A 144,179-nucleotide genomic window follows, 5' to 3' on the forward strand; every position below is an offset into this window, starting at 1 on the left:
TTTCTATTTAAGACTTCATCACGTCAGGAGTAGGAAATGTTTACAGCTCTCAAAAAATGCCCAAGGGAAAAACAAATCCACACACATGTAGAGAAACAAGCATACTCATATTGAAATAGGAAGAGAATTCTAATGCATTAAATCTACAAATAAAATATACCTCAAATTATTTTTGGTTCAGTAAGAAAGCAAAACTCCATTAACCTTTAAAAGGGAGGTCACACTGCACATACATTCAACCTGGAAAAAAAATTCCAATTACTGACTACCCCAAAATATGGTGATGGATTTTTTTGTGAGCTCTGTGATTTCAAGGCTCTTAGGTTGGATTGGCATGGCAGTGTGGGAAGTTTCCCTGGGCTGTATACATTGATATTAAGCTCTCTTCCACTGAAATATAGTAACAAGGATGCCAAGTATTGCATAACTTTAAATACAGACATTTACAGTTTTGAATTGAAAACAATGCAGCCAAAAAGAGCCCATTTGCCAAACATTTATTTTGTGCTTACCATGTGACAGACATTCTGTTGGGTATACAGTGGTGAGTAAACAGATGCAGTTTCTGTGAGAGGTATCTATAGAGGAGAAGGAGAATGACTCAAGTAATTGTCATATTGCAATATACACACACATGCACAAAAAATAAAATGACCACAAGTACTAAGAAAGGGTTATATTATGCTATTATAGTGCATATTATGTGAGATTCAGCCTAGTCAGAGAGGTCAGGTAAGGTTAAAGTTTCAAGGAAAACATTCCAAGCAGAGGAGAATGGCATGTGCAAAGGTCCTGGGGCAGAAGAGGAAATGGTACACTCAAATGGCTAGAGGGAGTCCAGTGCTGTTAGAGAGGAAAGAATAAGAAGACTCATTAGAAGCAATAACGTCAGACTTCTCATTTCTGGTCAAACATTTAAAAAGCTTATACAGCAAGAAACTAACACAACACTGTAAAGCAGCTGTACACCAATGAAAATTAATTTAAAAAAATTAGGTTAAAAAAACTTCACAATGAAAAACCAACACAGAACAGCTTAGAAGTCCTCTTTCCCATCTTCGCGATAAAAGAAAACCTGAACAAACTGAAAGCCGAACCTCTTCTGAGATCCATCAGAGAACTGAGGTCACAAGGCAAACTGTCAGTTCAAAAACTGGAGAGACGAGAGAGAGAGGACAATACAGAGAATCAGGGTTTATCAGGAGCAGACGCCACAGCTGCCTCCTGGGAGGAGAACTGGAAGGGCAACTGACTAACCGCTGGGCAGGAGGTACAGATGAGTTGAGAGATAAAATGTCACGCGGTCCCATCCTTAGGGGAGCCTCTATAGTTTTGTGAATTTTACTTCCAGAAGCCCTACCAGGTTCTCAGGGGGAGGACTGGAAAAAAATCCCCTCTTCTTTCTGGCAGGGACAGGTGAAAACTAGTCATTTGAAATAAACCCAGAATACTGTTTCCATTAACAAAGGCCTGCCTTCAAGGAGAAAAATTTTACTAGAGCCTAATCAGCATGGTTTTACCAGAGCCTAACTGACATAAGGGAAATGAAATACCCATCTCCAGCCTCCTCTAGCCTTACTGTCACACCTGTGAAGGGGCACGGCCAACTAAGACTGATACCTAATTACAGGAATATAGAATGTTTCCCCTGCCCATACTTGACCACCAAATCAGCAAGGCATCTGTATAATAACAAAGGATCACAGCTGAAAAAAAAAAAAAGCTAGGCTCAGACTCAGTTCAGGAGTATCTAGGAAACACAAAGACAGCAGGGGAGACAAAAACAAGCACAGAGAGGAAATTTTAGACCCTAACTAACTCCTACTGGTATAACAAAGAGTAAACACAGCCTAACTATACACCAGATACAGTTAAAATTCATACTACAGACCTATTTTACCTCAGTTCCTTGTACTCAATACATCGTGTCTGGCTTTCAAAAAAATTGTAAGGCATGCCAAAGGCAGTTAACACAGTCTGAAGAGACAAGGCAAGCATCTGTTGAAAGGTAACCTGAGGCACATTAATATTTTCAAGAGTTTCTTTGAACATACATCTATTTGAATCAGGCAGCAGCAAACCAAAAGTGGTTAAGAGTGCTCCACTGACAGTAAGTAGCTAGGGGAGAGGTTTTTATAGACAGAAGACACATAAACAATGCAATGAAACCATTTGATTGGCTACCGCTTAAGCAGCTGCTTGATTTGGGAAAGTCTAGTGGGTTATTTAGGATTGGTTGTACTTAAATTCCATTTTCTCAGATCTGAGTGTACTGACTCTAGCTTAAGTTTTGGTTTGCTTATGTAGGCTACCAAAGCTTCAGAGCCACTTCAGTCTCATCCAACTTCTTGTTTAATTACTTTAACACATCAGAACCAGACTCAGATATGGCATAGATTTTGGAATTAGACTTTGGATTTAATGTTACGATGAATATGCTACAGGCTCTAATGAGAAAAGTGAACAACATGCAAGGAAACATCAGTAATGTAAGCAGAGAGATGGAAATTCTAAGAAAGAATCAAACAGAAATAAATGCTGGAAATAAAAAAACATTGCAACAGAAATGAAGAATGCCTTTGATGGGCACATCAGTAGACTGGACATGGCCAAGGAAAGATTCAGCAGGCTAGATGATATGTCAATAGAAACTTCCAACACTGAAAAAAAAATAGAAAAAAAGAACAAAAAAAAAAAAAAAAAGAGAGAGAGAGGGAAAACAGATCAGAATGTCCAAGTGAGACAGTTATAAAATTAACATATGCTTACTGGGAATTCCAGAAGGGGAATAGAGAAGAGCAGAGTAAATATTTGAAGTAATAATGATGGAATTTTCCAAATATAAGAAACCAAAGTACAGATTCAGGAAACTCAGTAAACACCACTCAGAGTAAACAATACAAAATCTTCACCTAGGCACACTATATTCAAATGCAGAAACTCAAAGAGAAAATCTTGGAAGAAGTGAGATAATATTTTATCTATAGAGCAATAAGGATGAGAATTACATCAGACTACTTTTCAGAAAGTATGCAATCAAGAAGAGTGTGGAACAAAATATTTAAGTGTTGAAAGGAAAAAACAAAGATATTCCAGAGTACAATGAACACCCATGATGTCATCAAATCAAGAAGACAGGGATTAATTTAAATATTTTAGTAGTAATTTTACTTCTTCTTTGGAATTAAGGTTGAAATTCTGTATCACAGCAGGAAGAGTTAGGTTTCAGAATACCAGGAAAGGATGCAGAACTTCCAGAAATAGAGGCTGCCAATGTAACATCACTCAGAGCTAAAGGGATGAGAGGAAACGCGGCCTTGTCACAGAAAGAGAGACATAGTGCTGCTACTCTTATCCAAGTGTTCTTCAAAACTATTTGAAAATGTACACAAAGTTGACCAAGTAAATCAAGTCCAATCTCTTTAGCCTAGCACGTGAGGCTCTCCAAAACAGATCCTCTCCATTTTTCCTTTCCAGCATTATCTTATGTGTTTAAATTACTGTCAGATCTAATTGCTTGCCGTTAGGTAGCTGAAGCCTAGGTTTCCTGTTTCAAAATGCTTTAGTGACATATTCACTCCAAATAAAATTATTTGCCCCTGATTTTAGTTTCTTGAGTCTCAAACATTGTTTTAACCTGTGTCAAATGCCACTTCCTCCAGGAAGCCTTATCTGATACCTCCTAATTCACTACCCCCAACTCCACTAAGAGTTTCTTTGTCCCTATTTAGTATTTCCAGAACATATTTATTAAAGTGTGATTTTCATGACTGACTAGATCCTTGTTTATTCAACAATTTGGCAAATTATTTTATATTTAATAGATGCTTTAAAATGCATATAAAATAAAAGAGATCTCATGTAATCATCTTTTGTTATCTCTAGAGACATGAAAACTGTCCTTGAAATCTACATTTATTGTGGCCACACATCTGACACTCTTCTCATCAAGAATCATGCCTATATCCTCTTTACTTGGATCTGGGTGGTCTGTGGGACTGCTTTGGCTAATAAAATATAGTAGAAGGGACGCTGTGACAGCTTCTGGACCCAGGTCTTGAGACACTGGCAACACTCATTTTCTGTCTTTTGGAATATTTATTCTTGGAACCCAGTTGTCATGCAGTGAGAAAGTCCATGTGCAGGGGCCCACATGAAGAGGAACTATGGTCACCAGCTGTGAACCATCATAAACTTGCAAGCCATGTAAGTAAGCTATGTTGGAGTTGGATTCTCCAGCTTGGGCTGTCGCTGCATGGAGAAGAGAGGAGTCATCCCTTTGGGATCTGCTCAAATTGAAGATTGTGAGCAAAATAAGTGGTTGCTGTTGTTCAAATCACTAAGATTTGTGTGGACAATGGGTTATAAACAGAAGAGACACTTGTCACTTCCAGGCCACAAATAGTAATAGCTGCTGTAATAGACCTTTTCGATCTATCTATTCTCCTGTCAAGAGGGTTTGTAGGAGACTTATGTTGAGATGGAGGAAACAAAGCATGGAAAACCCTAGATCCCCACTTAACTACACAAAAGGAAATTGTCCTGGAAGAGCACCTAGGCCTGCAGCAGGCTTTTTATTGGAAAGTGTTAATGCTATTGTGTGAAGCAATACAATTTAGGGTCATTTGTTACCATAGTAAAACCATGCCCCACTCCTGATTGATACAATATCAATTTCATTCTTCACAGAGAATCTTGAGAGAGTTGCAACTTAAAAATAGGCTTTCGAAACAAGTTATAAGGGAATAGTATTACTTTGGAGAACAGTGAGGATTTTACAGTCAATATACACGTTAGGAGGGAGGAAGGAGCTGCCTTTGTGTCTCCATGAATGTCCTTAATTGTTTCTGGACTATCAAATTCAACTCAAAAATAATTTATACGGGGAAGCAGATGCAATATTTCTGATAAGTCATCCAAAAACAAACCAGAACAATCGAAAAAACCTTATACTAGTACTCTGATTCTATTTGTTTTAAGACAAGAATTTTCCAAAAATCAAATCGTGTCCCGAAGGTTTTACTGAAACATTTAAAAGAGGCTTTGCTGTTATTTAAAAAAAAAAAAAAAAAAACCTCCCTACTAAAATTGTGAGACATTGAAAAGGGTGTCAGGGAGTGGTGAGAATGAGCTAATTAACATTTTTTTTTAAAAAAAATGTGTAGAATTAAGAAAGCCCTGTATTTTCAAAATGTTACATGATTATAATAAAAGTTATACAGTAGCTGTAATTTTAGACCAAAAAAAAAAAAAAAAAGGAAGGAAAAATCTCACTGGAGATTTTCTCCTGGGGAGTGAGATTCATGGTACTAGTAAGCAGCATGGACACTGGTATCCCTGATTCCTGAATTCTTGCTTCTCCTGCCCTTGTCTCCATTTCAACCAGAGGAATCTGCATGTACCCAGATATCTGGCTTCCTGCTCTGGTGGGGCTTGAATTCCAACTGCTTTCCCCAGAACTGCAGACCTGCTGCACTCTCTGCTTTGCTCTTTAGCTTGCTGATTTTTTGGGTTTTTGCTGATGTTGCTGTTGGATGTCCCAGAGCCTTGCCCTGAAACATATATAGTTTAGGATTAAGTACTGGCCTAATGGTAATCTGTATGCAGATTTTGGGTAGCCTTCTGTATTTTTTCCCTCTCCAAGATTTCCCTTGTTCTCAGCAACTTTGACAGCCTTGGACTCCAAACTCAATGATTGTTCCTGCTTGGGTCCTACTCTTACTATGCTATGATTTGCAAAACACCCTCAGAAAAAATATCTGGGGTAAATGTGCTTTTCTTCCATGCTGGTTGTTCTCCAATGTTTTTGGCTTTTGTTTTTTGTTTTTTTCAATATTTATTTATTTATTTGTTTACGGCTGCATTGGGTCTTCGTTGCTGCGTGCGGGCTTTCTCTAGTTGTGGCGAGCAGGGGCTACTCTTCATTGCGGTGCGTGGGCTTCTCATTGCGGTGGCTTCTCTTGTTGCGGAGCATGGACTCTAGGCACACAGGGCTCAGTGGTTGTGGCATGCGGGCTTCAGTAGTTGTGGCTCGTGGGCTCTAGAGTGCAGGCTCAGTAGTTGTGGCACATGGGTTTAGTTGCTCCGCGGCATGTGGGATCTTCTGGGACCAGGGCTCAAACCCGTGTCCCCTGCATTGGCAGACAGATTCTCAACCACTGCGCCACCAGGGAAGTCCATTCTCCAATGTTTTAAATAGTTATTTCAGACATCTTGTCCAGATTTTATAGTTGTTGTGTACAAAATACTCTTTCATGGCCTGAACTGGAAATATCCAAACTAACTTTATAATGTAGTCCTTATCTTTATAGATAGAAGTGAAATGTTAATAGCTGATAGGAGATGATATTTGGAATTTTCATCAAAATAATTTGGGGGGGGGGGGTGGTGTGTTTAGGGAAGACTGGCCACAAGAGAGGGTGTTTCCTTCCCACAGTAAAAAGTTTGACCCACATGAGACAGGGAATATAAGGAGAATGGCCAGATAACTTTTTTCTCCCCCTCCCTCCTCCAATGGCCTGCTCCTAGGCATAGTCTCTTTCTACCACTTCTCCCAAGGCATACCGTGAGGCTGTGCCTCTGTAATTGAACAGTGACCTTCATTATTATCTTTCACAGTTTGTTACAATGCAAACAGATAACACATCCCCTGGTATTGCTCCCATCCTTCTCTGTTTCCTTTCTCTCTTATCTCACTCTCACTGCCCTGGGTTAGCACTATTCCAAATAAAACACTGGCACTGAAGAACCTCTTCTACTTGTCATTATATTTGTCTGAACAGAGATACCATAAGTGCATGTGTTTTCTTTGGAATTCTTAAAGATAATAATATATAGAAATAGATCTGTTTTAGTTTGTGATAAAACTGTCCGATGGAGACCAAGTAAAATTGAAATGATATCACATATGTTGTAAGACATTACCACGTACCATCGAATTTCTGTGTTTTATTTTATTTAGATAGAGAGGAAGCTGAGCCCTTAGGACATTCAAAGCCTTCCCAGCATTGCAAAGCTACTTAACCAAGGTTAAGTCTGGGACTCAAATATCAAATTCTGAGCTCTTAATCACTATGCTGCTTCTTATTATAACTTATATAATGTTTCTCATAATGCTTTCTACTATAACTAAAGTTGTATTCCTTTCGCCCTTTGTTGAGTGAAATGGATGCTTGGTTATTATGGAGCAATATCACAATGTTCTAAATAAAATTCAGCTGAATGGCATTATTTAAAAGAAGCTACTGTACAACTTTGCACCATTTGTAGGAATTAGGGCTTCAGAGCTAAATTAGATTTGACTTAAAAACAACAAATATTTGGAGTGTTTTGTTCCTCGAGTGTTCCACAGTAAAACGATCTGTTATACTTGAATCCACATGGCCTATTCTGCTGACTGGCTTCCCTTTCTACTTTTCCCAGACTTGAATTTCAAGATCTGTGTCCAGAATGTCCTCAAAATTCATACATTTGGCTCTTCTCCTCTTCAGCCAAGCAGCAACTCTCATACCTCATGAAAGCAGTCAGATGCACATCCTCAGACAGATCTAACCAAATCGGCTTCAGCAGCAGAAAGAAGTTCAGCTGTTTGCTCAGTGAGATTTAATTTAAAGCTCATGGGCTCATTCACCAGCCCTTCAGTCACTGCAAAACTGCTTTGGATTTTTCAAAGGCTCTTTTACGAGAGAAAATAAAAAATAAAGGATAGAGATATATTCTTGAAATGTACATACATTTCAACAAGTGTGTGTGTGTGTGTGTGTGTGTGTGTGTGTATGTGTTTAAAACTTTAAGAAAACTATAACAAATGAACTAATAAACAGTGACGGAGGACTAATCATAGATACATAGACTAAACATTCTTCCTTAAACTGGAACAACTATTCTGCTTGCTGGACGGAAGCCTGAATAAAACTGAGTTTTTAAGTATTAATGACTGATTGCTTTCATTACAAATAATATCTACAATGATTTTACAATTTTATTCCTCTTATGGACTTTTCTAATTTTTAAATTCCCTTTCCTTTTTTTTTCTCTTTTTTTTTGGTAATTACACTTCTCATATAGGTTGACACTTGGGGTAAGTAGGATCAGAATGAAGTTATTCCTTTCTCTTTTCTCCTTCACAAAGAGAAAGATCAGGGGATTCTATGCCATGTTTTCATACCCCTTAAAACCACCACAATAGGTGCCTCAGCTGCCAAAGAAATCTAGAATTATGTAGCACCTCACCAATTGCAATTTTTCTCTATTCTCTGCACTGTCCACTTGATCTCTGTAACAACTTTGAGGCGGAAAAGAATATTCCACTTACATTCCAGATTTTTTTCTATGCCATCCCCCACATCTATCATTTATCCCCATTGGTAAGTCAAAAACTCTGTTTTCCTTTTTTATTTTTTACTCATTTCAGTTTGTAATTCTGAAGAGAGTTGAACATCTTACAGTTTGTCATATGTGTTTTTCCTGTGAATTTTCTGTATGCTTTCTTCACATTTCTATTGGGATACTGGCCTTTTTTTTTTTTTTAACATTTTTATTGGAGTATAATTGCTTTACAATCGTGTGTTAGTTTCTGCTGTATAACAAAGTGAATCAGCTATACATAAACATATATCTCTATATCTCCTCCTTCTTGCGTCTCCCTCCCACCCTCCCTATCCCACCCCTCTATGTGGACAAAAAACACTGAGCTAATCTCCCTGTGCTATGCGGCTGCTTCCCACTATCGGTTTTACATTTGGTAGTGTAGATATGGCCATGCCACTCTCTCACTTCGTCCCAGCTTACCCTTCCCCCTCCTCGTGTCCTCAAGTCCATTCTCTACGTCTGCATCTTTATTCCTGTCCTGCCCTTAGTTAATCAGAACCATTATTTTTTTTAGATTCCATGTATATGTGTTAGCATACGGTATTTGTTTTTCTCTTTCTGACTTACTTCACTCTGTATGACAGCCTCTAGGTCCATCCACCGCATTACAAATAACTCAATTTCACTTTGTTTTATGGCTGAGTAATATTCCATTGTATATATGTGCCACATCTTCTTTATCCATTCGTATGGACACTTAGGTTGCATCCATGTCCTGGCTATTGTAAATAGTGCTGCAATGAACATTGTGGTACATGACTTTTTGAATTTTGGTTTTCTCAGGGTATATGCCAGGTGGTGGGATTCCTGGGTCGTATGGTAGTTCTATTTTTAGTTTTGTAAGGAACCTCCACACTGTTCTCCATAGTGGCTGTATCAATTTACATTCCCACCAACAGTGCAAGAGGGTTCCCTTTTCTCCACACCCTCTCCAGCAATTATTGTTTGTAGACCTTTTGATGATGGTCATTCTGACCAGTGTGAGGTGATACCTCATTGTAGTTTTGATTTGCATTTCTCTAATGATTAGTGATGCTGAGCATCCTTTTATGTGTTTGTTGGCAAACTGTGTATCTTCTTTGGAGAAACGTCTATTTAGGTCTTCTGCCCATTTTTGGATTGGGTTGTTTGTTTTTTTGATATTGAGCTGCATGAGCTGCCTGTATATTTTAGAGATTGATCCTTTGTCAGTTGCTTCATTTGCAAATATTTTCTCCTATTCTGAGGGTTGCCTTTTCGTCTTGTTTATGGTTTCCTTTGCTATGCAAAAGCTTTGAGGTTTCATTAGGTCCCATTTGTTTATTTTTGTTTTTATTTCCATTTCTCTAGGAGGTGGGCCAAAAAGGATCTTGCTGTGATTTATGTCATAGACTACTGTGCCTATGTTTTCCTCTAAGAGTTTTATAGTGTCTGGCCTTACAATTATGTCTTTAATCCATTTGGAGTTTATCTTTGTGTATGGTGTTAGGGACTGTTCTGATTTCATTCTTTTAAATGGAGATGTCCAGTTTTCTCAGCACCACTTACTGAAGAGGCTACCTTTTCTCCATTGTATATTCTTGCCTCCTTTATCAAAAATAAGGTGACCATATGGGCATGTGCTTATCTCTGGGCTTTCTATCCTGTTCCATTCATCTATATTTCTCTTTCTGTGCCAGTACCATACTGTCTTGATTACTGTAGCTTTCTGGCATAGTTTGAAGTCAGGGAGCCTGATTCCTCCAGCTCCGTTTTTCTTACTCAAGATTTCTTTGGCTATTCGGGGTCTTTTGTGTTTCCATACAAATTGTGAAATTTTTTGTTCTAGTTCTGTCAACAATGCCATTGGTAGTTTGATAGGGATTGCACTGAATCTGTAGATTGCTTTGGGTAATACAGTAATTTTCACAATGTTGATTCTTCCAATCCAAGAACATGGTATATCTCTCCATCTGTTTGTATCATCTTTTATTTCTTTCACCAGTGTCTTATAGTTTTCTGCATATAGGTCTTTTGTCTCCTTAAATAGGTTTATTCCTAGATATTTTATTCTTTTTGTTGTAATGGTAAATGGGATTGTTTCCTTAATTTCACTTTCATATTTTTCATCATTAGTGTATAGGAATGCACGAGATTTCTGTGCATTAATTTTGTATCCTGCTACTTTACCAGATTCATTGATTAGCTCTAGTAGTTTTCTGGTAGCATCTTTAGGATTCTCTATGTATAGTATCATGTCATCTGCAAACAGTGACAGCTTTACTTCTTCTTTTCTGATTTGGATTCCTTTTATTTCTTTTTCTTCTCTGATTGCTGTGGCTTAGACGTCCAAAACTACATTGAATAATAGTGGTGAGAGTGAACAAACTTGTCTTGTTCCTGATCTTAGTGGAAATGGTTTCAGTTTTTCACGATTGAGAACGATGCTGGCTGCGGCTTTGTCTTATATGGCCTTTATTATGTTGAGGTAACTTCCCTCTATGCCTAACTTCTGGAGAATTTTTATCATAAATGGGTGTTCAATTCTGTTGAAAACTTTTTCTGCATCTACTGAGATGATCATATGGTTTTTCCGCTTCAATTTGTTAATATGGTTTATCACATTGACAGATTTGTGTATATTGAAGAATCCTTGCATTCCCGGGATAAACCCCACTCGATCATGGTGTATGATCCTTTCAATGTGCTGTTGGATTCTGTTTGCTAGTATTTTGTTGAGGATTTTTGCATCTATGTTCATCAGTGATATTGGCCTGTAGTTTTCTTTCTTTGTGACATCTTTGTCTGGTTTTGGTATCAGGGTGATGGTGGCCTCGTAGAATGAGTTTGGGAGTGTTCCGCCCTCTGCAATATTGTGGAAGAGTTTGAGAAGGATAGGTGTTAGCTCTTCTCTAAATGTTTGATAGAATTCACCTGTGAAGCCATCTGGTCCTGGGCTTTTGTTTGTTGGAAGATTTTTAATCACAGTTTCAATTTCAGTGCTTGTGATTGGCCTGTTTATATTTTCTATTTCTTCCTGGTTCAGTCTCGGAAGGTTGTGCTTTTCTAAGAATGTGTCCATTTCTTCCAGGTTGTCCATTTTTTTGGCATATAGTTGCTTGTAGTAACCTCTCATGATCCTTTTTATTTCTGCAGTGTCAGTTGTTACTTCTCCTTTTTCATTTCTAATTCTATTGATTTGAGTCTTCTCCCGTTTTTTTCTTAGTGAGTCTGGTTAGTGGTTTATCAATTTTGTTTATTTCCTCAAAGAACCAGCTTTTAGTTTTATTGATCTTAGCTATCGTTTCCTTCATTTCTTTTCCATTTATTTCTGATCTGATCTTTATGATTTCTTTCCTTCTGCTAACTTTGGGGTTTTTTGGTTCTTCTTTCTCTAATTGCTTTAGGTGTAAGGTGAGGTTGTTTATTTGAGATGTTTCTTGTTTTTTGAGGTAGGATTGTATTGCTATAAACTTCCCTCTTAGAACTGCTTTTGCTGCATCCCATATGTTTCGGGTTGTCATGTTTTCATTGTCATTTGTTTCTAGGTATGTTTGATTTCCTCTTTGATTTCTTCAGTGATCTCTTGGTTATTTAGTAGTGTATTGCGTAGCCTCCATGTGTTTGTATTTTTTACAGGTTTTTTCCTGTAATTGATATCTAGTCTCATAGCGTTGTGGTCGGAAAAGATACTTGATACAATTTCAATTTTCTTAAATTAACCAAGGCTTGATTTGTGACCCTATGTTGGGTGCATAAATATTTACAATTGTTATATCTTCTTCTTGGATTCATCCCTTGATCATTATGTAGTGTCCTTCTTTGTCTCTTGTAAGAGTCTTTATTTTAAAGCCTATTTTGTTTGATATAACAATTGCTATTCCAGCTTTCTTTTGATTTCCATTTGCATGGAATATCTTTTTCCATCCCCTCACTTTCAGTCTGTATGTGTCCCTAGGTCTGAAGTGGGTCTCTTGTAGACAGCATATATATGGGTCTTGTTTTTGTATCCATTCAGCCAGTCTGTGTCTTTTGGTTGGAGTATTTAATCCATTTTCATTTAAGGTAGTTATCGATAATGTGTGTTCCTATTACCATTTTCTTAATTGTTTTGGGTTTGTTATTGTAGTGTTTTTCCTTCTCTTGTGTTTCCTGCCTAGAGAAGTTCCTGTAGGATTTGTTGTAAAGCTGGTTTGGTGGTGATGAATTCTTTTAGCTTTTGCTTGTCTGTAAAGGTTTTAATTTCTCCGTCAAATCCGAATGAGATCCTTGCTGGGTAGAGTAATCTTGGTTGTAGGTTTTTCCCTTTCATCGCTTTAAATATGTCCTGCTCCTCCCTTCTGGCTTGCAGAGTTTCTGCTGAAAGATCAGCTGTTAACCTTATGGGGATTCCCTTGTATGTTATTTGTTGCTTTTCCCTTGCTGCTTTTAACATTTTTTCTTTGTATGTAATTTTTGGTAGTTTGATTAATATGTGTCTTTGTGTGTGTCTCCTTGGATTTATCCTGTATGGGACTCTCTGTGCTTCCAGGACTTGATTGACTGTTTCCTTTCCCATATAAGGGAAGTTTTCAAATATAATCTCTTCCAATATTTTCTCAGTCCCTTTCTTTTTCTCTTCTTCTTCTGGGACCCCTATAATTCGAATGTTGGTGCATTTAATGTTGTCCCAGAGGTCTCTCAGACTGTCCTCAATTCGTTTCATTCTTTTTTCTTTATTCTGCTCTGTAGTAGTTATTTCCACTATTTTATCTTCCAGGTCACTTATTCGTTCTTCTGCCTCAGTTATTCTGTTATTGATTAATTGCAGAGAATTTTTAATGTAATTTATTGTGTTGTTGATCATTGTTTGTTTGCTCTTTAGTTCTTCTAGGTCCTTGTTAAACATTTCTTGTATTTTCTCTATTCTATTTCCAAGATTTTGGATCATCTTTACTATCATTATTCTGAATTCTTTCTCAGGTAGACTGCCTATTTCCTCTTCATTTGTGAGGTTTGGTGGGTTTTTACCTTGCTCCTTCATCTGTTGTGTATTTCTCTGTCTTCTCATTTTGCTTAACTTACTGTGTTTGGTCTCCTTTTCACAGGCTGTGGGTTCGTAGTTCCCACTGTTTTTGGTGTCTGCCCCCAGTGGGTAAGGTTGGTTCAGTGGGTTGTGTAGGCTTCCTGGTAGAGGGGACTGGTGCCTGTGTTCTGGTGGATGAGGCTGGATCTTGTCTTTCAGGTGGGCAGGAGCACGTCTGGTGCTGTGTTTTGGGGTGTCTGTGAACTTATTATGATTTTAGGCAGGCTCTCTGCTAATGGGTGAGGTTGTGTTCCTGTCTTGCTAGTTGTTTGGCATAGGGTGTCCAGCACCGTAGCTTGCTGGTCGTTGAGTGGAGCTGGGTCTTAGCGTTGAGATGGAGATCTCTGAGAGAGCTTTTGCTGTTTGATATTATGTAGACCCGGGAGGTCTCTGGTGGACCAGTGTCCTGAACTCAGGTCTCCCACCTTAGAGGCTCAGGCCGCACAGCCGGCCGGAGCACCAAGACCCTGTCAGCCACATGGCTGCCTTCTCTCTCAACTTTGAAAATGTAAAGTCAGCTGGAAGAAGACAAGGTGGCTCTGAGCCGTAGGAGCAGAGATAGGCAGGAGGAGAAATCTCTCATTTTTTCTTTAAATAGACCAAGTAAGTTCTATGTTCTTGTCTAGCTGGGCCTTTGACTCTCTGACTGGTTTGCTTTCCCAAAATTATGAACTCATAGAGCCTGCAAGTTTTTAAAATCCTTTCTGGCAGTATAGGCATTTCTACATCTCTTATATTTCTCATTTCCCAACTTTTTTTTTTAGTAAAATATCTATTGGTCAGCTTTTAAATTTTCCTTTAATTCCAAAGTAGACCATCCTTTTGCTCTGAGTTTATTTTTTCTAACAAACACTTGTACTACCATCTTATCTACTCTTGAGATGCTACAGCAATACCTATTTCTTTCTACAGTCATGAAATGCAGTTCTGATCTTTGAACATGTCTCCAGCCAGGTGCTGGAATGCAGCTTTAACTATGTATTTCAGTTATACATGGTTTCAGTTCTCTCTATTAGATTCATTTCTTTCTAGCCTAGATTATAGTTCTATCCAGGTATTATTTTAAATAACTATTCAGTAATATTAGATATTCCTTAGTTTGTTGCTTCATTTGTTTGTTTGGTGCATATTTACTGAGCATCCCTAGTGTCTATACTGGGCCAGGCACTGGAAATACACTGGTGAATAAGCCAAGGTCCCTGTTCTAAAAAACTTTAAAGTTCTCACTGATTGATGAACTAAATCCAAACTGAAATACATACTGAACCTGAAATGCCAAACCCTTCTCTAAAGGATTATTTCAACAAATGGAAGATTGGAAAACATATTAACTAATGTTAACATATTAATTAATGTTAATAAGAGTATCTAACATTTATTGGATGCTTTTTCTATTCTACGCACTCTTCTAAGACTTTATGTGGAAGATTTCATCTATTTCTCACCATCGCCCAATACGATACCTTTTTTAAAAATAAATTTATTTATTCATTCATTCATTTTTTTTTTCACACACACTGTATTTTATTTTTACAAGAGATAAATAAACTGACACCAAGCATTGCAAATGGATGACCACAACAAAAGCAACAATGACTGCAATTACCAAACACAAAACACACTCATACTATGTCATAATATTGACATTCAGTCCAGTAATCCTCCACTGTAACAGCTCCTTTACTTTCCAGTGAAAATTGATTTGTATATTTTTTGCCTCTGAGTCCTTGTGGGATTTTTTTTTTTTTTATTCAAACAGAAAGTCACAAAAATTATAATCATCCTCATTTATGGCTGCATTGGGTCTTCATTGCTGCACGCAGGCTCTCTCTAGTTGTGGCGAGCAGGGGCTACTCTTTGTTGCGGTGCGCGGGCTTCTCATTGCAGTGGCTTCTCTTGTTGTGGAGCATTGGCTCTAGGTGTGCGGGCTTCAGTAGTTGCGGCACGCGGGCTCAATAGTTGTGGCTCGCGGGCTCTAGAGCACAGGCTCAGTAGTTGTAGCACACAGGCTTAGTTGCTGCACGGCTTGTGGGATCTTCCCAGACCAGGGCTCAAACCCATGTCCCCTGCATCAGCAGGTGGATTCTTAACCACTGCGCCACCAGGGACGCCCCTAAGATACATTGTTATAATCACTATTTTACAAATGAGGAAACCAGGGCACAGACAGGTTAAATAATCTACTATATGATCCACAGAGGGCACACAGTATTTGTGAAATGTGCCATACCCTTGGCCAAATAAGTCGATCTTTGGTAACGAGGGCCAGGGCATTGGTATTTTATTTTAACCTTCAAAATGATTCTAAAGTGTGACCCAAATTAAGATCTGCTGCTGTTTCCGAATTTATTTCCCAGAGCTCCTAAAAGGTTGTTGAGTCCTTGTCCCGTAAACATCAGCTTGTCAGTCTCTCTGATGGGAAGAAGAGCTCCTCTGTTCATTAAGACTTTCATGTCTCAGTGTCAAATATGGGTGTGGATAATGAGCTTCGAATTAGAAGAATAAACTTTTCCTCCACTCTCCGCCACAACAACGCAGGTATTCATCTGTAGGCAAGCTGCTTCTGCCTCTGAGGAACTCGACTGCCTCCTCTGTAAACGTGCTGTGAGTTTTTAAAAGTACAAATATATGGATCTCACCCTTTGGGGTTCTGCTTTAAGTCAGTCCATACTAGATTACATTGTAATGATACCAAATCTCAAGACATTACGACAAAGATAATAATAAAACCTTCCCCTACTTGTAAAAACTTTGTAGGATTTTTGGTGTGAGTGGTGGTGGCAGAGAGTTAAAATAACACTGAGCTTGCTGGGTATGACTTCATTGGCAGTCAAAAATAGCAGGAAAAGGCAATTATCAGAGTCCACCCCTCCTGTCTCTTTTGTTAAAGATCAGCTACTCTTCCTGGGAGGCAGGTTGTCATGGTAATGGAAGGATAAAGGGCATGACATAAGAATAATGGGCAAGAGACTATTTATAACCTCTTTATTAATGTCTTTTTTGGGCCAGGCATGGGGTATTGTATTAGCTATCCTCTCAGGAGACAAAGATGTTTCTCAACATCAATGAAGTCTCCCAAGAGACCAGCCTCTATCTTTTCTAAATTAATCCAGAATCTTGAAAGTCTACAACCACAAGCTGAGGATCACAGCACCAAAAGAATTGGTGATATCCAAGTTTCCTATAAAGGCAAAGAGGAGTTAATGAGGCAGATGGGAAAATGTGTTTCAGGCAAACAAAACAAAACAAAACTAAGTCCCCACAGTGCCACATCCCCACATATCATGTTTAAAAACCATGGCAGCACATGAGAGAACATGGTACTTTCTGGAAACCATGTGTAATTCTGTATGGCTGGGTGGGCCAGACAATACAGACCTCATATACCATGTTAGATAATTTGGACTTTATCTAGAAAAGCAATATTGAATTGATTTGTTCAAGATCACTCATTGAGTTGAGAGCAGGATATTGACAGGATTACTCAGAACACCTGATTCCCAGGTTAGAGGACACAGGTCTGTGTAGACATATATACGCATATCTATATATAAATACATATATATATATATATATATATATATAATTTTATAACCATCTCAAATGGGGAAACATCTATATGAAGCACCAATATCTCAGTCGATTGAACCCATTAATGAGTTGCAGCATTCATTTTCCAAAAAGTAAACATCACTCACATAGATCCTTAACTTTCTGTCATTATCACATGCAAATCCCCTTTGAAGCTGAAAAATAAATGTACATCACCTAATGATTTTCATCTTTTTTTCTTTTCTCATTGCAAATATTGTGGCCTCTCCCCTGATGTTCTGGAGGCATTTAGGCAGCTGCTATGCCTTTCATTTGCCTCCTTGCTGAGTCTTTACAACTTCAATGATATCACAACTCTAGAACTACTATGCTGTGGAAATTCCCAGTAAGTCACTGTAAAACGCAACTCTTTATATTAAACATTAGGAACATATGTATAGCGTTTTGAAAGTCACTGGCATTGGCAAAGTAAAAAAACACCCAAAATCTAACATTAGTCAAAAAATAACATTAGAAAATGTAACGCCAAATTTTCACATCCAGTTAATTTACTATTATAGGTTGATCCTGTCCCTTCTTGCTCCAAGATATTTTGTGGCATTTTCTTGTTTGCTTTTATTTTCTTTTCTCTTTTTAAAATACTTTAAATTTGTTCTTCACTGTTCAACTTAGTTCAGGTCTTTGCTACTAGTTCCTCCTATTCGTGCCTGAGTTTATCAATCCCTCATTCGTAATAGGTATAAATGTTTCTACTCATCCACTACATGTGACAAATTTATAACAAAATGCCACACTGTTTTCACTTGCAATCATTCCAAGGTATTCAAAGATCCTATGTGGGATGAAACATTTAAAGGAGAATGTAGGTTGAGTTGTAGGGACAGTAAGCTAGAAAGAGCAGTTGTGCTCAGACAAGTGCTCAGTCTAGTAACAGCATCTATGGTAGGATGACCACAGTAATTCTAAGCAAAATCTAGAAATTCAGACTGCAGGAATCAAAGATCTTATTTGAGAAAATGAATAATCAAGTGTTAGGGGTCTTGGTAGGATTTAGGTAAGATTTAAGTTAGAGATCTAAACAACAGATATGTTATTTATAATGAGCTCCAAACCATATATGCGTCCTGTCTGGACATAAGTTTCTCTCAGACCAACGGTCACTTGAACCAAGAGGTGACATGAAGTGTAGGAGGACAGGATAGGCAATGGGAAAGGTAGGTACTGGCTTAAAGGCTCCAGCTACACTAATCAGTTATCAGTCGAGCTTGCTCAGTAATGTGTTTCTCCTTGTAGAGTAACCTATTCAGATTTCAAGGTATGGCAAATATGACCCCTGTGATATGCCCAGGGAGGTTATACACTCAGACTCCTGTGTACTTATGTGTATCTTTAAGAGGTACAGACACAGCACTCATTACCGTCTCATTGACTTTGGGCTTCTTAAGAGCAGCTGTTGAACTTATGAATCTTTATACTCCATCAAGACCATGATTTACAGATAATATAGAAGATGCCCCCAAATAGTTGCTGAATAAATAATGAGATGATTGAGTAGCTTTGTGAAATTACGCAGCTTCTTCTTAAACTAAACCTAGACCAAAGTTTCTCAGAATCTCTACAACAGCCCAGAAAACACACAGTGTTTAAGATAAACATCACCATGGCCATATATGGTTCTTCTAAATTCTGACTCTATTTAAAGAATCTAACACTCTACCTTTTACCTCCTTTGTTTATGTGAGACATTTTAACACATTATAAGAAAACTTAAAATACTGCATGTAACTGTGGAGAAGGAAAAATAATTATCCCTCTACCTTTCTAGGTTTTTGACTGAGATGCCCTTATAATAAAAAACAGATTAACAGGAGAAAAACAAACAAAAGTTTAATATCTACCTCCTGTGGACATGGGAGATACCCAAGAAAACTGAGTAACTCCTCAAAATAGCCCAAACCATCATCTTAAATTGTACCTCCAGCTAAAGACAAAAGAAGTTGTAGGGCTGGAGGGGGGCCCACCAGCTATGGAAGGTTACCAGGATAAACACAATAAACAAAATTTAGGTTGTTATGCAGATTTAAGTCCTCATCCTCTCCACTGACAAGAGTTTCTAGAAATTTAGAGTCATCCTTCTCTTCCTGGTACAGAGAGAGACACCCTTACAAATGGAGATTTCTCTTATAAATTTAAATGTCTCATACAAAAGCGCAATTTCTACTCAGTTTGTAGAGCTTTTCCTATGACATTTCTTAAAAATAATCAGCCTAAAATGATTCTTATGTCAAAGAGGCTTATTTTGGGGTGACAAATTCTGCCTCCCCCCATTCATGGCCAAATCTGCAGAAAATGACACAATAACAGAAATACCTCATTTTCTTCTTCAGGTAGGAGGGCAAGCTGTTGGATGGTTCATGAGCTCAGGCAATAGACGCAAACTGCCTGGATTTGCTCCCCAGCTCTGTCAAATACTTAGCAAATGAGACCTTGGGTGAATTAATCACCCTCTCTGTGCATTAGTTTCCTCATCTGAAAAATGTCACTCAGCTCATAGGATGAATATAGCATCTAGAGCATAGGATTACTGTGGAGATAAATAAACTAAGGCAAGGAAAACACTTATCACAGAGCCGGGCACATAGCTTTATATATTAATATTCCAAGTATAAGATAAAGTGAGAGCAACATTTACATTTTATTAATTATTTCCCACATTAGGTGTATGAGAAAGTCTGCCATCCTTTTATAGCATGTGCTCATTTTATAGACAAATTTTCAACAACTGATGATGGTCTATAAGACAGCTGCTGTCAGAACCAAAGGCTTTTAGCTGCCCTCTTTCCTACCCAACTCCTGCTGGGTACACTGCCTGATATGTTCTCCATTTGGCAGTCAGAGAATTGATAGCTCAACAAAAAACATTTTTGTTGACTAATACTCTGCATTAGTTCTCTGATGAAAGAAACAAACAATTCATCTGAAACTAATTTCTTAAGGATATTATGGTAGGAACTGTATCTATGGGAGACTGTCAGAGTGCTATAAACAGAGCTAAGCTTCCTAAGGAGGGAATACAGTGATTTTCATTAACATGTAATAGTGTCCAAATTTTCTTCTTTATGGCAGTGTGACTGGAAAAAGGAAGGTCTAAAAAAAGGTCTAAGTATTAGAATACCCACAATTTAACCTTAAGTTTTCCATGGTGTAGCAGGGATGAGTGTATGTAGAAAGTCCCAGTGGCAGCCCTAGCCTATTGCTTGCCACTCAGGATAAGCTCAATCCTGGTGGTTGAAGGAATAAACTAAGGCAAGTCATTTAATACTGAGGTTTCCTCATCTGAAAAGAGGAGAGATAATACCACAATTGTATTGCATTGGCAGTGACATGAGAAAATAAAAGTTTCATAAACACAGGTGCTATTCAAGCATTTAAATTTTCTCGTTTCTCCATCACCCTGGCATACATAATACACTTTTCATTTACAGGGTTTACGAAAATATTGATAGAAAATATGTTTAGAAATTACTTCATGGGTTGGAAGGAGGTCGAGAACCCAGATATCACAAAGTAAATTCAAGTCAACCTTCAGCCCTGTCTAGACATACAGACCAGGTTTTAAAAAGCAAACTTGATTTCAAATCTAATAACACACATCTAACTGGTGATGGATCTTATTATGGCCAGTCCACATGTAGTCATCATTTATAAACTAACACCCAAATCTTTTCTTTTCCATCCTTTCATTAAAATAACTTATATCTGTAAGAAAGACATGAATAGAAAAGTTAACAGTTGTAGTAGCATTAGTTACTCTGTTTTTAGTATAATAATGATGATAATATTTAAAATGGCAATGATAATAAGTTAATATTGAACAATCACCGACTCCACGCCAGCGGCTGCTGTGCCCTGCTGGGGTCCTCTGACATCAGCCACCCCTCTTCTTCCTTTCTCAGTGAGGGTGTTCTCTGTTGTCCCTGTTCTCTGGCCCACGGGTAGACATTTGATCTAGGCCTGCCTAATCTGCATATTTCCCTCCTGGCAAATTAGGCCTGGGGATTATCCTACAAATAATTAGAATGAGAAATTTCTCTTTTTCTTTAATTTGACCACTGGGAGGGTACCAGTCTGACTTGCTGCCATGCCTTTTCTCACATCACAAGAAGAACCTGTCTAGAGATAAAGCAAAGGAAACTAGGTCAAAGAGAAAAAAAAAGATTTCTGATTCTATTCTGTGAGCTCCTGGAACCAGCCATATCTGAAAGCCAGTTCATCAGGGATGTTTAAGTGATGTGAGTCAATAAATCTCCCCTTTTACTTAAGTCTCTTTGAGTCAGTTTCTGTCACTTACAACCTAAAGATCAAAATGCCTACCTCCATTTTTTTCATTCAAGAATGAGCACAAAAGTCATAAGACTTTATCACTCTATGGATTTACAATTTTTACCAAATTCTTATAAAGACGACTTCCAGAGGGTCATACTGCCTTTGTACCTAAGCATGTAATACTAACCTCCTTCTGAATATCGTACTATTCTATTTGTACTTGGGCTGTTGGACCAGGTTCTCAGGATCATCCTCCTTCCTTCTCAATATATATCCACCAGCCATAACCTGAAACTTAAATCTCCGGTAGTGTGTGTGTGTGTGTGTGTGTGTGTGTGTGTACACATGTGTGTGGTGGGGCGGGTGTTAAACGAAACTAATTTAATATTCTGTGATAGAATACAATTTGAATATGTGATGCCACACAAGCATAAGCCTTATAGTGAATCCCAAAGTGTGGCTGAATTCTATAAAATGAGAGTCAGACTCATAGAATAATGGTTCGGTTTGTGCTCTGATACTAAAGCTACAAATTTTAGCAAGTCACTGTACTTCTGTCATCCTTTGTTCTTTCACTTATGAAACAGAAGTAAGAGTAACAGTCACTTCACATGGGAATAGCAACAATCTTGGCGATGACCAGCTAGGACATGCTGGAAAATACCTGATAGCCACTCCGGCAGCGTTTAAGAGGCAAAAAGCACTGCCTATCTCTAGACCTAGCTGCCTGTCTTACAGAGGAGAGTGAGGAGATTTATCAAGGCTCATGGAAGTGGCCACAACACTGGCCAGAGGTTCCCTAGGTTTTTCTCTTTACTGTGTTTTTGCATTCACTTACTCAATCCACACATAATATTTATTTCTTATCCCTGCTCTCTCAGCAACACCACTGTTCTGTGAGCTACTTGGGAGTTGCTTAAAATGCTATTTTCATTCTAGCATTGAATGAAATGTTAGTCTTCACTCTCAGATATTCTGATTTTGAATCTGGGAAAAAGTCCAGAAATCTGAATTTTTAATAATTATGCCCGGTATTTCTAATTCTGGGGATGCACAGACCACACTTGGAGAAACACTGAGTCTAGCCCATGAAGAGAGTCAAAGAAACATAATCCCTTTTCTCTTGGGTTATAATTATCCCATTTGTAAAGTGTTTTGATTTAAAACTGAAATGTTATGGCCACATGTGATGCAAAGGCCCCTGGGAAAATGTTTATGTGAAAATTTCCCTATCCAGTGCACGGTATAAGTGGAAATTCCATAAATAAAAACTGCCTATACTTTGGGAAACATATGAGGTGAGCATTATCATTCCCTTTATGTGGCTAATGTTAGAGCCCAGAGAAGATGAAGTGAAAAATGTATATCATTTGCCTGACTAATGCTGTAATTTAAAACTACCAATTCCTGCAGAGCATTTTGTATCCACATGGAGCTGGGCACACAGGCAATAAATTAATATGCCTCAAAGCAATAAGGTTCCTGAGTGAATGACTGCCTGTGTTTTTTAAAGAAAAAACAGCTTTAGATTATTAATATTCGCATTTTCCTCCATATGTTTTGTGAATGCTGCTTCTTTGTTGAATTTCTAGGAAACAAAGCAACTTGTTAACCTATAAGTTAAATGAAGCTACTATTGTGTCTAATGCAGAACTGAAGGGGATCTCAGTCAAAATGTTCTAAGAGCATTGTCCTGGGACTTTATTCAAATGGTTTTTGAAGACCGGAGTGACAAGGAGTTGGATGCTTGGTGTTGTCCTGCAGGTTTTTTACCTGAGAGTGTTATGGTTTAAATCCAACCTATGAAGCAGAAAGGCGCCATGGAGGTAACCTACCCTGACATCTTGGCTTTATGGGTAGAGTCAGAGGGTCCTGTAAATTCAGAGATGGACTCACAGACACCAAATAAATTACAAGCAGAGTTATTAAACCCAGAACGTCCTTCGTCCTCAGGCAGTGTTACCTACTATATAAACAGTATTTCTCAAAGAGAGCCCAGAAGAAAGGTGAAGCAAGGCCAAGCACTTGCATTGAATACTTGGTCTTTTGCATTCAAAGAAGGAGTTTTTAGATGAGCTACCTAGGTCAACACTATCCTGTGACAGTACTGATATTATTTTTCATAGACAAATGATCACGCTATGAGTTTCATCAGTTATCAATGAAAAAAATACCTCTTTATATGCATATATGGTTTATACATTTTTTCCTTTGCTCCTTTGTAAGATAATCTATTGAAAGTAGATTGTGAGGAGTCCCCTCAACTCAGATGACTAGAGTTCGGAGAGGTTAAATGTCTTGGCTGGGCTCTCCCACCTAATGACACCTATAGACCTATTCCCCCTGGTATGGTATCTTCATATTTACACAACTTTCACATGCTTTCACAACTGCTTCTGAAAACAACCAAATTTCCCTTTAACAGCCTGATTCACATGCCTACCTACCATCTAGGACTTGAGTCCCTTCTTGGAAGGTTTAGATAACAATGCATCTTGAATCCATTTTTCTCTATATATTATTCAAGGATTTTTGCAAAGACTGTCCAAAAGATCCCCTAATATGTAAACTGAGATAGCGCTTGCTTTGCCGGCAGAGTCTTGACAGTCAAAGTCCAGCTGATCAGGAATAATAACATGCAATTGGCTTGCTATGAATTTCTCCATTCTCATCTATGACTAAGGACCAGGCTGACCAGACCGCTCTCGTATAAATCTGGTACATCTCTCTGATTTATCATCCCTGGCCTGTCTGGCCTATAGTCAGATGGTCATAACCTGTATCTTATGCAACCACAAGACTCTGAAATCCAGGGCTTTAGCCTCATAACAGGGATTTGCTTTCTAGATTTATCATACCTACTCTTCAGACTCCCCAGGGAATAATTCCAGTTGAGAATGACTATTTAAAAATATTAGAGATCATGCAGCCTAGGTCAGAGGCAGGCCTTACAGAATTTTATTTCTCTACAGCTTCTAGCCTATTCCTTTTTATGAATCAGTTTCCCTACAGGGTAGTTAGGGTCAATGGGAACCTCCTTACTCCATCCACAGGCCACAGTGATCTTTAAACATTTTGTGTCAGAGAATTTGTTTTTCTCATGGAAATCTTAAAATCAGAAAACAACATTCTATGAGGATACAATTATGAATTGTATGAATTATATCACCTTATTATTACATTGTTAACAAAACTGGAAATCTCTTGATAAACAAAATTTGAATTTGGGTGTTCAGAAGAAAACTGTAGAAGTCTCTTTGGGGCTCAGTATCCCATACTTTGCTGTCTTTTGTTTTTCTAGTGTAAGGCCAAGCAAATTCTGATTAACAAAGTACTCCTTGGCAATGGTAATGAGGAATTTTTTTCTGACATTTTTTAACAACTCATTTGCACTCATAGGATATTCTTCAATTAACTAAATTAGATGCCTGAAAGAGTAGCAATATTTGGGGATTATTGTTTCAAACGTGTCTACTAAAATCATCTAACACATTTAATTTCATAAATGTGTTATACAAGAAGTACTAAAACTTAGAATAAGTGCTTAAACTCCACAGGATACATTCATCTGATATTTATTGACAAGAGCACTGCTGATACATAGCTAGACGACCTGAGTTTTGCATAATATTTTAAGGAAATGTAATGCCCATGAACTGTATAATTCTGTGTGAGTGAATATGCAATTTTGAAGTGACTAGATATGCAAAGCCTGAGATTACAAAGATTAAAAAAAAGTCTCTACAACTTTTCCAATCAATGTATACATTTTAAAATAAATAAAAACTCAAAAAATATGGTTCAAGATAGCAGAAGCAGCTTTATTCTGAAGTGTGCACAGCCTTGCACAATTAAAGCACTGGTGATCTCCAGTATTTTAAAAGTTGCCATATGATTATTACATGTTTAATTACTAAAAAAAATTCAACTTAATAAAATGTTTAGATAATCCCAGAAATGCTTCAGCAGAACTTCAATCAGAGACATTCACTGTGAAAATTACTGCTGCTAAGCACCAGCTTATTCCAAACAATATTTGTGAACTAGTGAGCCATGATATGGTTCTCATTTCCATTCTTATTCATTCCTTATAACCACCCTTTCATGAAGGTACAAATTTTATTCCCAAGAGGTGAGGGTTAATTTGTGCAAGATTGACACCTTGCAAACTGGCCACCACCAGAAAGAACCTATCTTATTTACAGCCAAACAGGAAAACACTTGGAGGCCAATAGATATACTACCTGACACTGTTTACATTCTCTCCCTCCTTGGTTAGCTTTTAACCATAGCCAATTTGGCCTCACTTAAATCCACTCTGTTTTAAACTCCCACCTGCTCTTCCCCTCCTACCAATCTATTTTTCCTAAGGGGTCCAATCCAGTTTTAACCCTTTGCTGCCTTCTTTTTCTGAGATAGCAAGTTCTATATCCCAGGATCACACCATCCTCAGGTTTACTGAAGATTAAGTCCTGTTTTGGCTTAAGACTCAAATCACCTTTAGTACAAACAGCCTATTGGCTGTTCTTTCCCAAACTCATTTCTTAGAGGGAGAGTGACAAAAAATGGAAGTCACACTTTTATAAAGTGTAAAGAACACTGCTATTAGGTTTGAGATATAAAACTAATCATATATATGTGTTAGCATACGGTATTTGTTTTTCTCTTTCTGACTTACTTCACTCTGTGTGACAGACTCTAGGTCCATCTACCTCACTACAAATAACTCAATTTTGTTTCTTTTACTAATGAACTTAGTTGCAGGGCAGGAATAAAGAGATAGACATAGAAAACGGACTTGAGGACATGGGCTGGGAGGGTGAGGCTGGGGCAAAGTGAGAGTAGCATCGACATACATACACTACCGAATGTAAAATAGTTGGCTGGTGGGAAGCAGCAGCACAGCACAGGGAGATCAGCTCGGTGCTTTGCGATGACCTAGAGGGGTGGGATAGCGAGGGTGGGAGGGAGGCTCAAGAGGGAGGGGATATGGGGACATGTGTATGCATATGGCTGATTCGCTTTGTTGTGCAACAGAAAGTAACACAGTATTGTGAAGTAATTATACTCCAATAAAGATCTATTAAAAAAGAAAAAAAGAAAAAAAAAACTAATCATATACTTTTGCCGTCCCTGTGTAGAAGAAGACTGAGGACAAGCAAAAAATCACTTAGCTCTTTGCTCCAAAAAAATACACTTCTGGACGAAAAGACCTGAAACTGAATACTAAAACAGCATCCTTTTCAAAACTGATGCTTATCAATATTCACTCCAAAAGCCTCAACAGCCATTATATCATCAACTCAGCCCAGTTCTGAGCTGTTCCCCACCTTGCAAGATCTACCTTTAAACTGCCCAGGGCAGATCCTAAAACCCTGTAAGCCCCAAAATCCTTCTTCTGAGACTCTGTCAATGTGTGTTCTCTCTTATACAGCAGGTCTAACACACTTAGCTTTGCTTAATCAACAGGTTTTTCTGATGGTCTTTAAGGGATGGGAATCGATAGCCAGACTCCACACATCAAAAATAAGAAAATAAAATAAGAAAACTGACATAAAGGACATGAGCAGGCAATTCATAGAAGAGGAAATCCTCAGGACCTTTAAAGTATGGAATATGTTCAAAGGAAAGAGAGTATTTCCAAATAATGCAGAATGTAGATGAATTTCCTGACGAAGACGGCATTCAAACTTAGACTCATGTGAAGAACAAGATTTCCACAATCTGAATCAGAGGTGAAAGATGCAAAGGAAAGACTGACTTCCAGGCCAAAAGAGACATGGTAACCTTAGGAAATAAGACTATGTGATGTGATTGATGGACCAGTCTAATGGGACAAGTATAAGTCAAGAAAAGGCTGGACAAGGAACTGAAGACCAGATCATGAAGGGTCTGGAGTATTTTGAAGATGGAACGTAAAGGATATGGTGGTCCTCTATCAGTACTGCATTCTCATATTGCTGTTTAACTCTACAGGGACCACTGCTCAAGTGGGTTATGAACTCCTCCAGGGCAGGGGTTTTGCTGTGAACTGTACCCTCCAAGGTTCTAAACTAGTGGCCTAGACATAGAGATATGAAAGCATAACTTTAAAAAATACAACAAACACCTCTGTTAGCATCTTATATTTGTGTTAGAAATTCATTGCAGCTCTGTGAGTGAAGGAGGCAAGGCATGTATTATTCCTTGACAAACAAACAAACGGTGGTTCAAAAAAGAAAGGGGAAGACAATCATCAACCACTGGCAAGGTTGTGGTATGTCTGTGTGTGTGCGTGTGTGTGCATGTGTGTAAACTCACATGCGCTTATATGTGTATGGATGTATATTTATGCACTCACACAAGTACACACAATTCTCTTGTAAGTGCTCACAACAACTCTATAAGGCAGATACTGTTATTATCTTTTCAAAAACAAAGAATCGGAAGCTCCAGTTGGATCAATGGGTGGAGCTGGCACGTGAACTCAGCTTGTCTGACCCCTAGTCCAGTGTTCACTTCATTATAGGATATTTCTTCCCCTCACTTGCCATTTTCCAAAGCTCTTTTCTGAGAGTGCTTTCCCTATCCTTCCTACAAACAGAAACAACCCTAACTGTTGAGCTGATCTCCTTGTCATGCCCCAAACAGACACTGCAAGTTTTGCTGACTTGTTTATGGCTTTAAACAGAAGAGCTCTTCCTACTGGATACTAAGTTAAGACACATAAATATTTGGGCTCCGACCCTGGTCCCCAAAGACAGATGCGTGTAACATTCAGCTCACAAAAACTGCAACTCAGGATGTGGCTGTACTTTTCCTAGTGAGTTTAGACAAGGCTCTGTGACTTTCGTGCAAGTCTTCTGCCAACAGCTTCTTACAACACACCTAATATTGGCTTCTTAAGAAGGCAACCAACTGTTAAATGTATTCCATTTCTCATAAAGCTGAAAATAATTTACCTTCAGTTGCACTGCAACATATGTAAAAAGTAGATGTCTTTCAGAAGGGATGTGGGGGCCATTCTTATAAAAATTTCTAACTAGAGCAACATCAAACAGCCAGCTTACGAAAGATGTTTAAGAGCTTAATCAGTGAATCCCATGGATTACACCTCCTCCTGCTTTGTCTCACTCTCATTAACTATCAACTCTTTTAGCTGGACCTTAAAGTTCCTCCTAATGCATAGTGCTTGGCCTATAGTAGGCGCCCGCCTATTTTTGTGTGAGTGAATGCTTGAGAAGATGGGTATTTCTCTATTTCAGTGACCTCAGTATCTGATACATAATAGGCAAAATGTGTCAATTAATTAATTTCAAAAGGCTTCATTCAGAAATGATATTCTGAACTGGATTTTTTTTTAACATCTTTATTGGAGTATAATTGCTTTACATTGTTCTGTTAGTTTCTGCTGTATAACAAAGTGAATCAGCTATACATATACATATATCCCCATATCCCCTCCCTCTTGCATCTCCCTCCCACCCTCCCTATCCCACCCCTCTAGGTGGTCACAAAGCACCGAGCTGATCTCCCTGTGCTATGTGGCTGCTTCCAACTAGCTGTCTATTTTACATTTGGTAGTGTGTATATGTCCATGCCATTCTCTCACTTCATCCCAGCTTACCCTTCCCCCTCCCCGTGTCCTCAAGCCCATTCTCTATGTCTGTGTCTTTATTCCTGTCCTGCCCCTAGGTTCTTCAGAACCTTTTTTTTTTTTAGATTCCATATATATGTGTTAGCATACGGTATTTGTTTTTCTCTTTCTGACTTACATCACTCTGTATGACAGACTCTACGTCCATCCACCTCACTACAGATAACTCAATTTCGTTTCTTTTTATGGCTGAGTAATATTCCATTGTATATATGTGCCACATCTTCTTTATCCATCCATCTGTCGATGGACACTTGCTTCCATGTCCTGGCTATTGTAAATAGAGCTGCAATGAACATTGTGGTACATGACTCTTCTTGAATTATGGTTTTCTCAGGGTATATGCCCAGTAGTGGAATTGCTGGGTCGTATGGTAGTTCTATTTTTAGTTTTTTAAGGACCCTCCATACTGTTCTCCATAGTGGCTGTATCAATTTACATTCCCACCAAGAGTGCAAGAGCATTCCCTTTTCTCCACGCCCTCTCCAGCATTTGTTGTTTGTAGATTTTCTGATGATGGCCATTCTGACCGGTGTGAGGTGATACCTCATTGTAGCTTTCATTTGCATTTCTCTAATGATTAGTGATGTTGAGCATCCTTTCATGTGTTTGTTGGCAATCTGTATATCTTCTTTGCAGAAATGTCTATTTAGGTCTTCTGCCCATTTTTGGATTGGGTTGTTTGTTTTTTTGATATTGAGCTGCATGAGCTGCTTGTGTATTTTGGAGATTAATCCTTTGTCACTTGCTTCATTTGCAAATATTTTCTCCCATTCTGAGGGTTGTCTTTTCGTCTTCTTTATGGTTTCCTTTGCTGTGCAAAAGCTTCTAAGTTTCATTAGGTCCCATTTGGTTGTTTTTGTTTTTATTTCCATTTCTCTAGGAGGTAGGTCAAAAGGGATCTTGCTGTGATTTATGTCATGGAGTGTTCTGCCTATGTTTTCCTCTATGTTTTCCTTTTATAGTGTCTGTCCTTACATTTAGGTCTTTAATCCATTTTGAGTTTATTTTTGTGTATGGTGTTAAGGACTGTTCTAATTTCATTCTTTTACATGTAGCTGTCCAGTTTTCCCAGCACCACTTATTGAAGAGACTGTCTTTTCTCCATTGTATATTCTTGCCTCCTTTATCAAAGATAAGGTGACCATATGTGCATGGTCTTATCTCTGGGCTTTCTATCCTGTTCCATTGATCCATATTTCTGTTTTTGTGCCAGTACTATACTGTCTTGATTACTGTAGCTTTGTAGTATAGTCTGAAGTCTGGGAGCCTGATTCCTCCAGCTCCATTTTTCTTTCTCAAGATTGCTTTGGCTATTCCGGGTCTTTTGTGTTTCCATATAAATTGTGAAATTTTTTGTTCTAGTTTTGTGAAAAATGCCAGTGGTAGTTTGATAGGGATTGCACTGAATCTGTAAATTGCTTTGGGTAGTGTAGTCATTTTCACAATGTTGACTCTTCCAGTCCAAGAACATGGTATATCTCTCCATCTGTTTGTATCATCTTTGATTTCTTTCATCAGTGTCTTATAGTTTTCTGCATACAGGTCTTTTGTCTCCTTAGGTAGGTTTATTCCTAGGTATTTTATTCTTTTTGTTGCAGTGGAAAATGGGAGTGTTTCCTTAATTTCTCTTTCAGATTTTTCATCATTAGTGTATAGGAATGCAAGAGATTTCTGTGCATTCATTTTGTATCCTGCTACTTTACCAAATTCATTGATTAGCTCCAGGAGTTTTCTGGTGGCATCTTTAGGATTCTCTATGTATAGTATCATGTCATCGGAAAAGAGTGACAGTTTTACTTCTTCTTTTCCAATTTGGAGTCCCTTTATTTCTTTTTCTTCTCTGATTGCTGTGGCTAAAAATTCCAGAACTATGTTGAATAATAGTGGTGAGAGTGGACAATCTTGTCTTGTTCCTGATCTTAGTGGAAATGGTTTCAGTTTTTCACCACTGAGAGCGATGTTGGCTGTGGCTTTGTCATATGTGGCCTTTATTATGTTGAGGTAAGTTCCCTCTATGCCTACCTTCCAGAGAATTTTTATCATAAATGGATGTTGAATTTTGTTGAAAGCTTTGTCTGCATCTATTGAGATGATCATATGGCTTTTATCCTTCAATTTGTTAATATGGTGTATCATACTGATTGATTTGTGTATATTGAAGAATCCTTGCATTCCTGGGATAAACCCCACTTGATCATGGTGTATGATCCTTTTAATGTGCTGCTGGATTCTGTTTGCTAGTATTTTGTTGTGGATTTTTGCATCTATGTTCATCAGTGATATTGGCTTGTAGTTTTCTTTTTTTGTGACATCTTTGTCTGGTTTTGGTATCAGGGTGATGGTGGCCTCATAGAATGAGTTTGGGAGTTTAACTGGATTTTTAAAATACTACTATGTAAAAGAAACAAACACTCATCAACTCAAGCTCAAGAATTATTTTGAGATACCTACTAAATATAGTCATAAGTAAAAAACTTCAGTGTAATTTTATGTAAAAGCTATAAATTGGAATGAGAGGAAGAACAGCAAATCTGATTTTCACCTATTTTTAAATGTAAGCTGTAGATCCACACAATAGCAAAACACTTCCATATTCTAGGCTGTGTCTACCCATTCAAAGCAAATTAGCAAACTGAGGAAAGTTTCTGGATAATTCTGGTTCTTCCTAACCCTCACATCTAAAATGCATAAATAATTGAGATAAAAGATATAGAGCTGGAAGCTTCTGGAAGGTCAGTTTCCTGTGTACTTCACTGGGAGGGTGCAGTATTTGACCCTGTGTCCACTGAACAATTGTTAAGCAGGGAAAGGATTTCTTTTACTCCAACATTCCTACTGGGAACAGAGTTAAGACTCACATATACTTTGGCTCTGCAGTTGTGGCCATATTCTGCTAGGCCGTGAGAAGTGAAGAGGCAGAAGTACTTCTCTTAGTCAATTCAGGCTGCTATAACAAAGTACCTTACACTGAGTGGCTTAAACAACAGAAACTTATATCTTGCAGTTCTGGAAGCTACAAGTCCAAGATCAATGCACCAGCATGGTTGGGTTCTGGTGAGGACCACCTCTTCCAGGTTGCACACTGCTGGCTTCTTGCTGTGTCCTCACATAGCAGAAAGAGAACAGTAACTGATTCTCCACCTCTTCTTATAAGGGCACTAATCCCATTCGTGAATGCTCCACCCTAATGACCTAATCACCTCCCAACAACTGCTGAGGGGGTGGGCAAATATTCAGTCCCTAACAATCCTCACCAATCTTTGCTTGCAGACTACCTCAGGATTCCCTTTTATCTCCTATAAATATTGAAGTTATTAGGAGAGCAATTCTACTTCTGAAACTACTTGTTTGGCTCAATGCATTCATGCCAGAAATATTCATCGTGCATCTATGTGTCAGTCACAGTTTTAGACACTATTGCCACGTTGATAAAGGAGATAGATTTTGTTCTTGCCTTCACAGAGGCAAACAAGAGTTTTACCGTATTCAGCACTGGGGTAGGGTTAAAAAGACCTAAAGGACAATGAACCCTTTCCATGCTACTTTTTCATGTTTTGAACTATTTCAGAAAGGTAAAAAGTAGTCCTAAGAGATTCTAGTAGCTGCCTTTAAAAGGATGTCTTAGGCTGATAACCCAGGCTGATGGGCATTTATCTATAGAAGATCATGCCAGTCCAAGAGCACTGGAACCAGAAGAAGGAGAAGAAGGCAAGCCATCCATCACGTTTTCTTAATTGGTTGAAGTAAAAACAGTAGAATACTAAGAACTTAAGAATTTGTTGATTTGGGGTCATTTTAAGCAAAAGGTACACACACATATATATCAAGGACACTTCGAATTGCAGGAAAATTTCCTGCTCTCATGTGAGGATGCTCCCTGGTGGTTATATATGACACTGGTTAACATATCAACGTATCACTATGACATTTTAGAAGACATCTATATTTCTCAGAACCGCTTAAGATCATGCCTGAATTATAGCTCATACAGAAATATAGGTGATTACACACTATCTGGAATTGCAAAGCAGAGGTGTGAGGTGTGTGTGTGTGTGTGTGTGTGTGTGTAAAAGGGAAATTGAATGAAGGTGTGAGAGGAGTGGCAGAATCTGTTTTGTCTAAGCCTGCCATCTTCATGCCAATTACACTGAAAGGAAAATGTTCAATAATGATATGAGTTGAGAAATATCAACTCTATAATTTTTCATTTAAAAGGGAAAGCATGGTAAGCTTCCTGTGAATTTCTTCTGTGGAACACACCAGCGAGCTGAACTCAGGAGACAGGATATTCATGGTCCTTTTTAGCTTAGGATTTATTTCCGTTTCCATGGCAATTCTGTCACATAAAACTGCATTACTCCTCCTGGTAAGAGGCCTTTCATTTGTCATGGAAACCAGTAAGCCAAAAGGCGCCTTCAACAGTTAGGTCCAGTCCAAAACGCGCAGCAAACTGAAGACTATATTTATTTTAAATCAATAGTCTTGCACCATTTTAATCACAATGGCATTGTTATTTGGCATTTTATTTGCTACATCAATTCTGAAGTCCTATTTTATTAGCTAGTATGGGCCTTCTGAGTACAACTGCACTGGAGCTGCAAAAGTCAATAAAAGTAATAAATTAAATGTACCAGTCAATCAGTTTTCCTTTGCTCAAATCCCTCTGCAACCCTGACAGCAGTGAACAACCAATTCTAATGTCCTCCACTTATGTCACTGTTAAAAATACTAATAGATTGAGACTCTATTAGACTGGAACATGGCTTCAAGAGCCATCTGAATCTCTAATGGCAGAGCAGTATTACCATTAGGTTATTAACATTCTCTTGGGCACTTCTTTCAGCAAATGTTCACACGTGCCCATTCCATTTTGAACTCCTGTCAGAGCACCATTTGATCACCATTTTGAGTGAACTCTTTTCTTCTAGGGACAGACCATCCAAGAAGCAGTTATATTACCCTGACTTCCTGATTTGCCTTCCCACTCACTAGTTTGGGTATCCAGGATGGTGGGTGGCCTCTCTGCATTTGTCTGCTGCAACCAATACTATTTTAAAAGGCATCATTTGGTGGGGGAAAAAATGGCTAAAGCAAAAGCCCATAAGATCTCCTGGTACTTGAAAAAAATCTATGCTCGACTTATTAGCATTCATAGCCTTCAGACATTCAATATTTATTGGGCACCTACTATGTTCTAGATACTACTTTAGCTGTCATACACAATATTGACAGAGAGTGAGAATTTATCCTTTTGGGAGCTCTCTTTGCAGTGGATCTAGAGAGCTTTCTACTATACCACATTGCCAGAATCTACTCAGAAATACTTAGAGTATTATTTCTCTTAATCAAGAGTTTATATACCAGAGAAACACAGTTTCCACATGGTGAGATGAGAATAAAGAAGATAAAGATGAAAAGTAATTTCACCTGAATTTAATCAAAAAATGGTATTTGGAAGGTAGCTCTTCATAAGTTCTCAGCTCTTCAGCTGTTTATATAAGGCGTAATTATTAGGGACTGTGTCTCTGGAATTGCCAAATTTGAGGATTAACCCAATGGCATATGTATAATGGGACTAGGACTTGGGGAATCCCAAGGAAAGTTTCAATTCAGCTGTGAAAGTCATGAAAACAAAGGTTTTTCAATACTATTAGGTTTGCCTGGACTTACATATAGGCAAAATGGAGCTTTTCAATCTGTGATTTTATTATTCTGATTTTTAAAAACTAGTTTTAACTATAGTGAGTTATTTCTAACTAGGAATACATTTGGAGACCAACTGGTCCCATCCTCTGCCAACCCCCAACATACTGCTAAAGACCACCAGATGGTCATGCAGTGTCTACTTGAGTACCTTGAGTGACAGTTAAGTCACTAACTTCAAGATAACTGTTTCATAATCATTCCAGGATTTGTGATCACATTAAACAATTTTTCACCTTATAGATTCTACATATAAGGCCATACAGAAGAAATCTGGCCTCTTCCTCGTGACATCCAGTTGTATTTTTAAAGATAGTTACTGCGACTGTCCTGAATATTCTGTTCTCCAGCCTAAAAATTCCCAGTGGCCCCTGGTCCTATTTGGAAAAAGAGAATATTTATAGAAAAGAGAACATTTATACAAAATCTACCAAGTGCCACAAGACCTGCTTTCTATTTTCTCTCTCTTAAATTTTACTTTTGGGTTAGGTATGACTTGACCTAATTAGAAATGAAGTTATAATGTATCACCAGGGAGAACTACGATCCTAGCATTTGCTTATATCAACAAACATTACTCATTACTGGGTGACTTGAATATAGACATTAATAAAAGCCAGCTCTTCTCTAGATGAGTTCACAGCCTTCATGGGAAAGACTTCCATCCATCCATTCATCCATCACTTCATTCAATATTTACTGAGTACTTACTATTGTGACCAGCACTGAGACAGCACTAAGAATTTAATAGTAAACGAGAAAAACAAGGTCCATCCCTAGTAGAACCCACATTTTTATAATATAAAATGATCAAATGAACAGAGAGTCCTAGAAAAGAAGGAGCTCACCATTATTATAGGCCAAAAGGAACAAGAAAGGAAAGGCTCTTAAATGCAAGTTGTATGAAGAATGGAAGATCCTCAGTGTAGATTGGACAGTCTACTATACAGTTTAGTCTGATGGCATTTATGGAGTATCCAGTGTATACAGAATGCCTAGTCAGGCAATATTGTGGAATAGACCAGAGTATTAGAGTAATGCCCTGAAAACACTAAAAGAATAATGCCACCTCACTTTTATATACAACTTTAGAGTATATAAAAAGATCTCTCGACATAACAATAATAATGCATAAGTAGACCCTACTTAATGAACAGGAAATATTTCTACATATCTCATTAAATAAGTCATTAACATCATCACCTCATTTGATTCTTATAACAACTGTGTGATATAGCAAGCAAGAGTATTATGAGCACCATTCTGTAGATGAGGAAAATAGAATCTCAAAAAAAGTTAAGTAATACCGTCCACACTCAGTAAGAGACGCAGCCTGGGAATTAAGTTACTCCTTCCAACTCATGATTCTGTGTGTGTGTGTGTGTGTGTGTGTGTGTGTGTGTGTGTGTGTGTGTGTGTGTATTGATACCTGTGAGCATTTATTTAAGTCAAATGAGGCTAACTCTTGTCTCAGGAACCTATGTCATGCCTGATTCACTAATAATAGGCCATTCTATTGGAGGATGAATTAGGAATACAAAAAATGAAACTCTGTTGAGTGGTATTTGAATTTTCGTAGAAATTCTCCTTTGAAAGTGCATGTTCTTGCTCATGAAGACAATGTTGAAAGGTATCCGCACTGTATTATGAACTGGGAGTTTAAAAAATAAGTGTTTCTCTGCAGTTAGGCGTGTCTAGCAATAATAAGGATACAGCACTAGGATGGCATCATGTTACCTCAGATGTCTTCAACTTCAGTCTTCCTACTGGGACACCAGTGCTTTTAAATGAAATTTATCTTGTGCAATTATTGGTCTCAAATGTCAGGTTTTTTCCTCAGAAAATCAAAATATGCAAATAAATATGTGATGCCTAAAGCACTGTTTCCTTGGGCTTAATTTCACAAAAATATTCAGCATCTGCTGATGATAGCAGCTCAACAGGTGCTGAAAAGAAATCTCTGAATCTGCAGTTAGTTAGTCATATAAATACTTGCGTTTTTCAATTTAAAGGGCTTAAGAACAACTTAAATATTACAAAAACATTTAATGCTTACTTGCTTTATTTACAATAGTACCCCTTTGTCCATTCTTCTAGAAGCTAATTTTATAAAAGATGTACATGTCATGAAAAATACGCTAGGATAAGTCAACATCAACAAATAATCTTTTTTATTAGATGAAAATAATATCTTTTATAATATCTCACTGCCCCAAAAGAGTGAATTTGTTACTTAAAATTAAAACAGTCGCCTCTAGATTCTGTTCAATGACAGAAATGCATATAGGCCTGAATTAAAGAGGAGAACTCTCCAAGGAAGTGAGAAGAATATATCTGGAGGAGGCATCCCAGCTGCTAGTGAAAATTACTCTTCAATCTAATTCCACAAATGTTTGTTGAGCAACTATTATGAGCCAAGCACTGTGGTTGAAGTTAGGGACACAAAGTCGCTGACCTCAACTGTTTCCCAAGCACATAAAACAAATCCTACCATGATAATGGAACAAACTATTATTGTTACCCAGAAGAGAATCCATTTGACTAGTCTGAGACTTCATTAATGAGGTGACATTTGAAGCAGGATGTGAAAGACAAAAGGAGAAACAAAACTGTAGACAAAGTAAATAATAGACACAAAGGCTTAGAGACAGGGGAACACATGATGTGTTTATAGACTAGTCTGTGGTCTGATGCAGTTAGAAATGAGGGGAAGATGGGACTGAGCTGGCAGAAGGGAAGCCTGGAGATGCAGGTTGGGACTACATCGTATGGCACCTTAAATACTAGACTTAAGGCATATGTAGTTCCTTCAAATATTTCAAATTATTTCACAAAAGGAACAAAACCATTCAACTGGTAACCAAAGGCAAGGTTTACAAATCATATCCATTTTAGAGAGGTGACATATTGAATACAGGTGGCAAAGGGGTTCTTATTTGTTGAGAGGTTTAGAGATGGAAGAGAATTGGAAGGCTTTAAGACCTATTGGTGGAGATGGTGATGAGGATTGGGAGCTGTGGAGACAGATGCAAATTGGACCAGCCTCAGTTATAAGTCACAGACTTATACATATAAGCATAAATATTTAGCAAGTAAATAAAAACACAAAAACCTGCTGATTTTCCATCAGACCCAATAAGCACACAGGGGAACATGTTTATGGTGCAAGATGCTCCAAATTTCTGGAGTGTGATTTATCTTTCACATTTAAGACTGTCTTCATCTGTAAAACGGGTTAATCGTGACACCTGCCTGAAGAAGAGAACGTGTGTAGGGAATCCAGTAAAGGCTCAATCACAACACCATATCATTAATAGCGCTATTATTATCCACTTGTTTCTTTGGGCCTCTTTTGTATTTTTATGTGTTTCTGAAACTGCAGTGAATTAATTTGTATCACGTTTTTACTTTATTATTATATAAACACTGTAATATTTATAATTTATATATATTTAAGTAATAGTGGAGAAAAATAAATCTTCAGCATTTTTTCTACTAAAAAGAACCTATGTTTGCCACTTCACCATAAACTCCAGGAAGATAAAGATGAATTTTAGTCCCTTCCTGTATTCCCAGTGCCTTTCAGAGTTCCCGGTATATAATACATTTTTGTGGGAAGAGGAAAGATAGTAAAAAAGAGTAAAATTCAAAATATGTCTCAAAGTATTAAAATGCATAGCATCCTCATTTTACATGGTAATTCAGGAACAAAAAAAAGAAAAATGACTGTAAGCTGAAACAGTGCAAAGTAATTTTAATAAAGGGAGAAATTATATTTGTTCTGTGAGCTGTAAACATTTGTTGTCAAAATAATAAAAAATCTCTTACCAACATTTATACTTGTATAGGGAAATGAAAAAAGAGTAAAACTTGTATTTATTTAGTACACTGTAACTTAAAACACTAGAAAAAGTGAGAATTAAAGTGTTCTCTTTCTTTGTAAAAATAACAATAAAGAAAGCTTATCAAGACAGGACTTCCCCTTCTAGGAAGATGGAATAGATATAATTTTTCCTATCTTCCCACTAAGTACAACTAATTACCTAGTCCATTATACATAAACAATCATAAAGAGACTCTCAGAGGTACAGAGAAGAAGGCAGACCAGCTAGGGTGCCTGTGACTCAAAGAACAACAGGGTGGTGATTCCCTGGATTTTCCTCTTGCCTCATATATCCCAGACTATGAGATGGAGAAGCCAGCAACCTGCAAACTCCAAGGTGCACAGACAAAAAAACAATCTGCCAAGAAAAGCCTGCTCTTCTAGCCAAAGGATCAGGAAAGCCTAGCGAGACAGAAAGCTTTTAGACAATAACCTCTCTACTCCAACCAAACACCAAGTAAAACTGTGAACCCTCCTTCCCTATTGGCGTCAACAATCATTGGCCTACACTAAGGCACTTCAATCCTCATTTACGACATAAACTCTCAACAAAGTGGGTAAAGAGGGAACATACCTCAACATAATAAAGGTCATCCATGACAAACCCACAGCTACCATCATATTTCTGGACTATTTTCTCAATACGTAATCTCTATTCCACTCTCCTGTGGGAACTGCCTCCGTACTCTACCTGGGCCTAGCCCCTCCTAGGCACTTCTGGCCCATGGGGATCATGAGGGGAGCTGGTCTGCAATCCCATGCCCCGAGGCCAGGGCTTCTCCCTCTACTGTAGGTCTATCTCCTCAGCTGGGGTTGATCATGGGCCTCATTAAAGATATACATTCAGGCCTACTTTCCTAAAATTCAAGCCTCCTCAGTCACGCCTTACAACTCTGGACTTGAGAGTAGAGGAGACAAAGTCACATATCAAAGCCAAGGGCACCTGATTTGGACATTCTGAGGTCAGATCATGCTTCCAATAAGCTTCATGGGCAACTTTCTGCTCACCACTTTCTTCTTACCACTTAATGACAACTCAGTCGGCCCGAAAGGCACCAGCAGTTAAACAGGAGAAAATTTGGCAGAGACGATGGTTTACACAGCATAAATATTTAAATGAAAGCTGAGAGGTAATGCAAGGAAAAATAAATCATCATTTGTGATTTTTTTTTTAACAATCTTTCTGTGGAGGGCCGCCACAGTTCACAGAAGTAACAGACTAGAAGTCAGGACCCACCTTAACACACAAAGAAACTTGGTCATGGCATGCCTGCTCTAGTAGCCTTCATTTCTTTATTGGAATAGAGTAATAATAATTCCTGACCACTCCAAAGCAGTGGCAAATATTTTATATGTATAATATGCCATAAATCTCTACACGAGTACTTCAGACATGGGGATGACATTAAGGTATAGCATGAACAGTCTGAATATACATCAGTATTATGCTAACATCCCTGAGTTTAAACATTAATGGACTTTCCTGGTGGTGCAGTGGTTAAGAATCCGCCTACCAATGCAGGAGACACGGGTTTGAGCCCTGGTCTGGGAAGATCCCACATGCTGCAGAGCAACTAAGCCCATGTGCCACAACTATTGAGTCTGCACTCTAGAGCTCGCGAGCCATAACTACTGAGCCTGCATGCCACAACTACTGAAGCCTGCGCACCTAGAGCCCATGTTCCGCAACGAGAAGGCACCACAATGAGAAGCCCACGCACTGCAACAAAGAGGAGCCCCCCGCTCGCTGCAACTAGAGAAAGCCAGCGCGCAGCAATGAAGACCCAACGCAGCCATAAATAAATTAATTAATTAACAAATAAATAAATTTATAAAAAATAAAAATAAAAAATAAACATTAAATACCTCAGATGTTCTGATTTAGACTGAGTACAGAAAATGAGGTCACTTCTGCACATCACATACTCATATAATTTCTCTCACATATTAGGGATTCAATGAATCTGAGGGGCATGAATGTGGGAACAAAGTCTGCTTAGCTTGGAGGGGGAAGAAGATAACTCTATGTGGTTCTTCAGTTAGTAACAGTAAATATATTTAAATGAGCAAACGTGCACAAAGCATTTAACAGTGCACTGCACACCAAGGAAACACTGGATTAGTGGTGGTTATTACTTATAACAGCTTCTCTGATTTTTGAAGTGATTGTACTCACTTTGTTAGTCACTGTGTCTGAACATGTGATGCTTTTTCCACACTCACTTTGTTAGAGCATTTTGACCTTTTAGAAACTCCCCACACCATAATTCAACCTTTTCCAATATTTTCAACACTAAATCATTTCCATGACATAGACATACAATGATAGTGTTCCATATGAGCTGACTGATGACAGAAACGATGGTACGGAAGGAATCCTTGGAAAATTTTCAAGTAATTGATGCTTCTGTAGGGAGGGAATGGAAAGAGAAAGTAACTAATATTTTAAACTCTAGAAAGTAGAATTCAGATAGAACTACGCCAATCATGCAATGAATAAGATATGGAAATGACTTAGTGATGAATGAAAATGCTGTAAATGGTCCTCTAGTCCATTTATAATGTTGATGGCCTCCTCTGTATTAAAACTGGCAAACTTAGATGTTTGATATAAAAAAGGATCTAGTTCTGGGGGGTATCTTACATATATATTATATAATGCCAGATGAATTTACTTCTATAATGGATTCAAAAACATTTAAGAATAAAATAGCACACAAAGTGACAGGGGTGCACTCTTAAGTATCACATAAGTGAATAGTACAGCAACCAATTTTTAATTTTCATTCTTGGCAATAACAGTCAAGTGACTTCACATTAGGATTAAATTTCTTGATTCTACCCTACTTTAAAGACTGTACTCTTAACCTATACACTGCTTACATAAGCCAGTTTACTTTACGCTCAGCCTGGATAAACAATGAATATTGAAGATTCATTGTATTTTGAATAAGTTACTGCATTTCAAAAGAGGGACATCCTCAATTCACTGACCTTGGCTATAATAACATGTTTTACCAATTGATAATTGAAGAATATTCACTTTGGGAGAAGCACAAATACTGTCTGTCTCCTCCTAGTATGAAATAATTTTTCTCTTTTCTAAACTCCTGTAACATTCTATCTCTGTTCTTCTAGTGGCATTTACATTATTTTTCTTTGAATTTATGATGATTAATGCTCAGAAACTATCTCTCTCTATCTCCCTGGACCTTGTGCTCCTTAAAGTTCTTTAATATGTGGTTTTATATCCCTCTTAGAGCCAAATTAAAACCATTATCAATAGGTGGGTGGTCAACAGAGATCGAACAAAAGGAAGTTAGTTTTTTGGTGTTTTTTCCTAATTGTGCTGTAATTATAATTTATCAAAGATATAATGCTCACGAGATTTCAGCCAAGGCTTTCACTTGAACAATGAACAAAATTCTCCAGCTAATGGAAAACTAACAATAAAAATTTTGAAATATAAAGAACTCATACAATTCAACAACAACAGCAACAAAACTCCACAAATCTGATTAAAAATTGGGCAGAGGAACTGAATAGACATTTTTCAAAGAAGACATCCAAATGACCAACAGGTACATGAAAAAATGTTCAACAACACTAATCATCAGGGAAATTCAAATCAAAGCCACAATGAGGTAACACCTCATACCTGACAGAATGTCTATCAACAACAAGACAAGAGCTAACAAGTGTTAGCCAAGATGTGAAGAAAAGGGAACCTTTGGGCACTGTTGGAGGGAAGGTAAATTGATAGAGCTGCTATGGGAAACGGTACGGAGGTTCCTCAAAAATATTAAAAGTGAAGCTACCATAAGATTCAGCAATCCTACTTCTGTATATATATAGATATATATCCCCCCAAAACTGAGAACTGGATGTCAAAGAGATATATCCACTCTCATGTTTATTGCAGCATTATTCATAATAGCCACGAGGTGGAAACAACCTAGTGTCTTTAAGGGATGAATAGATAAAGAAGATGTGGTATACATACACAATGGAATACTGTTCAACAGAGAAAGAAAGAAATCCTGCCATGTGATAACATGGATGAACCTTGAGGGCATGATGCTCAGTGAGATAAACCAGACACAGGAAGACAAATTATATCACTTATATGTGGAATCTAAAGAAGTTGACCTCATAGAAAAAGAGTAAAATGGTGGTTACCGGGGGCTAGGAGTAGGGAAACTGGGGGGACATTGTTAAAGGGTACAAACTTGCAACTACAAGATGAATAAATCCTGAAGATCTAATTCACAGCACAGAGATTACAGTCAACAATATTGTATTATATACCTCAAAATTACCAAGAGACTAGATATTAATTGTTATCACCACAAAAAGAAATGATAATTATGTAACATGATAGAGGTGTTAGCTAAAGCTATGTATAAATGTAGCAAGTCAACACGTTGTACACCTTAAACTTATACAATATTATATGTCAATTAAGTCTCAGTCAAATAAGTATGTAAGTAAGTAAATAAATAAATAAATAAAGTGAGGAAGCAAGCTGGGAAGTATACAGGGACAATACTGTGGAAAGGATGAGAATGACAGACCATAAGTGTGCTTATTTTTTAATGTTAGAAAATTAAATTTCTTTTAAGGATATCGTGTTTTGTTATTCAAAAATAATTTCTTGTTCTTAACAAAATATAAATTCTAATATAATGAGATATATCTATCTCACATATCCATTCATACTAAGTTAATACCTATAACAACTGGAATTGAATATTTATTTCAACATCCTGTCAAGTGACAAAATCTTGTTTATACTTTTTATAGACAATGTTTTCAGACTGAAATTGGCCTGTATGCCTGAGGCTGATATGAATTCATAAGGATACAAGTCTAAGAGAAATAATTACGTTTTTTATACTTCCACTCACTTAACACTGAAGACGTAGGCTAGCATATATTTTTATCTGTTTATAAGGTCATAATGCATTAGTCTTTAGAGCTACAAAAAGAAAAAAAAATTGTCCTGTGGGATTTTATCTTCATAGAAGTTAACTTTTAAAATATATTTTGGGACCAAGAACTTTAATTTATCAGTGGTCCAAGTCTGTCTTAAACTAATTTGAGGCACCACACAAATCACTCCTCACCTAGTTAAGTCTCTAAATAAAAGTTAAACTGGGTTTAACTTCTATAATAAGTAAATAAATACATTTAATATTTGTCTCCACAAGACATAAAACTTAGATTGAAAATATGTTAAAAAAAACTTATTCAAAAAGTGATATTATTATAGCATACAAACAATTAATGATGACAGCCTTAGAGATACAAAGATTTTCATTCCCATTTGAACATTTCCAATCTCTTTTATCACTAGTCACAGAGATAAGAAGTTTATGGCACCATTATGTCATGCTATATCCCAAATTTTGAAGCTGCCTTATGACTGATATATACAGGGGCATATTTTTAGAATTGATAAAGTATAACATATTTGTTAGAAAATGTGTTAAGACTAAATTGGCTTTGGACACTTTAAGCTTTGGAAAATCTACCTAGGAGAGACCCTGGGGAAATAAAAATGGATTGGTCCCCACTGGCAAAGATGTTGAGATCACATTTTGTCATTATAAGAATGTAGCCAGTAATTGTCTCTAGGCAGCCATCTATGGCCACGGGGGGGCCTCCCCACCTGAATGCCTTTTGTCTGGAGTCCTGTTAGGGAATGTGGGAAACTGTTCTTTTCCATACACAGTAAGGGCTAAGTGAGAAGGAATTTAGTTAGACTGGGAGACCCAAACATTGGAAACCACTCTTTGAGACAGGAGCTACCTGACTTACAATGATTTGCCCAGTGGGCTTCCAGTGACACAATCTCTCTTTTACAAACAAAGCTCCTGACAAAAATGACCCAAACTTGTCAAATTCCATCTGATAGAGTGCTTCCCAACATATTCTCTTCAGAGCACTCCTTCCAAGAAAGTTTCCCCCAAACGGTTCTGTGATGAATGGACTCATCATGAAGCAAGATGGTAGTTAAGAGCATTAATTCTGCAGTCAGTCTCCTGAGTTTGACACCCATGTGTCCACAGGCATATATTTTAACTTCTATGCCTAAATTTTACTACTGTGAAATGTGGATACCAATAATATCTACCTCATAGGATTATTGCAAGAATTAAATTAGATATTACACATACAAGGCTTAGAACAGTGCTAGGTATGAATTAAACACTCATCAAGAGACTTCCCTGGCAGTCCAGTGGTTAAGACTTAACCTTCCAGTGCAGAGGGTGTGGGTTGGATCCCTGGTCGGGGAGCTAAGATCCCACATGCCTCAGGGCCAAAAAACCAAAACATAAAACAGAAGCAATATTGTAACAAATTCAATAAAGACTTTCAAAATGGTCCATATCAAAAAGAAATCTTAACAAAAAAAACATTCGGGCTTCCCTGGTGGCGCAGTGGTTGAGAATCTGCCTGCCAATGCAGGGGACACGGGTTCGAGCCCTGGTCTGGGAAGATCCCACATGCCGCGGAGCAACTGGGCCTGTGAGCCACAACTACTGAGCCTGCGCGTCTAGAGCCTGTGCTCCACAACAAGAGAGGCCGCGATAGTGAGAGGCCTGCGCACCGCGATGAAGAGTGGCCCCCGCTCGCCGCAACTAGAGAAAGCCCTCGCACAGAAACAAAGACCCAACACAGCCAAAAATAAATAAATAAATATATAAATTTATAAAAAAAAAAATTCAACAAATGTTAGCTGCATGTAGCCATAAAAATAAACCTGGAGATCCTTCATATAATAATCCGCTTCTGAAGATTACTGTGAATGTGAGCATAGAAATGCTCTGAAAACTACTTAAAGAAATCAGTTTAACCTACTATTTCCCAAACCTAAATAGCAGATCATTTAATGACTCACTGAACTAGTTTTCAACAGAATATTCTATGAAAAACTATCCCAACAATTTTTACTGATGCCAAAACCAAGTTGAGTTGACCCACCATCTTTTCAAAAAGAAAGCCATTCTCACTTTAAGCAAGTAATGATCACTTTGGACGAAAACTGTGTGACAAGACGTTTGAATTCAAGGGCAAGCCGCATGAACTGAGACAGGCCAATCCCAAAAAATGGACTTTGAAGCATTCTTCAGAAACCAATTATATCCCAATTCTGCGGTCATCTGTTGCTGAACACTTGAATGACCCATTCGTTTACACTTTTGCTGTACCCTAATCAATTACTTATCTACATGTTACAGAGAAGGAAAGGTTGATGACCCTGCCTTCAGCAGTATAACAAGACTGCTAGTGATCACCTAAGAAAGATAGTTCGCCCCTCAGATCAAACTCAAAAATAACAACTCCTTGAATTGGACATTCAATAGTTCTAGGCATCTCATATTACTAATTCTCACAGAAATCTTCCAGTGGGCATTATAATCTTCATTTTACACATAAAGTAACTAAAGCTGCAAAAGCAATTGAATTATATAATTAGGAATCAGGTAATAATGGATTCAGCCAGATCTGTGAGATTTCACAGCTAGTGCTCATTCTCTTACACTATGCTGGTTATTTATACAATGAGTATAAACTGTCCCGTTTTGACTTTTTAACCATCCTTTTCTCCTATACTGTTGTCTCTTTTCCTTTGACATTGACTCATAAAATGGAATTACAGTCTTTGGGGTGAAGATTCTGAGAAAGCAAATCACTATGGACAGGTACCCTCTTCTTAACTAGTCCTGAGTGGGAGTGGTTAGAAACCCAGTTAAGACTGGTGTGGCAGCTTTGAAATACTAACTTAGAGAAGGTTAATTTCTTAGGAATCTGCAGTGGGGGCTTAAAAAAAAAAACAAAGACAACTGGAGTTTGGAAACTGAGAATTGGTCTGAGGCCTTAAATTGTTGGAGGTTTTAGTTTTCTAATAAACTCAAGTTTCTCTGGAAAGTTTCTTGCTCGAGCTTGGTGGATGGGGCTTAATATTTGTGCAGCTGTAGGAATTCAACCTATATAAGTTAATGGCAAAATTGGATTATCTATATGGAATTCTTCCTTACCAACAATATTTTAAAAAATGCATCTATTTCTAAAGATAGCTGAGGTACAGCTGCTCAGTGGAGAAAAATAACCTCTTGATTCTGCCATCATCAGGGTCTATTACTTAGAGAAATAAAGTTGACAGCAGTCAACATTAAGGCCAAGTCAGTGTTGTGCTAAGACAAATAGCAGGAAAACAGAAAGCACCTTGTATTCCTTCTGTTTCCAAATAACCTTAATAGAATTAAATCCCAAATGTGCCCAAGATGGGCTAGAAGGATTTATAGACTACAAGCATCTAATGATTACAGATAAATCTGGGCATCATTAATATAGTACCTATGGGGAAATGTTCAATATTTCTGGCTTTCATATTTGTTGTAATTTATATTAATGGCTGTCAGTGTACTTGCTCAATAATTGGACTGTAACATTAATGAACTGGTGTTGATTTACTATACCTGAGGCTGTAAAATTATAATTATGAATGGCTGTTGAGAGAGGTATGAAGTCAGAAATCACACACTGACAGTAGCCCAAAGTGCATAAATGACTTGAAGATGCAACATGAATTTGGGATATAAGCTGAATGAAAAAACAAAGAAGATGCAGTCCCTTGGAGGCATTAAAACCTACCAACTTTAGATAGAGGTTTGTCTAGATAGAGACCAACACTCTCAGGAAAGTAAATCAATATTTTGGGGTTGGCTCAAATTGGCAGTCCAGAACTAGAATGGATCAGTGGGCAATGGAGGCAGTTAAACAATGTCTTCAAGTGCCTGACTCTCTGCACTGCCATTCACTGCCATCAGGACGGCCCCATTCATGAGTAAGACGATTTCCAGCAGCAAGTATGTTTGTATCCATGATGTTTCAGATGCAGTCGGAGAGAATAGGTCACTTCCAATGACCTTTAAACAGAAGCTCTGAACTTCCTGCTGTTTGGGTCACTTCTGTTCCAGTCCCTGGGACCAGAGGGAATGCCATGCCCTGAATAAAACTCAGGCTTTAGTTATCTGATCCACTAACTATGACAAGGGAGTGTTATTATCCTAATTAGTTTTGACCAATCAAATTTCACCCCAACAAGAGGAACTCCAACCCCATCAAAAACCTATATCTATGGGCTGCTATTTTCAGAGAATATACTTCATAATGTCAAAGACAATATCTCCTTTTATTCTTCAAGACTCAGGTAAATATATTTGATATAAACATAAAGAAGGGAGTGGTGAGGGGGGAGATATTATCTACACAGATATAATTAACATCTAAAGGATAGCTTCTAAAATGTGACCTATAAATGACAATTTTCTTTTTTCGCATAGTAAGGCTAAACACATTCATTTATACATACATACATATGCATGGAATTAGAGGTTTAAACATATGCAGATACCTCAGATATCTTAAGTAATGTTCTTTAAACTAAGTACCCACCGGTTGGTTTTATAATTTAAAAACAAATTACCTCAGCTCCAAAAAACAAACAAAAACAAAACAAATTGACTTGGATATCCTACATTTCTGGGGACAATCACTTGAATCAAAGAGAGATAGCTGCTTAACTTAATTTACAAATAGAATCTAGCATTTCTAAGTAACTGGCCACAGAAGACATTTAAGGAAGATTTCACATATAACTCATATCAGTGAAATTTTACACACCAGTGTGCCATATCATGATTAGTTATTCTCTACATATTTCAACTTACAATATGAGATTTCAGAACAGATTGAAGATGATTACTTGCTTCTTAAATTTTCTCAGATTCTAAATATTGCCCATATGTCAAGTTGTCACATGGTTAACTTGGTAAAATTAGAAGTTTAAAGAGGCTATGGTGACCTAAAGTAACTAGAGAAAGAAGAACAAACAAAAACCCAAAGTTTGTAGAAGGGAAGAAATCATAAAGATCAGAGCAGAAATAAATGAAATAGAGATGAAGAAAACAACAGCAAAGATCAATAAAACTTAAAGCTGGTTCTTTGAGAAGATAAACAAAATTGATAAACCTTTCACCAGAGTCATCATGAAAACAAAGGAGAGGATACACATCAGTAAAATTAGAAATGAAAAAGGAGGAGTTACAACGAACACCACAGAAATACAAAGGATCATGAGAGATTACTACAAGCAAGTATACGCCAAAAAAACAGACAACCTAGAAGAAATGGACAAATTCTTAGAAAGATACAACCTTCCAAGACTGAACCAGGAAGAAATAGAAAATATGAACAGACCAATCACAATTCTGAAATTGAAACTGTGATTAAAAATCTTCCAACAGGGCTTCCCTGGTGGCGCAGTGGTTGAGAGTCTGCCTGCCAATGCAGGGGACACGGGTTCAAGCCCTGGTCTGGGAAGATCCCACATGCCGCGGAGCAACTGGGCCCGTGAGCCACAGCTACTGAGCCTGCACGTCTGGAGCCTGTGCCCCACAACAGGAGAGCCCGCGACAGTGAAAGGTCCACGCACTGCGATGAAGAGTGGCCCCCGCTTGCTGCAACTGGAGAAAGCCCTTGCACAGAAACGAAGACCCAACACGGCCAAAAATAAATAAATTAAAAAAAAAAAATCTTCCAACAAACAAAAGTCTAGGACCAGATGGCTTCACAGGTTGAATTCTATCCAACATTTAAAGAAGGGTTAACACCCACCCTTCTGAAACTCTTCCAAAACACTGCAGAGGAAGGAACAGTCCCAAGCTCGTTCTACAAGGCCACTATCACCCGGATACCAAAACCAGACAAAGATATCACAAAAAAAGAAAATTACAGACCAATGTCACTGATGAATATAGAAAAATCCTCAACAAAATACTAGCAAACAGAGTCCAACAACACATTAAAAGGATCATACACCATGATCAAGTGGGATTTATCCCAGGGATGCAAGGAATCTTCAAAACACACAAATCAATCAATGTGACACACCATATTAACAAACTGTAGAGTGAAAAGCATATGATCATCTCAATAGATGCAAGAAAAGCTTTTGACAAAATTCAACACCTATTTATGATAAAAACTCTCCAGAAAGTGGGCATAGAGGGAACCTACCTCAACATAATAAAGGCCATATATGACAAACCCACAGCAAACGTCATTCTCAATGGTGAAAAACTGAAAGCATTTCCTCTAAGATCAGGAGCAAGACAAGGATGTCCACTCTCGCCACTATTATTCAACATAGTTTTGGAAGTCCTAGCCACAGCAACGAGAGAAGAAAAAGAAATAAAAGGAATATAAATTGGAAAAGAAGAAGTAAAACTGTCACTGTTTGCAGATGACATGATACTATACAGAGAGAATCCTAAAGATGCCACCAGAAAACTATTAGAGCTAATCAATGAATTTGGTAAAGTTGCAGGATACAAAATTAATGCACAGAAATCTCTTGCATTCCTATACACTAACAATGAAAGATCAGAAAGAGAAATTAAGGAAACAATCCCATTCACCATTGCAACAAAAAGAATAAAATACCTAGGAATAAACCTACCTAAGGAGGTAAAAGACCTGTACTCAGAAAACTATAAGACACTGATAAAAGAAATCAAAGATGATATAAACAGATGGAGAGATATACCATGTTCTTGTATTAGAAGAATCAGTATTGTGAAAATGACTATACCCAAAGCAATATCTACAGATTCAATGCAATCCCTATCAAATTACCAGTGGCATTTTTGACAACTAGAACAAAAAATCTTAAAATTTGTATGGAGACACAAAGGACCCTGAATAGCCAAAGCAGTCTTGAGGGAAAAAAACGGAGCTGGAGGAATCAGGCTCCCTGACTTCAGAAAATACTACAAAGCTACAGTAATCAAGACAATATGGTACTGGCACAAGAACAGACATATAGATCCATGGAACAGGATAGAAAGCCCAGAGATAAACCCACATTCCTATGGTATACTAATCTATGACAAAGGAGGCAAGGATATACAATGGAGAAAAGACAGTCTCTTCAATAAGTGGTGCTGGGGGGCTTCCCTGGTGGTGCAGTGGTTGAGAATCTGCCTGCCAATGCAGGGGATACGGGTTCGAGCCCTGGCCTGGGAAGATCCCATATGCCGCGGAGCAACTAGGCCCGTGAGCCACAACTACTGAGCCTGCGCGTCTGGAGCTTGTGCTCTGCAACAAGAGAGGCCACAACAGTGAGAGGCCCGCGCACCACGATGACGACTGGCCCCCGCTTGCCACAACTAGAGAAAGCCCTTGCACAGAAACGAAGACCCAACACAGCCAAAAATAAATAAATAAATAAATAAAATAAATTAGAAACAAAACAAAACAAAACACAGGGCTGACTACTGCTTGACACATTAAGTAGTCTTTGAAGTAATCACCGCAACAATTACAAGATACTCTTAGGGAGTTATTTTGGCAATCAAACTTGTGGTAATCAGAGTGATCAGGGGCTCATGCTATATAAAAATTGGAGAATATGAAGAAATAATGAGCAAGTTTGTAATCATATCTACTTTCTGGGATGTTGAGGTCTAATAATGTTCATTCTTGGATTTCCAATGACCTGGGAAAATAAACTTGTGCTTATTTTTGATTATCACTTTGAAGCACTATCAATTTCTCAGAATTTTCAAGAGATAATGTTCACTGAACTGTTCAACTTTTCCCTTTGAAAAATCTCATTTCAATTTAGTGCAGAACCCATGCCTCACTTCTATAATTCAAAGAACATTATTGCTACAGAAACAGTAACATTTCCTCAACGTTCAACACTTGAAAACAAGCTGGTTAAAATGTGAAGCCATGTTTGAATGTTCAACTGTAATGTGGCTGATTCCAGAAATTTAATGTAACAAATGTGTTTCTGTTTGTAGAAAACTTTTCATGGCTCTGCACAGGAAACATTGCTTTCTGAGGTTCTTTAGTGTCATAGTTATTGGAAGTGATAACTGATACAGATTAGCTAGGCATTCAAGAAGACATCTGCCTTTGGCAATCACTGATAACAGACCAGGAACTTTTACTTCTCTATCCAAAAGTGTTGTATATTGTCAACAGCCACAGATTCTTTGCGGTTCCTCCAATCAAGAATCAGGTATCATTTCCCCACCACACATTCAGTATGGGCTGGCCTTGTGACTTTCTTTGAGTAACAGAATGGAGCAGAAGGGACTTTGGGTAAGCTCTGAGCCTAAGCCTCAAGATATCTTGACGTTTCTGCTTTTGCTCTCTTGGAACACAGCCAACATGTGAATAAGGCTGGAGTAACTTCTTTAAGATAAAAGACCATACAGAGAGATCCGGCTGTCCCATGTGAAGCTCCAAACCTGTAAATGTGCACATCTGAAACCAACCAGTCCCAGCTAAGCCATTCCACACCAAAAGAACTACTGAGATAACCTCATGACTTGCGAGAAATAAAGAATGCTGTTCTAAGCCACTAAGCTTTGGGTTGGTTTGTGAGGCAGCAAAAGTTAAGCTAACTCATACTCTGAAAACCATAAAACACTGATAAAGAAAATTGAAGATGATTCAAACAAATGGAAAGATATTCCATGCTCTTGGATTGGAAGAACATTGTTAAAATGGCCATATTACCCAAAGCAATCTAGAGATTTAACGAGATCCCTATCAAAATCCTCATGACATTTTTCATATAACTAGAACAAATAATCCTAAAATTTATATGCAACCATAAAAGACCCAGAATTGCCAAAGCATTCTGAGGAAAAAGAACATAACCCTGCCAGACTTCAGACAGTACTACAAGGCTACAGTCATCAAAACAGTTTGATGTCGGCACAAAAACAGACACATAATTCAAAAGAACAGAATAGAGTGCCCAGAAATAAACCCACACACCTGCAGTCAATTAATCTATGACAAAGGAGGCAAAAATATACAATGGAGAAAAGACAGTACCTTCAGCAAGTGGTGTTGGGAAAGCTAGACAGCTTCATGTAAATCAATGAAGTGATAAAACTCCCTTACACCATATACAAAAATAAACTCAAAATGGTTTCAATATCTAAATATAAGATATGACACTGTAAAACTCCTAAAAGGGAACATAGGCAAAGTATTCTCGGACATAAACCATAGCAATATTTTCTTAGATCAGTCTTCCAAGGCAAAAGAAATAAAATTAAAAATAAACAAATGGGACCTAAATTTGCAAACGATGCAACCCACAGGGGTTAATATCCAAAACAGACAAACAGTGCATACAACTCAATATCAAAACAAAACAAAACAAAACAAAAAAACCATAAAACAAACACAAAACAAACAAACAAAAACCCCAACAACCCAATTAAAAAATGGGCAGAAGACCTAAATAGACATTTCTCCAAAGAAGACATTCAGATGGCCAACAGGCACATGAAAATATGCTCAACATTGCTAATTACTAGAGAAACGCATATCAAAATCACAATGAGATGTCACCTCACACCTGTCATAATGGCTATCATCAAAAAGCCTACAAATAATAAATGGTGGAGAGGGTGTGGAGAAAAGGGAACTCTCCTACATTGTTGGTGGGAATGTAAATTGGTACAGGCACTATGGAGAACAGTATGAAGATCCCTTAAAGAACTAAAAATAGAGCTACCATATGATCCAGCAATCCCCCTCCTGGGCATATATCTGGAAAAGATGAAAATTCTAATTTGAAAAGATACATATGCCCCAATGTTCATAGCAGCACTATTTACAATAGCTAAGACATGGAAACAACCCACATAACCCACATGCCCGTTCACAGATGATTGGTTTAAGAAGATGTGGTGTATATATTTACTTATACGTGGAATCTAAAAAATAATACAGATGAGTCTATATACAAAACAGAAACAGACTCACAGACATAGAAAACAAACTTACGGTTACCAAAGGGGAAAGAGGGATGGATAAATTAGGAGTCCGAAGTTAACAGCTAGAAACTACTATACATAAAATAGGTAAGTAACAAGGATTTACTGTACAGCATGGGGAACTACATTCAATATCTTGTAGTAACCTATAATGGAAAATAATCTGAAAAATATACTTATATACATATAAAACTGAATCACTTTGCTGTATACCTGAAATGAACACAATACTGTAAATCTTCAATTAAAAAAAAAAAAGTTAAGCTAACTCATACCAAAGGCATAAAGAGAGCACGGAAAACAGAAATAGGTTAAAAGGTTAAATAGGTTAAAAGGTTAGCACCCTGTGTTTGGTGGCTGGCTGGACTCTGTTTCCCTTTACTTTTGTTTCCTTTCATTTCAGAAAGCTCCTCGTCGGGGGGTTGGTTGGGGGTGGAGGGGAGAAGCAAGGGACAGAGGAAGGGAAGCAGGAAGGCAGGAAGGCAGGAAGGCAGGAAGGAAGGAAGGAAGGGGGGTAGGAAGGAAGGAAGAAAGAATTCTGCTAATAGATTCTGGCACCTATTTGGCTCCCCCTGCTAAACGATCTTACATCAACGTTGAGATGTCTAGTGCCCCCACCCACCCAGCCAGCCGGCCTTCTCAAGAAGCTTTTCAACCCAGCCCTCCTAAATTTTATGTCTCATTGTTTGTCTAATTCCTGATGGAAAGCTATGATAAACTCTTCTGGGACAGATGTTAACTGTTGATAAATCTTGCATCTTTATCTTATCAGACAGACTTTAGCTAATTAGGTTGATAAAATCAATGGTATTTATCATCAAATGAATTTTGAAACAAATCTTGACTACCCGCTACTATCACTACTGCACCTCACAGCTGAATGGCTCTGGACAAGATGCTTAAACTCCACCAATCTTAACTTTCTTACTCCTTAAAATGGGGTTATTATCTGCATTTCAGTGTGTTTGTAAAAATTAAACATGTTGAAGTATGCCCCAAGGACCTGGGACCTAATAGATGACCATGAAATATTATCAAATCCCTTTCGAAAACAGTTGTAACAATTTACAAAACTGTCTACATCATTTCCATCTTCCATAGTTAGGCTGTGGGATCCTCCAGACACTGATTCTCTTCTGTAACTTTGGTGCTAATTACAGTGCTGAATGTCTAGTTCTCAATAAATGGTTGGATCCATAAAATGAATAATCATTAAAGGAATAAATACAAACACTAACATCTACTAATCTCAACAAATGGCATTTTAATGAACTGAAGAAAGACCTAAATGAGTAAACAAATACCGTAGAAAGAATGCATTGCCTCGCTCACAGGTGGAGGAAATACTAGCCAGTGCTTGACTTTCAAAAAGATAAAGCCACATACAGAAGTGCTGTCAGAAGCACAGTTTGTGGTTCTGGTCATTTCGGAAGGTTCTTGGTCCCCCTTTCCTGGCTGATTAATAATGACGTACACTGTTTATAATTACGTCTTCGGAGAGTGGATTCATTTTAAGAAAAAGTTACATAGGAATAACATTAATTAGTGACTATTTACAAATATATTCACGGTGGGATTCATTTAAATAGTGAAGTGTTTGTGCAACTAAAGTATGATTTAACAAAACTGATGTAACACCACTTTTTCAGAAATACATTGCCAAAGTGTGTGTGTGTGTGTGTGTGTGTGTGCATGAAAGAAACATCAGATAAGGCAGCCTTGGATACTGTAAGATCGATTAGGGATTAATTAGGGGTGCCTTTCATACCTGTAGGAACAGGAAGTGGTGACAAGCATGCTCCTTTTTGCTGATCTCTCAAAGGTCCTTGAAAGATTACTGTATGGTAAGTCTATACCTCTTAGACTGACTTTCGACCTCTAGGTCCAATAAAGTACTTTCAAAAGAGCACCCGCGGAAAATAACAAAGGAGAAAAGTATCAAGTGACTGAGGGCTAGGGATGATGCTCCAGTTCCTATCTTTGATGTGGGTGGCGCTCAAGGGCAGAGGGAGGCTTTGCTTCTCTGCCACAGTGTATCTAAGTACAGCAATCATACATTCCAGTGTGCCCAGGACTTACTGTCCTAGCATTTGTCCAGGATTAGTTATTTCATAACAAAGTACTATTATTTTGAGTTGCACCAGAACAAGCTTAGGCTTCGATACACCTCCACTTAGTACTTCCAGCTTCTGCCAGGAATGGTCCAGCAGTGTTGAATAGAGAAGTGAGCAGAGTTCACACCTTAACAAGGACTAAATGTGAAAGATCAACAGCATATCCCATCTCATCTTTCCTGAACCTTTTCTGATATAACATAATGAATGTTGCTAATTATCAGGTGCATATCTTGATGCACTTGATAATGAGATATCAGACCAAGTGAGCCACTTTTCCTGGTTTGAGTGGTGCTGGAGTAAGATTTGGCATTGCTGCTCTGCTGACCACTTAATCACCAGTCAGATATGCTGTGGCCCATGCTGTGACCTGAGAGATACACAGAGCCACAAAGTCACCAGTTGACAAGGATAGTGGGAAGCACGGGAAATTAGAGATACATGACATATGTATAGGCAATAGCAAATCAGAAGTCCTGCTGCAGAGCATATGAACAGTAGTCTGACAAGTGTCATTGTCACATGAACCTCAAAAACAGAAATGTCAATATCAGTGTAAACTTTTAAGATACCTGTCTGTTGTTGCTCTCTCCAAATAAATCAAAATATGATGCCTTTGTTGCAACATTTGTAAAGACAAAAGACATGAGACTGTGGATGCAACAAAGAACTCTATACCAAAGATACATAGTACCTCCGCTATAAATATTATTTTATTTAAATCAACTCCTAGCTAATAATTTGAATACACAAGGGGACACAGTCCAGAAACCCAAATACATTAAAATAATAAAAAATTAATCAATATAAAAGGCATAACACAGCACAAAGCTAGACTTAACCAGTTGTTTCCAGAGTTTAACCATTCCTAGGGATAAAACTTGAAAATTCCACCACCTCACTAAACCTTTTGGACCACTAAGCTTGAAGCACAGCATCCACATAACCATATTCTAAGCTGAAGACATATTGTGTTCTATGCTACGAGACACATTTTAAGAACAAAATTGAAAAAACCAGTAGAGCCTTTCCAGGGATGGGAGACTGGAAGTGTCTTATGCAAGGAATTAAGCCTCACAACCTGGAGAAAAGACTAAAGGATCAGCATAATTGGAAGGAAAAATGGACCTCAATATAAAATAAAACAAGCCACTCCAAAGTGCAAAACAAAGAGTTCTATATTTTCTCTTCATGTACTCATTTACCAAGCAAATATTTATTGAATGTGTCGTGTGCCAGACACTGTTTACAGCCCTGAATATACAGCAATGAACAAGACAAATGGGCTCCAAACTTCCACAGAACTTAAATTTTAATAAGAAAAAAAAATTATGGATAAAACAGACCATTAAACAAATTTCAGTCATACCTAGTTAAGCGCTACAAAGGATGTAAATGGCTAATCTAATAGAGAAGAACTGGGTTTGGAGGAACCTGCTTTATATCAATGTTGTCAAGGAAGATCTTACTGAAGAGGAGACATCTGGACTGACACCTGAATGCGATGACACAGTGTGACCTACAAGGGTATGGATGTGAGTGTAGAACATTTCAGGTAGTCAAGTCCAGCTAGCCCAGCAGTGCTAAGTAGGGTATGAGTTAGATAATTCAGAAGAAAAAAATCTATTTGTATGGTTTGAGTTCTTGGATTTCAGGAAAGATGAACAAAAAGAGAGGAAAATGTTTCTTTTCCTTCCCTAGTGGAGTTTATGAGCTCCCAAAGACATCCAAGCCAGAGTGTCGAGACTGCCTTCTGGCTTTCATGGAAAGCACAGTGAACTGATATATAAGAGGCTGGAGATTCATAAAGTTCAACGTCTCGAATAGATATGTTTTTCCCTGTGTGCTCCTTTCTCTTACTGAGTGGTCTCTTCTGAAAACTTACTCTTAGCCCTTGAGGAGGTGGAGTTAACCATGGCAACTCTAAGGGAGAAGTTGCTGAAGCAATTAATGCTGGAGCTGAAGAACATCGTCTCCTTGCCTTTGGCTGGTAGCCTCGACTCAGATTCATAATATGGAGCCTCTACGCCCACCATTCCCATAGCACTCATGTCTTCATGTATTGCCTTGACTGCAGCACTGACTTTATTTCAACACTAGGTGAGCATCCTTTTCAAGTACATGAAGGGCTGTTATGTAAAGGAGTAAAAACAACTGTTTTGATTACTAACAAGAACCAAACTTAGACTAGAGGGCAGAATTTTAAGAAGAGAAACTTTAACTCAACCTTTCTAAAAAGGAGTATTTGACACTGTAAAAAAAATCATCTTATAGGATAGTATGTTTCCCATCCCTGGAGGCATTAAAGCAACAGCTTTTGGACTTGTAAATGATGTTGCATAAAGAGAATCTTCTCCCTGTGAGAAAGGTTGTTCCTGTGGTCCTTTCTACCTCTAAGAAACTGAGAAAGAGTCTATTATTAAGTAGCTTGTTGCAAAAGAGCTACTGGTTGCCTGAGAGAAAAAACTTACAGTTTCTCTGAGATGCCTAGGCTGCTACTGCGTCATAAACTCAGTATGTATTTACCAAGGATAGACAAAATGCTATTGGTTGGTTTGGAGGTTTTTAAGATATCTGCATCACTGGATTTGAGTCTTGGTTACATCTCTTGGGTCCCATTAGTTTTCCCCCAAAACATGAGCATTATAGCCATGACTATGAATCCTAGTTGTTCTTAGTCTTTTGAATTCAATACCCCACTTTGATGATAAATTTCTTGTAATGCTCTTTCACTATCCTCACATTAGATTCATAGATAATATATCCTACCTATATACATAGTCTCAAAACTAATAAATAATGTCATAACTATATTCAAAGGAGAAAAATAGCAGCAATTTATAATAAAATAATATGCATGTCGATATGTAAATAAATTGACACAACTACACTAAAAAACACACAGATGTACGTCCTACATGTATAGAATCACCATGAATGAGACAATAACAAAGGCAGACTAATTCCAGAGTGTTTTATTAATGATTCAAGATCTGCAAGCAGGGCTTCCCTGGTGGCGCAGTGGTTAGGAATCCTCCTGCCAATGCAGGGGACACGGGTTTGTGCCCCGGTCCGGGAAGATCCCACATGCCGCGGAGCAACTAGGCCCGTGAGCCACAACTACTGAGCCTGCGCGTCTGGAGCCTGTGCTCCGCAACGGGAGAGGCCGCGACAGTGAGAGGCCCGCGCATCACGATGAAGAGTGGCCCCCGCTCGCTGCAACTGGAGAAAGCCCTCGCACAGAGACGAAGACCCAACACAGCCAAAAATAAATAAATAAATAAATTTATTAAAAAAAAAAAAAAAAAAGATCTGCAAGCAGCATTGCTGTTGGTAACATGATTTTTTGTAACAATGAACATCTCTTGGTAAAGTTTCTAAGCAAAACAATACAATCTTAGCTTAGTTGACGGAGTAGTCCATTCCTAGAAAATTCAGTATATTTTGAAACTAGGCAAAAAATGCTTTCTGTTATATGTATGATGGACTTAGGTTCTAAGCTCAGGTAATTATAAACAGAGTAATCCAGGTGATATTAAAAAGTCATTCAAGATAGAGGACAATTCTTTTTGTTGCTGGGTAATCCATCCACTGTAGAACATCTGGCATCCCTGGCCTCCATCAATTAATGCTTCTCCACCCTCGTTATTGTAAAAACTAGAGGAAAAAGCCCACCCACAAATTTCCAAAATGGCACCTGGGAAACACTAAGTTCTTTGAGAGTACTGGCATCAGACTAGGACAGGTTCAGTATCTTCACCTCCTTTCCTTTAGCTGTGGGAGGCTGTTAGAACCAAGTGAAAACTTACACAGGATTGACTTTCTGAACCACTAAGTAGCCTAGGTACCTTAGGAGCACCAGTCCTTAAAGTGATCTGAGCAGGCCTTCCTTCAGTGAACTACCCAGATGTGAGTGCTGTGATTTCAGATAGCTGGAGATGGGCCTCTCATGTAAAGGCCCATCTTAGCAAATGAGAGCTCATGTTTCTTCATGCAACCCTAGGATCAGGGCTACCTTGAAAATCACTTCTCTGCCTGGACCAGTTAGGTGTCTGAGTGGCTGTACAGAGCTAAAAACAGGCCACGAGGCAGCTTTCATTAAGTTTAATCTGGTGACCTTTCTTCACATTAAATTAACCCAAGGGACATCTTTTATTCCCAATGATAAAGTAAACTTTACACAATTTATTAATTTTAGAATTACCAAATACAATTTCCTCAGTGAAAGTCTGAAAAGGAGATACATTAAAGTGAGTCCCTACAGGAACTGTGGGGAAGATGAGGATGTAGAGAAAATATGGGCAAAGAGTCACTTTGTCAACATGTAATTCTCAGAAGAGCTCCAGAATTGATGGTCTATCTACTTCTTATTGCATCTCTCAACACATATATTGTTTCAAACTGATAACTCCCAAAACTGTTGAAGAAACTATTTTATTTTGCTCTAAATTTTGCCTGTTAGCAAACCAAATTCTCCAGAGTTGCACAGAAGGGATAAAATTTCAGTGACTGCATGCCAATGTTCATTCAGCTGTTCTCATTTTCCAGCAGCCCTATCCAGATTTCTCCTTCCACAGAGAAAGAGGAAATATGGGCATAAGTTGCTTTTGCAGCAGCATCACTCTGTGTGTGTGTGTGTGTGTGTGTGTGTGTGTGTGTGTGTGTGTGTGTGTGAGTGACAGATATAGGGATAGAGCTAAAAGTGGGGAGTGGGGGGAGAGAGAGTTAATTAGTTCCTGGAAAACAAAACATCCATTCTTACAGGAAGTGAATAAGGAAAACCTTATAAACAAACTGGTAAGGTCTTTACTGAAAAACAGCTGCTCACATCATTTTGATGACTTGCGGTTTACAAAGCACTTTCACAAACATAATTCCACCTCATCCTCACTACAAAACTTTGGTGTAGGTATGATGGTCTCCAATCTATAAATGAGAAAACAGAGGCTCACAGATATTCATAACTTTCCTTAAAACACACATTGAGTAACCAGGGGACTAAAAGACCAAGTCACCTGACTCTAGGTTTAGAGCTCTTTTTCATGTTACTTATTCATACAAATTGAGTTTGTTAAATCATCTTATTGGCAAGCTGAGCAGAAAGGCTCAAATAGGTGTAATACATAAAGGAACCCAACCCATTTTCTGATTATTGTTTTATAACTATATACTGTGAAGATAGTTAATTTCTATAGATCAGTAAGTAAAATAATAAAGCTCTAAGAATAAGACTGGAATTTGCTGAGGGACCTAGTAGGACTGGTTTGGGACAAGGTTGAAGACTCTAACTCTGCCCATCAGGAAAGGCAGTATAAGGTATTTAATAACCTGTGATTTTAAATAACATTTGATGGTAATGGTTAGAATATGATACCTGTAAGAACATATATGATGCAAATGATTAGAAAATGTTCAAGATATTTTTCACATATAAATCCTATTTAAATATAATTTTATAACGAGTGATATCTTGTGTTGAAAAATGCAAGTGATTTCATCGGGTTTTCTGCGCTACACAAAGAAGAGACGTTTTCCAAAGTGTAGAACTCTCCTTAATCACATCTTGAACATAACTTGGCTACAAAAATGGGTCAGTGTGTATGTATTAGAGAAAGAGCTTGGCCTGTTGGCAACAGTGTAGCAAAGCGTTACAGGATCATGAGGTCACCACTGGTGAACTTTATTTTAAGCCAGATTGTCTTAGACTCTAGGACATTTCTAAGTCAACACTGGGAGATCCTCTAACCCAGCGGTCCCCAACCTTTTTGGCACCAGGGACCGATTATGTGGAAGACAATTTTTCCACAGATGGGGGCGGGGGGGATGGTTTCAGGATGATTCAAGCTCATTACGTTTACTGTGCACTTTATTTCTATTATTATTACATTGTAATATATAATGAAATAATTATACCACTCACCATGATGCTGACAGGAGGCAGAGCTCAGGCGGCAATGTAAGCGATGGGGAGCGGCTATAAATACAGATGAAACTCCGCCTGTTGCTCACCTCCTGCTGTGCAGCCCTGTACTGGTCCGTGGCCCAGGGGTTGGGGACACCTGCTCTAACGGATATCTGCCATTACTCTGACAAGAACTTCTCCAACTTGGCACGGTGTCTCCGAGTTGGCGAGTTTAGTGCCTTCACATGGACTCAGCCTGTGTTATATGTTCAAGAACACTGCATTAAACAATCGTCACTGTGTGCTAGCACTGTGCTAAGTGTTTTCATCCATTTTTCCTCTTTTATCCTCACATATTCCTTGGCTATGGTATATTAAATAGGGTAATGCTAGCAGCTCTCACAAAAGAAATCCTTAATTTCAGAGCTTCATATACTAGAGATTTATTTCTCACAGAAAAATCAGACAGATGTTCCTAGTTTGTAGGCAGCCTTCCTCCATGTGGTGACTCAGATATTAAGGCTCCTTTCACCATGAGAATCTAAAATCCCCTAGAGCAGGGATCGGCAAACTCTGGCTTGGGGGTTAAATCTGGTTGCTAACTGTTTTTGTTGTAGTTGTTGTTGTTGTTTTAATGTTCCATGAGTGAGGAATATTTTTTACATTTTTAAACAGTAAAACAGAAATATAATATTCTGTGACATATAAAAATTATATGAAATTCCTATTTTAGTGTCCCTACACAAAGCCTTACTGGGACAGAGACATGTTCATCTGTTTTAAGTATTGTCTGTGGCTACTTTTGCACTAAAAGGCAGAACTGAGGAGTTGCCACAGAGATTGTGAAACTCACAAAGCCAAAAAATATTTACTATCTGGTTGTGTGAACTGAATGTGTGCCCTCAAAATTCATATGTTGAATCCCTAACTGCCAGTGTGATGGTATTTGTAGGTGGCCTTTAGAGAGTAATTACTTTTAGATGAACTTGTGAAGTACAGCCCCCATGACGGGAGCAGTGTCTTTATAAGTAGAGAATGAAGACCAGAGCTTGATCTCTCTCTCTCTCTCTTAGCTGTGTAAGAACACAGCAAGACAGGTGACCATATGCAAGCCAGGAGGAGGACCTTCACCAAGAACCCAACCATGCTGACCCCCTGACCTCACATTTTGAGCTTGTGAGAAATAAATGTATGTGTAAGGCATCTGGTATTCTGTTATGGCAGCCCAAGCTGACTAAGGTACTGGCACCCAACTGAAAAAGTTTGTTAACTCTGGCTCTAGAGCTTCCTCATAGACTGAGTTCTACCCACAGAAAGAGACTGTGAAACATGTTCTAATCCAATGTTCAGAGCAGTTAGTGGCTTTCCTAAGGGTTTATGATTCCATGTTGCATACCCAGGATTCAAACATAGATCTCTCTGACCTCCAAAATCTTAACCTTTTTTTCTTTCGTTAGGCTCTTGAATCTCCTCACCAATGTATTCATTTATAAATTCCCATAAAGGATGCATCTGTGAGAAACTGATGATGTCAGGCAAATATGCCTCATCACATCGTTTTAATTTAACATGCACTGAGCTCTAGATGTGCTCTAATAATAACTTTGAAAACACAAGTATTTAGTATGAAATATAAAAACCCAATGTAGCTCTGCATGTAATGACTATGTGCCAACCACTTAATAAATCTTCAGAACAACAGCACTGCTCCCAATAAATTTTTTGTATTTCAAAATGATTAATTTTTAATAGTACTTTATATCCTTTGTATATAATGTCTCAGATCCCATGAGATAAGCAAACCAATCTCCAAGTTACTGTGGAACAGAAATAAAATATGACAGGATTTTCTGATGATTCTGAGGAGTTGAATGGCTCCTATGGAACTGTCAAGTTAATTAAAACAAGCATAGGATTACTATACTCTATTATAGCACAATTTTGCTCTCCCCTCCTTTTTTTGTTTCCTCCTTAGAGATATATGGAATCTAAACAAACAAACAAAATGGTTCTGAAGAACCTAGGGGCAGGACAGGAATAAAGACACAGACGTAGAGAATGCATTTGAGGACACAGGGAGGGGGAAGGGTAAGCTGGGACGAAGTGAGAGAGTTGTATGGACATATATACACTACCAAATGTAAAATAGATAGCTAGTGGGAAGCAGCCACATAGCACAGGGAGATCAGCTCGGTGCTTTGTGACCCCCTAGAGGGGCGGGATAGGGGGGTTGGGAGGGAGACGCAAGAGGGAGGGGATATGGGGACATATGTATACATAGAACTGATTCACTTTGTTATACAGCAGGAACTAACACATCATTGTAAAGCAATTATACTCCAATAAAGAAGTTAAAATAAAATCTACACTTTCTAGTATAATACACACAAAAAAAGATACAAAGATTCTGGTTTTAGGAGTCAAGATTTATTTTCTTTTTTTCATGTCACATTAACAAGATTTATGGTAACATAAAACGGTGTTTATTGCAACTACTCAGTTCTGCCCTAGTGATGGGAAAGCAGCCATGGACAACACTAACAAATGGGCTAAATTCCAATAAAATGTATTTGCAAAAACAGGTGATAGGGGCTTCCCTGGTGGTGCAGTGGTTGAGAATCTGCCTGCCAATGCAGGGGACACGGGTTCGAGCCCTGGTCTGGGAAGATCCCACATGCCGCAGAGCAACTGGGCCCGGTGAGCCACAGCTACTGAGCCTGCGCGTCTGGAGCCTGTGCTCCGCAACAAGAGAGGCCGCGATAGTGAGAGACCCGCGCACCGCAATGAAGAGTGGCCCGTCCTCGCCGCAAATAGAGAAGAACCTCGCACAGAAACCAAGACCCAACACAGCCAAAAATAAATAAATAAATAAATAAATAAATTTATTTAAAAACAAAACAAAACAGGTGATGGGCTGGATCTGATGGGAGGGCCACAATTTGCTGTTCACTGCTGCTTTAATGTGTCAGGCAACCAAGAACTGAGAGCCCTGATAAGAAACAAGGTGGGCTGGAGAGAAGATGGCGGAAGAGTAAGACGCGGAGATCACCTTCCTTCCCACAGATACAGTAGAAATACATCTACACGTGGAACTGCTCCTACAGAACACCCACTGAACGCTGGCAGAAAACGTCCGACCTCCAAAAAGGCAAGAAACTCCCTCCGTACTTGGGTAGGGCAAAAGAAAAAAGAAATAACAGAGACAAAAGAATGAGGACGGCACCTGCACCAGTGGGAGGGAGCTGTGAAGGAGGAAAGACTTCCACGCACTAGGAAGCCCCTTCGCGGGCAGAGACTGCGGGTGGCAGAGGGGGGAAGCTTCGGAGCCACGGAGGAGAGCGCAGCCACAGGGGTGCGGAGGGCAAAGCGGAGAGGTTCCCGCACGGAGGAGCGGTGCCGACCAGCACTCTCCAGCCCGAGAGGCTTGTCTGCTCCCCCGCCGGGGCGGGCGGGGCTGGGAGCTGAGGCTCGGGCTTCGGAGGTCGGATCACAGGGAGAGGACTGGGGTTGGCGGCGTGAACACAGCATGAAGGGGTTAGTGCACCACAGCTAGCCGGGAGGGAGCCCGGGAAAAAGTCTGCAGCTGCCGAAGAGGCAAGAGACTTTTTCTTCCCTCTTTGTTTCCTGGTGCGCGAGGAGAGGGGATTCAGAGCGCCGCCTAAACGAACTTCAGAGACGGGCGCGAGCCGCAGCTATCAGCGGGGACCCCACAGCAACAGGGGCGCAGAGGGAAAAATGGAGAGATTCCCGCACAGAGGCTCGGCGCCGAGCAGCACTCAGCAGCCCGAGAGGCTTGTCTGCTCACCCGCCGGGGCGGGCGGGGCTGGGAGCTGAGGCTTGGCTTCCATCGGATCGCAGGGAGAGAACTGGGGCTGGTGGCATGAACACAGCCTGAAGGGGTTAGCACACCACACCTGGCTGGGAGGGAGACCGGGAAAAGGTCTGCAGCTGCCGAAGAGGCAAGAGACTTTTTCTTGCCTCTTTGTTTCGCTGCGCGCAAGGAGAGGGGATTCAGAGCGCCGCCTAAACGAACTCCAGAAAAGGGCGCGAGCCGCGGCAATCAGCGCGGACCCCAGAGACGGGCGTGAGACGCTGGGGCTGCTGCTGCCGCCTCCAAAAAGCCTGTGTGTGAGCATAGGTCACTCTCCACACCGCCCCTCCCGGGAGCCTGTGCAGCCCGCCACTGCCAGGGTCCCGTGATCCGGGGACAACTTCCCCGGGAGAACTCACTGCGCGCCTCAGGCTGGGGCAACGTCACGCTGGCCTCTGCCGCCGCAGGCTCGCCCCGCCTCCTCCGTACCCCTCCCTCCCCGCAGCCTGAGTGAGCCAGCGCCCCCGAAGCAGCTGCTCCTTTAACCCCGTTCTGTCTGGGCGAGGAATAGACGCCCTCAGGCGACCTACACGCAGAGGCGGGTCCAAATCCAAAGCTGAACCCCAGGAGCTGTGCGAACAGGGAAGAGAAGGGGAAATCTCTCCCAGCAGCCTCAGAAGCAGCGGATTAAAACTCCACAAACAACTTGATGTGCCTGCATCTGTTGAATACCTGAATAGACAACGAATCATCCCAAATTCAGAAGGTGGACTTTGGGAGCAGGATATGTTAATTTTTCCGCTTTTCCTTTTTTTTGTGAGTGTATATGTATATGCTTCTGGGTGAGATTTCGTCTGTATAGCTTTGCTTTACAATAGCTTTATTTTACTTCACTATATTATAGCCTCTTTCTTTCTTTCTTTCTATTTTTTCTCCCTTTTACTCTGAGCCGTGTGGACGAAAGGCTCTTGGTGCTCCAGCCAGGCATCAGGGCCGTGCCTCTGAGGTGGGAGAGCCAACTTCAGGACACTGGTCCACAAGAGACCTCCCAGCTCCACGTAATACCAAACGGCAAAAATCTCTCAGAGATCTCCATCTCAACATCAAGACCCAGCATCACTCAATGACCAGCAAGCTACAGTGCTGAACACCCTATGCCAAACAACTAGCAAGACAGGAACACAGCCCCATCCATTAGCAGAGAGGCTGCCGAAAATCATAATAAGGCCACAGACACCCCAAAATACACCACCAGACGTGGACGTGCCCACCAGAAAGACAAGATCCAGCCTCATCCACCAGAGCTCAGGCACTAGTTCCCTACACCAGGAAGCCTACACAACCCACTGAACCAACCTTAGCCACTGGGGACAGATACCAAAAACAACGGGAACTACAAACCTGCAGTCTGTGAAAAGGAGACCCCAAACACAGTAAGATAAGCAAAATGAGACGACAGAAAAACACACAGCAGATAAAGGAGCAGGGTCAAAACACACCAGACTTAACAAATGAAGAGGAAATAGGTAGTCTACCTGAAAAAGAATTCAGAATAATGATAGTAAGGATGATCCAAAATCTTGGAAATAGAATAGACAAAATGCAAGAAACATTTAACAAGGACGTAGAAGAACTAAAGAGGAACCAAGCAATGATGAAAAACACAATAAATGAAATTAAAAATACTCTACATGGGATCAATAGCAGAATAACTGAGGCAGAAGAAAGGATAAGTGACCTGGAAGATAAAATGGTGGAAATAACTACTACAGAGCAGGATAAAGAAAAAAGAATGAAAAGAACTGAGGACAGTCTCAGAGACCTCTGGGACAACATTAAACGCACCAACATTCGAATTACAGGGGTTCCAGAAGAAGAAGAGAAAAAGAAAGGGACTGAGAAAATATTTGAAGAGATTATAGTTGAAAACTTCCCTAATATGGGAAAGGAGATAGTTAACCAAGTCCTGGAAGCACAGAGAGTCCCATACAGGATAAACCCAAGGAGAAACACGCCAAGACACATATTAATCAAACTGTCAAAAATTAAATATAAGGAAAACATATTAAAGGCAGCAAGGGAAAAACAACAAATAACACACAAGGGAATCCCCATAAGGTTAACATCTGATCTTTCAGCAGAAACTCTGCAAGCCAGAAGGGAGTGGCAGGATATATTTAAAGTGATGAAGGAGAAAAACCTACAACCAAGGTTACTCTACCCAGCAAGGATCTCATTCAGATTTGATGGAGAAATGAAAACCTTTACAGACAAGCAAAAGCTGAGAGAGTTCAGCACCACCAAACCAGCTTTACAACAAATGCTAAAGGAACTTCTCTAGGCAAGAAACACAAGAGAAGGAAAACACCTACAATAACCAACCCAAAACATTTAAGAAAATGGGAATAGGAACATACATATCGATAATTACCTTGAATGTAAATGGATTAAATGCTCCCACCAAAAGACACAGGCTGGCTGAATGGATACAAAAACAAGACCCATATATATGCTGTCTACAAGAGACCCACTTCAGACCTAGACACACATACAGACTGAAAGTGAGGGGATGGAAAAAGATATTCCACGCAAATGGAAATCAAAAGAAAGCTGGAGTAGCAATTCTCATATCAGAGAAAATAGACTTTAAAATAAAGCCTATTACAAGAGACAAAGAAGGACACTATATAATGATCAAGGGATCGATCCAAGAGGAAGGTATTACAATTGTAAATATTTATGCACCCAACATAGGAGCACCTCAATACATAAGGCAAATACTAACAGCCATAAAAGGGGAAACCGACAGCAACACAATCATAGTAGGGGACTTTAACACCCCACTTTCACCAATGGACAGATCATCCAAAATGAAAGTAAATAAGGAAACACAAGCTTTAAATGATACATTAAACAAGATGGACTTAATTGATATTTATAGGACATTCCACCCAAAAACAACAGAATACACATTTTTCTCAAGTGCTCATGGAACATTCTCCAGGATAGATCATATCTTGGGTCACAAATCAAGCCTTGGTAAATTTAAGAAAATTGAAATCGTATCAAGTATCTTTTCCGACCACAACGCTATGAGACTAGATATCAATTACAGGAAAAGATCTGTAAAAAATACAAACACATGGAGGCTACACAATACATTACTTAATAACGAAGTGATTACTGAAGAAATCAAAGGGGAACTCAAAAAATACCTAGAAACAAATGACAATGGAGATACGACGACCCAAAACCTATGGGACGCAGCAAAAGCAGTGCTAAGAGGGAAGTTTATAGCAATACAAGCCTACCTCAAGAAACAGGAAACATCTCGAATAAACAACCTAACCTTGCACCTGAAGCAATTAGAGAAAGAAGAACAAAAAAACCCCAAAGCCAGCAGAAGGAAAGAAATTATAAAGATCAGGTCAGAAATAAATGAAAAAGAAATGAAGGAAACAATAGCAAAAATCAATGAAACTAAAAGCTGGTTCTTTGAGAAGATAAACAAAATTGATAAACCATTAGCCAGACTCATCAAGAGAAAAAGGGAGAACACTCAAATCAATAGAATTAGAAATGAAAAAGGAGAAGTAACAACTGACACTGCAGAAATACAAAAGATCATGAGAGATTACTACAAGCAACTCTATGCCAATAAAATGGACAACCTGGAAGAAATGGACAGATTCTTAGAAATGCACAAACTGCCGAGACTGAACCAGGAAGAAATAGAAAATATGAACAGACCAATCACAAGCACTGAAATTGAAACTGTGATTAAAAACCTTCCAACAAACAACAGCCCAGAACCAGATGGCTTCACAGGTGAATTCTATCAAACATTTAGAGACGAGCTAACACCTATCCTTCTCAAACTCTTCCAAAATATTGCAGAGGGAGGAACACTCCCAAACTCCTTCTACGAGGCCACCATCACCCTGATACCAAAACCAGACAAAGATGTCACAAACAAAGAAACCTACAGGCCAATATCACTGATGAACATAGATGCAAAAATCCTCAACAAAATACTAGCAAACAGAATCCAACAGCACATTAAAAGGATCATACACCATGATCAAGTGGGGTTTATCCCAGGAATGCAAGGATTCTTCAATATATGCAAATTAATCAACGTGATACACCATATTAACAAATTGAAGGAGAAAAACCATATGATCATCTCAATAGATGCAGAGAAAGCTTTCGACAAAATTCAACACCCATTTATGATAAAAGCCCTGCAGAAAGTAGGCATAGAGGGAAGTTTCCTCAACATAATAAAGGCCATATATGACAAACCCACAGCCAACATTGTCCTCAATGGTGAAAAACTGAAACCATTTCCACTAAGATCAGGAACAAGACAAGGTTGCCCACTCTCACCACTATTATTCAACATAGTTTTGGAAGTGTTAGCCACAGCAATCAGAGAAGACAAAGAAATAAAAGGAATCCAAATCGGAAAAGAAGAAGTAAAGCTGTCACTATTTGCAGATGACATGATACTATACATAGAGAATCCTAAAGATGCTACCAGAAAACTCCTAGAGCTAATCAATGAATTTGGTAAAGTAGCAGGATACAAAATAAATGCACAGAAATCTCTTGCATTTCTATACACTAATGACGAAAAATCTGAAAGTGAAATTAAGAAAACACTCCCATTTACCATTGCAACAAAAATAATAAAATATCTAGGAATAAACCTACCTAAGGAGACAAAAGACCTGTATGCAGAAAATTATAAGACACTGATGAAAGAAATTAAAGATGATACAAATAGATGGAGAGATATACCATGTTCCTGGATTGGAAGAATCAACATTGTGAAAATGACTCTACTACCCAAAGCAATCTACAGATTCAATGCAATCCCTATCAAACTACCACTGGCATTTTTCACAGAACTAGAACAAAAAATTTCACAATTTTTATGGAAACACAAAAGACCCCGAATAGCCAAAGCAATCTTGAGAACGAAAAATGGAGCTGGGGGAATCAGGCTCCCTGACTTCAGACTATATTACAAAGCTTCAGTAATCAAGACAGTTTGGTACTGGCACAAAAACAGAAATATAGATCAATGGAACAGGATAGAAAGCCCAGAGATAAAACCACACACATATGGTCACCTTATCTTTGATAAAGGTGGCAAGAATATACAGTGGAGAAAAGACAGCCTCTTCAATAAGTGGTGCTGGGAAAATTGGACAGGTACATGTGAAAGTATGAAATTAGAACACTCCCTGACACCATGCACAAAAATAAACTCAAAATGGATTAAAGACCTAAGTGTAAGGGCAGACACTATCAAACTCTTAGAGGAAAACATAGGCAGAACACTCTATGACATACATCACAGCAAGATTCTTTTTGACCCAGCTCCCATAGAAATGGAAATAAGAACACAAATAAACAAATGGGACCTAATGAAACTTAAAAGCTTTTGCACAGCAAAGGAAACCATAAACAAGACCAAAAGACAACCATCAGAATGGGAGAAAATATTTGCAAATGAAGCAACTGACAAAGGATTAATCTCCAAGATTTACAAGCAGCTCATGCAGCTCAATAACAAAAAAACCAACAACCCAATCCAAAAATGGGCAGAAGACCTAAATAGACATTTCTCCAAAGAAGATATACAGATGGCCTACAGACACATGAAAGAATGCTCAACATCATTAATCATTAGAGAAATGCAAATCAAAACTACAATGAGATATCATCTCACACCGGTCAGAATGGCCATCATCAAAAAATCTACAAACAATAAATGCTGGAGAGGGTGTGGAGGAAAGGGAACACTCTTGCACTGTTGGTGGGAATGTAAATTGATACAGCCACTGTGGAGAACAGTACGGAGGTTCCTTAAAAAACTACAAATAGAACTACCATACGACCCAGCAATCCCACTACTGGGCATATACCCTGAGAAAACCATAGGTCAAAGAGGGTCATGTACCAAAATGTTCATTGCAGCTCTATTTACAATAGCCAGGACATGGAAGCAACCTAAATGTCCATCGACAGATGAATGGATAAAGAAGATGTGGCACATATATACAATGGAATATTACTCAGCCATAAAAAGAAATGAAATGGAGGTATTTGTAATGAGGTGGATGGAGTTAGAGTCTGTCATACAGAGTGAAGTAAGTCAGAAAGAGAAAAACAAATACAGTATGCTAACACATATATACGGAATCTAAGGGAAAAAAAAAAAAAAAAGGCCATGAAAAACCTAGTGGCAAGACGGGAATAAAGACACAGACCTACTAGAGAATGGACTTGAGGATATGGGGAGGGGGTGGGGTGAGATATGACAGGGTAAGAGAGTGTCATGGACATATATACACTACCAAATGTAAAATAGATAGCTAGTGGGAAGCAGCCGCATAGCACAGGGAGATCAGCTTGGTGCTTTGTGACCACCTAGAGGGGTGGGATAGGGAGGGTGGGAGGGAGGGAGACGCAAGAGGGAAGAGATATGGGAACATACGTATATGTATAACTGATTCACTTTGTTATAAAGCAAAAACTAACACACCATTGTAAGGCAATTATACTTCAATAAAGATGTTTAAAAAAAAAAAAAAAAAGAAACAAGGTGGAGTTTGTTATTCTTCCCTAATTTCTCAGTAGACGCATGTTTGCATTTAATACCACACAGTCATTAATTTAAAACAGAACCTCCAGTGACTCTGAATGGGCAATTAGTTAAAACAAGGTAAACGTGTAAAGCGCCTGTCAGCTATCTGATCCGCTTCAATCCACACATGTTAAGTCAGTGAAGGAGCAGAAATGTAATTTTCCAGAACACACAACCCTACTGCTCTGCATGCCTCTAATGAGGAAAAGCTAATTACTTTATTATCTTAATATAAACCTCCGCAAATTGAATATTTCCAGGGTTATAAACTGTTTGCCTCCAAGCTTCATTAAAAGCTTAAAACCAGCCAACTCACTTTTGAAGGCAACACTCTTGGTCTCCTCAGAGTTCAAATAAAGCCTTGAAATGTATTCAGAGCTTTTTCCTTTTCACATAGAAAAATAAGACCCTGCTCATGTTTTTCTCCTCATTGAGAAGAAGGTTCAATACCAGTACTTCCTGTTGCTAGAAGAGTCTAAAGATTGTGATAGAAGTTGGAACACTTTTCACGGTTTTTCCTTTAAATCCAGCTCGAACCTCATTAGTGTTAACTGATCTTTATGTGTGCCTATTATACATTTGGCATTTTGTCTCTTTCACATGTATACTCTTCCATATATATATACACACACACACACACACACACACTTAGTTTTTTTATCCTCCAAGCTAAGTATTCTGTCTTTATTCTTCTTTCCGAATTCTGTGGTTTGAGATCTGCCAAAATTTGGCATTATAACCTCATTTGGCTGAAACTTTTCTCTCAATTTATTTAATCCCATGGATTTAATTTCAGAACACATAGGCAGAGAGATGAGCTAAATAACCAAGTTTGGCTCCTACATTTTCTGATCTGTTACTGAACCATAAAGCCCAGTGTTATATTTCTTTTTCTCTTTGTTCCAGGGTCAACAAAAAGCCACACATCTTTTAAGACACCAAGTAAAACTAAGTCACAAGTGACTGTCCCACAACCATTGGAGGTCAATTCTTTCCTATGTTCTACAGGGGAAAATATCAAGCCAGTTTTTAGTTTTCATTACCTGTTTCTGATAATATGTAATCATATTCAAATGCTTTTATTTCCCCAAGCTTTAAAGTACCTCTCACTCATTCTCTCTTCATTCTCTTACACTAATTTTTAAAATGTCCTTTGTTCTTCACAATATCCAATGGCAAGCCATGAACAATTACTACACATGCTTCCTATTCTTACTTGAAGTTTGAAGCCTTCAATTACTAAAAATAAACAAATTCTCTTGGAACTTTGGTGGCAGAGGACAGAACAGTGATTGCTACCTGCAACAGAGGGCCAGCCATAACAATTGTGCTACCAGTCAAAGAAGGAGTGTGTTCCCACCCATTTGATTGCTTCCTCAGGGAAGAAACTGTGGCAAATGGGAATGCAGTACTAATTCCTTTACCCTATTTTAGAGAGAAGCTCGTGGAAATGTCATAGAGCTTCGGCGTCTCCCATATAAGCCTATATTAAGGCTTTGTCCAAATCCTCAGTTTTATTATGTGTCCTCATTTGGAGTTGTCAAGAACTACTTGTGGGAGGAAGAAAGGGAAGAAGGAAAGAGGAAAGGAGGTGGAAAGAAATTATTTATATTATGACTCTTCCTTTTGTACAAATGACCAATTGTATGTTTTCATTTTGTTTTTTTGCCAGGGGTGAGGGACAGGGTGGGTGTGGATAGGGGTGACCATGAGGAGTAACTGGAGGGAGATCTTCGTGGTGATGGAAATGCCCTGAACCTTGATTGGGGTGGTGGTACAGGAATCTACACTTGCAGACACAGAAGTCTACACAGACATTGTACCCATGTCGATGTCCTGGTGTTGATATTTTACCATAGTTACATAAGATATAGCCATTGGGGGAAGCTGGTTGACAGGTATAAGGGACCTCTCTGTACTATTTTTGCAAGTTTCTGTGAACCTATAATTATTTCACAATAATAAATTAGGAAAAAAAAAAAACCTTCCGAGGGTACATCCAAGCCCTGAGGGACTCCTCCCTCAGATTTTTCAAACTAGAAGAGCAATATTATTCAGTATGTTTTCTTATGAGTTGCTTTAAGTTTAAAATGCATGAATAGCCATTGGAATGGTTTTTGATTTAATCAGAAAGGAGGGCTGTGAGTGTCCCCTTGTCACAGTAACCTGAGTGAGAATACTAGATTGAATGAAGGATACAAATGAATATCATTTTAAGATTTTCTCAAGATACTGCATTTTTATTTCCAAGTCTTTGAATTAAGTTTTCCAAGCACCCAAATGCCATACCCGAGTTTTTTGTTTGTTTCTGTGGTTGTCTGTTTCTTTTTTTATTATCAGAAAAGTCTGAGAACCCATGAAGGGGCAGGCACCAAGGAAACGTTTGGGAACATCTGTAATTTGTTTATAAGTTTAAGTAGACTGTCCTGTCTTTTCTGAATGGGAGAAACTATATCTCTGAGAACCCAGTCCTGGTTCTTCTCAAAAGGTATCATTCATTGTGCTTTCTAGGTAAGCAGGCTACGGAGACAAACTTTAACAATTTATGTAGTGTAGAGTGTAAAAACTAAAAGGAAAAAAAAGTTTTCATAAAAAGAGAAGAAAAGCTAAGAAGAATTTGGTTTCCAGGTTTCTCAAATTCAAAGACCTTATCAGAATTCATAAGACAATGTGAGTTCCTAGTCCAGAAAGCTCACATTCCTGAAGGCCCAGGGGGCCTCAGCTTTTGAAGCTGTTGCCTACTCCTCTTGACAAGCACTTTAACTGGAAAAAAGGAATGCACAGGAGAGAGAGAATTATTCTTCAACTGCTCAGAAAAGTAAAGAGACATTTGCCTTATCATTATAAATCCATTCTACCAGCTGCAGGTAGTAAAATTTAGCATTTGGTTAGACAACCCCCTAAAGAAGAGGCACAAAGGGACACGAAGATACCCTGGGAAGAAATGGAAAATTGCCAAATTCATGGAAGCACACAGTGATGGTTGCCAGGGTCTGGAGGGAGGAGAAATGGAGAAGTGACAGTCAAGGGGTATAGTGTTTCAGTTATGCTAGGTAAGTAACTCCCAGAGATCTGCTATACAACATAGTGTCTATAGCTAAGAACATTGTATTGTACACTTAAAATTTGCTAAGAGGGTAGATCTCACGTTAAAAAGTCTTAACACACACACACACAAATAATAACAGGGGACAGGAGGAAACTTTGGGAGGTGATGGAAGTGTTTATGGCCTTGATGGTGGTGATGGTTTCACAGGTGATCAAAACTGATTTTGAGAAATTATTTTTTACTGATAAAGATAATTAACTTCTTCATCCAGATCAATTTCACATTTGAGGATATAAGACTGGTGTTTAGGAATTTGAGAAAACATAGATTATTTCCTCCAAACCTGGTAAAAGTGAAAATGTAGTCAAGTAGTATTTAGCATCATGGGAAGAAAATCAGTAACCCAGCATCTAAAAGGGGGAGGGGGGAGGAGTGGGCATAAAGAAAGAGGTTAAAAATGTTGGAATGACTTGGTTCTTGTTCGTAACTGGTTGACATTGTAAAATATTAACAGAAGGATTAATCAGAGTTGGGAGACCAGAGAGGGTGCTCTCACGCCCTGCAATTACAGGAGAGCCCTACAGGCAGAGGAAAGGCTCTTTTTTCCTGGCAAGGATGCAGCCAATGAAAAGCCATGGACTCTTTTGTTTATTGTAGCCCTCCCAACTTCTTTTTCCCCTCTATAAAAGAGTTCTTCCTTTGCAGGAGACTTGCACATGGATCACCATGTTTGCAGACCCTGCATTTAATTCTCTGCTGATCCCAAATAAACCCCCCTCCTCCTTTTCTTTTTGCTGGAGAAATAACTGGCAGTCTGTTTGTTTTACGTCAACAACATTAAATACAGCAGAGGAAAACAATGCATCTGTATTGAAAAGTAATGACCATGGAAGGGGGTGGGGGGAATAACTTTGACAACCAAATGTTGGGCATGGCACTGGACACTGGATTCTTATTATCATTTGATCCATCCTGAGGGTGGATAAAATATTTCATTTTGCTAACAAATATAATACCACTCAGAAGTAAGTCAGAAAGAGAAAAACAAATACCGTATGCTAACACATATATATGGAACCTAAAAAGAAAAAAAAGGTTATGAAGAACCTGGGGCAGGAGAGGAATAAAGACGCAGGTGTAGAGAATGGACTTGAGGACACGGGGAGGGGGAAGGGTAAGCTGGGACGAAGTGAGAGAGTGGCATGGACTTATATATACTACCAAATGTAAAATAGATAGCTAGTGGGAAGCAGTTGCATAGCACAGGGAGATCAGCTGGGTGCTTTGTGACCACCTAGAGGGGTGGGATAGGGAGGGTGGGAGGGAGACGGGAAGAGGGAGGAGATATGGGGATATATGTATACATATAACTGATCCACTTTGTTATAAATCAGAAACTAACACACCACTGTAAAGCAATTATACTCCAATAAAGATGTTAAAAAAAAAAATATATATATATATATATATAAAATACCACTCAGTTGTATTCTGCAAATATGTTTTGCAGGATGTATTAAATGTCAACTGAGTATTATAGAACACTTAAAAGATGAGAAATTGAATCCTAGAAAATCCGAGTGTGTGTGTTGTGTATATATGTATATATGCCTGTGTGTGTATGTGTGCGTGTGTGTGTGTGTGTATAAACAAATAAATGTATATATGTGTGTGTGTATATACATGTATATATACGATATGAACTTTGCGAATGTGCTTCTCTCTGTCTACTTAGTTAAATAGGTCTTGTGTGGGGTTATAACATCCTTTGCTATTTTCCAGATCCTACTGTGGAGGCTGCAGCAGGATGCTTATGATGCAAGTTAGACTTAGTTTGAAATCCGAGCTCAACCACTCACTAGCTATATGTCCTTGAGCAAGTTATTTAAGCTCCTTAAGTCTCAGCTTCCTTAACTATAAATGAGAGCTAATGACATCTACCCCATAAGGTTTATAAAGATTAACTATTTAAGCTTTAGCATACTGACTTGTGTAAAAAGCACTCAATAAAATTTAGGTGTTAGTTTTGTCTGTTTTCTCTACTGCTGTTTCCAATGCTTTAAACGGTAACCAACACGGAGTACACAATCAATCAATACTTGCTGATCAACTGAATGAATTTATTATTCTCTCTTGCAAAAACATATATATATATTCCTGTAAAAGTAAAGATTTACCTGCCATATCTCCTCCACACCAGACAACGGTAAAAGGCATGGAAGGGTTAACATCTGCCCAAATTGACCTGCACTGTAAGAGGAGCCCTGGGTGAGAAAATGAGAATCAAACACGTGAAGAAAGGCAGAAAGCCTCTCTGCTGAATGAATACAGCAGGCTTCTCTAGCAATGTGTTCTCTTTCAAAGAACCCAGATTCCATTAACTTGAGGTCAGCTTCTCCCATTGTACCTTTTGTATGTTTCCCCTCCCCAGACATTTTATTTCCCCGACATCCGAGGGATGAGTAGAACACATGAAGAAGAAGAAACAGAGTTATAACTGCACCACTGAGCCAACACAACCCCAGTGTGAGATGAGATAGATCAACATTATTACTTTACTCACTTACTTTACTTAAAGGAAACCCCTGGGCCTGGATATAAGAAGAGACCAGGAAGAGAAAAGGCGTTTAGTGTATGGACATGAAATATGGCCATACCCAGAGTCAATAATCCTCATTGTTTATACACAAATATTAGTGGTCTTCATTTGTTCTATTTCAATAGTTACATGCCATTACAAGGAATCCTATTAAAATGGCAAAATCTACCGGGGGCAAAGCTAACATTTACGGAGAAACTTCTATGGGCCAATGTGTGTGCATACCCCTTTACATACATTGCCACACTTAATCCTCACAACAGCCCTTTGAAATGTTATGGCCCCAGTTTTCAGATGAGGAGGCTGAGGCTGAGACACATGAAATAAAACGGCCCAGTCACTCAGCTGGCAAACTATGTTGTTGTTATACCAAAACAGTCTGGATCCAGGAAGCACACATCTTAATCTTACAACTTGTAGACATATGGGAATTTTGTGGTGTCAATTACTTCTTTTTTTTTATTTTTTAAATTTTTTTTAAATCAGTCATCAATTTTATACACATCACTGTATACATGTCAATCCCAATCGCCCAATTCAGCACACCACCATCCCCACCCCACCGCAGCTTTCCCCCCTTGGTGTCCATACGTTTGTTCTCTACATCTGTGTCTCAACTTCTGCCCTGCAACCCGGTTCCACATACATGCGTTAGGTTCCACATACATGCGTTAATATACGGTATTTGTTTTTCTCTTTCTGACTTACTTCACTCTGTATGACAGTCTCTAGATCCATCCACGTCTCAACAAATGACTCAATTTCATTCCTTTTTATGGCTGAGTAATATTCCATTGTATATATGTACCACAACTTCTTTATCCATTCATCTGTCGATGGGCATTTAGGTTGCTTCCATGACCTGGCTATTGTAAATAGTGCTGCAATGAACATTCGGGTGCATGTGTCTTTTTGAATTACGGTTTTCTCTGGATATATGCCCAGCAGTGGGATTGCTGCATCATATGGTAATTCTATTTTTAGTTTTTTAAGGAACCTCCATATTGTTCTCCATAGTGACTGTATCAATTTACATTCCCACCAACAGTGCAAGAGGGTTCCCTTTTCTCCACACCCTCTCCAGCATTTGTTGTTTGTAGATTTTCTGATGATGCCCATTCTAACAGGAGTGAGGTGATACCTCATTGTAGTTTTGATTTGCATTTCTCTAATAATTAGTGATGTTGAGCATCTTTTCATGTGCTTCGTGGCCGTCTGTATGTCTTCTTTGGAGAAATGTCTATTTAGGTCTTCTGCCCATTTTTGGATTGGGTTGTTTGTTTCTTTAATATTGAGCTGAATGAGCTGTTTATATATTTTGGAGATTAATCCTTTGTCCGTTGATTCGTTTGCAAATATTTTCTCCCATTCTGAGGGTTGTCTTTTCATCTTGTTTATGGTTTCCTTTGCTGTGCAAAAGCTTTGAAGTTTCATTAGGTCCCATTTGTTTATTTATTTTGTTTATTTCCATTACTCTAGGAGGTGGATCAAAAAAGATCTTGCTGTGATTTATGTCAAAGAGTGTTCTTCCTATGTTTTCCTCTAAGAGTTTTATAGTGTCCAGTCTTACATTTAGGTCTCTAATCCATTTTGAGTTTATTTTTGTGTATGGTGTTAGGGAGTATTCTAATTTCGTTCTTTTACATGTAGCTGTCCAGTTTTCCCGGCACCACTTATTGAAGAGACTGTCTTTTCTCCATTGTATATCTTTGCCACCTTTGTCATAGATTAGTTGACCACAGGTACGTGGGTTTATCTCTGGGCTTTCTATCTTGTTCTATTGATCTATGTTTCTGTTTTTGTGCCAGTACCATATTGTCTTGATTACTGTAGCTTTGTAGTATAGTCTGAAGTCAGGGAGTCTGATTCTTCCAGCTCCGTTTTTTTCCCTCAAGACTGTTTTGGCTATTCGGGGTCTTTTGTGTCTCCATACAAATTTTAAGATGATTTGTTCTAGTTCTGTAAAAAATGCCATTGGTAGTTTGATAGGGATTGCACTGAATCTGTAGATTGCTTTGGGTAGTATAGTCATTTTCACAATATTGATTCTTTCAATCCAAGAACATGGTATATCTCTCCATCTGTTGGTATCATCTTTAATTTCTTTCATCAGTGTCTTATAATTTTCTGCATACAGGTCTTTCGTCTCCTTAGGTAGGTTTATTCCTAGGTATTTTATTCTTTTTGTTGCAATGGTAAATGGGAGTGTTTCCATAATTTCTCTTTCAGATTTTTCATCATTAATGTATAGGAATGCAAGAGATTTCTGTGCATTAATTTTGTATCCTGCAACTTTACCAAATTCATTAATTAGCTCTAGTAGTTTTCTGGTGGCAGTTTTAGGATTCTCTATTTATAGTATCATGTCATCTGCAAACAGTGACAGTTTTACTTCTTCTTTTCCAATTTGTATTCCTTTTTTTTCTTTTTCTTCTCTGATTGCCATGGCTAGGACTTCCAAAACTATGTTGAATAATAGTGGTGAGAGTGGACATCCTTGTCTCATTCCTGATCTTAGAGGAAATGCTTTCAGTTTTTCACCGTTGACAATGATGTTTGCTGTGGCTTTCTTGTATATGGCCTTTACTATGTTGAGGTAGGTTCCCTCTATGTCCACTTTCTGGAGAGTTTTTATCATAAATGGGTGTTGAATTTTGTCAAAAGCTTTTTCTGCATCTATTGAGATGATCATATGGTTTTTCTTTGGCAATTTGTTAATATGGTGTATCACATTGATTGATTTGCGTATATTGAAGAATCCTTGCATCCCTGAGATAAATCCCACTTGATCGTGGTGTATGATCCTTTTAATGTGTTGTTGGATTCTGTTTGCTAGTATTTTGTTGAGGATTTTTGCATCTATATTCATCAGTGATATTGGTCGGTAATTTTCTTTATTTGTAGTATCTTTGTCTGGTTTTGGTATCAGGGTGATGGTGGCCTCATAGAATGAGTTTGGGAGTATTCCTTCCTCTGCAATTTTTTGGAAGAGTTTGAGAAGGATGGGTGTTAGCTCTTCTCTAAATGTTTGATAGAATTCACCTGTGAAGCCATCTGGTCCTGGACTTTTGTTTGTTGGAAGATTTTTCATCACAGCTTCAATTTCATTACTTGTGATTAGTCTGTTCATATTTTCTGTTTCTTCCTGGTTCAGTCTTGGAAGGTTATACCTTTCTAAGAATTTGTCCATTTCTTCCAGGTTGTCCATTTTATTGGCATAGAGTTGCTTGTAGTAGTCTCTTAGGATGCTTTGTATTTCTGCAGTGTCTGTTGTAACTTCTCCTTTTTCATTTCTGATTTTATTGATTTGAGTCCTCTCCCCCTTTTTCTTGATGAGTCTGGCTAATGGTTTATCAATTTTGTTTATCTTCTCAAAGAACCAGCTTTTAGTTTTATTGATCTTTGCTATTGTTTTCTTGGTTTCTATTTCATTTATTTCTGCTCTGATCTTTACGATTTCTTCCCTTCTGCTAACTTTGGGTTTTGTTTGTTCTTCTTTCTCTAGTTCCTTTAGGTGTAAGTTTACATTGTTTACTTGAGATTTTTCTTGTTTCTTTAAGTAGGCTTGTATAGCTATAAACTTCCCTCTTAGAACTGCTTTTGCTGCATCCCATAGGTTTTGGGTCGTCGTGTTTTCATTGTCATTTGTCTCTAGGTATTTTTTGATTTCCTCTTTGATTTCTTCAGTGATCTCTTGGTTATTTAGTAACGTATTGTTTAGCCTCCATGTGTTTGTGTTTTTTATGTTTTTTTTTCCTGTAATAATTCATTTCTAATCTCATAGCGTTGTGGTCAGAAAAGATGCTTGATATGATTTCAATTTTCTTAAATTTACTGAGGCTTGATTTGTGACTCAAGATGTGATCTATCCTGGAGAATGTTCCGTGCGCACTTGAGAAGAAAGTGCAATCTGCTGATTTTGGATGGAATGTCCTATAAATATCAATTAAATCTATCTGGTCTATTTTGTCATTTAAAGCTTCTGTTTCCTTATTTATTTTCATTTTGGATGATCTGTCCATTGGTGTAAGTGAGGTGTTAAAGTCCCCAACTATGATTGTGTTACTGTCGATTTCCTCTTTTATAGCTGTTAGCAGTTGCCTTATGTATTGAGGTGCTCCTATGTTGGGTGCATATATATTTATAATTGTTATGTCTTCTTCTTGGTTTGATCCCTTGATCATTATGTAGTGTCCTTCCTTGTCTCTTGTAACATTGTTTATTTTAAAGTCTATTTTATCTGATATGAGTATAGCTACTCCAGCTTTCTTTTGATTTCCATTTGCATGGAATATCTTTCTTCATCCCCTCACTTTCAGTCTGTATTTGTCCCTAGGTCTAAAGTGGGTCTCTTGTAGACAGCATATATATGGGTCTTGTTTTTGTATCCATTCAGCAAGCCTGTGTCTTTTGGTTGGAGCATTTAATCCATTCACGTTTAAGGTAATTATTGATATGTATGTCCCTATGACCATTTTCTTAATTGTTTTGGGTTGGGTTTTGTAGGTTTTTTCTTCTCTTGTGTTTCCCACTTAGAGAAGTTCCTTTAGCATTTGTTGTAGAGCAGGTTTGGTGGTGCTGAATTCTCTTAGCTTTTGCTTGTCTGTAAAGCTTTTGATTTCTCCATCAAATCTGAATGAGATCCTTGCTGGGTAGAGTAATCTTGGTTGTAGGTTCTTCCCTTTCATCACTTTAAGTATATCATGCCACGCCCTTCTGGCTTGTAGAGTTTCTGCTGAGAAATCAGCTGTTAACCTTATGGGAGTTCCCTTGTATGTTATTTGTCATTTTTCCCTTGCTGCTTTCAATAATTTTTCTTTGTCTTTAATTTTTGCCAATTTGATTACTATGTGTCTCGGCATGTTTCTCCTTGGGTTTATCCTGTATGGGACTCTCTGCACTTCCTGGACTTGGGTGGCTATTTCCTTTCCCATGTTAGGGAAGTTTTCGACTATAATCTCTTCAAATATTGTCTCGGGTCCTTTCTCTCTCTCTTCTCCTTCTGGGACCCCTATAATGCGAATGTTGTTGCATTTAACGTTGTCCCAGAGGTCTCTTAGGCTGTCTTCATTTCTTTTCATTCTTTTTTCTTTAGTCTGTTCTGCAGCAGTGAATTCTACCATTCTGTCCTCCAGGTCACTTATCCGTTCTTCTGCCTCAGTTATTCTGCTATTGATTCCTTCTAGTGTAGTTTTCATTTCAGTTATTGTATTCGTCATCTCTGTTTGTTTGTTCTTTAATTCTTCTAGGTCTTTGTTAATCATTTCTTGCATCTTCTCAATCTTTGCCTCCATTCTTTTTCCGAGGTCCTGGATCATCTTCACTATCATTATTCTGAATTCTTTTTCTGGAAGGTTGCCTACCTCCACTTCATTTAGTTGTTTTTCTGGGTTTTTTTCTTGTTCCTTCATCTGGTATATAGCCCTCTGTCTTTTCATCTTGTCTGTCTTTCTGTGAATGTGGTTTTTGTTCCACAGGCTGCAGGATTGTAGTTCTTCTTGCTTCTGCTGTCTGCCCTCTGGTGGTTGAAGCTATCCAAGAGGCTTGATGGGAGGCTCTGGTGGTGGGTAGAGCTGACTGTTGCTGTGGTGGTCAGAGCTCAGTAAAACTTTAATCCACTTGACTGTTGATGGGTGGGGCTGGGTTCCCTCCCTGTTGGTTGTTTTGCCTGAGGCAACCCAACAATGGAGCCTACCTGGCCTCTTTGGTGGGGCTAATGACAGACTCTGGGAGGGCTCTTGCCAAGGAGTACTTCCCAGAACTTCTGCTGCTAGTGCCCTTTTCCCCACGGTGAAACAGAGCCACCCCTCGCCTCTGCAGGAGACCTTCCAACACTAGCAGGTAGGTCTGGTTCAGTCTCCCCCAGGGTCACTGCTCCCTCCCCTGGGTCCCGATGCGCACACTATTTTGTGTGCACCCTCCAGGAGTAGGGTCTCTGTTTCCCCCAGTCCTGCAATCAATTCCCACTAGGCTTCAAAGTCTGATTCTCTAGGAATTCCTCCTCCCGTTGCCAGACCCCCAGATTGGGAAGCCTGACGTGGGGCTCAGAACCTTCACTCCAGTGGGTGGACTTCTGTGGTATAAGTGTTCGCCAGTCTGTGAGTCACCCACCCACCAGTTATGGGATTTGATTTTACTCTGATTGCGCCCCTCCTACCGTGTCATTGTGGCTTCTCCTTTGTCTTTGGATGTGGGGTATCTTTTTTGGTGAGTTCCAGTGTCTTCCTGTCAATGATTTTCCAGCAGCTAGTTGTGATTCTGGTGTTCTCGCAAGACGGAGTGAGAGTATGTTCTTCTACTCCGCCATCTTGGTTCCTCCTCTACTCTCTTTTTTTAATGAGAATTTAAGAAAGAAGCTCCCAGCTGTTATAATTTGTCTCATCCATTGCTCTCTTGTAGAACCAGCCTTTGTTCCTTTTCTTCAGTGCCAGGGACTTGCTGCGTTTCACCTGATGTGATTTGTCCAGGCATTAATAATGCATCTTCAAGATGCAAGATGCATGAATTCCTTTAGTAACAGATCTGCTGGCAGAGGGCTATATTGTATTGTACAGCTTTGACAAATGTGGTGGCTGGATAAGCAAGTCTGAAATCCATAATGCAGGCAGTCACAAAGGAAAGACCATGGGCAGGTTCAAATTCATGGGCACAGGAGGAAGTTCTCATCAACTTTTTTTTTCCTTTGTGCTTAGGCTAGTTTCACTGGCTCACAGGATGCTGCACGCAGAGGCCTCGCACCTGGCCCTTCAGACCAGACTTCCTCAGGCAAAATGGCTGCTCCGACAGCTCAGCTTGACAGGCCCTGTGCAGAGACCGCGCACGTGACACCTCAACCCAAGATGGCGGTGGCAGGCCGTGGGCAGAAGCACTGCGCCCGGCACTGCAGTCTGGAGCCGGGAGCTGCACAGCTGCCTCAATTACTTCTTGAAATGAGCAAATCTTCAGAGGATTTGACCATCTTTCTTGTATTCATGGCAATATTTGTGGTAAAGGGACGTTCATCCATACTTAATCAACCTACATTCTATTCATCAACAGAAGCTTTTTAAAGTGCTTCTTAGGTACTCGTTTAACCCTATGTGACTTTTAAAATGAATTTGTCATTAAATGGATAAATGAAAAGCTTACTATAGACATTCCATTCATTTAAAGTAGCAGTTTACAGTTCATAAATCTGTTTTCACAGGAATAAATTCATTTAACTCTCAACACAAAGCCCTAGGATAGTTGGTTTTCTCCTACAATTCCCCAGTTGAGGCTTAGGGATACATATAGCTTGTTACCAGCACAGCCAGCACCTAAATCCTGTGCTCTTTCACCTCCAAGCTCAGTGCTTCTCTCCCTGAATCACAACTACCTATGACCGATGACACTGCACTTGGAATCTACCCAGTACAAACCATCTCCATCAGACACTCCCTATCAGCAAATGAGCATAAGCATAGCTGCTGGGTTGGTGGTTTAGTGTAACTAAATATTCATCAAAAGTGTGCACATTAACAGGTACACACAATAATTAAACCTAAATTAATTTCCTCAGTTAATACATGCTGCAGAATTAAATTAAACCTCATCAGACAACAGGGCAGACTGTAACTATTAATCCTCCCATAAGCAACAATAATTATTTTTGCCAACATTTATTTCATTTGCATATATAATGTTACATTGCAAATTTTCACATACCAGTGATGATTCTCTCTGCTTTTCCATATCGAGAATTCCGTGACATTAGTTCAAATAGTCTGCTGGCAGAAATTTCCACAGACCCAGTTCAGGAGCAAACTGTTAACATTTGGGGCAGCCAGGTTCATTAACGATAGTTAATTCACAGTGGGATCCAATGATTGCAAATGGGTGTGCAAAATTAACAGATGTAATCTCTGTAAATGACTAAAGGCTAATTTCATGTTATATGGAATATGCCTAGAAGTTGCATATGAAATACTTCAAAAATTAATATACCTATTATTTTATATAATTATTATGAGAATCAATCATGGTTTTCTCTGATTGGAAAATTATGTTTGTAAAATTTATTGATATATTTTTTCAATAAATTCTTACTGGAGCTGTCATATGTGAGCAGAACTATGCTAAGTCCTGGGACAATAGTACAAAAATAGCCACAGTTCCTTTTCTCATAAATCTTGCTTTCAGTGGGAGACAGACATACATGAAACTAGAAACTAAATAGTTCATGCCAAAGGGTATAATGCCTACTTCAAGAAATAAAAACTATGGGCAAATTAATATGAATCTGTCATTCATTAGATTGTGAAACTTTGGGTAAATTGTTTAAACTCTTTAAACTTTAGCTTCCTCATCTGTAAAAACTGGTGTAAGGATCAGATGAAGAAATAATAATGATAATATTTGCTACAGTCAGCACATGCTCTCTATATACCAAGCATTGTGCTAAATACTTTGCACGTATCTTCTCATTTTTTTCACAGCAATCCTATAAGATGAAATTAACATTATCAGTACTGTCATTTTACGGGGTTAGAGAGGTCAGCTGTGGCCACACAGCTAGTATGGAATAATGGCTGGTTTTGAATTTGGTTAAGAGGACTTTAGAGATACTCTTATTAGCTATCAAGTTATTTTGCCAACTAAGTACAGAATTCAGAGACAGACATTAGCATACTTCTCCCTCTGTGTAATCAGCAACCAGGACATTCACTGAAAAGAGTAACCAGTTTTTTTTCCTTCCCAACTACCAACTGACATTTTGCATTTTAACTGGTAGTTCAGCCACGGCTAAAAAAGAGCGTAATGAAACTCTTAATAACAAAAATGTTGTCTCTAGTGGGTACAGTTTTCATTCAAGTATATGTTATTTCTGAGAAGAAATGTATGTGAACTCCAGCACAGAGCTGTGTAGTGGCAACTGATTAATATTTCCTTGGCTATGAGTTTAATGGGGAGTTGAGAGTTCTTATAAATAGAATCTAGAAGATTATCACCCTCTCACTGTTCAAGTTTTCTTAAGGCAATAGAAAAAAATCTGTGACTTTGGGCCAGGAATAACAGCTACTAAGTAAATTAAGGGATTAGCTGTCTATATGGAGTTCTGCCAAATGTTTTCCAAGAAATGCTTTACACAGGGAGATCAGCTCGGTGCTTTGTGACCACCTAGAGGGGTGGGATGGGGAGGGTGGGAGGGAGGGAGATGCAAGAGGGAAGAGAAATGGGAACATATTGTATATGTATAACTGATTCACTTTGTTATAAAGCAGAAGCTAACACACCATTGTAAGGCAATTATACTTCAATAAAGATGTTTAAAAAAAAAAAAAAGAAATGCTTTAATGCTATTAAATAGATCAAAAAAGGACACAGAAAGAGAATACTATCAACAAATCATAGAGTCCTTCATTGCATGTATCACTGGCTGCAGCATATTAAGATCAAGCTCTCATAAAATGTTTATATCAGCTGCATGTGGTTGAATTGTTCTGACAGACTATTTGTAAATGCAATGGATTTCAGTTTTTATCTTCCCAAATGAGAAGGAATTGACCTTCTTGTCTATGTATCACCTCTGCTTCCATGGCAGAACCTCCTTCTTCCTTTTGATTATATATTTGCCTGCCTCTCTGTCATGTAAGTACCAGTCCTCTTTCTGATGGCTCCTGATATCTGTGTGAGAATCAATATATGGTTTCAGGGAAGTTTATTTTTTTCCAGAGTCAGCTATGATCTAGGCAAGATGGGCTTCTCATTCCACAGGACAGTAGTGGCATGTGATCTAAACTGTTTCAATCACTGAGAATTTCTTTTTATTTTTTAATTCTGTTTCTTTTCTTTTTTGCTGAGAGGCCTGGTACAAAGGCATTCTCTTTTTTCTGCCTTTTTGTGCAAAGGGAATACATAGCCCCAGGGGAGTCAGACAGCCATCTAGGAACCCAGGGAAAGCTAGCTTTTAAATGTAAACAAGAGAATGTAAGGCAGAGAAGAAAGGAAGGAAGGAAAGAAGGGAGGGAGGGAGGGGAGGAAGAAAGGAAGACAGAAATTCTGACCTCACTGTAATGATGGATCAAGTCTAAATTAAAAGTAGAAGCAGCGAACTTTTATTTTTATTATTATGTATGCCAAAAATTTCCCTTTATTGTTCAGCCAATTTGACTTGGCTTTTCTGCTATCTGCATTATGAACATTCTTACAGATACCTATCACCTTGTACAAAAGTGTATTAGAAAGGCCCATAGTCCATGAATCCTTTTGTGCATGTGATGACTTTCCTTTTTCAGTTCTCAGACTTTTGAAGCCTATTTAATTTTCTTTCTCCCTTCCAGTGGGTGAATTAAAATATCTAAATCATTCAATGGCCCAACCTGGGTTCTAGTCCTGGGTCACTGGAGTTAACAATCAAGAGTATTGGTTTTGGAGTCAGATAGATGTTACTTCCAGTGCAGCCTTTGTTAGTTATCAGCTTGAAATCAATGCCTTACCTTGGCTCTGCCCTATTCTTCTTATGTAACTAAATTAGTTTGTTTTTGCTGCCATAACGAATTATCATAAATTTAGTAGCTTAAACAACATAAACGTGTTCTGTTACATTCCTGTAGGTCAGAAGTCTGATCTGGGTCTCACTGCCCCAAAATCAAGGAAGGCATTTGCAGTGCTGCATTCCTTCCTATTGTCTCTGAGTGGGATCCATTATTTTTCCAGCTCAGCTCGTGGCCCCCATCCTTTCTCTTCAAAGGCAGCAAGAGCAGGTCAAGTCCTTCTCACACCATTTCACTCTGACCCCCTCTGTCGCACTTTTAAGGACCTTTGTGATTACACTGGGCCCACCTGCAAAATCCTCCCTTTGCAATGTAAAGTAACAGACTCATGGGCCCTGGGGCTTTGGACATGGACATCTTTGCAGCCGTATTCTGCCTATCACAATAATATACACTTCCCTTTCAGGCTTGTAAGAATTAATGGCATAAACTGTAGAAAATACTTTGCACATAATGAGTGCATTTTAAACTGCAAGTATTATTATTAAACCATGAGGGAATAAGGAGGAAATAAGATTCAAATCAGTTATTCGACCTTCCTAATACAAACTGTGGATCAGGGTCTCACGATCCAGGGAGAAGTGTGTAAAGAGTTAGCATTGCTTCTTAGCCCATTCATCAATCCATCCCAAGTGGTCGCTGTCCTTGCTCTGCTCTGTCTCTCTCCCCATTGCCCAGATCTCTTGCTGTAGGTGTGTTCAACTCTTGACATGCTGATTCCTTGGATGGTAACAAGGTGAGCCTGTATTAATCCCACACACTCTGATAAATTATTAAACCAACTCGTTGAGGATGTTGATTGCTAAAATTCCTAGGCATGTAAATTATTACCTTCTAATAAAAAACACCAAGGCTCTAAACCTATTTTTTTCTAAACACTTCTATGATATTTGTCATAATATTAATATTATACTTTTATTATGTCTAAAAGATTTTAAAAATCAATTCATTTATTTCAATCAAAATTATTTTAAAATAAACTTTATATCACCACTTAAAATAATAACAAAAACTAGTATAACTTGCCATAAGTAGAAAATAAGCAAAAAAGTAAAGATAAGAAAATGAAAACAATGTCATTCAAATCCAGGTGGTTATTGTTGTTTGCCAAGGCTCTGAATTGAAAGGGACATTAGAGGTATTGAAAGCCCATGAACCCAAATATCCCTTGACAGAAAACAGATAAATAAATTGTGGTATAGTCATATAATGGAATATTAGATCGAACCCTACAGATCACAAAGAATGTATAAACTATAACCACACCCTACAACATGGATGAATCTCACAAACATAAAGCTGGCTCAGAAAAGACAAACACAAAAGAATACCAGTTATAGGACTGCACTGTACTTACGCAAAGTTCGAAACTAGACAAAACTAATCTGTGGTGGTAGAAATAGGATAGTGTCCATTCTAGAGGCAGTAGCACCCGGGCAGGGGCACAAGGGGAACTTCTGGGGGCTGGAAACATGCTGTTTCTTAATCTAGGTCCTGGACACAGGCATGGTTATTGTCTGTAATGTATCAAGCTGTACAGTTAGGATTATACTTTTCTTGTATGTATTTCAAAGACATATTTGCTTTTAAAATTCTCTCTGCAAACACATACACTAGCAAAAAGCTAAGTCTTTCTCCAAGACAGAATCTGAAAGATTCACAAACGAAGGCAGAAAGACTGCCTCAAGCCAGAGGAATGATGAGGATAGTATACATCATAGAACAATGGAAGGTCCCTCTGTGTAGGATGGCCATTTCCCCACGGGTGAGTTGGTGACTCTCTTCTGTACTTTCAGAGGACCTTGGGGCTTACCTGGATCTATCTCTCTGGACTCAACATGATTATTTTCTAGCCTGTCTCCTCCATTCCTTAAGGGCAGGAGCTGAGCCTCTAACTACAGGGCTTTAGTACCTAACAGTGTACCTGACAGATGGGGGGTGCTCCACAAATATCTGTGAAATGAATGGATGAGTATATGAATTAATCCTAAGACATGAACTGTATTGAACTGGCAGAAAAGAGAGAATAAGGGCATGCATCTTGCTGAGGGGAACAACTGCACATAAATCCTGACGATAGCATATTTACGAGTTTGAGGAAAAAGAAGGACTGAGGTACTAATAATCAGCTTGAAACCCACTGGAGAACAGGTGCTCTTACCTTGCTTTAAAAGAGCCTTGCGCTCTGGTACTTTTTACTATTTAAAGGGCCCAAGGTGGTGCTAGAGCTATAATGTCAGTAATGAAAGCAAATGTGCGAACTACTTGGACCTATTAAAGATGAGTTATTTTGGGGGCATTCAGAATGTGGCTCTACCACATGGAGAGGTAGAGCCATTTCTTTTCTATCCTTTCTGGGGATGAGTCAGAGAAATAAGCATGTCTGAATTCTTTAGATAAGGCCCTAAATGCCTTTCAGCCACTAGTTTACAATTTTTTTTGTACTAGAGGCAGAACTAACATTTTCTGTGCATAAACATGTCGTATTGAGTCTGATCTGAATGTGACAAAAGACCCAACATCCTTGGCAAAGTACCTAGTATTAAGTAGACATTCAGTACTGTAGGGGAAGACTCTATTGAGCCCAACCCCTATCTGCCTGCCATTAAAAAATTTAAAAATAGTAAAGAAGGAGGATGGAAGCAAGGGAGGGAGTGGGGAGGAAGGAAGGACGGAAGGATGAAAGGGAGGGAGGGAGGGGGAGGGAAGGAGGAGGGAGGGAGGGGGGAGGAAGGGAGGAAGGAAGAAGAAGAAGAGGAAAAAAGAAGGAAGAGGAGGAGAAGGAAGGAAGGAAGGTAGGTGAGAGAGAGAGAAAGAAAGAAAGGAAGGAAGGAAGAAAGAAAGGAGAAAAACAAGTGGGGAAGAAGAGAGGAAAGAAGAATGAGAGGGAAAAGAGAAAGAGAGAGGAAGAGAGGGATGGAAAGAGGGTGAATGCAAGAAGGAGAGAGAAAACAGAAGAGGGAGAGAGAGAAAGGCAGGAAGGTAGAGACAGAGAGGGAGGGAAGAGGGGGGGAAAAGGAGGAAGAGAGAGAAAGAATAAAAAGAGGAAGCAAAGTGGTCATGGGAAAGTCAGTATATTCTAACAAAACATTTTGGAAGTTTTCCAAAAGGGAAAATTTTTAAAAATTAAACCGTCAAAGTGAATTCTAAATGTATTTAATAATAAGAGATGGTGTTATTAAATTAGAGCTAACAATGCTAACACAGGTCGAAGAGGGAAGGACAAATGATGATGGGATCTAATTGCTTTATTGTACTGTACTGTGGAAATTTTCGCTCAAATGTTCAGTTATGTGAAATGGTCTGTGTCATAGCAAGAATCGAAGGAGGGAGCAGACTGTGGAGAAATGCACCAGACTGGAAAGTCATCACCAGGGAAGGTAGTTCGTTCAACACCCTATTCTTCAGATCTGGGAAAACATGAAATTAGAAACAAGGCTATTCATACCAAAGGACAAGCAAGAAGTCCCCTGTGTCAGTATTTCATCAGAGGGATGTTATAAAAACTATGATCCAGGCTATCAGAAATGTCATCAACCCCAACTCATGAGTCTGTAAGTTCTTGTTATTTATTCATTGTAGAAAGCCTGCTACTAACTTTCGAAAGGAACTTTCTTACTCTTGTACATGATTTTACACTACAGTTAGGTATGTAGGTTAAATGCAACAAAAGCAATTAAATAAATGTGCTACCTGATTTGTAGTTATCTTCCAGTGGTAGATTGTATTAGTATTTGCCAGTGTTCTTTAGCATGTTCCTCCCTGAGGGTGGATTATATTGATACATTCCAATTCTGATGAACTCAAGATGTTTCATTTTGTCTAAGCAAAAGAAGGCAGAATGATATATATATCCAAGCAGAAGCTCTAGAACCAGGATGTGAGTGCCATGTTTCTTTTCCCACTGACACAACAATCAAAATGTTCCTGATAGAGTCTGCTCCAGCAACCTAGCTCCTCAATGAACACAGCATGAAGCAGAACCACAGCTGATTCACAAAGAACATGCAGTACCTTTCATTTTATAAGCCACTGAGATTGTTCGGTAACACGGATTAATTTACCCTGTACCGAATGACACAGTACCCAAATAAGTGAAACAAAAATAAGGGTCAAATATATAAATGCATTAATTTGTCCAACCAAGAGCTACTGAACACATTGAGATCCTGTGCTCAACTCGACAAGGACTTTATCTTCAAGGACAAACAGACTGGAGTTCTAGAAAATGAGAAGTAAGAAAGCAACATGGACTTCAGAATTTTGGAGGAAGACCACATAGAGAGTTGCATCTTGAGAAGGACATTATCAGAAAGGCATTTTTAGAGAGTATATTTCTAGTAGAGTAGGTAGAATTGCTCAGAGAGGCATCACTAAAAGAGAGACTGTGCACTGGAATAATGGGAGGGAAGCTTAGAAACAATCAGGGTTGAGTCAGGGGAAAGAAAATCTATCAACTTACTGAGGCATCTAGAGGCAACGGGCAAGTAACAGATTTTTAACCCTAATAAAGTATGAATGTTTAGGTGCTTGTGAAGAGACCAGGAAAAAAAAAAAAAAACTGGATTGGGGACTGACGCCAAGTCTACTTTTTTGTCTTAATATGATTTTATCAGTATTTTTGGTGTCATTAATTTAAAGTCATAATGTCATCTTGTCAAAATTATATACTGAAGCCAATAATTTTCAATCTCACATTTCATAACCATTAACAATTTGTGCTTTATGAAATGAATGTCAGAGCACTCAGCTTACAATGTATGTTCAGTGATAGCAAAAAAAAAATAGTAATCATACAGAAATTTTAAAATATACCAACTAATGTCTACACAAGACCTAGAAAACAAGTTGTTTAAAACTTAATCTTTAAATTGATCAGTCGCTGTGATTAGGATGAGAATGACAACTAAGTTGTGACACTTTTTTTTTAAGGATGGATACAAGAGACAATGCTAATTGTTCATTAAATCCCGTTTCATTGTCCTTTTGTTGGGGCACAATGGAACACTTCTCAGCTTCCCCTGCAGTTAACTCAAGGTCATGGGACTGAGGTATGCTTACTGGGAGTGTGCCAGTATGTCTTTTTTAGTTTACTTGTTTGCTTTTGTTTAATTTCAGATCTACAGGGGAATCTATTCTCTTGACCAGCAATTCCCTAGACCTACTACTCAAGAGCATTAACTTTCAAAAACTTCAGAGAAGGACTAGATTAGCAAAGATACAAGGGAGTGAGAAGCACTTAGCACCTTCAGGAGAACCAGGTAGAGAAAGATATCCAAGGCAAACCGAAAGAAAATCCCTTTAGAGGTAGCAATAATCAGACACCAATCAAAATAGCAAGAATATTTTAATTCTAAATATCTAAGAGTGTGGTCTGATTCAAACTTTATGTAACTTTATGCTCATGAAATAGAAGAGAAGCAGTTTCATTTTAAGTGGATATATTTCTAAGCTGTAGTATAGTCTTTAGGTGAAAAAAATATGTTTGATGATTCCTGAATCCCAGAATTATAACAAGTATTTACAGACTTCTAAGGGCATTACATGGTTCACCTCTTTATCTTCAGAACAGCCCTAGTTGATGGGCATATATTCCTAAAAGGAAATAGAGTCTTAGAGATAAAGCAACACACTGAACTGTGCAAGACTGGGAAGAGGTAGAAATGGGATTCCAATCCAGGCCATCTGACTCTAGAGACTGCACTCCATGGTCTATACCACCACCTCATAGTCCTCCCATGGGGGCTAGCTAAGCTTGAAAAGCCATTTCATTTAAACAGATGAGCCATTTGCTCTCATATTAGTATCTTCAGCATAGGCTAAATAAGTGCCCAGAAAATAATTCAGCCAGCAATTTTACCTTTTAATGCCCCAGGAACATTCCCTGAGTATTTAGAGTTTTCTAAATCATTACTTTAGTACAGAAAGTCTAGCATGGAGTCACTCAGAGGCACTAAAACATGTTGGCAATATTTCTGATGTCCACAAACCAGGTAAGAAACACAGAAGGAAAAACGACTGGAGTATGTAACTTGTGATGAATCTGTGGCGGGGGAACACCGCCACGAAAGGGAACTTGGTAGTATCATGCGCACCTACTATTCCCAAGATCCTTATTTAGGACCAAAGAGGAAACATAGGGACCATAAATCAGTTCCATATCATGAATCTTCAAGAAGCTACAATCACATAAATAAATCCTTACAATGGCTAAGTGGAACTTTTTCCTCAGCCCATTTTCTCCAGCAAGATCCAGAATGTTACCATCAAATCCATGGTAGACAGAATGCCAGTCCCTATTTCATGGAAAGATAGGGGAAAGAGACCCTGTGTTTGGAATTATCTGACCTATCCAAGTCTCACAAACAACTAAGACCCAGCCGGCTGATGAAGATGTGGCTCTTTAATAAAGGGCTGAATCCAGTCTAGGAGGGAAAGTTTATTTGGAAGTGCTTCAAAACACCACCATTAGGATGGCACGTACTGTGCCTTCTTTGCCCTGCTTTGGGAATAGAAGTTGTGTGTTAAATTTTCTGCAAAGCCTTTTGTAAGGGATAATCAGTGACAGCATCCCCATTTGAATTAGATACGAAACATAAAATGTGGAGCATAGATTGTAGCTGGCTTTCTATGAATTTGAGGTCATTTTTTTTTCTGGATAAAAACATGTAAGTATTCAAGGAACACTTTCACTGAATCTCACAGGCTTTAATGAGCATTTATGCAGTAACAAACTTTCTTCTAATTGTATTCACTTTCTAAGAAAAACAAACAAAAATCCTGCTTCCTTTTTACGGATTCAGACTTGAAAAAGTTATCATTTAAAGGTCTGTACTCTTTATCAATTTTACATTTTAAAATTAAAGAGAAAAGGATATTGGCACATTTACTAATGCCTGTCCAGGTGCAGGATAGGTTCTTTGAAAATTTGCAATGGACAATCCACAAAGGATACTAAATATTGAAAATGCCTAATTTTTCTTCATTTAGAAGAGACTGCTTTAATTGTTTGCAGGTTTGATAAAGGAAAATTTGCAGTCAGTAAAAAACCATTTTCTGTGGCAAATGTGAAAACACTGAGAGACGTGATGGTGAAAAACTGAATTTAAGAGGACACGAATGGACAAAAATAAAATCAATATGTGTTTTTACCTGGCACCAAAGAAGACTATAACGGTTCTTCACATCACGATTCACTTGTGTGTCCAGAGGTCACGATCAGTTGAGAAATGTGCTCCAAGTGATTATTTTTAATGACAAATTTCTGAAGTTTATGAGTACTTTACTATCATTTAATTAATCAGGATAAATTCAGAGTTATTTCTGTAGTGACATTGTCCTCACTCATGTGTACTCAAATAAGCTTTTTTGAGTGGATGATAAAAGAGTATATTGCAACTTTATCTATCAACAGGAGTATATTTCTTTATATACACAGTTGTCAAAAAATAATATGTGTCAATGGCTATCTTGAAAATAATTTTTTTTCATTTTTGGCAGTCTCAAATACTTCAGAGAAGTCTATGAACATATGAAACACAGAGATAAGAGGAGCTTGGAATATACTCACAGATGCTATAATGTCATTTTTCTATGACCTTCCCCAGAGGCTAGAAAGTCAATAAGTGTGATTTAAATGGGATTGTAATCAATAAAATACTAGAGGGGCAAAAAATAATAATAATACGTATCACATTAGGCAAAATGCTTAAGAATCAGAGGAAGGAGCAAAGTGATCAAAGAGAAGACACGTGGAGTCTGAAGTCTGAGAGGAATCAGTGTTTGTCATTATTGCCTCTATGGCCTGGGACAAGTCCACGCCTATTCTTGGTCATAGCAATATCCTTTATAAATCTAGACATTCAGACCAGGGTTGGGAAACTATGGCCAGTGGGCCTAATCTGGACCACCACTTGCTTTTGCAAATAAGCTTTTACTGGAACATGATAATACTCGTTCATTTACATACTGTCTATTGTTGCTTTCAAGCTATGAGAGCAGAGTTGACTAGTTGCAACAGAAACTGTATGGCCCACAAAACCTAAAATATTTACTATCTGGTCCCTTACAGAAAAAGATTGCCAACCCCTGAGTTGGACTATGAGGTCTGTAAGATTCTCAAATATGCCTATTCTATAACATGGCATTCTAAACTGATTACCTGATAGCCCTCCTACTTAAACATGGGGTAGTACAAAACATGGGGTAGTACAAACAGCAGTTGAGCATTAGGATTAGAATAATATTTAACAGAAGTCTTTGGAGTCCAACAGACCTCCTTTTAAATATCCCCTTTGCCACTGACCTCTATATCTCATTCCTTTCTTCTGTGAAATGGGAGAACTCCTATGTCATGAGATACAGACCTTAAATGAAAGAAAACATGTATAGGATGTAACATGGTATATGACAAAGAGTAAGTGTTCATTGAATAGTAGCTTCTATTGCTACTGCTACTACTGAGAAAGCCTCCATTGTTATCACAGGGAGCTAGATGTCCAGCTCAGTGCAATGACTTGTTATTTATACCTTCCTCTATGTAGATGCTCTTGAAGGAAAAGAGGAAGGGAGAACCGTTCATGCAGAAGAGCATGTTATTCTCTTACCTCTGGATAAGACAGATACTGCCTGTGTCTGATCCACACAGCTCCCTTTCCTGGTCTACAACATCATCGTGGCCAGGGAAAGTCCTGTTCATCTTAGAGGTGAAACACCCTAGGCTTTTCCCTGCCACAGTGACACCTGGATTTGAGCACAAGATAATTTACTGGACCTAGAAATAGCCTAAGATGTCTTAAGTGTTCACAGAAAAGCTGCCAAGAAAAAAAACATATAAGTGAAGATACTGACTGAAATCAATAATCCCCAAATCACATTAATGCAACGTTATAGGTAATAATATAAAACCTGCTGGCTAGCTAAGGTGCTCAAAGTTATCATACTCAGAGCGGTCATAACTTAGTCCCAAGCATCAGACTCGTATTTTATGGTGCTCTGTACATGAGCTACGGTAACTACCTCTGAGAAAACCCTAACTTCCAAATCTCTGACTTCTGAATGTATAAATCACATCGCACTACCAAAAAGAGTGAAAATGCAAAAAAACAATGCCTACTATGCCTTGCTTTTAAGGGAGTGATTTCCACTATATATGATCTGGAAAGATACTTCTCAAACTAACAGGGATGAAAGATCAGTTTGGTTTCTTTTTTTCCCCAATCAATTATGGACTGAACCTTTAAAAACTGCAATAAATATAAATTATTAGTGAAAATAAAAATTAAAAAGATGTGCAAAATAGATACAAGTCCTGGTGCCTTATTTATTAAATTCAAAAGACATAAAAATAACTGTCAAATTGTTCTAAAATCTTCTGAATCCTTTATTTCGGTTCTTATCTTGCTGCAGACCAGTAATCCACAGCTGACAACCCCTCCCTGCTCCGTGCTCTACATCTGCATAGAGAGTAGGCAGATCTAGGACTTTCTGGACTGTGATGGTAACTCGTTCATCCAAAATAAGCCCCTGATGGGAAGATACCTTCTCTCAAACTAGTCATGGAGACCACAGTGAAGCACGACTAGAATTGGGGGATGGGGGGATGGGGTGCTGAGGAAGGGCAAAGAGATCTTTCTGGTTTAACTGTAAATATTGCATGATTTAGGTCTTGTGCATTGAGCATGCAGTTACTACACACCTGCATTTAGAGTTTTCAAAAATGCAATTTAAAGACCAATTAAAGCACTTTAAAATGGTATTTCCTGTTTAAGATTAACTTAGTGAAATGCAGAGGCCAAGGCCATAAAAGCAGGCAAAGGGAATGTTATAGGTTCTAAAAAACTATATGTTGAACTGATGTCTGTTCACTTTCAATGAGTGCACAGACAGCAGGCTTGGTGCTAAACCACGTGGGTACCACAGTGAACAAGCCACAATCCCAGCCCTCATGGGACTGGTATCTGGTTCGGATAGAAATACCTGCAAATTCATTACATCCTTACAAAATCTACGCTAGAAATTCCTTCAGTTTAAAGTGACAGTGAAAGGAAGGAGGGGTCAATTTTCCCTAAGGGAAAGACAGAGTCTGTCATCTCTCCCAGAGTGTGACCCCTTTATTAGGGCATTGAGAGATGACTAGAATTAGAACGCTTGGCCATGCAGCTGACATTTGCTTTTCACAAGTTTGTTTCTAAAGCTTATAACCCCTAAAATCAACGTGCTCGACCCCATAAAATTTCCATCCCAAGTCTTAATTCCTGCTAACTTCTCTTCAGGTCACTGAAAACATACAGCATGTGGGGATCACGGATGATTTCCATGGAAACACTTGGGAGCATCATTTGACACCCAGTCTCCTGCTATCTACTTGACAGCAGAGATTAGGAAGGTCACCAAGAGCTAAAGTCTTGATCCACAGATCCCATTTAAGCGTCCTTGGACAAGAACAGCACAGTCAAGTAGCATCCTGTGAACTTCACTGTAGTAGCTTCCATGACATTCTAATAAAAACGGCAAATTTTTGTCATCCAATTAGAAATGTTGCCTGACCCATGGTCTGCCTAGTGACAGTAGAGATGTATTGAAACTTTGGCTTCAGTGAGATCAATTCAGGCTCTCTGGAACTGCAGGGGAAGACAACTACCTGTGCTCATTCACCTGGTGTCAAGGAAGAATTCTAGAGGGTAGTCGAAGAAAAGGAGCTCTTGTGTGTGCGATTCCACGTAAAAAATCTGAGCCATGTTTTCTTCCACTAGGATAGGTGATTGTTCGACCTTATTTAAATTCACAAGTGCAGACATGCTGTCATTCAAAGAATGGCTGATACACCTTCCCCCACCTCCCCCATGGATCACCCCTTTGCCTGAATGAAACGTGTCAGTAGGCCACCTCTGTAGCCACAAATCTTGTTCATGTGATAGGAAGTTGAGATTCAGGAATTCACTTCACGCTGCATATTGATATGACGGATGCTTTCCAATTCCTTTTTCAAGTATTGCTACCAGTTCTTGCTCCTATTTTTATGCATGCAATAGTACCCCTGGGGGAAATGGAATTTGGAGGTTCTTAATTATTCATAAGACAATTCATAAAAGCACTTCTGTATTATAGCAACACAAAATCACACACGAAAAGTCCAGTGATTTCCACCATCACTATATAACTATTCCACCACCATCACTATATAACTATTTATATCCTTCTTCTAGGCAGATCTTCCTAAAGCCCACATCAAATTACACTGATATTTACCTCGGAAACTGATAGCTCCTCAGTATCTACAAATTAAATAGTACTACAAAATATCAGGATGCGGTGCAGTATAATGTTTAAGAGTATGGCATCTAGAGTCAGATTGCCTGCTTTTCAACCTAGACCCTGCCCTTTATTGCCTGTGTACACTTAATTAGGTTATTTATTTCTCTGTTTTCAGTTTATTTGTCTATATACTGTAGGGAATTATATGTATAAAACATGTATTATAAGCAAGATGTGCATTATATATTTTATAACATGTGTACATATATTATACATAATTCATTATATAATAAGCAAGATATATATTTAAAATATAATTTGTAAGTATATTAACAAATAACTATAAGTAATAAATATATAAATACAAATGTACAGTATATCTTGCTTATTATACACATTGTTTTGTGTGTGTGTGTGTGTGTGTGTGTCTTAGAACATTACATTGCTAGGAACACTGTAAGCACACAGGGAATATTAGCTGTTTTAATTTTATAATCTTTGTATCTGGCATACACTGTGGCCCAACCATCCCTTTCTGGCTTTATCTGTCATCCCTTCCTTACACATAGACTAAATACCATCCAGACTACATAATTACTGTTCATCTAGTTCACTAAACCTGCCAGCAGCCATATATTCATTTCTGCTGCCTGGGCTATTGAAACTATTCCACCCACAACTCACACTCAGAATACCCTTGAAAACCCATTTATCTTCTTAGGCTAACTTAAACATTACTCTTCTAGGAAGGTTTCCTTGGTCCTCAGTCTCCCACCTTAAAGCATCTATTGAAGAATGGCAAGTGTTTTAATTTTGATTCACTGGCAGCATCCTTATAGAGACTCTGCTGAGAAGAAAGCAGAGGTCAGATCTGACTGAGAGACAAAGAGCATCACAATCAATTAGTGATGTCTGCCACGGGTGCTAGAATGGAATACAGCATCTATTTGCCATCTCTGCCCATTTCCCTTTGTTAGTAATATCACCAAGACACTTGAATTATTCAACTGCTGTTTTACCTCCATCTTTGACCTGTTTCATATCTCGTATCTTTGTGAAGGAATAGGCCCTATTTTACTCAACTCTGTATCTCCTGCAGTATCAAGCAGAGTCTGGCAGCATGCCACATGTGCCCAAATTTTGTTGAATGAGTTCAAATTGCCCAATCTCACATTCTCTTTATTTAAATAAATTCACTTTTTATTTCACCTTGGGACTGACTTATGTCTGTGCCAGTAAGGTTTTACTCAGGAGATCTTGGTTGGGTCCATGTTATCCCTATATGCAATCCTTCTCTACTTGGACCTGTGACTTCAAAGAATGGAAGCCCAATTAATTCTGATAGCCTCCTAAAACTTATATTCACTCCTCTTGTCTCTTTGTCTTACATCTGCATCTTTGCTGTCCTTCTGGTTCGCTTGTGTATTAACTATTTTTCCTTATTTTCTGTATTCTTGATGCTCTGGCATCTGGGACTTCACCAACTGAAGAGGGTTTGCCCCTCTCACAGCTAGCCAATTCTTAGATATAGCAAACAAGTACCTAGAAACAGTTCACTCCAGGAACATGCCTTTCACATGTAAACTAAGAAATCCAGGGTCTACACTTCAAACCACTTCCTCTACCTGGCTCTTATACTCCAGGAGGCAGTACTCCTCTGCCCTAATCATCCAGAGCCACCTATCAGACAACAACAATATATCATGTATGCCAGAGCCTGATGAGATTATTCAAACTAGCCAATCCTAAGCCTGCTTACCCTGTCTTGCCTTGCCTTTCTCATGGAAACCACATTAAGATTGTCTCATACTTCCCGCTTGCTCCCGCTGCCTCCTGCCTGACCCTGGTGCTTCTCCATGTGGCCTCACATGGTGTGGCATGCCCCCTCTTCTTGGGAACTTGAGTAACAAACTATCTTTGCAATGGCATTTGTCTCCTGATCTGTTAACCTCATCATACCTGAATAACAATAAAACCTACTTTTTAAAACAACTTGCCATTCTGTATCCATTGATTCCTGTTTCCTCACCTAGTTTTCAATCTTGCTTTTCAGAACACATGAGAATCATTATGTGCCTGGAATGACCAATTTTTAAACCCTTTCCTCCATTACTTTGGAGATAATCACATGCATCTTCCTCTCTAAATCACCTTAAAGGACTCTCTCAGCAGGAGCCTTGCTTTGGTTTATTACCTCCTAGGATAATGCCATTAGAGATAATCACATTTTGTAGATCCCATCTCCAAAGAACAATTGCCTTAAGAGTCCCTATTGATGTATTTTTCATTTATAACAAGATCTCATGATAGTTAAAAATAAACACAGCACAGAAGCCTAATCCTCTGATTCTCTAATGCTGTGAACTGTCATGCAGATCAACACATGAGCATGTTTTGGAAAACCTCCCAGCAGAAATGAAATTTCATGATTCTTTTTTTTTTTTTCCTCTTATTTTTCTATTTTCCAGGAGGAAAAAAAAAGCGTGTGATGCTACTAATGAATGGACTTGTACATTTTAAGATAACTTTTACTTCTAACCATAGTTACACACAGAATTTTTAATAGTCAGTAAGAAATAATAACAAAAGATTTATTGGGAATGAGTATTTCCATTCAACCCACCCTCTATCACCATCCTCATTCACCTAGTTAACCATGTATAACTCTTCTCCTCTTTATTGCCATAGGTCATCATAATATGTCCACAACAGCTATTTCTGAACTTATTAATTGTAAACATTATATGTTGATTTTATATTATAGTACAAAATGAGTTTACCTTCCTTAGTTCATTCTCCACCATCTGCATGAACATCTAACTGCCATGGACCTATTCTTCTAATTTATTTATATCACAGTTACCAATTAAATAAATGATCAGAATTTTGTTTTTATTTATATTAATACTATCATATTTTTCAATGTAGCTTTGCTACTTCTTCCCACAACATACAAAAGCCTTTCCATATGGTTTTCCAAGATGTCAAAGAGATCATTTCTATTTTTCCCCTTGGGGAACTCTCTCTGGAGCCTTCTACTCTCCTGTTTCAAATGGTTCTAGTTTTTCTCTAGCTCTGCTATGAAGTTTCTATCCTGGGACTTGCCGTCACTATCAACTGGAACCTCTCCTTGCGAATGCTCTGATTCCTGAATTCCATGTTTTCTACTTTCTTGGTTTGTTTTCTTATTTTGGTAGAGCATGTATCCACAGCTTCCTGAGAAAGGTGCAAGTACCTAAAAAATGTCTGAGATTCTCCTTGTTTTAAAATGTCCATATTAAACACACTCTTTTAAGTCAGAGTTTAATGTTATCCCTCACTATAGTGAGAATATTTCTCTGTATTTTTATGTTTCAGTGTTTGCTGCATGTAACTCTGATACCCAGTCTTTTGTATGCAATGTCCTTCTTTCTGCAATGTCCTTCTTTCCTCTCTATAATGCAATGTCCTTCTTTCCTCTCTATAAAGTAGGATCTTCTCTTTATCCTTGTTATTATCAGGTCTGAGAGATTTTCTTATATTACTTCTTTGACATTTCCCCCATTATGTTTTCTCCATTCTCTTTTTTTCTAACACTATTATTAGGTGGATGTTGAAGCTTCTAGACTAACTCTCTAATTTTCTCACCTTTTCTGCGCTGAAGTTTTATTGTACATTTTTTGACATTATCTTCCAACCTTTTTACTACCTTAAATTTCAGCTACTAAAATTATTATTACCAAGAGGCTTTTTTGTTGTTGTTGTTCTCAAAAGGTTCTCTTATTTCATGGATGAATGAGCCCTTCTTATTTCTCCAAGAATATCAGTTTAAAATGCAATTTATTTTGTTACCTTTATTCTATTTCTTTTCCTGTTTATGTATTTGTGTGCTTTGATCTCACTCTTTTGTATTGAAGGCTTACCACAAATACGTTGTGGTCTTTTGCTGTCTACCTAATATTAATTGGAAGGCACTAAAGCTATTTGGACCCCCGCTGCACATGGGCCAAGCTATGGACTAGTGTATTTCACTGTAGATTGTTCTGGAAATGTAAGTGCCTCTATTGGAGGGGACAGAGGTAGCTCTAGGGGGTTTGAATCTGACCATGACATTTAGGGAAAGAAGGTTAGAGCATCTCAGAACTCCGGATATGTGTTTAATTACTCTTTTATCAGACTGGTGCCTCAGCCATGCTATCTGTTATGTCTGGTGTCCTAGAGCTTCTCTGGGAAAGGAGAAGAGAAGCGCAGTTAGTTAGCATTGAGAAGTAGGGCCAGAGTCTTGGTATTTAATTTTTTCTTGCACTGATCTTCTTTATACAGACTGGCGCTTCCCACTGCTCAGCATTTCTGAATTTCTGAAAAATAAACTGTCCACTTTTCATCAGGATCTTCCTCTGCTGGCACTAGTCTCCTGCTTTATCTTCTGAGTATCATTCTCATCAGGGAACATTCCTTTATCCTTGCACCACCTTCCCATATATGTTGACAACTCTCATCGGCTATTCTCTCTTCTCCCTTTCTTGTCCTGCTGGGCCTATATTTATTCAGTGTCTTTATTTTCATTTTACTGGGGTGTCAGTACTAACCAGAGGAGATAAAAGCATGTGTTCTTGTACCATACTTAATCTAAAGACAGCCTTGTGCATTTTAATGACTACATTGTTAAAGAAATGAACTATGACTGTGTTTACACATGGGAAGTCAACGTGGTATATGGAGAAATATCCATTTCCACACATAGATCAGGGAGTCCTAAAAGCAGGATATGGACCACTACATAATATCATTTAGGCAATGTGTTAAAAATAGAGGCCCAATTCCTTGAGTTTTGGATGCATAACTTCTCAGTGATGTCCAAGGTTTGGTATATTTAACAAATTCCTGAGTTATTTTATGTTCAGCCACTCATTTAGATAGGCTACCTTGTTAACCCGATTGAATTTTAGTCATACAATTTACAAAGAATGCATCTCACTGAACTTAAAATTTTTTTTCACTGAGCTTTAGACAGTAAGAGAATTAATATTTATCAAGCACCTAGGCCTTCTGCTAAGCAGCTTTTTATAGAACACTAGAGTGATATAAACAGGTTCCCCATTCCATAGATGACTAAGTAGTTATCATAAATATTAGGTCACTTATCTAAAGCAATGTGACTAACTAGTGGTCAATTTTGATTTAAATTCCAAGTCTGAATCATTCCTTAACATACCTCTATTCAATCAACACGATGTTTCTTCATGCTTTCAATAATCAATTATAATCAGCTGATTACATGCTGCATTTAACCAGTGAACTAACCACTGTTAAAGATCAGAAGAGAAATGTGATGTGTCCCTCACCCTTACTAAGCTTGGGAATTGAACTGAAACAAAACAAATATCCATGAAATAATCAGAGAGTCTCTGTATGATCTAACACTCTCCTACTTGGATTCCTAAGGATGTTAATATGTATACTGAGTGGAGAAAAAGAGGAAAAAAGAGGCATATTAATATGTACACTGAGTAGAGGAAAAAAGGGACGTTCTATGATCAATAAACTCTGGGTAATTAAGTTTGAAGAAGTGTGTTTGTTAATTACAAGGCATCTCAGAATCTTTAATGTACATGTGCATTATTAATTTTCAAGTGCAAGACAGAGCATTTCCTACACATATTTGGCAGTTAACCCCAGCCACAAATAAAATAAAATCCCATGGAAAATAATTTGGAAAACGCTAATAGAGTAGGGCAATATGTTGACTGTTCAAAGAGAGTAGAAAGTGCACTGGGACAAAGAAGCCCAAGGTGGCTTCATGGATGAGTAGTCTAACCTTTGAAGAAATATGAACAGCCTAAAGGTTGTATAATGCCACAGAGGTGGGAGAGATGAAGCTAGAACGAGGCTGGCTTGCTTCAGATGGAGGATATTACCACAGCAAGAGCTAATGTTACTGTCAATTGGAAACAGATCCAAAAATCCTGAGAGGGGCTGTTTTTGGTATGGAAATTAAAATAAAATGACTAAGGAACAATGAGGTCGATAGTCTCCCAGGCCATCCCTAACTGTGATATCCTGAAGTTGAAAGGAAAGGGACACTAAGGATTGGAAGATAGAAACATGATTCTCTTTACTTACCAGGCAGCCACTCCTGTGATCCTCTATGTATTTTAAAATTGTGATGCAATTTCTTATTCGACCTTTACCAAAACCCCTGGGGATATGCAGGGCAGTCGTTATAATCTTTGACACGTCATAATCGGGGAAAGATATACACGTCAGCATTCTTTCGGTTGCAAATGATGGTATCCAACTTAAACTAGCCTGAGAGAATTTATTATCTGTATTAACTCAGAAGGGCATTAGGTCAGCCTAAAGGATCAGAGGAAATAATATATTTGTGTATTTCTTGTCTTCTCCCCAAGAGGATAGAGATCTTGTCTGTCTTGCTCATGTCATTGCCCTAATACTTGGGACAGAGTCTGACAACTTTAAGGCAGTAATTAAATACTCCCCGAAGAAAGGAATAGCATAAATACATTCTGAGTAAAATAGCCATGACCATCTATACAGGTAACTATACTGACCATAATTAATACATTCTTAAGTACAAAGTATTCTAAAAATAAACTATAATAACTTTCTCAGAAGAAAAATACGATAACAGAAAGGATTATGGGTTTTATAGAAATACTGAGTTGGAAATTTCCATCAGAAAACAAAGAAATTGGTAAAGCTAACTGGGAAAATCATTAAAAATTATAAAATGGACTAAATCACCATTTTATAAATTTGGCAATGATTGCTTACAGATGGTGAAATAGCTTCAATTCAAGAACTTCCCTTTCAACATAATTTGATTACACTAGCAAGAAGATATTTTGGATTAAACTGTGCTCTTCCTTTGCTTTAGCAGACATTTAAAGGGAGCATTAATGGAAGAAATTACATTTGAGGGGGAAAGAAGAGCAACCAGGGGAAAAATGAAGACAGAACACCTGAAATTACATTTAAGTTCCAATAGCTAGCTCAGTTTCAGAGGATAACAGAGTTGCTGGGCAAAGTAAAGGTAGAAAGTTAGAGGATACTCATACTCTGGAGGTCCTTGAACGAAAGGGGATGAGACTGTTCTTAGTTTCACTGAAGGATTTTCAAGTAGCAAATTGCTATTTAGAAAGAGGAATGTGGCAGCAGTACTTACAAAGGATTACTGTGAAGAAAGCAGCATCTATTGAACTAGAGCCTAGACCATGGGAAAAATAACTGGAGTCTGAGCTAGGGATGTGGAAGTGGGGAAGAGACAAAGAAATGATGGTTTTAAGAGACCCTGAAAGGATGGGCAAGGATGAAGAGGAGATGGCAGTAGGTGTGTGGTCACACAAGCATCTCAACCTTGTTTTCACCACAGCTCATAAACTGGTCACCCTGGACTGGACACCCAGCAATTTTACATCTCACCTCTAATGGTTCCAGATATTTCCCAGCAATTTTACGTCTCACCTCTAACAGTTCCAGATATTTCCCAGCAATTTTACATCTCACCTCTAATGGTTCCAGATATTTCCCAGCAATTTTACATCTCACCTCTAATGGCTCCAGATCTCCAATCCTGATCACACAGGAAGTACATGACCCAGGTTTGGCCAATCACAGGACCATCAGAGGTCATGTGACCCAACCAGGGCCAAGCAGCACCCTTCCCTGAGACTTATATTGTTCTGGAAGAAATTACCTCCATGCAGAGAAGTCTTCTCTGCAGTAGAAAAGAATCACAGAGGCAGGAGAGAGTCTGAAATGAATTGAGTTCTCAGTTCCAGTCTTTAAAGCACTCATGCCTATAGCTCTTCCAAGATCTTGGAGCTACCCCAATATCACCCTTAGTTACATAAACCAACAAATCCCCTTATGAAAGTCTGAGTTCAATTTTTGTCACTTTAAACCAAAAGAGATCCAATAATGCAGAAGGTCACTGATACCAGTTTCCTCAATTGTGACAGGGGAGCATTGACAATGAATACATTCTCTGGAATTGTGGCAAGGCTCAAATATAAATCACACTCTAAACTATTAAACACTGTACAAATTAAAGCTCTCTACTCTGAACACATTTTACCACAATTACTTCAATATATTGTAAATGCACTGTCATATTGCTTTCTTTAAAACATTTATGTATCTGATCTAAAACAATAAGAATGATAATGATAATAACTTATAATACTAGCTTTTATTTGCATAGCATTTTATAGGGACACTCAGCTGAGAAACAACACAGCTGGGATAAAAAGTCAGAACATTTGACTAAAAAACTTATTTTTTTTTTTTTAATTGAAGTATAACTGACCTACAACACTATGAGAGCTCCAGGTGTACAACATAGTGATTCAATATTTCTATACATTACAAAATGATCACCACGATAATTTTAGTTGCCATCTGTCACCATGTAAGAATACTACATTATTGACTATATTTCTCATGATGTACATTTCATTCCTGTGAATCATTTATTTTATAACTGTAAGTTTGTACCTCTTAATCTCCCTCACATATTTCACTCATCCCCCCACCCCCTCCCCAGAGAATTCACTCTTAAACAAAGACATTATCTAAACCATTCTCAGAAGGATGATTTTAAAAAGGCAAGGGCATAATTTTTTTCCCCTTAATATACATCCCGACCACAACATATGGAATAAGGCTGTATTGGTTCCAATGGTTTAAAGATTAATACAACCACTGTATCCAGAATAAAGTTAAAAATTTAAAGTAGTTGTGACAATAATCTGCTACAAATTTTGCAACCTGTTCCTGCTATCAATTAGTAAGATCAGTTAGAATTACTACTCAGCTATTTTAGATTCTACCTACTTTTTCTTTCCATTTAATTCAACCCAAAGCCCCTTTAAGCACAAGAGATCAAGCTATGGAAGACTGACTCTAAAATGGAAATTAATTAGTATTAAACATTATGTGAAAGATTATATTTTGAAGTACAGGAAATCAACTTTTACACTTACATTAACTAAATATAGAGAAGACAACTTTTTTCATTTGGAGTGTCCACAAAAAACGGTACTGGGAAAAATAGAAAACCTTTAATATTAGGTTTGCTTTAGATGTAAAATAAAGTTTTGGGTCAAACGGTTACCATGAAATAATAAAAGTACAGTCCAAATCCATTAAAAGTATATTTTTCAATCAAGCATCAAACCTCTTCTCTCTTTTGTTAATTTTCATATAAACAGGCAAAGAAATTATGAAATATTATTTGAATTACTAATACAGGCCAACTAATTGTACTAAAAAGAACAAATCCAGCCTCATGGCAATTATCCATGTGAAAAATTAGTTTTCTTAGGAGGCAGCATTGTGCAATTTGACTTCTAATTGGTATATGGCACCAATTAATGTCTAACAATGCATCTAGCAAATGAAAGAAAATTTATTAAAAATAACTGAGTAAACTGCCATGCTTTAGTAGTAGAGAATAATGACAGGGTTTCTCTCCTGCTCCTTTATTATTTCATATTATTTTTTTTGTCTTGCTGTTTAGGACTCATTTGCATTTTCTTCTGGCCCTGTCTTTTCCAGTAGGCTTCTCTGGGTTTCCAACTTTGGTCAGTTAACAATCGATAGGCACTCACCCAAACTTTGTGGTGTGCCATGCTTTGTGTTAGGCACGGGGCAGCCACAAATGCAATCAACAATCAACATTTTTTATTGCTGTAATGTTTTAACCTTTCACCTCTCATGTCTCTTTTTCCATAAGCATTCCCTGAAAATCTAAAATTGGTCCAGCCTCTGTATTTCCATAGCAACTTGCAGTTATCTCTGTTTTGCAATTATGATGATGATGATGATTACTAATATTTACAGAGACTTTATTACGTGCTAAGTATCTTTTTTTAGCAACTTTATATACATTAACTCATGTAATTCTTACAAACTTGTGAGGTAACTATTATTACCACATGCTTATTTTATAGAAAACTGTGCCCTAGAGTGGTTAAATAACTTTCCCAAGGTCCCACAGCTAATAAGTGAGAGAGTCACACTTCAAACACAGACTGCCTCTAACACTTCCTCTTAACCAACCTCCACCTGACTCAATGGATAAACTGGAAAAAAAAAAAGAATATGAAAAGGAAAAGTGCCAAATCCATGAGAATATAAATTAACATGAATGTTCAAAACACGCTTTAAAATTAGATAAGAGACAACTAAAAATTATGTGGAATCCCAAGCAGTAGACTCATACTCAAAAATAACAAATGACCGCACATATGTTTATTTTAACCTGAAATAAAACACATTATATAGGTATCATGTGTATATATAAATATATACATAATTAAAAATTTTATTAATTCACCTTTTAATCAAAATTTACTTAAATGACTAAGTATTCATCCTAATCATGTTGGCTAACAATGTTTCTACCTTTCTCAAGTTTATCTGCTTTCTCACTTCTATCTTCCATGAGACTCTAAGCTGTTCATGGCTAGAAAGGTTTTAGCACATACATGATGCTGATAAAATATTCTTTGGACGAAGGGGTAGATGGATAGACAAGGTGGAAGTGGTACGATGGAGAACAAGAAGTCTGATGAAGCCAGAGCATAGAGGGTGTAGAGAGTTGACGATAGGAAGGAAAGCACTGGCCATTGTGGGGTCTCTGTTTGTTGTGTTGGAAAGTTTGAGGATTATTGAGAGTAATTGGGAGGCACTCAATAATTTGAGGAGAGGCATACAAGGTATTAAAAAGAAACTTATGATGATGGAACAGGTGAGGAAGACATAAGACACACAAGTATTGAGGGTATAACACACATAGGATTGTGCCTAGCAGATCTCTAAGAAGAGGAAGCTAAATTGACCAAGAGCCCCAGCTTTCAGCTTCCTCTGAAACCCTTTCTAGCATTTTCCTGAGTCCATGCTTCCTGCCGGCTGATCACAGGCAGTGCCCAAGCACGGCAGGAATACCAAGCTAGTCCTGTTCCTGGAAACAGGAAGAACTCTTAACGGCTGACTTTGGGTCAAAGATACCCTGATGGCCTTTCTGAACTATTCTTAGATGGAAACTTCCCGGCAACCTCCAGTCTCTCCCTCTTTCCCTCAGGGTCAAATCTGTATCACGGTCTCCCGATTCTCCCAGCCTTACCTGGCTCCCTCAGCATTTACTGGCGTATCTCCCAATAAATTCCTTGCACCTTTCATCTTGTCTTGGCATCTGCTTGGAGGACAGAAGACCAGTGGTGTACTGGAGACAGCTCATACAATCTCATGAGAGCCAACAATCAAAATTTCTGGAATTTTGCAAGCCAGTTTTTTAAAACTCCATTATCAAAAATTAAACTGTATAAATTTACAATTAGATAAATTATACTAAAAATAAAAGTAACACTTAAAACTCATCATTTCCTAATTATTTTACTATATTTTTAAATAACTTATGCTCTTGAATTTACTTATTTCTAATGGTGCAGATCCTATACAGTGATGTTCTACTGCACACCTCTCTGTGGGCAGGGATGTCACATTGGAGGCTTGACATTGGCCACAGGAGGAGTATATATGGCATGGAAAACAACAATTGCTACAAATCTGTTCTCCTTTGCTTTTAACACCTCTTTATTACAGTGCCAGTTGTTATGCATTTGTTAGCATACCGCTTATCTGCATTCATATAAAGGACACAATTTTGACTTGAGCATTTATAGAAAATACATTCAGAAAGAATAGGCTAAGTTGTATTATCAGGCTAAGTTGTAAATTCTCTGAGGCTAAGAATAATGTTTAAATTTTCTTTACAAAGTGTGATCAGAGCAATGGGACACTACGGAGTTAACTTTAATCAAATATTTTTAAAAGGAAAAATAAGAATAAAGCGAAACTTAAAAATCAATCGACTTCAATTTCAACATTGTACAAATGAAAACTGAACCTCAGATTTACTCATGCTTGTAAAGTTAAATAACAGTGAAAGTATAACTTATTTAAGAAAAATGAAACAAAACAAGAATACTCTGTGATCTACAGCAAAAGACAGAGTGATGTATATTTATAGTTCCGAAGCCACCATATTTTCCTAGTCTCCCTTATTTGCTCTTTTGTCTAAACTAATGTTGGCACAGAGCTTTTCAGAGGAAACAAATCAATACTGCTTTCGGACACATAATTTATTTCAGTTCTATCTTCATACATCTTCACTTAGACATCTTACATGTCAAGTTAAGGAATAAACTAAAAGTGTGGTGTCTGGGCTGTCTGTCCTATGCCTCGGAACAAAAGTCATCCAAATGCTTCTAAATAAAAACACTTGCTTTGGGACTCAAAAGAAAACATACAAATCTGGAGACTTGTGACAAATGTTTTGCATTTTATTTCCCTTAACAGGAAGTTGAGTCACCACCTTCACAGTGATTCCCAGACTTTGGTTTGTAACACCTCTGTGATGTTCCATGAAATTTTCAAAATAAAATTCACTTCAGCTCATCTTCATTTTTAAAATACAGCACTTTTAGAGCATACACGATTGCTAAAATAAATCTTAAGATGTCTGAATGGAGAATTTGCACTAGGATGTGAATCACTTCTGTACTGAATAACTTCCCTCTTAGAATTAAGCCTAACAAGAACATTTGACGGATACCCTCTGATTTTATCTACGTATCCCCTAACTTCTGCCTGGATCTTACATCTTCCCCTGGCTGATTACAAATGTAAAGGGTTTTCTAGGGCAGCTGTATTCCAGTTGTGCTCCTCAGACCAGTAGCATCACCTAAGAACTTGTTAAAAATGTAAATACTCGGCCCTTACCTCAATCAAATAAATCAGAATTTCTGGAAGTGGAGCCAGCAAGGTGCTCAGTAAAACTTCCTCTAGATGATACTGATAACTTCACATGAGAACCACTGCTTCCAAGATTTAGGAATCTGGTGGTATCTACAAAGTGAACTAGGAAATCATATCCTTCCAAGAATGTCCTATTGCAAAGGAAACAGATCTAAGCAACACAGGTGTTTATGGATATAAATCACATATCCAGGAAAATAGTAAAACATGCTGTCACCAGATGGTTCCAAATATCCAGGTGTTCTTAATCAGATAGTGCATATGTCTGGATGATGGCATGGACTTTTCATCTATCAGAAATCATATAAATGAGGAGTTGCTTCCTGTTAACCTATTCATTGTAATAGACAACACCAAGTACCTCCTTTGAGCTTTCTCTGAATTCATTTGGCCGGAAGGCATTCTTTTCTAAAGAACTGTGTGATCAGCCATATGTAAAATCCTGAAATCCCTGGGCACTGTGGAATTTCTGGAGGCTAAGGGTAGTTCTCATCCTTTTACATACTACCAGTTGACCTCCCTTTCAACACTTAAAAAATTCCAATCCCTTATATCTCTTATCACCCTTCTCCAATTGGATTCCCACTATACACTGGCACGAACTTTGTTCCCATTTAATTATGCTCTTCTATTCTCGCAAATGACTCCATATATTTCAAGCTTTTGTCTAGCAAGACCTATTGAGCAACATTAATTTTGTTTTCTTAGATCCGTTAAAGGCATAATTAAGAGGTCAATCAAACTTCTGATCCATACAAGTTACCAACTATTCCCTCAGCATTTTGTTTCATAATTGCAAGTTTGTGTGGCCATTTCATGGATATGCTCATGGTTTCTTGCAGAATTTTTTTAAATACTGGAGATAACCCTTTGTTGCCTAATATGACCTATACAATCTCAAAGAAAATAGTTTTCTCTTAATTCTGCTGAGAGTGTCTTGCACAGTTGAACCCTCTGGGTCTAACTATTCAAAGAGTTCTACAGCTTTGAGAATAGAGCAAAATCCCTTCGAAGACTAACAGGGGCTTTTCCTCCCCATGCATCCCCCCACCCCCCATACTCACTTCTATCTCTGTCCTTGCTCTCTAAATTCCAACTATCCTGGCCTTTTTTCAGTTTTTAACAGATTTTCTCTTTCACACCCCAGGGCCCTTGCAAACGCTCTTCCACCTACGTGAAATCTTCTCCTTGTCCCCTTTGCTTATTAATTCCTGTTCATTGTTTAATTCTCAGTTCAAATATCTCTTCCTAGAGATACTTCCCTAAAGTTCTCCTCCTTATCGTCCACTCCCACTATGCCACCTCCAAGACTAGATAAGGTCCTCAAAGTATTATCTCTTATTACTCTGTGCTTTTCCCTCACTGCATACTATACCACTATATTTATATAATTACTTGAAGAATCACTCCCTCTTCAGAATATAAGATTCATGAAAGCAGAAGCCATATTTAAATTGTTCTCTTTGGTATCCTCAGTAGTTACCCCTGGTACCCAGCACATAATACAGGCTCAATAAATATTAGTTGAATGAATAAATGCACTAATGAATTAATTGAGCAAGTGCTTTGGGTTTTCAATTAAGGCTGAGGTAAGTAGTAATTCCTGAATGAGTCCTTACTGCTTGAAATAGACAATCTCTGACCCTCAAGCTGACAAGATGTCAGACTCCTATCTAAATATCTAAAGCTGAGTTCTGTCACTTCACATGGAGATATTTTAATGACATGAGAAAATACTCATGAAAAAATATAAAAATTCATAGAGTACATTTTTATATTCAGTGTGAACTCAAATGTGTAAAAATATAAACTCATGAAAAGAAAGAGTTTCTTCCCCCTTTACCACCTATCTCGTCATTGTCAATCATAGATGAGGAAAGAGACTTTGTAACAATAATGCATTCAAATTGCGATTAAAGGAAATCAACAGTAAGGAGGAAAGGCAATCAACAGGAAGTTGTTATAAAAGGAAATCAACAGTAACAGCAACAATCATAATAATACAAAGTGCTTATAATGTGCCAGGCACTATTCCATATACTTTATATATACTCAAAATAAACTTATAAGTCCAATTTTTATCTGATGTGTTTACCTTATGCTGCATTCTGAAAACTGTAGGTGTCTATCGTTGCCCTCCTAGTTTAGAGGAAACATTTCAGGAACAGGTTACATGAACACAAGATGTGTAGAAAGGATCAGGAGGATCTGGAACCCTGAGAATGGATGGAGTGAGAGGAGAAAGATGGAGAAGTAGAAAAGGAAGGTCAACTGAGACAGGATTCCTGAGTACCTAATTAAAGGAATTCAATATCAGTAGAAAAAATTCCAAAAAGGAAGAAAGAAATATTTTTGTACCATACTTTGGGCTCTAGGATAGGTAGTTGTCAGCTCCTAGGGAGATCAAGATCTTTCTGGTAATAAATTGTGCCTGCATTAACTCCCAGATGTGGTGGAAGGAGATAGATACACACACACACACACACACACACACACACGATTAAAGACTAGAAGGAAATGGACTAAGATGTTTATATTACTTACCTCTAGAAATGAGTTTATGAATGACTGTAGTTTTCCTTTTTGTATTATACTAATGATAATAATTTTTATAAGTTAAACTAGAAATTGCCGGAACACATATTTTTGTCAATTGTTCTATATACCACCATTGGGTGTGTCACTATAAATCATTTGTTATTGTAGTTGTTTGCTATGTTTCTGTCTTCATTTCTTAGTTCCAAGGATACTTGAGGTCTGAATATTCTATAAACACAGCCTGAACGTAAGCAGATTGCAAAGGGACTTGTGTTGACTCATTAAATCCATGCTTGGTTTAAAGTGCAGTTTAGGTTATGCTTGAACAGGGACAAAGGGAGTGAGAGTGTGGGGAAAATTCAAATTCACTTAAATAACACTGCACTTGAGGAAAAGGCAAGGATTTTGAGCTGATTTTCTGGTTTCTTTCTATCTATGCACTCATGCATTCAACAGATTTACTGAAGACTGGCACTGCTAAGGGCTGCAAGGTAAAACAGAGCGTAGATTTCAGTGGACTTAGAGAATATATAAAGGATATATTTAATGCTTGCTGTTGAGTCTAACTTCAATCATTTTTTTCCTAACACAATCCAATGGTCTTTTGGAAAAATAATCTCCCCTCTCACTCTTATTTATTTCAGATGCTATGAGAAGGACTGAGCCTTCTTCAGGGATGAGCACATGACCTAAGTCTGGCTGATAAGAGAAACACCCCCAACATAAACACACATACAAGAAATGGTAACTGTTTCAAGATCAGTGTGTTATCCAAACCAGTCCATTAATATGGATCCCCAAACGTATTAGATAAGGTAACGCTCACTGCTATTACAGACTAACCCAAAATGAGAAATGATTTATATAAACTAAAGTTGATTTCTTGTACAAATAATGTCCAAAATGAGTATTCCTGATTGTTGGGTGGTTCTTCCCAAAGCAGTGATTCAGGGACTCAGGCTGTGTCTGTGTTCTGGCTCCACCATCTTTAACACTTGGTAACCAAAGTCATCATTATGGGGGCCTCAACCTGGCATTAAGAAGGGAAGGAGGCCTTCCCTGGTGGCGCAGTGGTTACGAATCCGCCTGCCAATGCAGGGGACACGGGTTCGAGCCCTGGTCCAGGAAGATCCCACATGCCGCGGAGCAACTAAGCCCATGCGCCACAACTACTGAGCCTGCGCTCTAGAGCCCGCGAGCCACAACTACTGAGCCCGCGTGCCACAACTACTGAAGCCCGCGCACCCTAGAGCCCGTGCTCCACAATAAGAGAAGCCACCGCAATGAGAAGCCTGCGCACCGCAACGAAGAGTGGCCCCCGCTCACCGCAACTAGAGAAAGCCCGCGCGCAGCAATGAAGACCCAACACAGCCAAAAATAAAATAAAATAAAAAATAAAATAAAATAAATTTTTAAAAAAAAAGGGAAGGAGCGCGTAGAATTGCATGTGGAGGGACTTTATAGGCTGGCCTGGAAGTGACACACTTCACCTCTGCTCACATTCTATTGACTAGAACACTATCTCACGGGCTAGTGAGAGAGGGACCAGCAAGTGTAGACTTCCTTCCTTCCCAGGGAGGAAAGGAATTGGATTTGGGCAACATCTAGAAAGTCTCTGCTGACACAGAGACTTCTGTAGATTTATTAGAAGCAGGATGCATCTTTTTGGAGGAGTTGCCAGGCTTGGAGACTCTATGTCTAGAGCCTCTGGTATCTGCTGTTACATCCAGTGCAGGAAAGCGTTCATGTGTCGGGCCCGAGACTGCAGATGCTTTGAAAGGCCTCCTTGCAACGTTGGCCCTTCATATTTAGAGAACATTTGGGAACTCGGATTTCAGAGGGTTCTCACTGCCTTAATGGATAAGAGCGGCTCCTGGTGCGCAATGGTTTGTAAAGAACAACGTGATTTATGCTCAATACCTACTTTCCTTTGAGAGTCTGAAATTGTGGTATATGTTAGGCAGAGGGTATCTACATGGTGCCTACCAGCTCCTAACAGAAACTTAGACATGAGTCTCTAATGAGCCTCCCTGCCAGACAATATTTCACATGTGCTATCATGACTTATTGCTGGGGGAACTAAGGGTATCCTGTGTGAGTGACTCCACTGGGAGAGGACTCTTGGAAACACTGGATCTGGTTTCCTCAAGAATTTGCCCCATGAAGTTTTTCCCTTTGCTGATTTTGCTTTGTATTCTTTTACTGTAAAAAAAAAAAACAAAAACCAATCATAGCCATGAGGACCACTGTATGCTGAGACCTGTGAGTCCTCATAGCAAATCACTGAACCTGGGAGTGGTCTTGGGGCACCCTCAATACACCACCACATTGGGAGAGTCTTTTTGAGATCAATGCTCACGCTAAGAAAAACAAGAGATGCAGAGGCAGATTCCTAACTGCATTCTTTAGTCACATAGATCAAGCTGTAACTGAAGCCAAATAATCTTTGAACTTCAGACTTATCTGAGCCAGTAAGTTCTCTTTTGTGTTTAAGTCAGTTTAAGTTGGGTTTTCTATTACCTGTAACTATAAACAGAATTGACTTACACAGCTTATTACCTAGTAAATCTCTTAACATCTGAAAATGTGACTAGTTGCTTCACTAAGAAGATACAGACTTAAGGAAACTAGAGCTCCCTGGAGCAGAAGCCTAGGAAAAACCTCAAAAAGCAAGTTCAGCCTGGGAAAGATGGAGAGAGAGGTCAATACCAGTCACAGAAAAATGAAATCACTAGAAAACAGGGAGAATAGAAATTAAGGGAAACCAAAATCAAATCATGGTAAAAACAAGTAAGCAGGAGACGGTCCAAGGGTATTTAGTGGTAGAAGGCCAACGTCCATAAAGTGTACATGGACTCTCTGAGTGGGGAAGATAAATTCAATGGAATATAAGCTCAATAAAGGCAGGAATTTCGGTCTATTTTCTTAACAGCTATAGCCCAAGTGCCTACAACAATGCCTGGCACATAACAACCACCAAATAAACATTTTTAAATGAATGAAAGAATGCATAATTGGATAGAAAACATAAATCACTAGCTACTTTGAAATCCAGAAATTATAGCTACCATGTAAAGCATTCATACTTTAATTTCTTCAGTGATAAGTAAGAAAGTCAGAAATGTCTAAATTACAGAAATAATATTGAATATTGAGAAGCTAAGTTACCTAAGAAATATTTATGTAGGGAAAAAAGGTAAGGAATAGAACTCAACATAACATGGGTATAGAAATAAACAAACCACACTCATTAGACCTGCTTTGCTCACTGAAATCAAATCATGACAGATATTTTATCAATAAAAGAAACCACTGGGCTTCCCTGGTGGCGCAGTGGTTGAGAATCCGCCTGCCAATGCAGGGGACACGGGTTCGAGCCCCGGTCCGGGAAGATCCCACATGCCACGGAGCAACTGGGCCCGTGAGCCACAATTAGTGAGCCTGCGCGTCTGGAGCCTGTACTCCGCAACAAGAGAGGCCGCGATAGTGAGAGGCCCGCGCACCGCGATGAAGAGTGGCCCCCGCTTGGCGCAACTAGAGAAAGCCCTCTCACAGAAACGAAGACCCAACACAGCCATAAATAAATAAAATTTAAAAAAAAAAAAAAAAAAAAGAAACCACTGAAATCATCTAATCCAGGGGTTCCAAAACCCTTCTGCAAATGAGAACACTCTGGGAACATTTAAAAATACAAATTTCTGGGCCCTACTTAGAATTAGCAAATCAATTTCTTGGGGTGAGATCCTGGGGGAGAGGTATGATGTCAAGGGATTTGTATCTTTATCTCTCCTTGGTGATTCTGATGATGAGTCAGTTTGGGACCTCTGCATTTTATCTACTCTCTTAATTTCACAGATAAGAAAATCAATACCCAAAGGCAAAGCTGGCGAGAAAGGATGGCATTTTATCGTCACCAGGATCAGAACTCAAGGGTTCAGATCCACCTAGTGTTCTCCCCATGACACTATACTATCAAACTCTGGGTCAGCACCCAAAACACTCAGACCCTGCTTTCTGTTGGACAGGACACTCTCTCTGTTTTGATAAATATGATGCCTGTGATCCAATCAATCCATTTATTCTCTAGAGTTCAAACAGAGGGGGCAAGAACCACAGATGTGAGCAGCACAAAAAAAGATCTCTTGGATTCCCTACTGTATTCAAGATTCTAATTTCTAATATTAGTATTCAAATCAGGGCCAAAATTTCTGAGTGGAAAGCTGGAGCCATAAAAATGAAGTGGGAATCTCAGGTGACAATGTTCAACCCCCCACCTCCAGACAGATACACACACACTTGGAGCAAGGCTTAGAGATGGAGGTGAAGCTGAAACATGATGACACAGTGATACGCCTGCCCTGACTTTAGCATTCACAATGTGAAAACCCACTCCTTATTTACAAACCAATGTACTCACTTGGCTCAGCCCTGTTTTGTCTTTGCAGCAGATAAAACTAGAGTATAGGGACAGTATAGGAACCCTGAGAATCTTGGAATTTTACATTTCAGGACATGGAAGTATGAGTCAAACACTCAGGAGCTATCAAGTCCACAGGAGTAATTAAAAATCAACTTTGTCTCACCACCTATACTCCATGACTCTTTTCCACCACCGTGACTGTAAGAGCAACAAAAAAGATTATTTTTTTCCTGAATTTAGAAAGCCAATTAGAGGCCACACTGATCCGTGACCTTTTGAGATTCTAAAGGGAAAACTGTAGTCTCTCTGTACCTTACTTAAGCAAATGCAAAACAAATAGATTGATGGGGGCCTCTTTATCTAAAGATTGGGTTTTGTGTTTTCCCTGAATATTATTAACTGCATCAAGTAGAGCATTGTCTTCAGAGAATTAAAATGCATCTGAGCTTTCTGAGAAATGCTATTTACTCTGAAAGGAAAGAACCTGACACCAAACCACTAAATTAAGCGCTTACAAACAGCTCAATAGCAAAAACAAAAGGCAGCAGGATTGTGACTTTGTAATTGCCTTATTCTTCAGAAATTAGCATTTAACGTGGAAAAAAGGTGAGGTTTGCCATGGCTAATTCTACTGTACATATTTAATTCACCATGCCATCATCAATTATCTCATTGGAGACTGTTCAGGTATTTCTTGTCACATTTTAACTGCTGGAATGTTCTATCTTTTGTTTTTTGATTTACAGTCTAACTTACTTGCCATAAAAATGTATGTGTTCATGCATTTATCCACTTCACTAAGAGCCTTAGAACCATCTGTCTGAGCATATTACATTTCTTCTTTGTAATTCAAAAAGCCATTGGATAAACTAAAGGACACCTCATTCCATAGTTTTGTATTTATGAACTACATCTGAGGCTCCGCCCTAATCAGTCCAAAGCCATTCATATCTGATGCATTTTTCTATTTCTTTGAGATTCCAATATGATTTCTGCTTCATCACTTACCATTGGCAACATACAACCAGCATATTATCATAGGTGCTCTGCTGTAATATTCTCTAATTATTTCACATCTGCTACTTTTTTGGTCCTAAATAATTTTACATGCCTTGAGGAGAAGAACCATTTCTCTGGTCACTTTCCAGACTTAGCTGAGGGCCAGGTACATCACACATAGTAAACAAACATCTTCTGATTGAGTTCAATGGTTGCATATTGATCTGGTTATTCACTCACTGAACAATTACTTATTGTACTAAGACCCAGCCTTAATTCCACATCACAGCTTGTCAAACATCACGTGAATCACCTGAGTTTTTTTTTTTTTTAAATAAGGATATTGATATAATAGGTCTGAGTTAGAGCCTGAGATGCTACGTTTCCAACAAGGTCCCTGGCAATCCTGATGCTAGTGGTCAAAGAACATACTCTGAATAGCAAGAACCTAGACCAGGGGTTAGAAAACATTTCTTGTGAAGGGTCAGATAATAAATATTTTAGATTTGTTGGGCCATACGGTCTCTGTCACAACGAGTCAATTCTGCCTTTGTAGTGCAAAAGTAGCCATATATAATAGATAATAAGTAAATAAATGGGCATGGCTATGTTCCAGTAAAACTTTATTTAGAAAAATGGGTGTCTAGCCAGAATTGGTTGGTAGGCTGTAGTTTGCTTACCCTTGGCCGAGACAATGAGGCTACCTAAGACATGGATCCTTCCCTTATGAAGTTCAAGTAGGGAATATCTACAAGCATTTAAATTCTAAAGTTTCAGGAAAATGAAATACAGATATTCTAGGCACCAGACATCCTAATTTTGTCAGGTAATTAGTAATTTGCGGCTGGTTAACAACCCACCTGATGTGAATTAGCTTGGATTGATCTCTCTAGGGTTTTGCTAGACTAGCAAAATAGAATATTGATAATTTTCAAGTATATCCAATCCATGATGCAACTAATCAGCCAATTTCAGGTAGGCATATATTCTTCTTTCTTTCTTTGTTACTGTGTTGTTGTTGTTCTTATTTTGTCTTTTTGTTTTTAAAGATGACATTCACTTGACTCACTCACCCCTAGGGAGCAATTTTATATGGTTGAGAACATTTTGCCTTTTCTATTGGTACAGGATATGTCCAAGAAATTAACCCACATTGTAATTTCCTTGTTTTTTCTTTATTCTCTGTCTTTTGCATTATTTCCAGTCAGTCCTTTCTCCTTCCATTCTTAGTTCTGAAAATCTGCTAAGTAAATGTCAATACCTATACATACATGCCTATTTCCTTATTATGATTGATTTCCTGAAAACAACCAATTATATAGATGGCCAATTAACCTGGAGAAATAGCTGCATGTTATAGACAATGTTTTAATCACTGGAGATGATCCTGGAAATTCAGTATTGATGTTTTTTGCATTCATATGTTTCCCTCTCTCTCTCTCTCTTTCTCTCTCAAGTTAACAGATGATTATTGAGCATAAACCATGTTTTGAGTCCCATAGGAAAGCAGAAAGGAGGTGAAACCCATCACACTAAGTGTCCCAGCATTCTAGACTCCATCTTTTCTTTCATTTCCAAATGACCATGATTTGCTTCCATGCGACTAATTAAAGTCCAGGCCCTCCTGAAGTACTTTGGACTATCCCTATAAAAGTTTGCATTGCCCCAGCTGTTTTTCACCTCTTATGACCAACTTCTACATCCAACTTTTCTTTTTTTATTAATTAATTAATTTATTTATTTTATTTTTGGCTGCGTTGGGTCTTTGCTGCTGCGTGCAGGCTTTATCTGGTTGCAGCGAGTGGGGAATGCTCTTCGTTGCAGTGCACGGGTTTCTCATAGTGGTGGCTTGTCTTTGTTGCAGAGCACAAGCTCTAGGCACGTGGGCTTCAATAGTTGTGGCATGCAGGGGCTCAGTAGTTGTGGCTTGCGAGCTCTAGAGTGCAGGCTCTGAAGTTGTGGTGCACGGGCTTAGTTGCTCCATGCCATGTGGGATCTTCCTGGACCAGGGATCAGACCCGTGTCCCCTGCATTGGCAGGCAGATTCTTATCCACCGTACCACCAAGAAAGTCCCTACATCCAAATTTTTCTCTCATCACTCTGGCCATCTGATAATTGTCACAACATGCCTCTTTTGTTTTTTTTTTACTTGATTCATTTTGGACAAAGCTTTTCCTTTAATTCTTCAAGCACCACTAACACTCAGTTGCCATTAGGTCGCAGGGGAGACCAAAATTTACTGAAGGACAAAATTATAATGCAAGAAAGGAAGACTGAACACCCCATATCAGCTACCAGTGTTCCTATGTTTAGTCCATTAGGCATAACTATTTTTTCAGAAGTCCTCCACCTGTTCTCTCCTTCGCTGCATCTTTTCAGACATACCTCTGCTCTCATAAGCCCAAATGGCATTCATTTTTCTGTAGCCTATTTCCATTTAAATCATTGAATTTTCTCTCCCATCTTCTCCAAGTCTCATTTTCGCTCTGCTCAGTAGGAACCCAAAGTCAACTACTATTATAACCATGTCCTCATCCAGGGAGGACAGGACTTTAGTTGACCCTGTAGAACAGTTTAGCTTCTCATTGTCTCTACTTTGTTTCTAGAACAGCCTGTGGGATCAGCTTTAGCAAAATCAAAAGTCCACTAAAGTGTTTTCCCCCCAAAATAGCTTTCCTTTTCCGTATGAAATATTCACCTCCTGGTGAGAATTAAAACAGCTTCAGTCAGCTTGCGAAAGAGTGATTTAATTTCTTCACTATTTTTTGTTACCTACCACACAACCAAGGAGGAAACTAATTAGAACTGTAACAAAATGCGTTAAAAAACACTGAGATCATAGAGAAGGGCTAGTTCTGCCTGGGGGAGGAAATGAGAAACTAAGTGAAGAAGAAATGGCAAAATATGTGTTCTTGTATTTGCCATGCTAGGTTGGTCTCAATCAAGGAGATTGGTTCCTTGACATGTGTTGGGGTGGGAGTGGGTTTGGGGTTGGGGAATTGAGCCTTCTTTTTTTTTAATGGTTGTTCAGATGACTATAAAGGGGCCTTTATAATTTCAGGGCTGGAAGCCTGACCTAGAATACATACCCATGCTACGAAAGCTCAGGGACACTTACAAAAACAGGGCCAGACACTAGGAGTATGGAGTCCTTTCAGGTCATCTTCTTTCAGTTACCAATTCTCAGGAGAGTCCTGTAGTGTGCTTCAGTCCCCATGGGAAAGACCACAAGTACTCCTTCATAGCCCTGGACATTGTCAGAACATGGACTCATAGTATTTTAAGGTACTGGAGCTATTCGGGGTTCTGAAAACCACTGATACCAAAGTCCTCATTTTTACAGATACAAACTACAGCACCAAAATGACTCTTCCCTCATCGGTAGCAGATCAAAGGCTACAATCCAGGTGTTCTGCTAACATGTGTTTTCTTCCCACTACTTGGCATTTCCAGTAGTTTGAACCTTGAAGGGTGCCACCTGGAGGTCTCCTCAACTTCAAAACTTCTGATGACTCAACCAAGCCCCTCTGAGGACAGAAGTCAAATATACTAGATACTCCGAATGAGTCACCTACAGCTTACCATCACATTAGCACTTGGGACAGCATGTATATTCACAGAAGTAGCCTAAAATACAACTGACTCATCTAAACTGGGCAGACGTGCCATGAATTATTATAGACCAGGATTTTTCATCCTCAGCACCACTGATATTTTGGGCAGGATAATTCTTTGTTGTGGAGGTCTTTTCTGTGCATTGCAGGACATTCAGCAGCATCCCTCTGTCTACCTACCAGATGCCAGCAGCAGCCACCCTCCTACCCGCTCTGCCAATCTCCAGACATTGCCAAATGTCTTCTGGAAGACAACACAGGCCCTCCTAGACTGACAACCACTCTTATAGACTATGTCAAAAAAAAAATGGCTCCCCATATATAATCAAAACAACCTATTGATAAGACAAAGCTGAATTTATTGCTTAGGGCAGTCGGAAGACCCCCAACTTTCAAAGCTTTGACTGTCTTTCAGAGGAAAGCTAATGTTAGAATTTATTGGGAATTGGAAATTTGATTTATGGTGGGGCTTTCAGTGCAGAGACTTGATTAGAAACATGATACAACACTCCAAGAATAGTGAAAACAACAAGTATTCTGAGTATTGTGAATATTTTGACTTGAGGGATTCAAAGAATCTTGCGGTACAAACTGTTGGTTGAAAAGTTGACAGGTCTTTTGGGAAGTTCCTATAGTGAACAATCAAACCATGTGCGTGAGAAGGAGAGTGTGGGAAAACAAAGCATGCTAATGAAGACAGAGGAAGAGCAAAGTGATGTCAATGTAGAGAGTAGGGTGTAGTTTTGCTTCCTGGGGTCCAGACCGAGTGTGTGGGTGGTTTAGGTTCTCAGCTGTCACCATTAGAAAGGTACTGAGTTAGTGCTCTACCACAGGCCTCACTTAAGAGTTTTTAAAATATTTTTAATTGGCCCTAAAAAATACCAAAAGTTCCTTCTGACCCTGCATGGCATACATTCCTCACACATGCATTAGAATGCCACGGTCTTAGACACTGGAGGAGAGTGTGCAAACACTCTGAGTTTCATACTTGCCCATTTCTAGTCTGCTGGGTGTAAGGCATAACTATGAGTTACCCACGTTTCTAGACTCCATAGCTTTGTTGTCATAAGGATATAGGCTTTTCATGGAGTCATTCATGCTTTAAGTAAATGAATGTTATTTTTAATTTAAATTTTAACTACATTCAAACCAACGCCCCAAATCTAGCTCTGATGTCCCTGGGTCTCCAGACCCTGCCTTCCAGCAGTCTGATTCAGATTCTTGCCAAAAATATTCTAAAGATGCCACAGCTTTCCTGCTCCCATCCTACTTAGAGGTGTGCAATTCCTTCAGTGATGCATATGGAGAAGAGTTTCAGATCCAGGCTCTGCAGATAGATAGCCCCGAGTTTAAAGCCCAGCTCTACCACACGCCTCATATGTTACCTTAACCTGTTTACTTGTGAGCTCTTATCTGTAAAATGGGGGAAATAATACAAACTCTTTCATAGGGTTTTTGTAAGGATTAAATAAATTCAGTGTTAGTGAAGCATTAAAGTAGACATCTGTTGATTTGGGGTTATCCAGCATCTGTTTAACCTATTTCTGCTATTAAACCCCAGATTTTTCCCTGGAGAATCACTGGTCCCTCATTCTTAGCTCATAAATTTCAGTTAGGTCTTAACCACTTCTTCCAGGGGTGAAGCATGACCACTAGGTATAAACTAATCTTCTCATTCTACCACATTCTCTACTTGCTTCGGAGACCAACAAAATGATCAAAACTAGGCCAAACAGCCCATCAGAGTCAACCCCTAGCTTTTGCTCTAATTGTAGGAAAGTGGCACTTGTCATTAGATTCAAATCAAAGATGTGAAGCTGAGCTGCCACAGCCATCCCAGCCCTCAACTCTCCTTTCCCCAACACAGCCTGAGACAGACCCAATCCCTTGTTAGGTCATTTCAGCCCTTAGTCCAGTGGTTTGATACCAATTCTATCCATGGCTTTTCAGTTATGTGACCTGCGAATTGCTTGTTTCATTTCTCTTACTTGCAAGTGCAAGAATCATAGCTGACACAAGTGCCTGGCAAATAGTTCTTAATAAATGTTTTTACTAGTATTATCTATAATAATAGATTTTATTATATCTTCCAAGGCCTCCATCTTCAATTCGAACAACCTCTTTGTAAATATCCAGAAGAAAATGTCTATGGATCACAGAGGCAAAAATGCATGTCATTGATGGTTTCTTAGCTACAGACAGATACTTGCTGGTTAGGGAAACGAGAAGGGAAGTAAAAATTACTTATTCTTTCTGTACTAAAACATGCTTTGGAAAAGGAATTTGTCTTGTCTGATGCAAAATTACCAAAGATTTAATCAGAAGACTCCACTTTCTGGAAATGTCAAAAGTGTTAAGAGTCATCTGTTTATAATCTCAAAAGAAAGCAGTGCTTATTAATTGCATTATTGATTTGTGCCTTTTCAGCTTCTGAGTCTTCTTACAGAAGTAAGAGAATAATGCACAGTTAGCTTCTCACTTAATAAATGCACCAATTTCCTTGATGTTGAATCCCATATTGGAAATTCTTAACATTCAAAAAGAAACTTGAGGACCAACTTCACTTTATTAGTAGATTCATTTGTTAATTCTCTGCCTCATTCTTTTTCCTGATTCTCTCACCTAGGTTCTATCTGTGCATTTGGTAGTAGTTCTTTAGTTAAGAATCACAGATTGTAAAGAAATTATGTATGGAATAATACATAATTTCATACATAAAAGGTATGTACGTGGGGAGGGGGATGGGAAGGCGGGTACTGGAAACAGATTAAGCTGAAGGCATTTGTTAAACTGACTTAAGCAAAGAAACCAAGTTACTCATTGTTCAGTTACCAACAGTGTACTAATGTTTTAATGAGAGACAGAAACTTTCCAGATATTAAATACAGACTGGGTCTCACTCTTCAAATGAGAAAGCACAAAGTTTCTTAGGTAATGCTTTTCCCAGAAGACAGTAACCTGTGTCTTAGAAGGCTTCACTTACAGTGAAACACACTAGCAATTCCTGAATTCAGACATGGCTGAGGAGACCTCAGGATACAAAGAAGGGCAGAAGGCAATATTCTTTGCTTTTAGGATTCCTGAAAGAAAACAGGAAATCATCCTGTATTTCACCCAGCTTGCAGGATAGTACCACCTGTGAAGAGATAGCAATGCTCTGCCCGCCACCATGGCCTGGGTGACAGAATCCTGTATTTACAACTGAGGAATGACTCTGGATTCTCCATGGGATGCATTGTCAAAATAAAGCCATCTTTTATAGGCACATGTGTTTTGCTCTCAGTCATGGAACGGAGTCCTCGGGTACTCTCTTCGGTACTATCCACAAGATTCTAGAAGTGTCTAGTTTCTAATTAACTTGGAATTGCTCATTTAAAAATGGTTAAGTCAAAAGCATATTATGAAAGGGTAGGATGACATTTCCTGTAAAGTCTATACATCTTAAGGCTCAGATTATAGCTTTGAATTATTCAATGAATTCTGAGTTTTCAAAGTTTAACACCTCTTTGGCCAGGGATTTTATTTGTATATGTGTGTATGTGTGTGTATGTGATATTGTGATACATAATAATAAATTGTTGGGGGGGGAGAAAATTTCCACCTCTAACCTTCTTGTGTTCTTCTGGCTAGACTAATACACAAGACAGATTAACAAGAGAAAAACCAATTTAATTTTGTGTGATCATAAAATTATGCTCAGAGAGTGACCAAAAGCTGGCAGCTCTTATATCTTTTTATACAAAGAAACAATAAATGTGTAAGGATTTGAGAGGATAAAGAAACTTAGGTTTGAGTGCTTAATTAGTGAGAAATTTAAGCAAGGTTTGGGCCTGAGTAGTAAATCAGTACAGTAACAAGGTTTGTTGATACAGGCTTGTAGGCCTGAATTCCCTGTCTCTCGTAATAAGGGTGCCCTTCTACCTCCAGATGCCTGGAGAGCATCTTTCACATGGTAGATTTAGTTCCTGCTTTCAGGAAGACAGAAAGAAGAGTCAGTGTCCCTCTGTGCCACTTCAGTATATCGTGGGGCAGCCTGCCCTGAGCACCAACAAAATACATATTGGTCTTTGCCCCAGTTTCTGGCAAGAGCTCCTAAAATGCTTGAAATTTCCTAAGTGCTGAAAGCAACAAAGGAGTGTTTGTTATGTTAATTAGGTGACTTTTGGAACTCACCTAAGGATGGGGGTTGGTTGCCAGCGGAGCCAATCATGTGATTAGAGGGTTGGAACTTTGAGTCCCACTCTCTCTCTTATCTGGAATGTCAAGGGAGGAGAGAGGGGCCGGAGACGGAGTTCTATCACCAATGGCCAATGATTTAACCAATCATGCCTATGTAATAAAGCCTCCATGAAGGACCTAAAGCTTCTCGACTCCAAAAGGACAGGGTTCAGAGAGCTTCTGGACTGGGGAACAAGCAGAGGGGCTGGGAGAGCGGCTCTCATGGAGGGCATGGAAACTGCACTATATCCCCATACCTTGCCTTAGGCATCTCTCCCATCTGGCTGTTCCTAAGTTATATCCTCGATAATAAATCAGTGATCCAGCAAGTAAAACACATCTCTGAGTTCTGGAAGCCACTCTAGCAAATTAATCAAACCAGAGAGGAAGTCATGGGAACCTCTAACTTACAGCCAGTCAGTCAGAAGTACAGGTGACAACCTGAATTTGCAATTGGCAGCCTGAGTTGAAGGTGGTCATTGGAACCTCCAATCAACAGTGGGTTGGTCAGAAGCACAGGTAATAGTCCGGGCTTGCCACTGTCATCTGAAGAGAGAGAGAGAGAGAGAGAGAGAGAGAGAGAGTGGGGGGGGGGGGGGGTGGGGGGCTGGGGGAGGGGGCGGTCCTATAGGACTGAACTCTTAACCTGTTGAATCTGATGCTATCTCCAAGTCGATAGTGTTAGAATTGAATTAAATTCTCAGATGCTCTACTAGTCCCTGCTGGTATCTGAGAATTGCCTGGTGGTGTGGGAGAACCCTCCTCCCACATTGGAATCGGTACTAGAACTCTTAGTGTGTGTCCAAACAATATGATATCCTAGCCACTTATTTTAAGAATAAATATAAAAGGCAAGTTAGTTAATACAGTAAATTTGGGAGAAATTATATCTGGGTAAAAATCTTGTAACTAAATAGTTTCTGACAAGAGAGAAGCTTTTAAAAATAGAAGAATGCTGGCTGCCATTTGAACATACAAATGTTGATAATTCTGATAATTATCAGATAATTGATATTTGATAATTGATAACAAATTATTGATAATTGGTAGTTGATAATTGGTATCGTGGTTCCAATAGAAGATAACATAAAGATAATTTATATTTGAATTGGCATTTACTTAATGTAAAAATGTACCTGGTTACTTTGCAAGTCTGTGCCTTCTTGAGCTCAAAAAACGGAAGAAGAAGAAAGAAAAATCTATCTGCTGTACTAAATTAATGGAGTTTCTACTTAATAAATGATCTACTTATAGATAATCAGGAGGCAATTTTATACATTATTTAGCACATCAGAAGATTTCAATATAGACTCTTAAAAAATCTAATATGTGCTCCATTAAAAGGCAAAGCTTCAACTACATTGGGACTAAATTAGTATAATTTTTAGGGGGAAAACAGAGTATTCTATTAATTTCCTTTATGATTGTAAGTCCCTTGAATTTAAAACTCTGATAATTTCATCAAAGGAAAAAAAACCAACTGGTAAGCATTAAAAGTTATTTAAATATAAAATTGAATATCCATCTAAATAGAGTTTGGACTTCTGCATTGTAGCAGGTCAATTAAAGTTAAATACAAATAACGATGTCTGATTTAGGCTATACAAAGAATTATTTGAATATACTGCTAGTTCTGAAGTTTTAAAAGGTTTATTAACATTTTATATTATTCACTGTGAACTAAAGTAGCAGACCAATTATTTATATGGAACAAAGTCCTTAAAGTGATTCATGTTCAGAGTGACGGCTTTAAGACAGTGCTAAAAAAACCACAACATTCTAATATTCTGAATTTAATACTTCCTTAAGAATGTTGCCATAACATCTCAAAGCTTCACCTCATTAGACTTCAGCCTCATGCAATGAATCTGGTTTTATTTCCCAGTTATCTTTCCTGTGTGTCACAGAACTATTAAGTTGGGCACTGTTCCTTCATCTGTTTTTATTTCACACTATTACTTGATTCCGAATTAGGATCATCTACAATTGAAGCTTCTTTGGGCAAATTACAGTTTATCTGTTTTCCCGGTCACTTGGTAGCAATGAGGGAAATGGATTGTCAACTTTCTGAAGAGCAGATATTAGCCAATAAGTGCAGGGTGGCCAAAGCTTAGCCTTTGCAGAAGCTGGATCAGTGAAAGAGTGACCAAGGGCAGCATATGAATTTGTGGTAGGTACTATGTAGGTCTCACTTGAGTTCTGAGATTTTTTCCCATTTTGCAAAGTCTCTGGTCACTATCCTTCATAGTAGTCAGTTCCCAATTACCTCTCAATTATTTGAAAATAAACTTTCTACTTGTTAAGGCAGTATAGCACGCAAGTTAAGGGCTCAGACCTAGACCCAAACCAATATGGGTTCCAATCCATCAAGTACTACATGGGTCCTCTTGGGTAAGTTACTGAACAGTTTAGCCTCAGTTTTATTGTCTGTAAAATGGGAATAAAATGGTACTATCCTCGTAAAATTACTGTAAAGGTTAAATATGATACTGCATGTAAAGTCCTATGCCTGGCATATATTAAGCATTCAATAAAATTATATTTATTTCAGGAAGTGCACATCAATGATTTTTTTTTCAAATTTTACATTAGAGATCCCTTGTCACAAATCACAACTATTTTTTACTACAAACGTCTGTGGTAAAGTGGTTGGTTTGAAGGATAGCAAATACACATTAATTTGAATAGTACAGGCTGCCAATACTTTTGCCAAAATAATAGTTGTAAAATACAGTCAAAAGCAGACTAAAGTGGATGTTGGATTATTCCCCATTTTTATTAGCTAGCCATTTCTCCTGTACCACTGCCACAGTAAATTGACAGTTAACATATTTATAGACATTTGGGCAAATCTGAACTAGGAGGAGAGAATCCAGATTGCTGTTGCAGCCCTGGCCCATCTTGGCAAGACTTCGCAGGTTTGGAAGTGTGCAGAGAGACTCACAAAGTTGCCCCCAGTCCAGATGAGGGGGAGAGGAGATGGAGAGGTTAGGGGGAGGACTGATGTAAGTTGTTAAGATGCCTTTTGGGGTGGATGCATAGGGCACAAACACACTTCCCTGAGCTCTGTACCAACCCAGACACATAGCGGGCATAGGTGGCAGCTAAATGTCCTTTTTGCTGCCACACGCCTGTGGCTCATTGGATCGGGGTGGACACTGACTTAAACTGCACCAATAAAAATCACTCCTTGGGCTTCCCTGGTGGCGCAGTGGTTGAGAATCTGCCTGCCAATGCAGGGGACGCGGGTTCGAGCCCTGGTCTGGGAAGATCCCACATGCCGTGGAGCAACTGGGCCCGTGAGCCACAACTACTGAGCCTGCGCGTCTGGAGCCTGTGCCCCGCAACAAGAGAGGCCGCGATAGTGAGAGGTCCGCGCACCGCGATGAAGAGTGGACCCCGCTTGCCACAACTAGAGAAAGCCCTCGCACAGAAACGAAGACCCAACACAGACAAAGATTTTTAAAAATAATTAATTAATTAATTTTAAAAAATGGCTGTTGCTTCACTTGCTAAAAAAAATAAAGTGAGGGATATTGAAAATTTAAAAAACAAAAAAAAAAGTCACTCCTTTGGAAACTTCTAACTGGAGCTGACAGAGTTAAGTGTCTTTCTTGGTCACGTGAATTAAAGAAATGCAGACTCGGACACTGAGAGCAGCCCTCAGCTACCTGGCACATAGGAAAGCAAAGGAAGCTTTCCACAGAGAGAAGGATGAGAGTAGAGAAAAAATGACGTGTACAGAATAGGAGAGAATGCTGGTCTTTGTCTCCGAGGTGCCCAGTTGTAGTTCTTGCCACTCAAGGGGAACAACAGCACATCTTGCCTTGGTTTGGTAGAGCAGCCCAGAGTCAGAATAATTCCCCCCCTTTTTTGCCTAAACTAGTTTAAGTACGTTTTTCTTTGGCATGACCAAATTAGACGTAAACAATACAACTGTTCTTGTCACTTTCCTTTTCCCCACTAATTCAGAAAGTTGACTGCTTCTTTAAGGGATTTTAATTGTTTCAGCCTCAGTAAGAGTAAATTGTGCTTTACGCTCCACATAAAAAGTGCAATGGTTGTTCTTTCAAAATAGAACAGAAAAAGTGTGAATGTGTGTGTGTGTGTGTAGTAGTAGCCACAGTAGGGACGGGTGTAAAAAATAATACAAAATGAATTTAAATGGTTTCCATTATTTTGTGAGTTTGGAGAAAATATATCCCAAAAGAAAATAATATGGATAAACTACAAATTCACAGGCTTTTTTCAATATCACATCCCATTAATTGCAGTAAACTCTCACAGTGACCCTGGGAAGGAGGTTTATAAGATCTATGAAGCATGAGGAAGTCAAGTGACTAACCCAAGATCACACACCAAGTAATTCATCTTTGGATATGACTACAGGATATATGACTTTAAAGGCTTAGTATTTCTTCTTTTCTTATTTCTTAAATACATTCTATATTACACCACTCCTTTGGGATATTCTATGGTCCAATAAATTTGGGAACTGCTAAATAATCCCTCTCTTAGAAATTGACATTAAACATTCATATTATAGTCTATAAAGAAATGCATGCAACTTTGACTCTAGTGTTTGATTAACACATTTTCCAAGGAATCATGTTAAAGCATTATTAAACTTGTGTTGCCAAAAGAGCTATTAATAAATTGAAGTGTTAACAGTTAGTTAATTAAAGATTAGGAAATGTTGAATAGTACACTGCTTATTTTTCTGTGTAGAGCTGATATTTGTTTTGAATGTATCTTCTTAGTGTTAAAAATACTTGAATATATTAAAGTATAAACAAATAAAAATCAGTTAAAATCCCATGACCCTGGGAGAACCACTATCAACATTTCATTGATTATACTATCATTTACCTCTATTCATACCTACATGCAATCACCAATGGTTTTGCATAAATCAGATATAATCACAGGATGATACCTCATGACCATCCCCACTTTTCCTGTCTTTCTCTAACTCCACCTGCAGCAACACACCCCCCTAAGTAACAAATGTTTAAAAATTCGATGTGCAGCTTTCCATGTTTGGATAGGTAAGGGGGGAGGGGAGAGAGAGAGAGAGAGAGAAAGAGGAGGGGAGAGACAGGGGGTTTCTTGGCAGTGATTGTGTTATGATAATGGGATCATAATATATACATTACTCTACATCTTTCTTTTCTCACTATCCAATATAATGTGAAAATGCCTCCAAGTTAAATGATATAGAAAAAGAAAAAGAAAAAAAACGGCTCAAATAAATAATCCAGGAAAAAATACAGCTTCAGGCATGGCTGGTAACAGGGGCTCAATCAACATTTCTTTCTCTCTCCCTTCTTTTAGAATGATTCTTTTCTTAGATAGATTATTCCCTTGAGCGGGGCAAAAAGCAAGCTCTGGTGATCCCAGGGCTACCTCCCTGCTTATTTACTTTTGTCAGCCAGAGCGTAACCATTTTTATACCAATATTCCCTGCACTCTTACTGACTTTTTTGCGGATTGAGCTGACTCAGGTCACCAGCATGTCCCTCAACACATCCCCTTGGTTAGCGTTGTGCAAATCCCCAATATTTTCCCTCTGAACTGGGCATTCAGCTTTCCCAAATCTGAGGGATTGAACTGAAGATGGTGAATCCCCAGATAAAATCTGAGAGGGGCTCGTGCCAGTAATAAGGTAACTAAACACTGCGCGTCCAAAAATAACCAAGATCTTATAAACATGCTAAAAGGCAGAAGTCAAAACCTGAAAACATAATATTCCACTAAACACCAAGAAAATACATAGCATAATTATAGTTCTTATTCTTGGAGTGAACTTTCGCATGGAATATTGGGATCAAATAAAGCTACTTACCAAATTCTCTCCTGAATATCTTGGTCAGTCGTCATGTGGCTGAAGGGAGCAGAGTCATTTCAGCTGGTTTGAGGTAGAGGTGATTTTTATCTGAAGCCTACGGAGGAAACTTGAACCACATGGCGAAAAGTACTGCAGGTGGAGCTGGAGTTTCTCAAGGAGGTGATCTAAGGTTTCATAGTCTCCTAACTGCATATCTCTGCGCATCTGCATCATTCTCTTCTCTGAAGATCAATTTCCTCTCTGTTCTCCTGCTGATAAAAATGGAGTTTCTATCCCCCTTTCTTCTCTCTTTGTGGAACTTGCCACTGGAATGTTATTTTTTTCCTTTCTGATACTTCTCCCCACAAGTGTGTTTTGCCAGTGCTTCTGAAATACAGAGATGCCGACTCCAGCCCCATTTCCATGTGGTCTTTCATTTGGAATATATTCCTCTGTTTCTTCACGTTCCTCGACTCTCGGTGCTGGTTTCCGTGCATTAGACGAAGCAGCCACCTTCCTGGTCTGCAAGGAGAGGCCTCGTGTAGATGGACTTTATCCTGCAGCCCTGCCCCAGCTCTTGGCTGTCTCTCAGGCTTTGGGACCGTCCAGCAGCCTATTTCATTTTTCGCGGCCCCCAGTGGGTGAGGCTCTGCCCAGCCCTGTCAGCGTCCTGAAGGGAGGGGAGGGCTCAGCCCGCACTGACTCAGGCTGACTGGAAGCCCAGCCTCAGGCATGAGCTTTTAAAGGAAGCAAATACGTATGGTCCTGTGGAACCACACACAGAAGCCGCCAGAGCCAGGCCGTCTGGAGGTGCGCCCTGTGCGGCAGCGGCGAATACCGAGGCTCCAGACGAGCGTGGAAGCTCCCGTGCCGGGGACGGGGCTGAGCTGTGAGGGACGAAGGGCCGCCAAGATGGCGGCGCAGCGCCCTGAGGCGGCGTCCGTGTGCCACGTCTAGTTGGCTCTCTTGATGTTAAGCCTTCCCTTCAGGCAGAAGCTCCTAGTCGAGCAAAACGGCGTCTTAGAAAAAACTGGGGGTGTATTTCAGTCCTCAGTCAGTGCTGTGCAAGGGCCAGGCTTCCAGGAACCGTGTCCGGGTCCCGTGGGACGCGGGATCGCAAGCTCCCCAACGAGCCGGTGGTGCTCAGAGCGCAGCCAAGAGAGCGCGGAAAATAGCCTCGGAGGCGTCTGGAAAGGATCACAGGCACCCTCAGCACGTGTTTAATTAGAAGCCGCCCCTCAGGCTGCAGCTGTAGGGATAGACGAATAGGCCTTTTTCACAGAAAGACTCGGCTTCCGCTCCCTTGCCTGTTGCTCTGCCCTGAGGGTGGTGGCTGTTGAAGAACTTTCCCTCCCTGGGTTACAGCCCCGTGGTTACCCCACTGGCCACCAGAGCCAAGTGACGCAGACGGGTCTCCTGGTGGCAGCCACGAAAACCGGGACCCCAGACTCGAGTCAAGCTCCCCTGTGGGAGATCCCGGCGCGGAGGAGCGCAAAATGGCGCCGCCGCCAGCCAGCCTCCTCCCTGGAGCCGCCCAGTGGACCCTAAACGGGTGCCGCATCACACGCGTGCCCACCAGGCTGATGCTCCAAGACAGCAGAGGAGCCTTTTCCCACACGACGTCCAGCGCCCTCAAAACCGCCGTTTGCGCGGGGACCTGAGGCGGGTAAGTCTGGGCTGCCCTTTGAGACGCGTTTCTCAGACCCGTGTACCCTTGTTCTCCCGGACAGGAGCTCTCCTGGTTCTCAAAGCTGAATGTTTTGGGGGTTTGTCCCTCGGGTGCGGGTCTTCAAAGCTGCGGTGCTGGATGTGGGGGTCAAACTCTTCAGTCTTCAGGGAGGAAGCGCCGGGTTTTGAGTTTCCTCCTAACGGTGGGTCTCGGCTCGGGGGTGGAGTTAGTGGCCAGACGGTGTCCCAGCCTCTCCCACCTGCTTCCATGAGGGGCTCCTGTCTTTTGCCCCATATCATGCATAGGAGTCACTCTGCCAGTTCTTCGGGTTTTTTTCAGAGGAAGTTGTTCCACAGCTGTAGATTTCGTGTCATCATGGCAGGAGGTGAGGGTCCTCTTGCGTCGCCATGTTGGAGGGGAACCTCATCTCCCTGTGATCTTGTAACTCCCCATGGGCTTGTCTAACCCACTGTGTTTCTGATTCCAAATTCTTGACATGGAATTGGATTGGGGTATCTTTTTTTTTTTTTTTAAAGTTGCTTTTTTTTTTTTAAATTTATTTATTTATTTCTGGCTGTGTTGGGTCTTCGTTTCTGTGCGAGGGCTTTCTCTAGTTGCGGTGAGCGGGGGCCACTCTTCATCGCGGTGCGCAGGCCTCTCACTATCGCAGCCTCTCTTGTTGCAGAGCACAGGCTCAGTAATTGTGGCTCACGGGCCCAGTTGCTCCGCGGCATGTGGGATCTTCCCAGACCAGGGCTCGAACCCGTGTCCCCTGCATTGGCAGGCGGATTCTCAACCACTGCGCCACCAGGGAAGCCCCTGGATTGGGATATCTTGGGTCAAGTATGCTGGTTCCTGTGACAGTCGGCTGTAGATGGGGAGGCAGTTGGCATGTTATCCAAGGGATGTCTGCGAGGAGGATGTGGCTATGGAGGAAACGCGGGGCATCTTACGTGGACTAGCAGCAGGGGTGTGAAAACCCGTAGTTGTCACACTTCACACGCCTTGTGCTTCAGCTTTCTGGTGCTGATGGCAGACTACCTAAATTTGAACCCTGGGTCCATCACCTATTTGTGTGACTCTGATTTCCTTAATCTCGTCTGCAAATGGGAAGAATGCTGACTATAGGATAACCTCATAGGGTTGTTATGAAAAATAAAGAAGGTAATAGAGCTAAAACTCTTAGATTCGTGATTGGCATGCAGTAAGCACTAAATAAATATTTGCTCTTATTAAAATAGGAGGTCCACACTCTCTGTGGCCGAAGTGACAATGTCAGACAAAGTCTCAGTTGATGCACTGAATGAAATATATAGTGAGAGCTGAGCAAACAGATCATGCACAGGCTCCAGTCTTAATAATCAGAATAATCGGGACTGGGGACTAAAGTTGACATTGAGGGCGAAACTCCCTGATCCCGTGTTTATGACCCCACCCCACCCCTGCCTTTGAGCTAGCAGCTGCCACTTTTGCGCTAGGGTGACCTGCTGCAGCCTCCAGCAGATTCGTTCTACTCAGCTGCTGAGGCTTTTGCTTGATCACCTTTACGTGGAGGGAGAACTCGCCCCACTGAAAAGTGGTGGGTGGGTGAAACCCAACATGGCATATCCTTATTAAGGCAGGGAGTGGAGGCAAGAAAGTCAATTACGGCAGCCCGGAGCCCCCGTGCAGGGGCTGCCGTCGGGGGGCTGCCAGCCACTTTTGCCTCAGGGCACCAGATAATAACTTCGGAATCGGCACTTGGACGGCCAGCCAGGCTCAGCTTCTACTTCAGAGCGCAGGGGACATGAAAGGCAGTACCTTTCAGAATAGCAGAAATGTCCTGAAAGTAGCAGGGCGATGGAATATTTAATAGATATGCTCTCCTAGTAGGTGGGTGTCAAGGAAAGTGGTCTTAGGATACTCATTAAATGTTACCAAGACATTGAGACAGAGATGGCACAAGAGGCCCAAGCAAAACTCAAACACTGTTTCACATCCAGGATGAGTGGTTGGGTTTTATCGGAATAAACTCGACTAACGCTTGCGAGACTCTGTATTCTGAATGCACCACAGTTATGGGATGAAGTTACAAAGAAAGTCAAGAAGAGTTTACTAAATTCACAGATAATATTCTTAATACAGGTAAAAGGAAAAGCCAGGCTCCACTTGCACTGCTACCCCAGGACATTGGTAGCAACCTTTAATACTGATGGTGTGGTTTGGAAAGGACTTTGCATGACATGTGTGCTGACGTATAACTTTCCTTTTAAAAACCAACTCACGTGGAAGACGTCAACATGATCATGTAAATAAAATATCAAGCACAGCACCAGGCATATAGTAAACATTCGAAAACATCAGCCATTTTCTTTTTCTCCCTCTTGTGTAACATGCCCTCTGGAGTAAGAGTTCCTTATTTTTTTAAATTTATATTTATATTTATTTGACAACCACATATATAAGTTACTATGTGCCAGGCAATCTTCTCAGTCTTTAATAACTCATTTAATCCTTACAACAAATCTATCAGGTAGGGTCAGTTGTAAACTCTGCTTTAAAAGTAAGGCAACTGAGCTGTAGAGATGCTGAGTGGCTAATTAATGGTGAGGCCAGGATTTGAAGCCAAAAATGCCTGCTTCTAGTCACTACTAGTGGCCTTTCTGTTCTTTGAGGACAGAGAAGAAGTGCATTTATCTCTTTTATCTGCACTTAGGCAGTTCCTGACCCATGGGATGCACCCAGTATATGCTTATTGAACATCAGGAAAAGCAAGCAGTACACCTTCCCAAGACTCTGGTACATACCTTTACCACATGCACTAAAACGATTCATATTCTCACTTAAGAACTTAAAAGAGAGAGGGCTTAGTGAAAACAGTAGCTTTTTGCCTGTCTGCTCTACCAGTCCAGATGGAGATTAGAGAGCAAATGTAATCATAAAAATGGGTAGAGTTTTCACACCATCTCTCAGGCATAGAACCAAATATTCAGAAGCTCTGTGTTGAATCATCTTGTCCATTTCCCAGGCTGCTTTGACTCTCCGTTTGTTTTAGTCCCTGCTCCTGCCATGATGCGATAAGAGACATCTATTAGGATGCTTTCTTGAGCCTTTAGGTTGCAAGGGCCTGATTCCACCTTCAGGTACAACTAATTTAGGACTCTAAGGGTATCATTGATGTTTGGCTATTCTTCCATCTCTTTCACTTGCCTTTTTCAATTTGGGCTGTGTTCCCAGGTTCTTCTCTCAACATAGTCAACTGGCTACATCAGCTCCAGGTTTTATACATTCTCAGTCCTTTAGCCCATGAGAAAGGCAGACTTCCTCGTAAACTCTAGCCAGTTTTGTTATAATGCATAGGTTTGAATTGAGTTATATGCTGTCTATGAACAAATCAACTAATAGCCACTTTGGTCTGATCCCCTTTGGAATATGGGAATCAAATTTACAGCACTTTGGATCAGGAGAATCTGATGTACTGATTGCTTAGGCCAGGCTAAGTGCTCTACCCTTGGGCCAATGGAAGAGATGGGTGACTGCAAACAAGTGCTACACAGTACAGATGTGATCGTTGTTCTTGCGGATGCAAACAACTTCCATTGTAAAAGTTTGAGAACAATTTAAATGGATATTGGAGAATTCAAATAGGATATCTAACAGCTCCCACTTTTTTTTTTTTTTGTCATCCACCCTCCGTGTTTTACAGCTTCAAAGTTTGTCTTTCTAAGGACATTTTCATTTGACTTTAAACTTTCCATTATTGGAAAATCTAACTGTCATGGGCAGGATCCTCATACATCAAGTACAGGAACAGAGTGTTGTCATCTTAAAATAATAATCAGCCGAGCCTTATTTCCTGAACTACTTAAAAGCATGTTTTCTCTCTCTCTCTTCCCCAAAACACCAAAATGAATCAGGTGCCTACAAACATAAGTACATTTTTTTAGTTTCTAGATTCACAGGTGAGCCTCTTGGTGCATTTCCTTTTCCCACACAAGGAAGGCATGCAAGGGTTTTCAGTTCGAGCATGTATTAAGAAGTCACTATTGTACTTTTAAAATCATTGCTATAAGCATATTGGAGTAGAAACAATGTTATTGTGAAAATGTGTAAGATTTAAAGAATAGTGATACAGCCAACACTTGTTATCCACCTCACAGTCTGAGACATTCTCCTTCCTTTGGTAGGCTCCTGTGTGTCCCTGTCTTATCCTATCCCCTTCTCTAGAGTTCCCATGATTTTCATTATAATTTTACCACATGTGGATATCCCTAAACAATATACTGATTCATTTTGCGGGTTTCAAATCTAGTTAATAAAATGTTAACAATTATATTTTACTGTGACTTGTTTTTTTGCTTGTTATTATATTTCTGAGAATGATTCTTGTTATTGTACATAGCTGTAGTTTATTCATTTTTTCTGATATGTAGTATTTGATTGCATGACTAGACAACCTCGATTTGTCCAATCTACTCTTTTTGTAAAAAATATTTGTTTATTTATTTGGCTGCTCTGGGTCTTAATTGCGGCATGCGAGATCTAGTTTCCTGACCAGGGATAGAACCTGGACCCCCTGCATTGGGAACTTGAAGTCTTAACTGCTGGACCACCAGGGAAGTCCCTATCCAATCTACTCTTGATGGACATCTATTAACAATATCACATATGTGTCCTGGTAGAAGAGTGCAATTGTTTCATTAGGGACTATCCCAGATACTATTTTGCTGGGTCATAGGACTTGCCCATCTTCAACTTTACTAAATAATGCCAAGGTGTGTGCCAAATTGGTTAAAACACTGTGCACTTCCACCAACAGTGTGTGTGTGTGTTCGAGCAAATCCACATATATACCAACAGTGATGCTGAAATACTTTTCTTTTAATTAGATTTTAATTTATAACAATTTTACTTACAGAAAATGTGTGAAGAGAGTGCAGAGAATTCCCAGTATTTCCCATACCAACTTTCTTCTATTTGTAACTTTAGGAAGATACATTTGTTACCTTTAATGAACCAGTAATATTGAAACATTACTACTAATGAAAGCCCATACTGTATTCAGATTTTCATAGTTTTTACCTAATATCCTCTTTCTGTTCCAGGATACTGTCTATTAACTTTTGCCATCCATATTACATTTATTTGTCATGTCTCCTTAGGCTTTTCTTGGCTGTGACAGCTTCTCAGACTTTCTTTGTTTTTAATGATCTTGACAGTTTGGGGAGAGGCATACTGGTCAGGTATTTTGTAGAATATCCATCAATTGGGATTAGTCTGACGTATGTTCTCATGATTACACTGGAAGTATGTATGCTTGGGAAGAAGACCACAGAGGTAAAGTGCCATTCTCAACATATCAGGGACACATGCTATCAACATCACTTGTCACTCTTGGTGTTGACCGTGATCACCTGGCTGAGGCTGTGTTTGTCAGATTTCTCCACTGGAAAATTATCCTTTCCATGCTGTACTCTTGGGAAGGGCAGTGCGAAGCACACTTAAGAGAAGAGTTATGTTCTAATTCCTTGAGGGTGGTGTATCTACATAAATCATTTGAAATTTTTCTTCATGGGAGATTTGCCTATTCTATGCATTTATTTATTTACTTATTTATTCATCCATTTATTGATTCACACATGTATGTATATCAGTATAGACTTATCTATATTTATTTTATATTTTGGTTATAATTTAATACTATTTTATTTATTTTGTTGCTCAAATTGTTCCAGCTTTGGTTACCGGGAGCTCTTTGAAAGACTTTTTCATTTTGTCAATGTGGGTGAATGACACATGGTATCTCCTTAGGGTTTGAATTTGCATTTTTGTGATTCTCTACTCTGAGAATCACATTTGATATTTTTTCTATTGGATTGTGTTTTTTCTTCTCATTGATTTCTTTTTGTTCTATTATGTTGGATACTTTTTTTTTACTTATATGTGTTAGACACATTAGTTATTTTCTCCCAATTTTTGGCTTCTCTTTTATTTACGGACCCTATTGACCTACTATGTTCTTAATAATAAAGCAAATATTGATCCTTCTCTTTACGGTTTGCAACACTGGAAGATTAGTTAAGAAACTTTTTGCTTCCTAAAATCATAAAGATATTCTCCAAGATATTCTTTTGTAGATTGCCTTTCCCCTAGGTAAAATTGATTTGTGTACGTAGTGTGAGGTAGGGGTCCAATTTCTGTTTTTCCTATGTAGATAACTAATTGTCTCAGCACCATTCATTGAGGAATTATTTTGCCAATGATCTAACAACATTTTAACAATGTTACACATTGAGTTTTCACATTTGTGTGGGTCTTTGTCTAGGATCACATTCTGTTCCATTCTTCAATTTTCTGTCCCTTTTAGAATATCATGTCCTTTTTTACTAAAGCTGTATTTATTTTACTAAAGCTGTATATATTTTACTTAGTACGACAAGTCTTTCTAACTTGTCTTCAGGAGTCACTTGGTGATTCTTTGTCATTTGCTTTAACATATTAATTCTAGTATCTTTTTGTCAAGTTCCACAAAGATTAACAAAACACAAACAGTTGCTGGAGAATTGAGTCTAGACATCAACTTGGAGGGAATTGATCTCTCTACAATATTAAGCTCTTTTACAGTATTCCAACCCACGTATATGGCTTATCTCTCCATTAAGGTATCTTTAATATCTTTCAATAAAGTTTTAGGATTTCCTCCATGATAATAGTGTTTGTTTTAAAAAAAGAAATCTCTATATATCCAACCTCTATCGAGACCATCTGGTCCATAGCAGAAATTAAATATATATTTGATAAAAAGAAGAAAGAGAGGGAGGCAGGGAGAGAGACAGAAAGAAAGATAAGCAGGAACCATGACTTCCAGGGCCTTGGAGCCAAGCTTAAATTCTGTCCAGTAGGTGGGAAATCAGTGAAGAGTTTTGGGAAAATAAATAAATGCAAACATACATGGCAGCCTCAAGAAAAATAAATCAGGGAGGAGCAAGACTGAAGGTAGTGAGACCAGTTGAAAAGAAAGTCAGGGCTCAGATGAACCATTTGTAGAAAGTCTGCAGTGATAAACAGGGATAAAAAGAAAGTGAGATATTTATGTGTTTGATATGGAAAAATAAGAAGGATTCATTAAAGGAAACAATTTTAAGGAATATACTGCAAAATAATACTTTACAATTTATGTCTGAAACTTAAATGTTAGAGCAACTTAAAATGTCCATTCATACATTTCAGTTCCACTCTGGAACTTCAAGGACTTGGTCAGTCATTCACAGGGTGCAACAACTTGAAAGACAAAGAAGTTGCTATGTGATCTGAGCAAGTCATTTTACCTCAGTGGGTTATTTCCTCATTTTATATGAATTAAGAATTTGATTTAGATCACTGAAGCTCCTCCAAATAATAAAGGGTTATAATTATGCATTTCCAGCTACAGGAATAACCTTGGCATTGAAACCCAGAACTGGCCTAATAGAAGCTGCATTCATTCGGAGTTGAAAATGTAGAGGATATTCTCACTTTCTTTGGAGAGGAGATATGGGTAAAAGGGATGGAAATTCCTAAAGATATGCATGAGGATGGAGGAGAAAGTGGTGTCCTACGTGTGGATTCCTATCGTTAATTTATTCAACATTTTCATAACTTTTTCTACTTGTGGCCCAAGTAACATTCGACCTGCTATAAGGTAGCAGCATAATTAGGCCAGTTATATGAATCCTACAAAGGGACAAAGTCAATACCTGATTCATCTTTGGGCTCCCAATGTCTAGAATGGGGTTTTGTATGTAAGTGCCCAATACAGCTGATGTTTCAAAGAGAACAGTTCTATCATCGTACTTGAAAGAGACGGTCATTTGTAGGTACATGCTTAGTTGTTCCCTAGAGGTAAAACAGTCCTGCCAATGGTTATTTCTGCATGGGTTCCTGGGATCCCAACTAGGTACAAAAGTGTTCTTATTTAGATCTCAAAAATACCTTCAGGTGAAGTCACCAAAATTAGGTCAGCTGGTTATTGAAAAAGTATTAGGAAGTGGTGACAATGGTAAGTGTTTGTACCATTTGCACAAATATCAAACCACCTTTGTCAGAAAATCAAAAACCAAAATACCAGGTGGTTTCTTCTCCATCAGAATTAACTGTTTGTGGCCAATTAGCTGAAGCCAGGGGCTTCAGGCTCTCTGAGACAAATTTCAGTTTTTCTCCCTCTTGAAATGAGATGTTTAAGAAGCAGTATAACTTAACATTTAAATCAAGCCAAAAGGCACAGCTAGATTTTTTCCAATATTAAATTGCTAAAGTTTATTTAAACCTAGAGCAAAGTTGAAAAAAATTCCACAGTGAACATAAAAATACTGACCATCTACATTCTACCATTAATATTTTACTAATCTTGGTTTCTTTTTTTACATATCTATCCATCTGTACCTCTCTCCATGCATCAAATCTTCTCATGCTTAAGCATTTCAAAGTCAATTGCAGACATCAGTAGACAGCTCCCAAACATTTCAGCTGCGTGTCATTTACTAGAAAATTGTGGGTTACTGCAGTGACCACCTCATAGATTACATATAGTGAGACAGTAATACTGATAGTTTCCCAGAGGGTGGGTTGCTGTGAAAAGACATAAAGCCATTATCAAAGCCCGAGCCAAGATTTCCTGATTCCCTGTCTTTGCTGAGCAACACCGAGTCTTGCTGATCTGGATGGGAATGCTTGAATAGTTACCTAGATCATAATTACTACTATGTATTACAAGACATAGAAGTTATTTAAACAGAAAGAAAATTTTTCATGTAGGACATGTAATTTGACTGAATC

The sequence above is a fragment of the Eschrichtius robustus genome, chromosome 12, assembly GCF_028021215.1.
Source record: "Eschrichtius robustus isolate mEscRob2 chromosome 12, mEscRob2.pri, whole genome shotgun sequence".
NCBI classification, from domain to species: Eukaryota; Metazoa; Chordata; class Mammalia; order Artiodactyla; family Eschrichtiidae; genus Eschrichtius; species Eschrichtius robustus.